At 32.3% G+C, this 123,848-nt stretch overlaps 5 protein-coding genes across 6 annotated transcripts in view; 1 reads left to right on the forward strand and 4 right to left on the reverse strand.

Moving 5' to 3' along the window:
• The window catches only part of LOC143056562 (uncharacterized), a 6,641-nt gene extending 6,562 nt beyond the window's left edge, over positions 1 to 79 (reverse strand). Inside the window, exon 1 of the mRNA XM_076229664.1 lies at positions 1 to 79. This exon is cut by the window's left edge and continues 4 nt beyond it. The gene's annotated coding sequence lies outside the window, so the exon portion shown is untranslated.
• A 13,331-nt stretch (positions 80 to 13,410) lies between these two features.
• LOC143057873 (17-beta-hydroxysteroid dehydrogenase type 6-like) lies at positions 13,411 to 26,187 on the reverse strand. Of its 2 annotated transcripts, none has more exons than XM_076231325.1 (5): positions 26,025 to 26,187; positions 19,708 to 20,037; positions 17,240 to 17,498; positions 15,125 to 15,288; positions 13,411 to 14,317 (listed from the first exon to the last, which is right to left on the reverse strand). In XM_076231325.1, exons 2-5 carry the CDS (start codon positions 20,027 to 20,029, stop codon positions 14,091 to 14,093), a joined length of 972 nt encoding a protein of 323 aa, XP_076087440.1. In that variant the 5' UTR covers positions 20,030 to 20,037; positions 26,025 to 26,187; the 3' UTR covers positions 13,411 to 14,090. The 2 variants fall into 2 exon arrangements, with proteins under 2 accessions (XP_076087440.1, XP_076087441.1); XM_076231326.1 differs by lacking the exon at positions 26,025 to 26,187 and adding an exon at positions 21,289 to 21,338.
• Positions 26,188 to 60,528: 34,341 nt separating this feature from the next.
• Positions 60,529 to 78,727, reverse strand: LOC143056156 (short transient receptor potential channel 7-like). Its single transcript, XM_076229239.1, has 11 exons — positions 78,707 to 78,727; positions 77,952 to 78,119; positions 77,244 to 77,425; positions 76,441 to 76,724; positions 75,049 to 75,310; positions 70,857 to 71,088; positions 70,143 to 70,367; positions 67,144 to 67,173; positions 64,889 to 64,958; positions 63,956 to 64,131; positions 60,529 to 60,972 (listed from the first exon to the last, which is right to left on the reverse strand). Exons 1-11 carry the CDS (start codon positions 78,725 to 78,727, stop codon positions 60,757 to 60,759), a joined length of 1,866 nt encoding a protein of 621 aa, XP_076085354.1. The 3' UTR covers positions 60,529 to 60,756.
• Positions 78,728 to 84,309: 5,582 nt separating this feature from the next.
• LOC143057566 (short transient receptor potential channel 7-like) lies at positions 84,310 to 121,526 on the reverse strand. Its single transcript, XM_076230882.1, has 12 exons — positions 120,564 to 121,526; positions 114,986 to 115,180; positions 107,648 to 107,815; positions 107,065 to 107,248; positions 105,279 to 105,560; positions 102,435 to 102,696; positions 94,033 to 94,264; positions 93,377 to 93,574; positions 91,450 to 91,479; positions 90,318 to 90,387; positions 89,505 to 89,680; positions 84,310 to 84,776 (listed from the first exon to the last, which is right to left on the reverse strand). Exons 1-12 carry the CDS (start codon positions 121,311 to 121,313, stop codon positions 84,561 to 84,563), a joined length of 2,763 nt encoding a protein of 920 aa, XP_076086997.1. The 5' UTR covers positions 121,314 to 121,526; the 3' UTR covers positions 84,310 to 84,560.
• On the forward strand, positions 97,436 to 102,996 carry LOC143057567 (uncharacterized). Its single transcript, XM_076230883.1, has 4 exons — positions 97,436 to 97,601; positions 99,256 to 99,332; positions 101,552 to 101,603; positions 102,085 to 102,996. The coding sequence occupies exons 1-4, from the start codon at positions 97,580 to 97,582 to the stop codon at positions 102,288 to 102,290; spliced, it is 357 nt and encodes a 118-aa protein (XP_076086998.1). The 5' UTR covers positions 97,436 to 97,579; the 3' UTR covers positions 102,291 to 102,996.
• Positions 121,527 to 123,848: the final 2,322 nt, after the last annotated feature.

Genomic DNA, 123,848 nt, shown 5'->3' on the forward strand with positions numbered 1-123,848 from the left:
AATCTCTTTAACTTCCTTCCATATTCATGAACTGACACTGTTGAGTATTGCCCTACTACTAATTTCTGAAATAAAAAAATAAGTATTGTAACATTTCACTAGTCATTGATTCTTCAAACCCTATACATATAAAATAGCTAAATATCTTGAGATGACAATATTTAATAAAAGTGAGGCCAATGGTCCCTGCCACAAGTGGATAAGCAAATTATCCCTGAATATATGAAGCTGCCATGTGTCCAACTCTTGCAAACTAAAACCAAAGAGCCAAATTTTGAAAAAAAAATCCCATGATCCTTTAAACAAAGCATTATGGGTATTTCTATTTACGCCATACCAACAGTTTTACGCCCGTAAGAAAATTTACGCCTTGCTTATTTCAATTTACGCCTTGCTTATTTTAATTTACGCCAGGTTTCCTGCTTTTTTTCTACGCCCGTAAGGACTACAAATTTACGTTTCCTGCTCCCTTACGCTTGGATCTAGACACGTAACTACCACTTACGCCTGGTTTACGCCTTATTTCCAGGCGTAATACGCCTTATAATTTCGTACGGGTAGTTAAGTTTGTGATTACATTGGAAATTTTGGTAAATTTGAATTACAAGTGAAAAGGATATAGTTTGAGGGCATACAATACAGTTTTGATCAATCATTAAATTTTTGACGAATAATTTATATATATTTGTATTTTTCAACTTGGAAATTCAATATATATACCTTCATGTGCTAATTCTTTCAGAAGAAAAAAACGGTTGACATTTATTAAAATTCTGGTTTCTTAGAAATTTCTATCCTTTGAACAGACATACCGCACCTAAGTAAGATAAATAGAAGTGGGTTTTTGTTATATTTTCTATAAAGTTTACACCATGACAAAAGTTGGAACAAGTTAGCACTCTTTTCCAGTACAAATGTATAGGCATTTTTTACCATATATATATATAGGGATCTATATTTTGCCATGCAAAACTGTCAGAATGCTTGTTCCTTCTATTTTTCAGTCGTAATAATAATAATTTTATTTTATATTTGTTCCCCTTTACTATTAATCTATTTGATTTTTAATCTATGAACTGGTACATTTAAATGAAACTTCACAAACCAACTAAATAACCTTGAGAAAGGAAACTGATTACAACATTGATTTATTATTTTTATCACTGTTTTACTGTAAAATTTCTGATTATTTATGTAATACTTTGAAATATTCAAATGTTTTTATCAGTTCTCTTCTACATGTAGGTACTAAAATTGATTGTGCATTATATAAGACTTTAAAAACACTATTTGACTAATTTTGACTTGTTAAATCACTTAGCTGTTGATTCCTTTAGCTTTAGTTATTCTCTCTAAAACAATTGTCTAATGCTTAATTATTTTTTCCAGCTAAAACCAATCTTCCACATTTCACAGGAAGGCGATCTAAGGTATGTCTAATTGAGATTTGAAGAAAGATAGAGTTATTTACATTACTTTTTTTTAAATAGAGGCATTCTAGTTAGGTAGTAATACATGCAAATTAGACTTTTAAGAATGGCTGGACAGATTTTTTCTTAGTTGAGCCTGTGGGCTCTGTTTGAGAAGCTGAACATAGAGATAGTGATCTGGTGGCGTTAACTAAATTTAAAAAATCTTAATATATTAAGGTAAAAGACCTGGATCCTTCTTACTTTTCATATAGATGACTTATGTTATATTGTCGGTCTTTTATATGTCCATTGTCTTTGATTTCCTTTTCATGGTGCAGTGACTACATGAAAAAAGCTAAGATTTTAAGTATTCAATTTCTCTCTGTTTTCAATTTTCCCTTGAAGAGTTGACCACATTTCATGGATCAGTGAAGGTTAAGTTTTTATGGTCAAGTTCATATCTCAGATACTATAAGGTCTACTATTTTTGGTGTAATGAATGATTGTAAGGTATATGTGTCTAACCAGCAGGTATCATCTGACTTTGACCTCATGTTCATGGTTCAGTTGTTAAAGCTAAATTTTTGTGTTTTGGTCTTGCTGATTAAACTGAATTCTAAAGGTCTATGATTTTTTATATATTAAAATATTATACCATGTACATGTCAATCATTTTTTTTTTATTTTACCTTGACCTCAATTTTACAGTTCATTGATCAATGTTAAGTTTGTTGTTTTTGGTATATTTTTCTAATACTATAAGCAATCATGCAATAAGTCAACTATATTTGGTGTGTGGAATGATTGTAAGTGGTGTATGTCTGTCTGGAAATTATTATCTGGCCATGATCTCTTTGCAATTGGTCAATCTTAAGTTTTCCTCATCAAATTTGTTTCTTAAACACTCTATGCAATAGGTCATTTAATGTATAAAGCATGTAATAATTGTAAGGTGTACATGTCTGTCTGGCAGGGTTCATCTGGTTATGACCTCATTTTCATGATTCATAATTAGTTTTCCTGGTTAATTTTGTCTTGTAGATACTATTTGCAATAGGTATATGATCTAAAGCATATTATTGTATGGTGTACATGTATTTCCAGTTTGGTTATCTGATCTTGTCCTCAATTTCATGGATTTCATTTCAGTGTTTGCACTCTTGTTAAAAATGTTATTCAGACTATGGGAGCCAGAGTTAATACTGTATTAATGACATATTTCATTATTATTTATATCAATATAAAGGTACAAATCACATTTGCATTGAACCATCATTAAATATCAGTTATCAAACAAAGGTATAAGATCATTAAATGTTTATAATACTTCTTTAAGTTTAAAAGAAACATAAGTTTTATCAATTAATATTGAATTAATGTCAATATATACTCATAAAATTTATTTTGTAGGCAATTGATGCTGCTAATCTTCTTCAAACACATGTTCAAGGCATAATTAACCACGGTTTGAATCGCTTTGCTACATATGTGGATATAAATGAATACAAACATGATTCCAACATGGTCCTGAATACTTTGCTAAAGGAAATTTACTTCACAAGTGTTCATATGGTAAGCTAAATTGTTATCATTATTTTATGAAAGATACTCTTTGATGTAGATAAAAGGAAATTCGGTTTGAATTGCAAATGAATTGATAACATTTTCATATCCTTCAGATTTCAAATGACTTAGTTGTAAGTTAATTCAGAGTTGGGACAAAACATTACTTCTGTCATGATTGAAATAAACATTATGTTTCTTGAATGGCTGACTAAGGTTACCTATTAGACATGATACATCTGAACAAAATATTTGGGGGTGCACCATTTTTTTTTATGTAGAGTAAGTCATTTATAAATAAAAAATAGCATAAAATTTCATCTTTCTTTTGCAGAATTCATTTTTACCAGATGTATTATACATCCAAGCGGATAACTGTTTTCGTGAAAATAAAAACAGATATATGCTTGCTTTTTGTGAGCTGCTGGTCAGAACAAATGTCTTCAAAGAGGTGAGATATAAGGTTAAATCTTTCATTTCATTTTCATGGCGTTGTAAGTTTATTTTCGATTTATAAGTTTGACTGTCCTCGGGTATCTTTTTTCCCTCTTTTGGGTATAAAGAGATAAACTTTACAAATGAAGCACATCAGTAACACATGTATATTTCAAGACTTCCACAAGGTACGGTATTCAGACACATTCCCAATGACAAAGGCCCTACATTAATTTTCCATAATTTTAGGAGCAAATAATATTCCAAAACAATCACAAAACGTATTTTCTTCTTTATTATTTTTTACAGTGATGTTTATTTTGTTCAACCGCTAGCTTAATGTTAAAAATTGCCAAAAAGAAACATGTAAAACATATCTGACTGACAAAACCACAAACAGTGGCAGCCATAAACTGAAATGTGGATAAATGTTCAATACAGATCAAAATCTGAGAGCGAAAAAAGCTTATTTCCGGGTTTGCTGATGAAATACAATAAATGAATATAAACAAAACCAGGCAGGTGACAAAATACAGCTATGATTTTGCTTAAATTGTTGTCTTATATTAGGTATGAAATTACATGAAATGGTCAGAATGTTGGCATTCCCATAATATCCCATCATTATTTTCCATTCATAATGACATTTATTTTTATACATGGATATACTAGTATACAAAATATTGCCATGTTTTATTACTTTATTTAAGAGAATTGTAAATTATCTAATATATATATAACTTTCTCATTGCAGGTCCATCTTAGTTTTTTGTATGTGGGTCATACCCATGAAGACATTGATGCGGCATTTAGTCGCGTTTCAGAAAAACTCAGGAAAACAGAAGCAGAAACTCTGGTAGGATTGATTGATTTGCTTCCTAATTCAAAGCAGACAGGTGGATTGTATGATATAAAAGGATAGTTGGAGAAGCACATCAATCCAATTAAAGGTCACACAGTTCCATTACATTTTAAATTTTCTTTGGATGCAACTGGGAAAATATGTGTTGAATATAAAGGAAACAATCATCGTCCATGGAAACAATTGAAAAACACACTGTTAAAGAAACCTGGCATTCCTTCAATATCAGTTCCTGATAACTTTAATAAAAAATTTAATTTTGATGCATTGGAGAAAAACATAGAAAGGAGTAAATATTTATTTTCGGACATACTTCAAAATACTCAATATAGATGGTGGAAAAGATACATTACTTTTTTGAGAGAAACATCAGAGAATGAAAATAAGCAAATATTATATGCAAAAAAAGAAGCCAGGTGGTTATTACCTCTCCTACCAAAGAGCACTCTCCATTCTCAAGAAGAATACCTACTGCCGCAAAGAAATACAGGAAATGGTAGATCGGGAAATAGATGACCCAGAGGTAAGTCTCATTTTAAATTCTTAAACATTGTGGATAAATGAAAAGTAACCATTGATAACAAAGATAACAAGAAAAAGTGCAATATATATAGATTCCTACACTGCAACAAGTGTATTACAATATTTTTCCACTTGAGACAGTTAAATTTTATTATTTAAAGCGCGAGGCTTGCCAAGCATTTTAAATAATTAAATTTAACTGTCAAGAGTGGAGAAATATCGTAATACACAAATTATAGTGTCGGAATCTGTTTCTCTGATAACATTAATCATTCTTTTTCAAAGATTTTCAGAAATTTGTGTTCTTTGTATGCGACGTCATCAGGCAAGTTTACCTTTTTCATGATGTCGTAATCAAATTTTGACTGATCATTTGCCGAGAACTGATTTTTCACTACTGAGGAGAAATATTTTTCTCACACCAGTCAGGAAATATGAAAATAGCACAAAAATTAGAGAAAAAAACATTCTAAATGGTGATGCCTATTATATAGTTAACTATCAATTAAATGATTGCAAACATTTTAATTATTAAACAAACATGTTTTTTTATTTTTTGTGTTAGGTGGAAATGCCAGAAGAAAAGAAAAAGAAAAAGACAAACCCAAATTCACAAGTAAGACGGAGACTAACAACCCAAAATGGCCCATCAGACTCATCTGGGAAGAAAAAATCACAAGAAACCTCCAGTAAGGATAAAACCAAGAAAAACAGTGCTGCTAAAGTTAACAAAAATGGTGGAAAGAAACCGACACTTCAGCAAAGGAAAAACCTTTCTAAATCAAAAAGAAGTGGAAAAACAAGAGCAGCTCAAAGAAAGACAAATGTTAATGCAAAACATTCTGGTAGGTCTATTCTTTCTTTAATTTTATATAATAATCTGATTTTTATACGCCCGTCAAAATTTTATTTTAGTGATATTTAGTTTTTTTGAAGAAAAAAAAGAGGGGGGGTTCATATGTCCCCCGTATCTCAAAAACAATATATGGTTATTGCTTAAAACTTTCGCAGAAACTATTTATGATTATTGCTTAAAACTTTCACACAAGACAACGGGCATATCATGCATTCATGGCGCAGCTGTTCATTCTTTCTTACAATCAACTTTTACTTAATATTTTGAGAGACTGAACTGCAGCCATCTGGTTGAGTTCGATCCCTCAATAGATGTCCTCTATACTGTCATTTACTCACCATAGAAAACTTTTGTAATGATACTTCAAAGAAACTGGTCCCTAATGCAAATTCACACTTCATTGGACACCTAAAATGCAGGTTTACCCAATACATTCTACAAACAAAATTCATGTAAATTGATAACCCTCGAAATCTACAGTTGTTGTTATTGTACAAAAGAGGCACAAAAGATACCAGAGGGACTGTCAAACTCATAGATTGAAAATAAACTGACAACCTAAAACTAGGGGTGATCTCAGGTGCTCCGGAAGGGTAAGCAGATCCTGCTCCAGATGTTGCTTATGTTATTACAAATCCCATAAATCGTCTAATTCGGTAGGTTATGCTTGGTTTCATGACTGTGTTATTAATGATTCGATCCATTAGCTGAACAAAAGAGGACTGATTATATAAGTTTAAAAAAAAAATTGTATTTTTGAATTTTGGTATTAGCTAAATTCATGCTTTTGATACATCTTTATTTTTTAGCCAGAGAAAATAATTCTGTGGTACTTTACTTTTTTCAGATAAAAAGAAAAGGCAACAAAGAACCAGAAACATAGTACATTCTTATGTGTACTATTACCAGAGAACTGAAGGAGGAGACAAACTGAAAAATTTCTTGGAACTACTTTTGATTTTTGAACTTATTATATTTTTTTGTGGATATTGTATTGCAATGCATTTATCTATTGTAGAATTATTATCTGTGTTCAATGAATTGATCAGATTACATCTTGAAATGACTTTACATAGTCCCGTTAAGTCTGTTATTATTGGAGAAATTAATTGCTGTGTTGCACAATGTGCAAAACCGGCTAATAGCATGGTGATGTTAAGGAGTCTGGTTAGTGGTTGTAGTGCATAATGTAACAATTAGTTTCTTTTTTTTTATATCACTTTCTCTTAGTCTCCAACCCTTTATGTTAAAAAATGTAAGATGTATGTGCTAGCCAATTATAATTAATTGAATTTACTTCAGCTTTCAACAAGTCTAACATGAGTTGATAGACACATAGTATCATGTATGTAATACTTGTTTTTAATGTACTTCATTTTTACTAAATTTCTTCAAAAATCCTAAATGACTTACTTTTGTTGCAATAAAAGATGATCATGATTTGTAAGTAAATAATATCTTTTTATGCCCCACCTACGATAGTAGAGGGGCATTATGTTTTCTGGTCTGTGGCTCCGTTCGTCCGTCCAGGTTAAAGTTTTTGGTCAAGGTAGTTTTTGATGAAGCTGAAGTCCAATCAACTTGAAACTTAGTACACTTGTTGCTTATGAGATGATCTTTCTAATTTTTAAGCCAAATTAGACTTTTGACCCCAATTTCACGGTCCACTGAACATAAAAAATGAAAGTGGGAGTTTCAGGTTAAAGTTTTTGGTCAAGGTAGTTTATGATGAAGCTGAAGTCCAATCAACTTGAAACTTAGTACACTTGTTGCTTATGATATGATCTTTCTAATTTTAAAGCCAAATTAGATAATTACCCAATTTCAAGGTCCATGGAACATGGAAAAGGATAGTGCGAGTGTGGCATCCGTGTACTTTGGACACATTCTTGTTTATAAATATAGAGGAATAAAATTTTCTGTGGAAAAAAAAAATTGTTGGAAGAATTTTTTTTAATGCAAAATAAAACTTGCTGTTTGTGTTGATTACACATACCTACGTTTAAATATTTTACTTTTTTTTCTAATTTAACAATTTTTTTAATTTAGGAGGGAAACTTTTATATATACAGTCAAGATTCTACTTCCTCAAAATTATATCCCTATTATGCCAGTTCATTTTTACAATCATAAAAATAAAAAAAAATGGAAGCCATTATAGGGCAGACGTTCTACAAATTTAGCTCTTGAAAACCAATACATTTATCCACATAGCACCATTAAGATCCTTATATGCCAGTTGTATTTAAAAGACAAATGTATTTACTAGATAATGAGCATCAGTTAATGTACTTGTCTGCATTCAGACAACATAAAACTATAGGTTGTCAGATGGAATTTTCGATTTAAAAAAATTCTAATTAATTATTTTGTGGAAGAGCAGACTAAAAATTATCAGTGGTCAAAGACTAACAACCCGAATTATCACACACATTTTTTTTTCTTTCAAAGATATGCATTTTTAAGATCCAACTTAAAAGTCTGTCATCAAGTACTTTTAGAAAAATTTTGCTATTCAAACACACCTTAATCGTACTCTGTTTTTGTGATTCATATTAGAAAGATATTTCACATCAGCCATATATCTTTTTTTAGTACTGTGTTTTATGTTATAAAGTCAAACTGTAGCCTTGATATATAAAAATGATAGAACCTGAAGCAAGATGATGTATCATATCTCTTGCATTATACTTTTTCAAGACAAAATATTAACCTCTAACACGCCCTAATATATAAATTTGGACTTGATTTTCTATTTTGTGATGCAATTGTTATCTATTTTTTCAGATTTTTTTTCTTGAGTCACATAATAGAAGGACAGATTTGTCAGAAACGAAAATTAAGAAACAAATAGATTAACATGTTTTTGGTCAGGGGTATTTTTATTTAAAAAAATCAGATTTTATGCATTTTTTTAGATCCAACTGAATAGACACCCTTGTCATCGACCAATTGTTCTGCTTAATTATGCAATAAATAAATTGAAAACTTTGGCAAATAGTGTTTTTAGGAAAAAATACTTCATAATTTAGCGGAAAACTGTCATTTCATTTGTTTCTATTAAGGATGTACTTAGGTGAGGTTAAGTGAAAATTAATAAATTAAGAAGTTAAAATTGATTGTATAAGCTGGTAGAGCATCAATTAAGAATAAAAATAAGCTAAAAATATTGATAGGTCATGGAGCTCCTTTACGAGATATTTGAGATTTAAAATATGGCGGGAAAAGGCTGACTCGGACTTTTACCTTATATTTGCATTGATATTATTGGGTCTCAAAACAAAAGAAAGAAAATCAAGAATCTTCTAAATTTTTTGTAAATGACCTTTCATGAGCTATTAAGTCTTATAATATATGAAAAAATAATTGGGTGTTATGGGGCAAAATATTTTACATTGTATTGTATGGAAAAACTCCAAGGAGTCCGAACATTTGACACAAATTCCAAAACCTCACCTAAGTACATCCTTAACTAAATGTTTAACTGTAGTTATAAAAGTACTTGTCATAAATCTCTTCTTATCTGTGCCAGAAATTTATTCAATTGAAATGAAGTGACATACTTAATTTTGCGGTAAATGGACTTTAATATTTATTCCAAAAAATGATGAAGCCTTTATATAAACAAAATGACTTTTTTTTTAACAAAAAAAAGTTATTTTTTCCATGTTGCTGAAAATTTTTTCCTATAATTATCAGTGCAAAATTTAAGTAGAAAAAAAGTAAAAATCTAAGGGCTGTAAAGTGTAAATACTTGGAAGAAATTTCTTCCAACCAGTATCAGTGACAAAAATTATTAGAACAAAATAAAATTATTTGTTTTTCTTGTGGCTGTAAATACTTGGAAGAAATTTCTTCCAAGGAGGAAAATTAAATGAAGTGAACTATCTGTGTTGAACAAATTGAAAATAATTTGTAAATATATTACGTTTCTATATTTGTTGGAAGAAATTTCTTCCAACTTGAGAGAGGATACAAAATGAAATGAACAAGTTGAGTTTATTAACTAAAATTGCTTACTTTATTAGAAATGTATAACATTTTCTAATTTGTTGGAAGAAATTTCTTCCAAGAAAGAACATTAAATGAAGTCAACTATAAATCTATGTAAAACAAATGGAAAATAGTTTGTGAAGATTTTATGTTTTATATTTGTTGGAGGAAATTTTGAATGATTTGATATTACTTGGAAGAAATTTCTTCCAACTTGAGAAAGGATACAAAATGAAGTTAGCAGCTGAGTGTATTAACTATTATTGTATACTCTATTGAAAACAAAATTCATTTTTTAATTTGTTGGAAGAAATTTCTTCCAAGGAGACGGGAATTTTTTATGAACAAAATGTATTGAATAAATTATTGCATTCCGTTTTATTAATTTATAGGTTACTGTTTCTTCAATTCATTGTGATTGAAATGTTTTGTAAAATATGAATGTAAATTTAATATATATATCCAATAAAATTGTCATATTAATGGTGTTATTTTTCCATGTGTTCCCTTTGCCAGAGAAGAAATTTCTTCTAACACTATTTTTTTTACAAAAAATACCAATCAAAAGCAGAGTTTTAGCATATGAATTTGCAAAATTCGGTATATTCACCAGAACAGCAAATTTCGACCTGTAAAAAGGACATTCTTGGATTTTCCTTTTTTATTTTGGACTCTCTTCATAATTGTTTCGTTTGTTTTCAAAATATTCCACTGAGGAATTTCAATGACTACATGTATTCCTAAATTGCTTCGTAACATTCCAGTTTCATAATGAATACGAACAACATTCTGTCGAATTTTATAATGAAATCGATCAAAAATAGATACTATAAGTGACCTCTTGTTCTCTCTTCTATTAATCAGAATGTAACTATAACTTGATCTGAAACATTTGTAAACAACTCTTAACAAATTTAAATCATAATAAGCATACTGTTCTATGTCGGAAGTTTGTTATTTAGTGATTGTTGTTTATTGGTGTGGTTTATATCTGTTTATCGTTTTGTTATAGTCATTTTGGGCTTTTTTTAGTTTGCTGTTTGGTGTGAGCCAACGCTCCGTGATGAAGACCGTATTATAACCAATAATTGTTAACTTTTAATAAATTATGACTTGGATGGAGAGCTGTCTCATATGTACTCAGTTTTATCTTTATTTAATCACAACTTCATGGTGAATTTCTTAAACTGAACACATTGTCACTTTGCAATAACGAACAGTACATGTTGGGTCAAAACCGTACTCAATCATGATCAAACATATTCATCTTTAATAAAAAAAAAAAAAAAACACAAAAAAACTTTTTTAGTGGATTTGACTTAATCTACACTTTAACAATGATATCGACAGAGAAACCACATAATTCATTGAAGTTGATGACACTAAAACTTCATCATAAACTATAACCAAAACATTTACCATAAACAGAGACGGACGGATGGACGGACGTAAAGACTTTTAAATATAAGGACCATCTCTATCATCGAAGGGGCATAACACAATCAAAGTCGTGAATAGAGTAACATGTCAGTCTTGTGTCAATCAACATAAACAAAATCTTGAGATTTTCAGACATACAGTATAATGCTTATAATAAGTGCAAATAGTAGTTTTATATTTGTTACAAGAAAATAGGTAAAACCGGCACTTATATCTTACAGAATAAAAGATTTAGATATACAGAAAACGAAACACCAATCTGCAAATTATGCGATCATGGCGATGAAACTCTCTGTCACTTCCTGTTGGACTGTCAAATTCTAGAACCTATCCGACGAAAATATTTTCACCAGATCGATGAAATATTACAATTAATATCGGAAGAAAATTTTACAACACTTTCCAGTCATGATAAAATCCAAATAATTCTGGACTGCTCGTTACACTATCCTGGACTAAAAGGAAATAGTGAAAATATTATTAAATTAGATGCAATATGCAGGCAAATGTAGTATGCGTTACATATAGCAAGATACCGATCCTTAGACATTAAAAGAAAATGAGGATTTTTCATTGTTGTGAACTGATAATAATATGTTCCGAACATCGATACTCCCGTATTTATACTGTTGGTGTGCCGAGAGCATACCTGTCAAATAGTGTACTGTATATACTCGTATAATGTTGAAATTATTTTAAACATGGCTAATTCAGTGATACATGGAGGATAATATGAAACATTGATATCTCCGTACTCAAGTGAATTACCGATAATGTGTATAAAATAGATGTGGTGGTGGAATATTAACTACTCAAATGAGGTTGTCCCGAAGTGGACGGAGAAAGATTTCCTGGTAAGGTAAGATAGTGTCCTCGCTCTATTTCCAAGTCTGTTTCAAACCGTTACAATAAACTCTGATATAAAGTTGAGGCTTCCAACTCATCTGGTGGTATTTTCATGAGTTGATACAAATGCAGTGATGAGTATTTCCATGTAATCTAGCCCTATTTCAAAGGAAAACCTTATGCATTTCTCCATTCTGTCACTTTAAAAAGGAGACATTGAAGACCCCTACCATGTGTAAGGTCAAAGAATTTAACTCACACTGTATTATTTTGTGCGCACAACATATTTAATTTGTGCGCTCAATATGTTTAAGTTGTGCGCGCAATACATTTAAATTGTGCGTACACTATATTATTTTGTGCGCAAAATTGATTTAAGTTGTGCGCACAATATATATTTTTTTTCTTTGCATGTCCCTAGCGGGGCTCCGTAAAAACGAACTGACAATGCCATAGCAAAAACCAAACAAATTGAAACTGTTCAACATGTGACACCCTTTTGTTAAAAAGAACTAAGAAATAAGTAGATAATTTATATCACGCAAAAGAGGATTGGTAATGACAATAATCTAACCCTAAGATATCACTAAATTCTTCACATCCATCAATCATGTAAAAAAATTCTATACCCTGAAACTTGACCGAATAAATCTGAACTCAAATTTGTAATATTGAACAGAAGGGTCAGATTTGATACATTAAGCATGATGAACTGAGCTGTTGTTATGCATTATTGTTGAAACAATAATTGGAAAAAAGCGTGTACGTCATATTTCTCTATGGTTGATTGAACTTTATGCTTTTCAATAAAAATGACACATTTCAGAGATGCTAATGCTTCTGATGAAATTATTCTGTTTAATGACTAAAGCATAATTCACACATTCAGGATTTAGGACGTGGCAAAACTTTGATTATTGTTTTGTGATTCGTGACTAGAAATTCAAACTTTTTAAAGTGTAATCATTCGTTTAATGAAGGCAACAATCAAAAAATGTTAAGGAAGTGTCTTGAGTTAGTCTTTTCCAGCCGAAGTCTTCCCAATTAGTCCATTTTCAATTTGATTATGATATAATGATTTGTTTCTGTTTCAGTTAAAAGGCCTACATGATCTGCCTTGAAAGGATTCCAATCCTTCGAAATACGATTCAACAAAGATCAGACAGTGAACCGACACATTCGGCACAATCTGGACGCAATATGGATTCAATCGACAAGAAAGTGCTACTAAATCCACAGCATGTCCGTTCTATAAAACACCGTCAAGACACCATTCACGACAAACCATGACATTGTTACGAATTTTATCCAATACAGTAAATTCTGTAATATAAAACTCAATTGTGATTCGACTGAATAAAATCGGTTGTTTTTCCCGAATGTAACAGATTTAACTGTGAGGCGTGCTTTTCGGATTCCTCCGGACTATTTCCGATTTCGGAAACATTATATACTACTTCGTCCAGTCAATGATAATACACTTTGTCTACTTGATTCTTTTTCAAGAGATGTAGATGTAATTTATTTGTATTCATGAATATATAAAAGATATTTAAAATATAAACCAACGACACAAACATTTGTGCATAATCTGCACTGATGATTTACATAGCCTTTTGTGACATTGTACGTTTATAAAAGAGACGTATACGAGATCAAATAGGAAAAGCGGGTTGCTCACAAATCAAGTTGTTTTTAGCTCTTCATATATAAATTTTGTTGTCCCGTTTACAGATAATTCATATTTACTTTCTTATAGATAAAGACAGTTTGTGTAAAAATATAATAGACTTTAGTGTTTAACTTATTTTCTGATTTAAAACATATCAGAAAAGTAACGTTTTATGATACTTTTTATATTACAAATAGGAATAAAAACGAGTGCCAATGAGACAACTCTCTATCCCAGTCACAATGTGAAAACGTAAACACTAATAGGTCAAAAGTACATCTTAAACACGAAATTTTGGTTAACATCTGACCGGAAGCTATAAGGGGGTCACAAAAGAGTGTTATACGGTTTAAACAGGAAAAAGAATATATTGAAATTTGGTAGCGAGATTAATTTTGAAAACATGAAAACCATTCATGTTCATATCATATTGAATTGAACACAAATGTAGACAAAATTAAGGAATAGCATAAAAAAAAATACTCCTAATCAACAACTTCTTTCTGCTTGGGGTAATAGTGCCGTTCTTGTGAGAAAATAGTCGGATAACCATTCTGGTAAATTCCATAGAATTCTGAAGATATATTTAGCATCATTACCCACCAAGTATCGGTAATTAGGGTATTTTGAAGTTAAAGCGTGTACATAAGCATCTACAACCAAATGTGTGTGTGGTGATTCTAAAGTTGTAATTGTTTTTCTGATGATATCTTTCCCTGAAAAAAATAAATGATACGGTTAATATTTGTATTTTCATAAAAAAAAAGCGGGATTTGAACCCTCTGTTGCTGTATTATCGTGGCAACCCCGCCTTTATTGTACATAGCTACATAAACAACTCGACCCAGTAGGGTTTATAATAACTATAGTTTTCGCTAGTCGAGTAATCGTTATGGCTTTTCTCTTCGGCTTTTTCCAGGGTTACAATATAGTACATGTTGTATAGTGGCAAGTAGATGACCTTGCAGGTCAGTTGATATTTGCTTTTTCTCTACAGTCTCGAGCTATATATAAATATATCACATTTTTGCTTTAGCTTATTCGTATAAATATATGATAAGGTATTCTATGTAGGCCATTATTAGTTTCCAATGATATTTGAGAAAATAACAATGTAATAAATTTAAAACAAAATTTCCCTCTCGGGTTTTCCCTTCAATACGTTCTATTCTCGCTTACAGGAGCTCGAGTTATAGGTTCAATAATTTACCACTAAAAACCGTTTGTTTTTTATTATTTATGTGTTGTTCCAAATAAAATCCAATTCTTAACTGGACTCTTGAAATTATTAGTACGTTTTCTGCGGTATCCTTACTGCCTACAGCCAATTAAAACACATCCTTTTATATTGCCAGACATATTTGACAACAGAAACCACAAAATATCTGTTATTTTATTTTTGCTTAACGAAAATAAAAGAACAACAATTTATACATAAAGGAGGGTTTCTTGTAAAATAAGTTTACAAAACATATTTATAAAGGTTTATAACTGAAAAAGAACACAAAACAATATTAACTTACATTCATCTACATAAACTTGACCGTAATACTGATTCAATTTTGATGGTATGTCACTAAAGGATCCATCAACAGCCGTACTGAGACGTTCTACATCAGTCAAATTTGTCTGGAAAAATCCGGGTTCTAAAATATGAACTGTTACTCCTCTTTTGTATAGCTCACGTCTGTAGAAAAGAAAAAGCATTAAAGCAAATAAATATTGATTAAATTCTAAAACTGGTATAATTTAAATAAAACGTTCTAAATACAAATCAACTATGAGACTTAAAGACTAGAAAAATAAAGGAATAGTAAGACTACCGCAAAATGAAAATTGACTGGGAGAACATTATTTATATATATAAGTTTGCAAGCTTGTACCTATGAGACTGACTTCATACATGAGCTTCATGGGAGAAAAAAAGAAAAATAATCATCATCCATTAACTTCACTAAATCCGATATTATAATTATGATGTTCTCTCACTAAATAATTCAAAGGTGATTATGTTGAACGCATCTATCTCATCAAACTTGAGATAAAGGATGCAACAGACACAGTTGATTCTGTCTCATATCTAGAAATTTTTAATGAGGGTCGGGTGCCACATGTTGAGCACGATCTGTTCACCATTCCGGATTTTAGCGAGTTCGTGTTGCACAGTCTTTAATTTTCAATATTATGTTTTGATTTCCTTTTTTACCATGGCGTTGTCAGCTTATTTGTGAATTGTGGTTATAATGTCCCTTTGTTATCTTTCGCATATCTTTCGTAATTGTCTTTGAACTAGCTTTCAGTAACAGAAAGTACTCTTGTATTGGTGCTTTATTTCAATTGTTCTAAAATTAGTTTATTTTGTGCCTCATACCGATTTATTACCAGTGATCTTTACAGTTTGCTCTTATATTGTGCTGTGTGTTACTACGGTCACTGGTTATGAGAAGGGTTCAGCACTCACTAAAATCTTTCAACCAACCAAATTCTGGAGGCGCCGTTGGTTGCCGTTGGTTCATGTCCGTCATATTTGTTTTTCTTAAATTGATTTGCTATCAATTAGGCTGTTACTCTCTCGTAGAATTATTTCATATTTTTCATAATTTGACTTTTTAAAGCGGACTAACGGTATGGGTTTTTCATAGTTAAAGGCCTACAGTGACACAGAATTGCATAATTATATCTGCGTCATCTAAACTCTGGTAGGGATAGTTGTATCATTGGCAATTATACAACAACAAAAAAGAACTGAGGTGTTAATGCCAAATTTAAGTCGTGTTGTTGAAAGTATGTACAATGTATAGAAATAAGAAACCAGAACGGTCTTAATTAAAAAGGAAACAATTATTTCATGTCTTTAATTTACAAATTTGGACCAAGATTGTTTATATGAATAATCCATCGAGTATACTTAAAAGTTTGAAGACAAATCTCGTGCTACTTTCATGAATATCGACTCCTAGGAGTCGATATTAAGAATTGAACGATGGACACTTAGGGCGTGAATTTTTCTTGCTACCTGATTGGAAGATATTACGAAACGTGAATAATCAAAATTTATTGATTGGTTAGAACAATCCAAACCTAGTAAATGTCCTTCAATCCCGTAGAGTATCAGATTTGTCGTCTCTTTTTTAGCAATTATATTTTACACAGGTAACTTTTATCTATAAATAGACGAATCTTCTGGAGTAAACAACAACGTTAAACGATACTACTTCATAACGTGTGACCTCACGTGTGTGGTAAAATTTGTTGATTGATGCACGTGGCTATTCTAGTAAATGAATTAATCTACAAAGCGAGAGCACTTTCCATTTTCATCAGCTAAGAGTCGAATATAGCACTTTTTGAAAGGCTATCGCTTGTTTTACTGAGTACTTCAACTTTTTCACTAATGCAAATATCATACGTGTGAATATGAGAGAGAGACGAAATTCGAATTTTACCGATCGATGCAAAACTAGTTAGGACCATTCTAAGACCATCTTAAGACACCTGAATTGGTAGTCTGAAGTTGGGACAATTAACTAGAATTTTCTTAAGTTGCGACATGTTTGATAAACCCCATTAAGACTAAGTTGGTCTTAGGACACATCCTAATCCTAAGAATGCTTCGATAAACAGGCCCCGGGTGTCACCTGAGAATGTCTGAGTATCCCTCAGCTGCGAACTTTGACACTATATATGTAGGATTAGCAGCAGCTATTCGTCCCATCATGCTGGTAATGTTAACTATACGTCCCTTTTCTTTTATAAGTAGAGGCAGAAATATTCTTGAGGTCTCCACTATTCCTAACACATTGATTTCAAAAACTGCTTGATAATATTTCCTTGTTAACCATTCTACCGGACCTAGGTTTCCCGTGATTCCTGCATTGTTCACAACACCCCATAAACCTACAAACAATAAATGTAAATTTTAAATTAATGGATATTTTGAATAAATAAACAAATTTTCTAACTACTTGTACTGTGAATGCATTTTCTGCAACGCTTCTCGAATTTTGTACTGTTTGTTATACAAAAGATAGAAATACCAGATAACAATTGTGATACACAGAATTTTAGAATGACATCAACGAAAACTATAACTCTGCTGCAATAGATGCAAATTTTGACTATTTTAAAATGTCTCTTCATTGATTGAGGCCAGAATATTTAAAAATCCAAAGCTAAATACATCGTTGAAAAGCTAATAAAACAAGAGGTTTTCAAGAGCTGAATCGCTCACCTGTTATTTTTTGTTCAATAATTATTTTTGCTTTTCAATATAATATATTAATGAGTGGCATAAAAATGCCTTTTAAATGTTCTTTGTATCTGTCATATATATACTTAAAAAGCAAATAAATGCATTTTACCAATATGTTCCATGTTAGCCATAGTGTCTATGTTTCTTGAAGTACAAAGAAATAAAATACAAAATTTATACTAGATTCATTTGAGAAGATTTGTAAAGGTAAAAAAAAATAAACAATTTGTGTAAAATTGTCCTTAAAGGACAATAACTCCTTAAGGGGTCAATTAACAATTTTGGTCATTAAACTTTTTTGTAGATCTTACTTTACTGAACATTTTTGCTGTTTACAATTTATCTATATCTTCAATAATATTCGAGATAATAACCGAAAACTGCAAAATTTCCTTAAAATAACCAATTTAGTGCCAGCAACCCAACAATGGATTGTTCGGTCTAACTGAAAATTTCAGGGCTGATAGAAATTTACCTTTTAACATTTTAAGATTTGTTCTGAATGCATTAGTTTCTGAGATATAAGCCAAAAACTGCATTTAACCTCTTTGTTTTATTTTTGGCCATGGTGGCCATGTTTGTTGACGGATCGAAAATTCGGATACAATTCATAAACTAGATTCCTAAAGGAACATTCATTTAAAGTTTAAAGGTATTTGGCCCAATAGTTTCAGAGAAGAAGATTTTTAAATGATAGCAACTGAATGAACAAATTGTGTAAAATTGTATCGTCATTCAACTTTTTTGTAGATCTTACTTAATTTGCTGTACATCATTGCTGTTTACAGTTTATATATATCTATAATAATATTCAAGATAATAACAAAAAACTTTAAAATTTCCGTGAAACTACCAATGTAGTGCCAACCAACCCAACAATGGGTTGTTCGATTCTTCTTAAAAATTCAGGGCTGATAAATCTTCACCAATTGCACAATTTTACCATATGTCAGATTTGCTCTGAAAGCTTTAGTTTTTTTTAGATATAAGCCAAAAACTGCATTTGACTCCTATGTTATATTTTTAGCCATGGCGGCCATGTTTGTTGATGGATCAAAACTTCGGATATAACTTATAAACTAGATACCCTAAGGAACATGTAGTTAAAGTTTGAATGAATTTGGCCCAGTAGTTTCAGAGGAGAAGATTTTTAAAATTGTTTACGATGACAGACGACGGACGCCAAGTGATGGCATAAGCTCACATGGGGCACTTTGGGCCCCGGTGAGATAATAAAAAGAGCATAAAGTATAGCAACGTGCGGACAAGAATACATTTTGAGTTCACTTTGTTTTCTTATCGTACAGTGATTAACTCGTAGAGTATTCCCTGCAATATTGCACTTTTTGAGTGAGTAACTATTTTTTTTAAATAAAAAAGGAGCAGTTCAACTAACAATTACAGTCAGTAGAAGTACAAAGTACTAAACTAAACACTAACTTTATTAATTTCCAAAAATAAAACGTTAAGATCCGTACCTGTGGTATCACATGTAATCAAGGGTGTATATTTCCAATGCGGTCGCCGCCAACACTTTAAGTTAAATGTACATATAAGATTAATTACAATGCAATACATAATGATAATACATGCAGTACATTTAAAAACTGTAATAACTCCTTGATGAGGCGTGTTATTAGAATGCATAACATATTAGATCCTGTTCAGATATATCAAGAACCTGTTTTGTTAACAAATCAATTCTGATTTTTCAGCGTTTTTCCACAGTATTCCATGTCTTTTGTGACAAAGTGAGAAATTTTCATTCAAAATATTTGTTAATTTGGCAATGCATTTTCAATGTGTAGTGCATCACAATGTTAAGCTTTATGCAATATGGAATAGTACACTTACCTGTATCTGAAGGCAATGATGACTTGACTGTATTAAATGCATCTTCAATACTCTCAGTCTCAGAAACATCAATTCGAATTGTTTTTACTTTTTCAGAAGTGTCAAGTGTTAATTTTTCTTCACCATCCTGTGTTAAACAACCCGCAAACACATTGAATCCAAGGCCATCTAGTCTTTTTGTCAGCATGTTCCCAAACCCAGAGTCACATCCTGTTATAAACACATATCGGCTACCGTAATTGTCGATAGTGTTCTTATGGCGGAACCATCGATATGTCAACCAGAGGATAACGAGGGGTAATACTATTATCATAGAAAACATTAATTTACCTGAAACGAAATAAACATTTTACCTACATATGTAGACAGCTCTGGCTTTTTGTTATAGGCTCAAAACACTGTTATATACATGTTGGGGATTTATTTTAACAATGCAAGTATTTATCCCCAAATTTTTATTAAACCGTTGTACTTGTTTGGCTTTATAGATATTTTGATTTGCGCGTCACTGATAAGTCTTATGTAGACGAAACGCGCGTCTGGCGTACTAAATTATAATCCTGGTACCTTTGATAACTATTCCGCTGATGCTATAAACTTGTTCAAATTGTTTTTAACTGCTTGGTTTTCCAATGGTCACAATCTCCGAAAAGACATTTGGGAAACATAGAAATCAAAGTCTAGGTTTTCCAAATCTTATTTTTAGATATTTGATTTTGTTTTTGTAATATTTTTACAATTTTATGACTCCAGAGTATCAAGAGTCTATCTTTCTTTTAAACAGCGGCTTTTTAAATTGTTTTGTTTTTATATATGAAAAAATGTAAACATCTTTTGAAAATGTATCATGTATACTTTATTTGGCCACTTAAAAATAGTGATGTTTTATAATGTCACTATATATATAACGATGATGCAACCATAATTAGTTTGATATCATGCATTTACTCGAACTCCGAAACAGCGGTTACATCCTCTTTACTACGCTATGTTGCTTTAAAATTTAGTTAAGCGAATCAACGTCACCACTGTTTCGGAGTTTGGTATTTAATAAGCTTTACCATGCCTAAAAAGGTCAAAGATCCCCAATTTAAATTATTGAAATCAATTTAATGGCACAATCAAATGTTATTATAACACCAATCAGACTAATGTCTTCATATGCTTACCTAATGCATAAATTGTAAGTTTATTTATTTAAGTATACGTGAATATGATACTTTTAAATATAACATGTCTAGAGTATTTCAATTTACACTGCGTGTACACTAAAGTGCAATCTTGTATACCATTTGATCTTTTTTAGCGAACATTTATGTTTGTTGTTTTTTCAAATTTTCATGTTTTTATCTTAGATAAAGAAATATAAGAAATAAAATACTTTTTAAAATTAGTTAAACATTTTGTAATTTTATTTTTATAACTTATAAATGTATATATTTTTATATTAAGATGTACGATGTCTATTTTATTCATTATTCAATGGGCTAATAATTGGTGTATTAAAAACAGACATATAATTGACAATTTGAATATTAAACAGCTATGAATATTATAAGTATAAATTAAATTTTACCTTACCTTTAAAAGTTTACAGAATAAAGGTGTTTCGTGGGAAGAGGGTGTTAACTGTATGAAGCGTCATAAGTGACATCACATCAAATAAATATGTGACAAAAATATCGACTTACATCGTAACAACTAATTGGTGGGTGTACAATATCAAATAAGGTAACTAAGTGGATTTCCACACCCAGAGAAAAATTTAAGCATCTATTATCAATTATAGATGACGTACATGGACTTCGACAACGAGCAAAACCCATACCGTATGACAAGCAATAAAAGGCCTCGACCTGACCAAATAGTATATTTAAAAAAAAAAATTTTTTTGTAAAATTCAGTTGTCCCTCTTTCACTGCTAACAGGAATGGCGTTTACTGCATATCTGGAAATGTAAACTATGCGAGGAGGTGGTTAGTTTCAATTGCGTCCACTAAAAACTCCTTTTGTGCATTTACTTAAATTATTATGGTGTAGCGTATCAGAATTGATATTGCAAAAACCTTAAAAGGAATTATAACTGATGAAAATATGGAAGAGAATTTACCTTTTTAAACTTCCCTTTGGTGCTTTTATTTCCCAATTACCATATCGAATAGGAAGTCATTTCAACAGATATTGAAACTTGCAACCCCCGCCACCAACCTTGCAGAAGGTTGAATTTGAAAACAAAACTGAAAGGTGTTTCATTACGATTAAACTCCTATCAAAAATTACTTTGATTTCTAAACTCTTTTTTTCATTGAAAATAAGTCGATACAAAATGTCAATGCATCTACTTGATAATAAGTGTTTCAGTTTCCACATCAATTCAAAACATTGACATGTACTTATCTAATATCAGCTTGACTGTAAATTAAAAATACACGAATCAAAACTGTTAAGAGACAAATCTAATTGTAAAGAAAAATCGTAAACTGATTCCTCTCTGCTAAAAAAGTTCACAAAATCTTAGGTGGAAAGCTGGAAAACAAAGTAGGTATTTAATATGCCCGACTTTTTCCAGAGAAAGGAAAAGCTTTATAAACAATGTCTTTATTTCAGATTTCATTAATTTTTTTCATAATGTCGGTTAAATGCTCAGCGGATGTATCTATTTGTTTTTGTACCAATACAAACTCTTTATATTTTATTCATTGGTATTCAATTGTTATATATCAGTTCATTGTACTATTCTTATTGTGTATATCTGTGAAACTAATTTGTTACGATATCTATATGATTGCTAATGTATTATTGGTAATTGAACATTGGTACTACGAATGCCTCAATGAATTACTCTGTTTAATGAATTTTTAAACTATGCTTGATTTACTGGTATTGTGTGAATATAAACGCTAATCTTTATAATTAACTGATACAAACAGGCAATTGATATTCCATCAGTTTACTACTTTCTGTCGATTTTTCATCATAGATAGATATGTTCTAGGACAGAATAATCAGAACGTGTTAAGGGGAAAGACTGGCAAAAACTGTTCTATATATAACAGTATCTGTTAAAAAAGCTGCTCTACATGTGTCTGGAGAACATATCGAGAGACGTTAATTGATGTGATCTGATGTTATTGGTCAGTTCTCCTGACAAATCTCTATGGGACGTTTTGCATATCGTATCGAACACTGCAATATATAAGCAGAAACTGTAAACAGCAAGAATCACCAGTGACGTAGCCAGGGTTGAAATGATGTGGATGTTTCGCCGAGAGGAGCGAGACGAACAATATTTTGGACCTTTTTATGCAGAATTTTTTTTTTATTTAAGCACATGTACTCCCCCAGAATCCGACACTAGTTAGATTTTTGTTTAAATTCAAAATACCCACGGGCACCAGTTCATATATTTTTATTGTTAACCAAATTTTATTGTTTCCTCGAAACTATCATCATTCAATTCATAAACATTTGATGTAAAGTTTTCGAACCAAATCTCATATTTGACATACAATGTATCAAAAACGGACCCCATTACAGCGGCGCTTCTGTATAATTTAGGAACTTCGGAATATAGGACTGAAGTGCTTTCTCTTCCCAGGAATTTGAGTCTACAACCTTGGGTTTTTGATTTTTGATTACTGAGCTAAACGCGTTGCAGGAGACATAAAAATACCGGACATCCGATCGCCGGTCTTGTTACATTGTAGCACTCTCATGTGTACAATTCTTGTCAGATTAAGTGAAACTCATACATAAGCAGTGTCTTTGACAATTTGGAAAATAAGTTGTAATCAAATATTTTAACCAGTTATGATCCTTTGAAATATAAATTGTAATGAAAATCCCATTTCATTTCCTGTGATGCATTTATTTCTCTTAAGATATTGAAAATAAAAAAAGATAAAGAAAAAAAGTGATTCTCTTTTTCCTTGCCCTTTGATAGATAAAATATGACATGTAATTCTGCATGGCGGGGAATATTGGATCGTTGTTCTTTACTGATTGAAAATAAAATTAGTATTTGAACCCAGATAGAAACGGGGATTCATAAGCCTAGGACTTATCACGATCTATTACAAATTGATTTTTTTATCGCGGCGTTTACCATATCGCAAGAAACGATATCAGGATATGGTGTTTTAGTTGTCAGTTGCTATAGTCAAAAGAGAAGCCATCTCTCCACTAGGTTCAATTTCAGATGAAACATGTCCACAGGTCTGCGCATCAGTCCTCTTCGCTTGCCTTAGCCGATGACCTTTTTTACGAACAAATGTTAACTTGAAACACTATATTCCGATTCAACTATCTTGTTTACATAAACTAAATTATCCTAAATGACTGGACGTTATCCCCATATCCTCAGCCTTGTTACATTTGGACACTTCCGAGTTAAACTATTTTTTTTTGTTTGTCAAAATGATGTGGATGCTTGAGCATCTGAGCATACATACAAGCTACGCCACTGATCACGGTCACAATCTACAATCCTAGTGTAATTGACGATGACGGATGACTGTTTAAAGTGCAGCGGTGATTAAGTTAAAGGAACATTCAGGACGAGAACATATAAAAATATTTTGAATGTAGACCCAGCTTTGAAATAAGCCGACCTAATTCTGTGAGGGGTTATTTAACGTGCTAGCTCATTAGATAACAAAACGTAGGAAGATATGTTACCTGCCTAGACAAACTATTGTAACCACAGGTCGACCGGTCTTTGCTCTTACCCCTGAATGACGCATGCGTTGCTAAGAAGAAGCAAATACATCTTTTTAATTTGACACGGACGGGGATCGAACCCACGATCTTCCGCCGTCTATACAACCACACTATCACGAGATAACCGATGAGATTTTAGTGCAATTGAACCCATCAATTAATTTGGTACATGAATCATTGTACTTGCATTTGTATTGAGACCATTTGTTAATGTTTTTTTCCCTACATTATCTTAAAATCTGTAATAGATAAACTTTTTAAGAAAATTAAGAAAATGCTTACAAAGGCGGTCATTAATACAATATCAACAAATTGGCAATATAACCAAAGCCGCTGTAGTTATTAATAATTTCTTATTATCAATTATAGTGTTTGTCTTTAACATGTTACTGTTATAGATAGACAGAAACAAGGGCAGCTTTATTGTCAGCAATATATAATTATCAACTAAACTAACCAATTGAACTGAAACCATCAATTGATTCCTTTTGGCGTTAATGCTCTTAAATGATGGGTCTTTGACATTTGCTTTCTTCTTTCAACCTATAATCAACAGTCAGACATTGTAAACTTGAATAATACAATAAGGCACATGACTGAAACAGTTATTTGACTGTTTATTTGAATTATTCGACTTAAATGTTTTTGTAGTGTTTTTTTAAGCAATAATGAATGCAGAAAACATATAGTTAGCAAAATATAAAAAAAACAAAAAAAAAAAAGACAAAACAAAAAATTGAGATCTTCCAAACTTTTCAGAAGTACTAATTACAATATACTTAATCGAATGTTTCGAAGGGCCGTTTGACAAATAAATGGACAATGTTATGTTGAAAAGTTTGAACATTATTTATTTCTTACGATTTTTGTGTAAAAATATGTGATCCTTTTGTTGAATAAAAAAAGTAAGTGATTTTAATCTGACCTGAGTGTACTTGACTCGACACAATGTATATTTTTAAAGTTGTTAAATCAATTCTATAGTAATTGGATTGCTAAAAAGGATGAAAATAAATAACAAGATGGCATGTTTTTGTCAGATAAACAATCAATAATCTTTGTCGCATGTTCTTATTAGCCTCTAAGTCATTTCTACGTCTGAATATTTCTTTTTTTATCAATCTTTACTGTTTTCGATACAGACCAGATACCATTAAATTATTTTGATTTAAGTATATATCTCCAATTTTACAAACGTTTCCCATGAAACCATAAATGTTGGTTGCGTCAAACCTAAAAAATATTGTAAATGGTTTAAAAAGTATTCAAAGGTACCAAGACTAAAATTAAGTATGCCAGACGCGCGTTTCGTCTACATAAGACTCGTCAGTGACGCTAATACCAAAATGGTTATAAAGCCAAACAAGTACACAGTTGAAGAACATTGATTCCGAAAAAGTTGTGATAAATACAGCTAAGATAATCTGTGCTTGGCGTAAGAAAATCCTTAGTTTTGTAATTAGGAAATTAATAAAAATGACCACATAATTGATATTCATATCAACTCCGAAGTGCTGACAACTGGGCTGAAACGTCCACCAGCAGTGACATCGACCCAATGTGTAAAATTTAGATGAAAACAAAAATATTTTGCTTACCTTGTATCTATTGGTATCTATTTGAACACAGATTCTACATTTGTATTTTTAAAAACTTTCGGTTTAAATTGCACAATATATTTCGATGTGTAATGAATAATTTAAAGAAGAACAGTTTTAGTAGAGTGTTTGTTCCTTATGATATAATTCAATTGCAGGTACATTGTAAGATGAAATGAATGCGTAGATAAATACTTTTGAATAAAATAAAATAGAAAATAACATCAAAAGTAGATTGCATGCTATGTTGTACTCAGACTTGGGTCACGCCATTCAGTTTGAATAAATAAACGACCACGATAATGTATAACATATTAAATTCTTTTATAACCAAGTGGAGGGTTGTATTTCGTGTAACGTAATTTGTTGTAGTAAAGATACATTTGTTTATTACTTTGCATAATAAAATGAGAATCAGCAATAATGTAATAAATTTAAACGTTAAGATCAATATCACGAATCGGTCATGTGTACAATTTATTACTAGTCTTGAGCAGCTTCAATCTCTCAAATTGATTCACTTGATGAGATCATGCGGCAAATTACGGGAGTGGTGTGCAAAACAGGATATGTCGATGCTCAAACTGCAGTCAATTACATTAAAATTATATATACTAAATTGTTCTGATATATTAATAGTCAGGGGTGGTATTCTAATGACATTCACGATGAGCTAGAAAAAGAACTCTGCTTATTCGAACTGATAAAACCAAAGACGACATTTTTGTGTGGGATAGTTAGAAGTTATAGCAATGTTTTTTTTTTTTGATACAGATTCAAAGATATTTTCCCCTATATTTCAGTTGCTCTACATTCTGCTAAGCCTGTTAGTCTGGTACAAAGCAGATATATTGTTTTACATTAATATAGAGAATGGAAACGGGGAATGTATAAAAGAGATGTCAACACAGCCAAAGAGCAGAAAACAGTCAAAGGCCACAAACGGGTTTTCAACGCAGCGAGATAATAAATTGCCTGGAGGCGGTGTTCAACTGTCCATTTAACAATAATGTATACTAGTTCAGTGAGTCCTCAGCAGTTCTTTGCTCTTTAATTGGGTAATTGTCTCTTTGACACATATTCCCCATTCCCAATTTCCATTTTCCATTTTATTATTGAATTTAAAAACATAATGCACAAGATAAACAAAGGCTAGAGTTTCCTGAATTTTTGGAGGGTTTAAACATGATCTCCAATCTAAGTTAAATTAAGTTCCCTGATGAAGTCTAAATTTTACTACACCTGCAAAACATTTGACGGCTACTAACTATTGTATTTATTTTTAATTTGTTATCGTCCTGAACTTGCACGTAATATAGGGTTATTGCATGAATATTGGGGAATATTGTCCCGAGTAGAATTTTATATTGCACGAGCTTGCGAGTGCAATATATGTTCTACGAGGGTCAATATTCCCCAATATTCATGCAATAACCCTTTTATTGTATAGCAATATAATATTTGAAAGTAAAAATTGGTTTAAACTAAGATTTTGTCGTTAATGACGTCATAAATTTTAAAGATTTATTGCACTAGTGCAATATTAGAATTTATTGCACGCTAACTTTTGGTTACATTCTGTGGAAAATATTATATTGCTATACAATAATATCTGTTATTGAACGTTAAGCAACCAACAATCAATCAATATAGTATGCCCTGACAGTTATCATAGTTGATAAACTTAACGCAGCCCAGTAGCCATAAAATTTTATTTTATTTAGTTCGTTAACCTCAACCTCAAGCAGGCAGTACTACTCTGATCATAAAAAGGAATTCGTTTAGCTCGGCAAGATATAGTACCTTAGAATTGTAACGTTAAAGAAGCCTTGCAACAACTCTTTTAGTTCCATAGATGGCCATTTGTCAAGATCCATTTCTACACCTTTTCACCATATTCTTATTTTAGTGACAGTCAAATTTCCCACCCTTTGCCCTGGTCGGCCTATTTGCAGATACTACCTGCAGTTATTGTAAATGTTGGATTTTTTCAATCTGAAAATCATGAATTAATCGACTCTGAATGGTAATCAAGCAACACTAAATGCTCAATATAGTTCGACTAGCTATTAATATAAAAGTAGATACCTGTATTTAACTAGCCGACTGATTTTGTACTTATTTGAGCAAAGCATCTTTCAAAAAAAAAAAAAAAAAAAATATATCGAGACGGATAGATTTATTGGTGACAACTTGATAGAACAGATTTTTTTATAATCAAAATCAAACCATAAGAAAATATGGAAAAGGTAACTATCTCATTGTAGTTCACGAGTTTGACTGTTCCTCTGGTATCTTTCGTCCCTCTTTAATGCTCTTTTACCTACACTAATTGATTTATTTGACTTATTTGTGTTTGAAAATAAGCCTTTTGGTTTCTAGATGCCAAAAGACAATACATATTTAGAAAAAGAATATCAAAAGACAACCAGTCGACGATGTTTTACAGCTCTTCTATCAAAGCATGCAAAGCAAACCTTTGATCAACTTGTTTGCTAAGTTTGTTTAGATGTTTTGTAAACAACAGGTAGGTAGTCTGTTTCAGTCTGTTTACTATATATTGGAATTTGATTGGACAATAAACATTAATTTTATTTCATGTCAATTTTTATTGTCCAATCAAATCCCAGTATATATAAAACAGACTAAAACTCCGCCTACCCATTGTTTTCAAAGATCCATGCAAACAAAGCAAGCAAGTTGATCAAAGGTTTGCTTTGCATGCTTTTATAGAAGTGCTGTAAAAAACAAAAATGAAAAAGTATGAACTATAAACAATCAGATAATTCTGAGAAGCAAGAAGTTCGTGATTCAGAAGTTTCTTGTCAAAAAGAATTCGTTGTCTATCATAATTTCATAACAATTTAATAGTTTAATAAATGAGCGTGTAAGACTAGACTAGAATATATCAAAATTGATAGTGAAGACTAACTATACAATTCTAGTCTACAAGCAACGAAACCACAAACATATTGTCTCCTAATTAGAAATGAGCAATTATTGTAAATGTTTCATTAATTTGGTATTATATATAATTAACATATTATAAACAAATGATGAATAACATAATTTCAATTTCATATTAGGCAATATAAAATATTACATTCAACTGAAACGAATACAATACAATATACATGTACAAGTACTCTTCCGAAACGATTACAATACAATATACAGACACTCTTTCCTGAAATAAATACAATACAAAATGCAGACACTTCCAAAACAATACAATAAACAGACACTCTTCTGTAACAAACACAATTCAGTATGCAGACACTGTTTCGTAACAAATACAATACAATATACACGCACTCTTTTATAACATATACAATACAATATACACACACTCTTTTATAACAAATACAATACAATATATACGCACTCTTTAATAACAAATACAATACAATATACACGCTCTCTTTTATAACAAATACAATATAATATACACACACTCTTTTATAACAAATACAATACAATATATACGCATTCTTTTATAACATATACAATACAATATACACACACTATTTTATAACAAATACAATACAATATATACGCACTCTTTTATAACAAATACAATACAATATACACGCTCTCTTTTATAACAAATACAGTACAATATACACGCTCTCTTTTATAACAAATACAATACAATATACACACGCTCTTTGGTAACAAATTCAATTATGCAGACATTCTTCTATAACAAATACAAAATACAGATTATCTTCCGACACAGATACAAAACAACATTCAAATACTCTTTTCCGTAAATAAAATACAATACACAGACACACTTTCGTCACAAATACAATACTACAGTTCTTTCGCCCTTTATACATTATTTATTTCAGTTATTAAAGCTTCATTTCTATGATATCTAATTGCATTTTAATTCGTTTTAAAGTATCAATATGAAAGACGTTTAGGCAGAATATCATGGACTTCCGCTTGAATTATATACTTTCGGTCTAGTTTTCTTCGACAGAAGTTGTATTTCGGTCCTATCTTTTCTTAAGACAAACTCCTGTTTTACCATGGTAGCGAGATCATTTCCTTGATTTCGCAACGGAATTCTTGCAAACCCGATGAATAATACGAAATTCGACACCAAAACTGGAATGAGAACTGCTAGTACAAATACACCCGTTACAGCACATACACAACCGATCATTTTACCAAGCAGGCTTTTTGGTACAGCATCACCATATCCAACTGTTGTCATGGTTACAACTGACCACCAGATGGCGTCCGGTATCGATTTGAATGCATCACGATCACTGTAGAATACAACAGCTGAAAAAATTAGCGCTGCTACAAACATTAGAAATACCATCAACACCATGTTTTTAAAGCTTGCTCTAACGGAATATATAAACACCCGAAACCCTATAAAGTTCCTGACCAATCGAAATAACCTAAAAACACGTGCTATTTGTATACATTCAATGAAATCTAACGATGAATATATGGCGTACTTTTCTTTTGGAAATAAATACTCGATGAAATTTATAATACATTCTGAGGTTAAAGCTATTATGTCCACAATATTAAGAAAAGAACAGAAAAATATTTTCTTATCAGGACAAAATATATATCTTATAACTAATTCTACAAGAAAAAATCCAACCGTGAAATAATCCATGATAGTCAGATAATCAAAGCGAGTGTGAGTGTCAATGATATCATCTGTATAGCCTTCAGTCTCATTGTTATTATCAAATATTGAACTATTGGTATTGTTTGTGGTATTTGCATTTATTATTCTAACATTTGAAGTAACAATCTCAGGTTCTTCATTCAGTTCTTTTTCACAATGCTGATGACTTTTTGGCATTTGTGTGCCATCCCCTAAAAATTCTCTTATCTCCTCACAATCAAGTTTTCGTTGAAAATCAGGATGTGTGCTAGCAACTAGTACAAATATAGACATTAGAATAACTATTGCTGAGGATGCAACATAAATCTGCAAAAGAAGAAAAACGAGAATGATGGAAAATGTTAAGAGTTAAAATACAAACGAATGTTGGCTTATTTTCCATCTGCGTTCAGTTTTAACAACTTCGTATGCACAAGCTAAAATGAGAAAATCAAATAGCACAAATTCCCAGATCGTGTATTACTAGTAAGCCTCAATCTCAAAAATGCTCGGTAATCATTGATATATATGAAAAAAAAAACAACAATAATCATGTTTTGTTTGTATGTTTATCTTATAGGAACTCACATCATTATAGTTTTTAATTTGAATACCCTGTCGACAGTTCATTGTTTGCTTTATTTTTATTCGAAAGTAGTATCCGTTCACAAACCGCTTTCATCGTTGTAACTTTCTACAAATATATGACAATAATGATATCATATATCTTGAGTACACATATATTAAGAGCTTTTCTTAAAAATGCAAAGGTCAAACATGTATAAAAAGCTCAGGCAGAAATTATGCTTCAAAATAAAAAGTTCAGATGATAAAAGACAGGTTTGTGTCGATAATTGATTGATTGTCAAATTGCAAAGGAGGGACGAAAGATACCAGAGGGAAATTCAGACTCATAGATCGAAATAAACTTACAACACTATAGCTAAGAAAAAGACAAACAGACAAATAATAGTACACAAGACACACCAAAGAAAACTAAAAACTACTCAACACCAACCCAACCAAAAACTGGGAGTGAGATAAATATTTCTTGATATGCACGGATTGTCTCGAGAAATGAAATCATACAGCAAAATCAATTCTTCCTTAATAATATTCTCTTTTATATTATTGATTTTCGGATGTAAAATTATTTGCCTGTGTAAACAAGCTTCATGATCATACTGAGCTACCTCTTATTTAATGGACCAATTATTACAATACGATAACCAATCGAAGGTTTATTCTGACATTAATATCTTCATAGTTCGTCTTATCATGAACCTATTAATGGTTCTAAACCATCAAGTTATCTTATTTTGTGATTAGCCAGACAATGATAAATATCCAATATTCAATCAATAATATCGATGGTATCAAACCTATTTCTACTCTGGTAACAGATCGTAAGCAAAATGAATCCTCTACATATTAGATCTTTAATGTTTTTGAAGGAAATGACCTTAAAATAAAATTTTCTTTTCAAATTGGTGGCAATCTAGGGAACAAATTAACTGTTTTCCGATGATAATGTCGTAGACAGAAAACATAAAACTGGTACTTTTCTTCAAATTACACATATTTTAAGCTTGATTTCCTTAGTTGATCTTACTTGTTTGGTTTCATAAATATTTTGATATGAACGTCATTGATGAGTCTTATGTAGACGAAACGCGCGTCTGGCGTACTAAACTGTTATCCTGGTACCTTTGATAACTATTTACTTGACCGAGCACTATAATGCCCAAGCACAGAAATAAAGCAACCTGTCGAGTAACTATTATCTCCGGAGTCAAAGGTCAATAATATGAATATGTAACAGCCATTATGTTCCGTCAGTTACTTTGTTCCGGCGGAACTTTTCAACTAGTTATTTCGTTCCGATGGAACTTTCCGTTGTTTTATTCCGAGCGCAGTCGAAAAGTTCCGGAAAAAAGTAGCTTGTTGAAAAATCCCGGAACAATATAGCTAGTTGAATAGTTCTGGCGGAACAGAACAACAATAAACGGAACTGTGTGATATGTTATCCCCTTTTTTAGTGAATTCTCTGAATGTAGCTGTCTGACTAGTTGATAAGTTCCGTTGGTAATTTTGACTTGTTTGTCAGTTCCGTTATAGACTTATTTGACAAAGAGGAACTTTGTGACTAGTTGATAAGTTCCGTTTGACTTTTGATGCTAGTATATTTGTTCCCCTTTGAAAAGGTTCAAACATAATATGTTGCGCTTTTACTTTGCATCGATTCTCCGAATGGAACTTTGTGACTGGTTGATAAGTTCCGTTGGAACTTTTGGGCTAGTTTGCTATTTCCAGTTTTGACTTTATTGCCATAGAGGAACTTTGTGACTGGTTGATAAGTCCCTTTTGACTTTTGTAATCAGTATCTTGGTTCCCCTTTGAAAGGTTCAAATATAATATGTTGCGCTTTTACTTTGCATCGATTCTCCAAATGGAACTTTCTGCCTGGTTGATAAGTTCCGTTGGAACTTTTGGGCTAGTTTGTTAGTTCCGGTTTTGACTAATTTGTCAAAAAAGAGCTTTCTAACTAGTTGATATGTTCCGTTGGAACTTTTCACCTAGTCACTTTGTTCCGGTGGAACTTTTAAACCACAGGAAGAACAAAGTAACTAGTTAATAAATTCCTCAGGAACTTTTCGGCTAGTTAGTTCTTTCCGCCCGGAACTTTCCAACGTCGGAACAAAAGAGCAGTCTGTTAGATGACGTCTAGTGAAACATACACACAAACTGTTGATACATCACCAAGAGTTCATGCACTATTAACTGTTTCAATTGTATTTTTTCTTGAAAATTTATAAACGGAATAATATATGTATGAATAAAATACAAACGAATTTGTTTATATGCTACAGTTATAAACTTATCTTTATGGTAAGAAGATTGGTATTATAAAAAAAATCGCACACTCGTTTATGTATACTCTTTTCTCGTTTCTTAGTTTCTAGGTTATAGAGGATCATTAAAAAAAAGTTAGACAATTTATAAGTAAATGATTAGTTGTTGTTTCTGTTTGTCATGTACTTTTTTTATCCTCCGGGATTAAGAATCCTTATCGTAAAGTATCAAACGTCAGGATTCCTATAGGTATAACATTCTGATTTACACCTGACTTCTTTAAGTACAAATCAGTACTACTGTATCAATTCGTACTGTAACTATAAAACTGATTTACACTAAAAAGGCCTTGCATGATCCTATTCTTAATCAGGAGCGGATTGCCTTTTTTAAAAGAGGCCGGTTTTCAGCCATATGTCCCTATTCAAAAGCATAATGATTGATCGTTAAAACAAAGGGAGGGGTTTCCTACCCCGGAACCTCCTTCCTGGATCCTCCACTGAGACTACACGAAAAAGAAAAAAATCAAATGCAAATGCTAGTTGTGTGTTTAAATAATGCCTAAATTACCATTACGCAATATCATGCAGCTATAAAAGGTCAACAAAATACATTCCATTTTTTATCGCTACCCGATCAGTGATCTTTGTCTACCGTTAATTATATAGCAGATGTGATCATAATGAACAAAAGCATTAGGTGAATAGTTGATGAAGCAGTTTTGGGAAACAATCAGATAAAACTAAATTAGAAACAGGGAGCAGATGTAAAACAATTTTCATCTTTATGAATAAATAAATGCACCATAGTATGTATGAGGTACGCCATATGTGCAATTTGTCTAAAAAAATACTTAGCAATGACGGTCAAATCCATAAAAGTTTAAAAGGCAAACTAAAGTACCCATGATTTTATTAAACTGTCAAATTCATGTTCACTGATTTTAATCAAATTCTCTTATTTGATTTATAACAATGTATAATATTTATCCAAACTATTAAAAGTCTGAAATAAACAATTAACAGGGCACGGGCATGAACATACGTAACTTCGTTTCATGTGTATTTTAGTCTAGCCGCCATCTAATTACATTGTTGTAACTATCAAATTGACCCCTAATAAGGCATCCGATGACCACATAAGCGATGTAAACATAAATAAAGATATACATAGATTAAGCAAACTCGTGCTGTTTGATTTTTCTAAGTCTATTTAATTTCATATTATAGTTGAAAATTAAATGTTTATCATCGTTTTTACCTGTTTAACATGTATAAGGATGCATTTTTGTGGATTGAATCATTCAATCAAATGATTTACCTTTGTTTCACTTTCAATGTTGACATTCTTTTCCTTTAAATAACTTTACACATACAATTCACCTGATATTCATCTCAAGCTAAGGGGTTAAATTGATGTTCACATGAATACGGATTCAATGAGATCGAATTACTCACTTGCAAGTGAATAATTCATAATCAATGTTTTTAGCCTTCTTTGAAAAATTTGAACCATACTGGCTGCTTAAAGCAAATTATTATTTCACTTTTTGCATTTCATTAATGATTGAGCAAAACAAATAATACATTATTTTTTTTTGTATATCTCGTAGCTAGTGTCCCTTTAAAGTAAATATAAAACCCAGACCATATATCATATAAAACCATATTTACCATATAAAAAAAGTAGCATTACACAAATTCTGAACTCCGAGGAAATTAACCCCTAAACGGAAAGTCTATAATCAAATGGCAAAATCGAAAGATCAAACACATCAAACGAATGAGTAGAAACTATCGTTTTCCTCACTTCGTACAGGCATTTTTAAAAGTAGAAAATGGTGGATAAGCCTGGTTGTTTTTGTTCCTTACAATGAAACACAAAATTGTATTTGTACATTATAATGAAACACAAAATTTGATATGCAATGCGAACATGTCACACAAATGATACAAACATAAGGTACATGCAACTATTATCATGCAACTAACGCCTTGAACAGCGCATTAGCAATTACGCACATCTATAACATTAGTCAGTGTATTGCTAAATATGGAACTTCTTAAAACGTTTACAGGATTATAACTCTTCATCTTTTATATATGCTTTGGATTTCAAATATTTTGGCCACGAGCATCACTGAAGAGACATGTATTGTCGAAATGCGCATCTGGTGCAAGAAAATTGGTACCGTTAATCTTATTACTACCACTGGGTCGATGCCTCTGCTGGTGGACTGTTAGTCCCCGAGGGTATCACCAGCTCAGTAGCCAGTACTTCGGTACTGGCATGAAAATACGGATTTTTTGTGTTATTAAACTTTGCAGTTACAAAATGATAGAAATTATTATTAATTAAGGAATGTATCTCCCTCATGCAAAGCTCTGATTCCTTTCACGGATTTGGCTATACTTTTTTGACATTTTGAATTATAGCCCTTCATCTTTTATATAAGCTTTGGATTTCAAATATTTTGGCCACGAGCAGCACTGAAGAGACATGTATTGTCGAAATGCCCATCTGGTGCAAGAAAAATTGGTACCGTTAATTTTATTACAGCCCGGTAACAATTATACTATTAGTATCACGATATTAAGTCGATTAATTCATCAGTTATAACAAAATCTAAACACATTAATACAAATTACACAAAGCTCCGATCGACCTAAGATTATTTGTCATTAACATTATTTGCAGAACAATCTGTTATAATTGAACATATTAAATAGTTTACTTTTATTGTTCAGAACCTGCAGTCTGATTATTTATCACTTATTTATCACGTCTATGTAAATAATATCAGAAGTGCATATTATGCCAAGGGATATACGTGGACAATTTTACAACTCGCCTCGCTGGAACCATTTGTCTTTATTGACCGAAAGGAAAACAATTATTACATTGATTGATTCTTTAATAGTCCGGGGCGTCTGAGTTCACTATCGTTATTTGGTAGAGTCTGTGGTGCTAAATCTTTTGTAGCGTTTTGACTGATCGTTATTTCATTTTTGCCATGTTTTTATCTGTATTTCTCCCACTAACAATTCTTGATCGTTAATCAGTACCTTCTTTTTTTTTTTATAAAACCACCCTTTATTATAGTAATCAAGAAATGTATCATGATGTCATTTTGTTATTACAAAATTTAATATTATTCATATTTTCTCTTATAAGTATTGTTAGATTTATTCCTATTCACCCGATGCTGTCTAAATGCACTGAAATAGTCGAATGTATTAAATTTGTGTTGATAAGGTGTTCTGTAAACTAAGGCAATTTTGACATACGTTGGAACGTGGATCCTAAAATACCTCGCACTACAAAATTGCTCCAGTATGGGGTGATGGAAAGATAATTAAGAAGAATAACATTGGGGACATTTCAGAAATCTAGAACATTCTACAGTTAAGAGAAATCTAGATACAAATGTGCTAATAAGTTGCATTTCTAATTAAACTCAAATTCAAAGAAGTCTTTTATAAAAGTTATGAGTTGTGGTTTTATATATAGTACAAGACGTTGCAATGATAAGATAATCCATCAGAACCAAAGGTCGAAACACTACAGGTCACCGAATGGCTATCAGCGTGCCTTAATTATATATATTCATGTATGTACGCATGGTAAGACGAGGTCCCAAAATGCAAGCACAACCTGTTCAATATCAAATCTCTCTTTATTCACGTGTTTTTCTGAACAATCCGAAAATGTTTTCCTTTAGAATTGTACATACGTATAATTTGTGCTGACAAACTTTAATTGATTACATTCTCATTCCTTCGTGTCTGGTGGATAGTTGTCTGTTTTGCAATCTTACAACATATCCGCATATTCATAAGAAATCAAAGTTTATTACCATTGCTTGTGAATTCACAGATCTTTGGGGTAAAGTGTATTCATCTCTTCTGATTCAATTAGTCATTTAAGGTTAGAATACTACTAAGAGTTCCCTACTATAAGTTTGTTGTCTAGACAACACATACATCTGCAGATTACATTGTCAGTAAATAACAGATTTTTCTGCACAGATTCAATAGAAACAGAAATAACTGATAGACAACTGATTTTCTGGGAACAATAATAAACCAAATTGTTTATACTTTCAATTCCGTTTTTTATAAAACTAATGATGCAGTTCATACATTTTCATTGCACTCCTACAAAAAGAGGTTACTACACTGATTTAATCACAGACTATATTTCATTCCGAAAGTAGAAATTATGTTTCGGCATGTACTATTGGACATGATAGATATAAAATATACTTTACATTTATTTTCAAAAGAAATTCAAATTAAGTAGTTATCATTTATAATATAAACTTGAACCTTTAACTTTTGAATTCACATAATTATGATTTTAAAATAGTTTGGTAACTATGTAGAATAACAACAATAGTATCAACACAAAATTATTACAGTCTGAGTTGTGCCATTTTGAACGACAAGAAAAGTTTTGAACAACCAAAACAAATAACAGTTTATTACCGATGATTAAATCTAATAAATTGACTAAGAAAACAAACGAAGATTACGAAAAATAATAATAATTAGGACATTGCATGAACCCAAAAAGGAGCAACGACTTAAAAGTTTGTAGCTCTCTTTATGCAACACTTAGCGAACACGATACCATTAATGAATTCATGAATAACTTCCCATTAAAGATTACCTTATCCCTAAATGTATGCCTAGAACACAAACAACATAAAGAATTGCTATTAATTCCAGATGTATTGATTATGGATTAAATATCCTAGTTATACCCTGGTTTAACATTTCAATGCACAACTTAGATGCAGTGAGTTTAATCAACTAGTATTCTTTTTTCAACCTGCTTTCATTAATTGAATCACAAAAGCCATTCAAATCCATCGCATCATTTAAAACTTATATCAGGAAACGATGTCTTTCATGATATGATTTAGAATCCATTGAGTAACGAATTACATGTACTAAATTATTTAGTACTCCATAGCATGCAGTGAATAAAAAAATGACAAACGCTCAAAATAGATATGTAATGTACAAATGTTTTAAAGTTATTTGATTCAACGTTGTTTTTTTCCATCGGCGGGACGTTAAATTCGTTTTTGCTTAAATAGTGATGTCCAGATGTAGAGCACAATTTCTAACCACCATCCAACTTAAACTCAATTTTCAGTCGCTGTCTAAATTAGTAGATAGATATAAAGAAGATGTGGTTTGGGTGCGAAAATGAGACAATTCTCCATCCAAGTTACAGTTTGTAAAAGTAAACCATTATAGATCAAAGTAAGGCCTTCAAGACAGAGCCTTAGCTTACACCGAACAGCAAACTATAAGTGCTCCAAACATGACTAGTGTAAAACTCGTCAACAGGTCAGATAAATCTAGTATGTTATCGTCTCCGTGCAGGGTACACATGAATGTAGATATACACGTAGATGGTTATAGGTAATAGCTTACATACATGTATCTGATGAGTAGACTGTCGACCAGTCCTTATGGGCGACCCCCTCCTTTACGTCCCAAATGGTAATATATAACCTGCCTGTTGCATTTATCGTTAATTTGTTTCCTTCCTAAATAAACATGACGCATTTGCTGTGTGTGAATCATTGTTCACTAAATAGTGTCTTTTCACATTACATTGAACAAATACTCAGTTTTACAGTTCCTATTTCCTGGCATCTACACTTTCGGAACAGTACCAATACGGCGTGAATAGTGCAGAGCAAAATGTGCAGATCTTAAATTAAATAGAAGTGATTTAATGAATATTAGTTGTCTGCAAAACTGTTGAGAGATTGTAATATAGTAGTATTTAAAAGGTATTGTGGCCTTTTCAGGATATTAGTTAGCTACTTCCGACACCAACACCATAATAGATAGCAGAAGTACCTCTGGGTAAAAAAAACCTAGTTAAATGTGCATTAACCCAAAAAGTAGCAAAGCCTCAAAGGTTTGTAGCTCTCTTTACACAACACTTGGCGTTAGATAAGTATCTAATATAGTATCGAACACGATATCTTTAATGAACTCCTGAATAACTTCCTATTAAAGATTACACAATCCCTCAATGTATATGCCTAGAACACAAACCACATAAGAATTGCTATTTATTCCAGATGTATTGATTTTAGAGGAAATATTCTAGTTTACACCCTGGATAATCATTTCAATGCACAACTTAAATGCAGTGAGTTTAATCTAATTTTTTTTTCAAAATTCTTTCATTAATTGAATCACATACACCATTCAAATCCATCGCATCATTTGAAACTAATATCAGGAAACGATGTCGTTCATGATATGATTTTGAATCCATTGATTAACGTATTGCATTTACTAAATGATTTAGTACTCAATAGCAGTCATCAAGAAACGACATACGCTCAAAATAGATGTTTAATGGGCATATGTTTTAAAGTTATTTGATCACCTGTGCTAAGAATAGTCTATTTTATTCAACCGATTGTAGATCAACTTGTTGATAGAAAAAATTAACCGAGTCAATCAGAAACATGTGTATAACCTTCTCTACGATACCTTTTTAGCTGAGTTTTATTAAGAAAAGAGGACATATTCAAAAATATTTGAATACCGAAAGGTTCATCTGCTGTCTTCTTCCATCCTACAGGAAAATCCATGATGAGTAGGGGCGTTCGTTTAGATGTGTGGGATTTAGAACACTCAGCATCGTCTTGTCCAGAAGCGGGACGTTAAATTCGATGTTGCGTAAATGGAAAGTGCTTCACACACTGTAAGTTATAATAAACCCTGCCATCAGCTCTTAGAGGGGTCCGTAAGTGACTTGTTGCAGAGCATAATTTCCACTTCTGTCCAATTTAACCTCTATTTTATATATATATATATATATATATATATATATATATATATGTCTATATTAAAGAAACTAGTTCACAGGTCAGATACAAATAGTATGTTATTGTCTTCGGGCATGGTTCACATTGATATAGACACACACGTAGATGGCAATGGACAATAGCCTACATATCTGCCGAGTAGCTATAGACTGTAAACCAGTCCTTATGAACGAAATACCCTCCCTACAAACGACAATATATAACCTGTCTTTTTAATATATTGTTAATTTGTTTCCTTCCTAAAAAACATGAGGCATTTGCTGCGGGTTACTCAAACATTAATGAATCAATGTTTAAAAACTAGCGATTTAGCACATTAAGTAGCATTCGTTTGAAAATATGTCAAATAGTTTTGGTTGACAGTTTCTATTTAATGGTTTCTACAATTTCGGAACAGTACCTGTATATCGCGAATAATATGGAACAAAAATATGCGAATCTTATATTGAAAAAAAAGTAGCTGAATGAATAGTTTTAATTGTTCTGACAAACTATCGATAGACTGTAATATAGGGATATTATTTAGCCAACGACAACAACACCATAGAAGATAACAGAAGAACCCCTGAGTAACAAAAAATATTAAATGTGTTAATTGTGTTTCATCTATACAACTCAAACATATCATCACTACATCATGATGCAGCACAGCACACGTGATAGATCATAATACTGTACCTTTGCTAAGGCAGACGACATTGGGTCATCTAGCACTCGCCAAACTTTTCTTCTTGTATATTCCCATTTGCTATTCGATGGACGAAGAATATTTCCAGACCTTCCGGCTTTCGTTTCTTCGAGTTCAAATGTTTTTAGTAAAGCTTGATCCTCAAAAAATGACACATACTTCATATAACAACATCGCGACATTTTACGGTCGTCAATTTGCCAAAATTTCAATTCCCTGCAGAAGACAGACGGACAGACCGAAGATGGCATATGCAATTCTCCATTTGTATAAAACCAAACAATCGCTGTGAAACTCTCTGCATGTCTTTCAAGATAATATTCCTCACACGAGTCTTTTTCGTCCATTTTTAGTTGGTTAGAAACACAATTTTCAAAACAATTTGACGGCAGACGACAGAAGGTTTTCTTGTGCAGACGAAATATCGTTCCACTAACATTGAGTATAACGTAATCCATGTTATCACAGCAGACGATGAATTTAATGTAAAACAACAGAAAATCCAGTTTGAAAATAAAAATCGATGATAGAAAACATTAACCGTGTAGGCGAACTATTAATTCTGATGCTATTATGAATTTCTATGAAATATTAAGATTACTCCTGTTATATCTGTTGACCCTCACAGTTAGTACACATGTCTTATGTGAATGATTTTGATGGTAAAAATATCACAATAAATCAATTTTCAAATTTGCTGTGCAGTATTGATGCATTCTTCCTGTAACGGATATCAAAATAAGTAAAACACGAAACCGTTAGTACGTCTGCAAAAGGTTATTCTGATTAAATATATCAACTGTATTACAGTTTATGTTAACATATTGTCTATCATAGAGATCATGACAACAGGACCGGAAGAACATTATTGACATCCACATTCTACAAAAACAAAGAGTACATCCCAATGCATACGCTAACTCCATAAAGATTGATATTTTTATCAATCATCGCTGAGAAGATTGACAATGTTATTATATAGTAAGATCGATAGGGCAGTTCCAATCCGTCGAAGATTAGACCACTAAGTATTATCAACGGTAAAAGTTAGTAACACATGGCTGTGCAAATAAAATGAATTATTTTCAGTTCCAGTAATACTAGGATATATTTGTAATGCAAACTTAAAACAAACAGTAGGTTGAACTCATGAATAGAGATAGATTCTGAGGAACAACGTAGATTCGTAAAGCCTTGATTTAACATCTGTCAAAGAACTGTATTTAATCTAACTTCTAAACAGAAATATATGAATTTCCCTGTTGATTTCCACACACGACTAACAACGGTGGGATTTTTTGTAATACCCAAACAGTTTGAACAATCCATTATGAAAAAAGCACAGCATCTACTACAGTTGTGGTCGTCTATGGATCATTGGTCCTGTCTATTTAAGGATTGACTGTAATATTTTTTCTGTCTATAAAGAAATAACATAAAAAATTTTGTGAACACTGATTAACGCTTGTACCGGGTTATTTAAGAGTTATTTAAGAGTGTGCAACACATTTTGTATGTTATTTCGAATAGACAGAAACAATATTACAGTCATTTCTTATAGTTTTATTCTAAATTCCATTTTAAACCGTAGAAAACTATGAAAAAACGTTGATGACGTCACGGTCACATGACTTAATTATGACTATGGGCTCATAGCAAAATAACTTCAGCCAATCAGAAGACGCGTTACATACAAAATTAAATTATATATATTTGATTGGTTGATTGATTGTTTGTGTTTAACACCAATTTCATCACTTTCTTGACTATCACTAGATACTGTATATCAGATGAGAAGAGGTGGTATAATTACCATTGAGACAAAACTTAGTCATAAAGGGCCTGATATAATTGATTTATGTTTGCTTAACGTCCGGCGGCAAGTTTGTCATGCACGATATGGACTATAAAAAATTAACAGTATACTAGTATACAATTTGTAAGTTCTAGATTTGGGTAAATTGTACAGTATACAATAAGGATAAAGCGGATAGGGACAGATAATTTAGCCTCATACGGACCTCTCAAAGAGCTGTTGCAATGGATGTTAACTAGATAATATCTATTAACGAAACATCTTATTCAAAATTTCTTGGCTTCTGGTTTATACATCCTGTACAACCAAACGGACGTCTTTAGGTAGCAAGGTTTGAACAGCAACAACACCGAATGAATGAGATACAGAAACTGTTGCTACTGTGCGTTTGCTCTTAGATGTTTTTGAAGTTTAATTCTAAAACTACGTTTCTATCGGTCGTCTTAAAACGTAATGGTCTTAATACATTTATATTAATGACAACTTCGTAAGCTATAATAGACAAAAAGTAAAATCACAAAAATACTGAACTCCAAGGAAAATTCAAAAAGGAAAGTCCCCAATCAACAAGAAAACACACTTGTCAAAATAATTCGGATTATAAATATGTGTATGTGGAACGTCATTAAAAAGACAAGTACTTCATTTGACCTTTTTAACTTTTTTGGATTCGAGAAACACTGATGAGTCTTTTGTAGACGAAACGCGCGTCTGGCGTATATACAAAATTAAGTCCTGGTATCTATGATGAGTTTATTTAACAACAAAAGCTATCGACACCACCACCAAACAACAGTTGTGGCTAAATCAATAGATATAAGCCTCCTTATCCAAATAGTGTAAACGACCTATATCCTTTTTGAAATCTTGATATTCATTGTAATTGCGTTCTTTTCTACATGAAAAAAATGACATCTTCTGAAACACTATTTGTAACACGTGGTTGGTTATTTATGCTGATTGTAAATCACTACTGAAGCTTTTAAACTGTTAGCTGTTCGAATTGAAATTAGCCAATCAAATGTAGAAAGGATGCAATTTAAAGTGAACAAGTCGTACTTTATACAAATATTATACTTAAGCGATGAGGGGGTGATCAGGATCACTATACAAACCATTAGACAAATTGATAATATCAAGTAATCCATTTTCTATCCATCACGGTTATTAATTTCAGACAAATTTCATAAAGTAGATGGGACTATGATACACAAGTGTAATTCCCCTAATGTCCTTGCTATTTGTGGTTTCCAACGCAATTAAAATTGGATGCATGGTTGCGTGAATACATTCATTACGTAAATACAAAGAATCTAGGAATAATTTGATGATGAAGCACATTACAAAATACCGTTCAAATAGAAATGTGGAAATAAAACGATGAAAGTGTAATCATAATTATAGTACAACAATACAAAAAGACATACCAAAAGATAAATAAATACTCAATAGATTAATTTAAAAGATCACTAACATTTTACCAATGGTTAGATCATGTTCTATATCAAAAATCATATACATACAGTATATATATATTTATGTGCTGGAATTATGATGGATTTAATTATGATGGATTTTTTTTATGATTTTCTTTGTGTGTTTCATATGAACAACACACTGTTTAGTCAAATGTATATGAAAGGACGAACAAAACTAACCCGAGTTAGTGTCAGGTTGGAGTTTTATTTAATTTTGTAAGTCGTTACAACGACTTAGCTTACTTTTTCCCTAGAAGTATAGTGAGCTTGTGATACTCCTATGTATAAAATACATTAGAATACTAAGTCTAGTAGAAAAAAAAATCGACATACTTATATTTCTGCGGAGCTAAGAATTTAGTTGTTTTTACTATCGATGGATTAAACATTTGTTATCGTCCAATAATTGTCATGATAAATGTAATGTTATATGTCAGTCTGTTACTAACCAAAGGCATGTACTTTCATATACCAGCTTGTTATTTACCAAATGCACTGTTTGTTAATGAAACACTTCGTATACAGTCAGATTTAATTTGATGCTGTGGGATGTGACATTGTCATAAGTTTCATTAATTACAATAGTATCCATAAGGTTAAATGTATTAGCAGTTGTTGTGTTATTATTCATACTTTTATTTTGTGTTGATCAGATGCATGCATTTTCAAAATTTGAATTAAATAAGACAATAAAATGTTCAAAATGTTAAATAAAATGAGACAATAAAATATTCAAAATGATAAAAAAAGTGCTTAAGCCAGCCTCCAGGTGCGTGATTTTCTCAATGTTTCTAAGACCCTTTGCTGATCTTGGGTTGATTTCTGTTCTTCTTACAGGGTTGTTATCTTTGAAACATTCAATATTTTCACTCTCATTTTCATAGGTAAAAAGAAGAAACAATATTTACAAAATTACTTAGTATGACACATTTGAAGTATCAATGATATACTATAGAACAAAGTTTGACATAATTAGATTTCCATAACATACATATACAGCAATATTAACAAAATATGCAATGTTGTAAACGACAAAATTTATATTAAAAGAGAATGGTTTGCTTTCAGAGTGAATTATAATTGATTTGAAAACACTTTTCATGCGATAAAAAAATGGCATAAATATATACAGAAATGAAAAGGATTTGGACTCTTAAGAATAAACAAAAATAAAAGAACTGCATAGACTCACCAGGAAATAGGAATATAATAACTGAATTGTTATTTGGACGACATAAAATAAAGAAAAACCTGATATTTGTGAAAGAGTTGCTGATTCCTAAGAATGTCCTCAAAGAAATGCTTTCAAAGCTGATTTAATATTCTTTAAGATAAGATTTAATATAATCATCATTCACTCATTTAAATTTACTTATTTGTTTTGTTTTAATACAAAAGTATTTGACAAATCAATCCGAACAAAGAACCACAAATTCTGCAATGAAAACAAAATCTATGTAAATGTCATGATTCTATATTGAATTTAAATGTTTTGCAAATAAAAGATTGCTTTATACTGTTATAGAATTGTGTGTCACTCAGAATACCACAATAATCACAAATATCTGAAAGTAAGACAGAATTACGTAACAGTTATATGAGGTTTTATAAAGGTGTGTTATAGCATTATATACGATTTTTTTTCCTAACACTTTTTCCGTAAAGAAATAAGTATTGTCTTCAACTACCGAATAGTAACAAAAACAGTAAAATGGAGAATGGAAATAGAGATTGTGTCAAAGAGACAACAGCCCGACCATAGAGCAGACAAAAGCTGAAGGCCACCAGTGTGTCTTCAGTGTAGTGAGAAACTCCCGCACCTGCAGGAGTCATTCAGCTGGCGTCTAAACAAATATGTTACTATATTAAAGCCAAAAGATGACCTGACAACAGTATCGTACCTATATTCCTTCTTAATAAGTATGTTTAAAGGGTTTGTTATCTTTTGAGGTGAATACTGACATTTTTGTGCTTTAAAGAATATTACCATAAAAAATTGAATGTTAAATACCTAAAAGTATAAGATGTTCACATGTATATAAAATTAAGCTATATTTTTTTAGTCGTATACATCATATATATATATCACACTCATTCATATATATTACACACACCATCAATCATTATTACATTTGCATTCAAAAGTTACATAATAAAAATACCATATTCCGAGTAAAATTCTTAACAGAAGGTGTCAAAGTAAATGGCAAAATCAAAAGCTGAAACACATCAAACGAATGGATAACAACTGTTATAAATGTTGGTATTGTGCTAAATTTTACTTAGTCAGTCGAAAGGACTCCAATCCCAAGCGTACTTTTTTTATGTATTTGAAATTTTGATTTTGCTATTTGCTTAAGGACGTTTCGTTTAGAATTTTCCTCGGAGTTCCGCCTTTTCATTACTTTACTTTTTTCTATTCATTGTAAGAAAAGGAACAGCCTTTCATCTGTTAAATCTCCTTTTGCAGTTTTAGTTATTAACGCCCATATTTTGTTTTTATACAACTTGAAACTTTCCCATTGGAATCTAACAATGACTTATATAATTACACTACTGGCTACTCTGCAGAATATTAAACGATGCTGAAGACTGCATCAGCAATCATGAGCATAATAGAACGATGATTCGGAAACTAAGAAATGTCTCTTTTTCGATTGTAATAATAGAAACCTAATTACAGAACAGAAATAATACGTATTTTGGTCTCTTGTGAAAAGTCTTATTAGCAACTGTCTCATAAATGTGTATTAGTTCATTCGTTTGAATATGTCAAATTGCATGGCATACCATGTCTTTGTTAGCTCGATAGCCCAAACGACCGCTGTGAGCCTTTACAGTAACTTCATATGCAAAACTCTGATTGTGTGCCCGACTTTGCCTAAACGTTTTGTCATTGTATTGGTAAATACGCTCTTTATCCTTTAAATATGTTTTGTTTTGTCAAAACTTTGGCCTGGAATATCACTGATGAGACATTGATTAACAAAATGCGCATCTGGTTCAGAAAAATAGTTATGTTAAAGTGAATTCACGTCGAAAACGATTTAACAATTATGGTAGATTTATGGTATTTACCGCCATCTTGAATTGTACTTTCGCAGTACACGATCAGTCTACTTTTTAGCCAAGATCTACAAATGTGTAGACTGATGTGCAATTTTATTAGTTAAACTGTTTATCAATACGAAGAAAACTTGCTAATTTATTGCATTATCCAAAATACTGAAACAAATAACAAACTTTTGTGTTTTAGAATAAATTTTTCAACTAAACCATTAAAGAGGAAATAACTTTTTTTTATACTGGACTGATATGGAAATATTAAAAAAAAAATTATACTTGTAACAAGAAAACAAGTTTGGGGACACTATTTTTTCTTTTTTTTTCTTTGAAAATATTATAAAACCTATCTTCTAACAATTTATTTCAAAGTTCTATCTAATAGATTTCTTTTTATTCACAAATGTATTTTTTCATGGTCATTCTTTTTAAGTTAGCAAATTTAGGCAATTTTTAACGACTCATAGCTTGAAAAATAGCACGGTCGGTGACCCATCGTTTTTATTATATTTTTGAAAAGAACATACTAGTTAAATCTTCCTTTTGGCTAAGTATAAGAAACTTTTATACACCTATGATTTACCTTAACTTGTCTCAAAGGAACAATAGACAACCTTCTTACATATTTTAATACGTAAAACGTCATATTGTATACTAATCTAAGACTTAAATGGGGAGGGACTATAAGAATCGCTATACAAAACAATCCGACATACATTGTTGCGTAGATCAATTCTTAGATTATAACAGCAATGTTCGGAATATTAAGTTGATAATTAAAAGCTCATTATTTAGTACGGTGATGAAATAGAGATATGGCAATTAAACGATGAAAGTGAGATTATAAGTATAGAGTAGCACAACAATGAAATAGAATAAATAAAAAATGATTGAAGATAAATAATTCCTATATGATTTGCATTATTATAGTTGGCTTTGATTGATCTGCTTAATTTGTCCTTGCTTTTAGACTTTGATAAACGATGTCACTGAAACAACATGTGTGGATTTCCCTAAGGGATATTCTAGCGTGATAAACATGCATCGAATATAGGGATTTTAAGAAATCTGAAATTGGGAGATGAAATAAGAAATGTTTGCTCAGATCAAAATAGTTATAAAGCCAAAAAGTACAAAGTCGAAGAGCATTGAGGACCCAAAATTAAAATATATATCGACCAAATTGCTGAAGTTGATAACAATTTGGAATAATTTAATTGTGGATATAACTGTCTTGTCATGGACTGACAGTGTTTTGTCTATCCGCTCATAAACATTATTTTGTCTTTTCGACATAGCAAAAAAAAGTAGTACTTAAAAATAACATACTACGGGGGTTATTCAGTGTTCACCACTTTGATAATTTTTTTTTGATAAACAGAAAATAAATTACAGCCATTCCTTTAATAGATTAAACAAAGTATAAAAGATTTACCATCAACACTACCTTACAAACACATTATTAAGATGAATATATGTGCAACAGGGATGATTTTGCAGATTTGTTAAAGGCACATGCATATATATGTGATAGAGTAAATCTGTTATTTGAGAGGAACTCGGCCATCCTTTTTCTTCAATTCGAAAGTATAGGGAATCATTGTTCTGTTTGAATTTGGTTTTTTTTAGGGGGGGGGGTTCTTTGCTACCTACCTAATCAGAATTAAAAACTAATGTTTTGAGTACTAATAAAAACATTTAAACTCATCAATGACACCAGCCTTATAATTTAGTATTCGTGACACGTTTTTCTACACAGGACTAATAATTACCAGTGGTGTTCGAATATTACACTTGGAAAGCTACTCAAATATGAAGTTAAAATGTAGATTCAAAATCTGAAGTTATCTATGCCTAAATGTTTTCACTTACACTGTACAAAGATAATTGTGTAAACCTTTTGACATTGTCCTTTCTAAATCTGTATCTAACTGATTACATTAGTTACCTTTCGTAATTTCATCGTGAGAAACCACTTTTACTGGATTGATATTTATTGTACCAGTTTATTTAACCTGTAACTTATTATTTTCCCACTACACTTGAGTTAGTATCAACAAAACTAATGCAACCCCAAAATATATTAATTTGTCTGTCCCAAGTCATTGAGAATATAGTCAGTAGTTGTAATTTGATTTTTACAATGAGCAGTTTTTATCCAACCTCTTCTTTATCGCATGCATCAAGTAACAAAGTTGCACATAGTGCGTGAGTGGAGTTCTATGCTTATTTCCAATTCATCAATATCTCTAAATATATCCTGGAGTACACAGGAATACTCGATTTGATGAAAGCCATTTATTCATGTTGTTATTGTGTTTAGTTTTTAGTTTATTTTTCAGTTGAAAGGACACAAATCCCCACGCGAACACTGTCACACAAATTTTCTTTCAGAAACAAAATTTCATCTGTCCAATCTTAGTTTGCAGTGTTTACGTGCACTTTGTTTTATACAGTTAGAAAATATCTCGTGGGAGTTTATCAATGACTTGAATAATTACACCTTTGGTACCAAATTTGTCTGGTTGTCAGAATGGGCAATTTGTGGAAGATTTAACGATACTGTAAAGTGTATCGGCAATAAAGATCAAAGTAGATATGATTTTAAAAAATAAAACAGGATTATATTTCAATAAAATGAAAAGAAGCGTAACTAAGTTAAAAAAAAGAAGGGAAAAAGACAATTACATACCTTAATTCATTGTTTTCCGACACATGTATTTCTTGCAGTGTTTTACATTCTTGTGTGTGGTTGGTTGGTTAATGTTGCTCGGTCTTTAGATTTCTATGTTGTGTTTGGTATACTGTTGTTTGTCTTTTTGTCTTTTCTCATTTTGGCATGGTCTTTTCAGTTTATTTTTAACTGTTAGTTTGAATGTCAAACTATATATGTGGACTTTTGCAGCCAGTTGACATCGAAAATAATTCTTAAATAAACTCCTGTGTAAGTTGTCTGTGTTGTTTTAGACTGACCGATTATCCTGGCCACTGTTATTATCAAATTAAGGACGTCCGCTACTCATGTTATGTATTTTTTTTTTATTCATTTGAATGCCTTGAAAGATTTTGCCCGTTGATCACCATTTTTCTTTTTATAAATCTTTTACATGTATAATAATAAGCCATCCGTAAAAGTCTTATAAAATCGTCGTTATTTTTTTTTATAGTTTTTGTGAACTTTTACCTGTCAATGATAAATTATTATTTTGAAACTGAGTAGCGAACCTCCTTAAACATTTTACGTGATCTTGCCAACATTATAATCTGTTTTGATTAGTTGTTTTTATAATGGCCACCGTAAAACAAAGTATGACAACTGTACCATATAAGCTGTTATCAGCTGTTAATTATAATAATTGTTGCCACTTACTCTAAAAAAGTCACTGAACATGTTTTATTCATCTGGCATTGGAATAAGAAAGTCATGATGATCCAAATAGTCTGCTTGGCGTTGCCGATATTGTGATAATGATTTTTTATCATCGGAAAGTTATTGCCACTTGAAAATTTACCGATCATACATCCGATTTGTTCCGGGCATTAGTAGGGAAAAATATGACCAATTTCTAATAAAAACTCAACCTTAACCATTTGATGTCAATAAGGTTCTTCCTGGTTTTGCAATAATATTAAGTTAATACTAATTTACCTCTCTTCAAATTGACAGTGAAGATAAAACTCTTACAATCGTGGATTAATTTGAATCTCTGTATTGACTTAAACAATCAAAATTGTTTATACATACTGACAAAATATGCTTTATATTGTTTGCTGCATTAACTTATATATAACTTATTATTTGTAAAGTTTACGATATAAAAAGAAAAGCTGATATGATTACCAATGACAAGTACATATATGTAAGTCTAACGAAAACATAGTTTTGTTAATAAACATTTGCATCGAGTTACATCGGAGAAGAGTCCTTTGATTAAAACAGCGTGTTAAACATGCTACATTAAATTCTGAAATTGGGATACACGAGTGCATTTATCTACCGAACTTACATGATTTATGTTTTCAAACATTAATAATAGTGTTGTTGTCTTACATGAGAGTAAATCATATTGGACAACTTAAAATATGATCCTTCTTTCTGCATATTTGACTTGAAATCATTGCATTCCTAAAACAGTTTTCCGTCTTCTATTTTAAGTACATTTTGTTGATCACATTTTTTAACAAAAACTTTTAAAAATCAACCACTGTTGTATTGCCTTCATATTGAATTATTCATATATCTCTTTTCCGACGTAGTCGGTATAGTTTCGGTTTGTACCCTTTGAACTTAAGGACGCTTAACTATGGCAACAGAATACGCATGCTCGAAAATCCTTTCTGTGATTGGACAAGATGCTGTCATGGTGGGTAATTTGGTTGTGTTTGAAAAAAAGTCTCGTTAATTATATCGTGATGGAAAGCAAGTGAACAACTATAAATATTTGAACTAGATCTTACAAAGATTTATATTTTTATTAAAATAATTGTTTCTCCAATAGCTCTTTACAACCATGACAGCTGTTTATTCGGGACAATTATATAATTTGTAATGTAAACTTTGTTGTACGAACGTACATGACTTTTAGAACGCGGGGTTTTGGTGAATGTAAACAGAAAGATACGAGGACCGAGAATACTGAACACAAATAGAGAAAACGTTAGTTTTATGTAAACATTAGTAAATGTATATTTGTTTCTTGTTATTTGCACTGGATTTTTTGACAAATAAATTTGTTAGGTATCATCACAATATTCTTATATATTATTCCCTTAATATAGCCAGACTTAGTAAAAAATTTCTTGTAGTTCATTCAGATGCAGCTTTAAGTCATTGTGCTTCTGAAGGTTATCGAAATGATAGTTTTAAACTTATACTCAAATTTAAATACGTCGGATATCTTTTTTAAAGTTGGTTCTTGTTAATAATTATTAGTAATATCCGATGTGTCTGACAATTTAGATTTCACATCATTCCTGTGACATTTGATGTTGGCGTTCATAGGTAAACAATGATAAAGAGAGGATATCAAACTTAATCACATAAGACAACAAGTACTGACAATGGTCCAATGTCAGTTGTGATACAGTGCACACTATAAAGATATATGTATTAAGATATACCGTCATCGGGTATTTTAGAGACCAAAATGTTGATCAACCAAATACATAACTTGTATGGGTTAACTGTGGGACCAAATTTGTGTACTTGTAGTGAGCACGATTTAGGTTATTTTAGTTTTTTACCCATGTGCTGTTTTGTTCTGCTGAAGATACTAGACCAAAGAGGAATTCATTTAGATTATTTTTCTTTTGTTTTGTGCATGTTATATTTGCTCAGCTTTTACAAAGAAGAAAATTGTTTATATTAGACGTTGAAACTCAATTAAACATATTTACACTTCGAATTAGTAATTTTACAGAGAGTTTTGTTCAATAACATGTTTGCATCTGAATAGAAGGTCAAGGTGAGGAAACACCCATTCAAGTTCTTTTGTATATGAGTTATTTGACGTCTTTTACTCATAAGTTTTCCCGGTATTATAGTGTTTCTTAGTCATTAGAGACCATTTGATTGATATGTTTTGTTGAAGACCTATACGTAGCATAAATTTGGCGCTTTCTATTAGATAATATTAATTTCTGATAAATCAGTACTTCAATGAAGGTACAAGTAAACCTCATAAATCAACAAACATTAACTGTGGAGTTAGTATCATTTGTTGGACACCAATTGTCGTGGATTTCGTGGGAACAGTTGAAGTACGAAATTGAATGTTTAACGAATGACACGTTTACTTCAGGCTTGTTTGCAGACTTCGGAAAAACACAAAATTAAGTATCCACGAAAATGTACCTTCTCTTACTTCTACGAAAATTGGAACCCACGAAAATAAATACATCCACAGTGGATAGTATCTCATAGTCTATTTCAAGGTTTAAGGAATTATTCTCAGTCCTTTGAAAATTGATTACAACTTGCAGTTCTTATCGTTAGAGTGCAGATTTTTTTTAAATCGATGAATCATGTATATATGAATATTTAATGCAGGATGTTATGAAAAATTTGATAAATCCGAAGAGAATTACATGTATAGAAGAGGCCATAAAATGTGCACACTTGCTTATATATAAGAGATCTCATTTGGCATCGAAAATCCTGGATAATTGCAACGAAATTTCTTCACTGATGTAGAAACAATTGGAAATCCTACTTATCTTAGTCCAAATGGCTACAAGAAACGCAAGATCTCATTAATAACACGGATGATGCACACTTTCATTAGTTTCTGAAGAACACAGGATTGGAAAAACCAACTGTTTATTGATTCATAAGAAGCAGGGATATGCATTGGAAATACAATCTTCTACTTCCAAACATGCACGATAAAATAATTTTTTTACAAACAGCATTCCAAAACCATCCCAGGAAAAATATTTCAAAGAAGCTGCTAATGAAACCTACACAATCTATGGCAACTTGAATTAAAGTCCATTTACCACTACAAATAGACAAACGACAAGATACCTAAAATGTTCATAGTTATTAACTCATATACAGTGTATAACAATATACTTCAATGACAGAAAATGTTATATATTATCACCGGATATTAATGGATGTAAAAACTTATACTTCAATTCTTTGATTTTCTATGACACGACTCTCTTTGCGACATGCAAGACGGTAATATGATAAAGAAAGTTTATTGTTTATGATTAGAACTATTGTTTGCAAATTGTCTTTCGAAACAAAATGTATTATTATCATAAATACGTGATAAAAATCTTGATAGTTTCCTGATGTGCTTGTCATATTTTTTTGCATTATGAATTCAGTGCATGTTAAAATAAATAAATCAAGTATTTGTGCCAGCTTGTTTAATCTTTATGATAGTGGAAGATGTTTTAAGCAAACCACAAAAGGGAACAGTGAAAGTCATCAGTGCTGATCATTCTTCAGGTCTGTAGTCGGGATTTCCTTTAGCAGATTTTGGTGAGAGATGCTCATGACGCCTCGAAACGTCAATTGTGATCTCGACTTCTAAATTTTAATGTTAAACACCCAGCCCATGTGGCATAGTATTTTTTTTTTTTATTATTTCAAAGATTTACATCAATGAAGGTACAACTTAATGTCATAAATAACAGAAAAGATATTCACTGTGGAATTATGATTTGTAAGGCACCTATTTAGAGGATTTTCAGGTACATTTTAATCACGAAATTAAACACTACAAAAGTCAAAAAGTCTGAAAAGACCAGTTTTTGTCTGAATTTGCATGAATTTTTACTCGACATTCTTAATTTGTCTGAATAATTTTAAAAAGTTCTTGACATAGTATGAATTTGTCTAATAATGTTCTTGATTTTTCTTGACAAGTGTCTTGACAGTATGAACACTGTCTTAAAGTTTCTCGACACTTCCTGTATCATCTGATAAGAGTCTGGATTAGTTTGTCTCGACCTGTCTAGACATATTCTTGACATTCTCAATAATGTCTGAATATGTCTTGACACATTCTTGACATTCTAAATAATGTCTGAGTATGTCTCGACACATTCTTGACAGTCTTAAATATGTCTTGACACTATCTCAACAGTATAAATTTTGCCTGAAATGTGTACAGATTTATTCTGCACTGTTTATGACATTCTATTGCTGTTATATACACCTTTTTATTATGGCTAAACTAAACTTTGAAGCATCAAGGATAAATTTAGTATAGTTAGATACCCTTTTGGTGCAACTAAGTTTGAATACTTTGAATAATCCCCCATGTAGTTTAATTTTGATTTTTTTTTATTAAACGTTTTATTAATTGTTTTCACTTGGAATATAAGTCGAAGTAACTGACAAAAATTAGATTTTTGCCATTTGCCAAAAATGACAGTCACAAATAATATGTTGACAATTGTTTGAATATATAAGAGAAATATCTTGAAATATTTACTTTTTAATACATATATTCATATTAAAGTTTAGGAAATGTGTCATTATACTTGAAAAATGAAGATTTATATAATTTTAATCATGCAAAAGAAAGATTTCTTGGCACCATGAAGCCATTTAAGTGTCAAGCCACTTTGACATTTTGTTTTTTTAACAATTATTTGATTTACTTTGATATTTTTTTGATAAATTTTGTTTATAAAGTTAGATTTTATACAATAGTTCAAAAGAAATACAAAAATATTTTTGAAGAAATAAGCGTTTTTTATTCAAAGAAAATAGTCAGAAAAAATTAATTGTTACTTTTTGTCCTATGACTTTTTGTCCGTGACTTTTTGTCCGTGACTTTTTGTCCTGTGACTTTCTGTTCTACATTCATGTCTGGTAGGCAGTTTTAAAATGTGACCATTTGTTTCTTTTGGACCCCACAATTCATCTTTTGGGTTTGTGTGGCTAAAAAAAAGGGAAAAGGGGGGGGGGGAGGGCTTTCGTGTTGGTCAAAGAATTTGTTCTCATCTTGATTCAAAAATCTTATTCATTTTTTAGAATACCTAAAAACATTTTTTATTCAAATTTGAGTGTTGAATTTTATAAAAAAATTTTATCAAAAAGAAATATTTGTGATAACTCCTTCCTTGTTTGAAATCCATTTCATAAGAGCAATGATTTCTATAGAAATCATTGATGGGACCCATTGTAAATACATTTTTTTTATTATTCCAGGAGTAGATAATAATATTCTTTAAACTTTTGGAATTAATCAATTTGTTTTAATGTTAAAATAATTAACTTCATAATTTTGATGAAGAACATCCATTTTAATTCAATTTTTTTCATCAAAATGATGATTTTCATAGTTTTCATCTATCAACAAACTTTTTAAATTGTAGTGACATGGTTGTTTAACTGATAAGTTGTATGACTGATTACAGGTTAATCAGTAATTTCTATTTGACAGTTGCGTGTACTCTGGGGTGTGGAATACCTTAATTGTATGGGGAACATCCTGTCCATGTGTAATACTTATATATATTCCAACAGATGACATTACACAAATGTTAAATGAATGATTTGTATATCATCATAATTTTCTTCTTATATAAACCACATTTTAGTACAATAATTATCTACCATATTCATAATATTGAATATTATGAATGTAGAATGAAATATGTCTGCAGTATGATTGGTTTTTATCATTTAGTTTATAAGATTTAGGAATCACAATTTGTAATTTAAAAAAAAAACATTTAAATTGTTTTATATCAACACACCCACATTTAAATTATTTTATACATTAGATTTCATAGCCATATTTGCATTTGTAAAAAGATTTAGATACCCAATTTTTCAGTTATCTTACATGCCCTCTTTTCATTTTTTGTTGTAAGAAGTGCAACTTGAAACAACAGTAAAATTATATAAAGAGAAATAAAGATAAAAGTTATATCATGAATATTGGTCATGATTTGTAAAACTCAGAACTGTCAAGTAAATTTAAGACACAGTTGAAAATGTTCAGAATATGTCAATCCATACTGAGAAAAAATAAGAATGTCGAGAATATGTCTAGAAATTTCAAGACAGTATTCAAATGTCAAGAATTTGTCTAAAAATTTTAAGACCTTATTCAGAATGTCGGGAATATGTCGAGTAAATTTCATATAAATTTTATATAAATGAGAATTTGTCAAGAAAAATTAAAACAAAAGTCATACTTTTGGAGAATGTCGAGTAAAAGTTCATGCAAATCAAGACAAAAACTGGTCTTTTCAGACTTTTAGACTTTTGTAGTGAAAAGAAGGATGAAATATACCAGAGGGACTGTCAAACTCATAAAACGAAAATAAACTAACAACGCTATGGCTAAAAATGAAAAGGACAAGCAGATAAACAATAGTAGACATGATACAACATAGAAAACTGAGGAAAAAACAACACGAATCCCACCAAAAACTAGGGGTGATCTCAGGTGCTCCTGAAGGGTAAGCAGATCCTGCTCCACATGTAGCACCCGTCGTGTTGCTTATGTGATAACAAATCCGGTAAATAGTCTAATATTCAATGAATGACACATTTCACAAATGATATCGGATGTGTTCATTACGTCGTAACTACAATCCCCCCCTTTCATGAATGTGACCTATCGAATAAGACTATTTACCAGATTTGTTATCACATAAGCAACACGACGGGTGCCACATGTGGAGCAGGATCTGCTTACCCTTCCGGAGCACTTGAGATCACCCCTAGTTTTTTTGGTGGGTTTCAAATTGTTCATTCTTTAGTTTTCTATGTTTTGTCATGTGTGCTGTTGTTTGTTTGTCTTTTTCATTTTTAGCCATGGCTTTGTCAGTTTGTTTTAGATTTATGAGTTTGACTGTCCCTTTGGTATCTTTCGTCTCTATTTTACTTAAGGCTTGTATGCAGACTTCGGAATAAAAGCAGGAAATTAAATATCCACGAACATGTTACTTCTCTAACATCTACAATAATTGGTAAACAACGAAAATAAATGAGTCCATAGTAGATAGCATTACACAGTATTCTTTCAAAATTTACCCATTTGATATCAGCCGTATAGAATTTGATCGCAATTTGAAGTTCTTGTTGTTGGAGTACAGGACAAAAATAAATCGTTGTATTATGTATGTGCATATTTGATGCACGATATAATGAAAATTTTAACAAATCTGAAGGAAATTACATGCATTGAGCCCATAAAATTTCATAAATAAGACATCTTATTTGGCATTGAAAATCCTGTATAATTTAATCAAACTATCTAAACTGGTGTAGACTCTATCGTTTGATACATACTTGTCGTAGTCCACATGGGTACTGGAAACGCAAGATCTTATAAATAACATTAACATGGACGATGCACACTTTCGTTAATTTCTGAAGACTGCTTGATTGAAAAAAAAAAAAACACCTGGGGATATTGATTCACATAAAGCAGGGATCTTCCTATATCTATTTGCATTTGGGAATAAAATCGTCTACTTCAAACCATGCATGGTAAAATTATTTCTTTACAAAAGAATATATTCCAAAACCATTCGGTGAAAGTATTTGAAAGAAGCTGCTAATGAACACTACACAATCTATGAGGACTTGAATTAGAGTCCATTCACTTGTACAAATAGACAAACGACAAGATACCTAAAATGTTTAATGTTATAAGCTCATAATTTAGGGTGTATAACAATATACTGCAATGACAGAAAATGTGATATATCAACACTGGATATTAAGGTTGTACCCAACACTTTCACTAAAATTAATTTGGCTCGTTTAATTTTCATAAAATTTTGCCAAAGTATTTACTATGACCCTTTAACAAAAATATTAAAATATAAAAATTTTAGAACCAACCGTTTTGTCAGAAAAATTACACTTGTTATATCACAATTTGACAAACACCAATTTTGATCATTGAGAAGCTTAATATTCCTATTACAACACAACGTAATTAAAACGTTAAGCTGACTTTATAGAGTTATCTCCCTGTAGTGTTAGGTACCACCTTAATAGATGTATAAAATTATACTTCAATTCTTTGATTTTCTATGACATGGCTCTCTTTGGGACATGCAAGACGGTAACATGATAAAGAAAGTTTATTGTTTATGATTAGAACTGTTGTTTGCAAATTGTCTTTCGAAACGAAAGGTATTAATATCATAGAAACGTGATCAAAATCTCGATAGTTTCCCCTATGTGTTTGGCATACCAATTCCCATGATGATTTCAGTGCATGTTTAAAATAAATAAATTAAGTATATCTACTAGCTTGTTTAATCTTTATGGCATTGGAAGATGTTTAGAGCAAACAACAAAGGGGAAAATAAACTCATCGGATAATAACCATTGTTCAGGTCAGCAGACGGGATTTCTCTGAGAGGGTTTAGGTGGGAGTTCTTTCATGTCGCCTTGGATTATCAATTGTTATCTCGACTTTAATAGTCTTAAGCCATATTTTAATCGAAAAACACTCACCCCCTTTGTCTACATGTTTACTGTCTTATTTTCCAAGCTGAATGCCAATAATCTATGGAAGAAAAAATCATGGAGTCGGCAAACAATAAAAGATTGAACAAGTAAACCATACTCGCTAACTTTAAGTTATGGTGGCACAACCTTGTACTCTTCAAACTGGACAATTAAACATGAGCCTGTAATCTAGTGGTTGTCGTTTGTTAATGTGTTATAAATTTGTTTTTATACAAATAAGGCAGTTAGTTTTCTCGTTTGAATTGTTTTACATATTCATATCGGGGCCTTTTATAGCTGACTATGCGGTATGGACTTTCCTCATTGTTGAAGGCCGTACGGTGACCTATAGTTGTTAATGTCTGTGTCATTTTGGTCTCTAGTGGACAGTTGTATCATTGGCAATCATACCACATCCTTTTCATTTATATAAAACTAATTTTGACAAAGGCTTAAACATTGAATACAATGCATAATATAATCGCGAACAGAAATGGTATACAAAGTTATATATTGATAATTTAAAGCAAAACGTACTGCATTTTCTGCGTCCGGTCTATGCTTCTATGATTTATTTGATGAAAACATATACTTGTAATACGACTAGGAAAAGACAAAATGACAAGAGTTTTAACTCCATAGAAAACTTAGAACGGTTAGCCCATAATCAAATAACCAAATTTCTAACATATCAAACGAACGATAAACAAGAACAAGTCATGTACATGACTTGATAGTGGTGACTGATACATTGATGCATATTCTTATTTAGAAAAGTGTAGATTTAACCTGGTTAAAAAACCAGAATTTGAATATTATATCTTGTGCCTATTTAAATAGATTAATGTATGACCTTTAAAAATACGGATATGAAAAGGTTTGAATATATATTACTGGTTGGTATCCAATTAAGGCAACATTAAATTTGGAAAGAATTCAAGAACGAGATTTTAACGAGACTGAACGAGACTGAAAAGTCAGAATACATCCTTCAGCGAAAACAAATCAATGTTACAAACTTAAACCGATGAAAACAAAATATACCATACTATTCTATGATGGTTTGCTTATATAAATAAATGCCAAACGACCTCTGTATGGTTGTATAAGTTTAATACACTAGTTAATGTAGGTGATTATTTTGACCTATTTTCCTTCAATAAAAACAAGAATATGAACTTTGTACCAGCATTGTTTTCATCTACAAATGTACTCATACGACTCCCTTGTGCATGGCTTTAACGTATTTAAGACTGTAAGTATGACCATATATTGTTACAGAGTTTTGTGATTATATTTCGATTGTTCATGAACATTCAGTGATGTAGCAACTGCTAAAATACTATCCATGATAGGTATCACATAGCTATCCTGCCTGTATTATTTGAGTGTAGTTTTTGGTACAAATTCTGTCATCAGCTTGGCTAACATTTCATCATTAATTCTTTCTGCCTCTGTCATTTTTCCTAGAGCTACCAATCGAAGCTTTTCGTCTTTCATCTCGTTAATTTCTTCAAGTTTCCGTTCATAAAACATTGTATTCTCTTCCCAGTTTTTATGCATTAATTTTTTGTAATTCTCCTGTGCTTCAATCAGCTATTAAAAAAATAGACAAAAAAATTCACATGAAAGAAATTGTTGGGAAACAAATCGAAGACTAAATTAAATGTTAAATATAATAGAGGAATATAGCATATATTTTGTATCTTAAGTAGCTAAGGTACCAAATAATACGAGATTTCAAAATGCATATTTTAAAACGATTCAAAATAAAATAACGATATGATGTATGTACAATATATTAAAAGAAACATTCATATGACATACGGTAACAAACCATAAATTACAAGCTCAGGACTATTGGCTATTTCGTGGCGGTCAGTCTTTATCTATGGAGGAAACCGTTGTCCGGGGAGAACTACTGACCTTCGGAAGGATAAAAAACAATCCTAGTCAATCAAGGTTAGAGTTGGGCGCACATGACACGTACGGATTCATGCTCTATCGTTTAAAGAGATGTGGTTCTTATTTGTTAGAAGAAAAAAAAATGAAAAACGAACATTTGAAAAGCATTTAGCCTAACGCCTTTCTCTTGTCGTACGTAAAATAGAAATTGTTTTTATATAATTGAGATAAAAACAAAGAACAGCTACACTGCATTTATATAACTAGCGATCAGAATAAGAACTCCCTAGAGCAAATAAATTTGAAAACTATATGAAGGTAGTAAAATCTATCTAACTGCAATATACGATCACTAGATCACTAAATATATTAATTATATGATTATATTTTGTCTGTTGTTTTAACAAATAAATGCAATCTAAAATATTTGACAGGTTATGGATTAGAAAAAATAATTTTGCAAATATTGATTACAAAGTAATATGTCATCTGCTGAAATTGTCTCATAAATCACTGACAAAAGGAAGCTTGAAACGTCTAGAACTGTTCATATTTCCTTCAAGCTTTCTATTGATATGTAAACCTATAGGTATGTTTTCACGAATGTTCAATAAGCATTATATATCAGCCAAAGAAACCACGGGGAAAAAACACAATATATTGCTCAATAGGGATTCATTTATTACGCAATTCATTCACGTGTACATAAAACATAAAACAACTTTGTTAAAAGAGTTACTTAACTCCTTTTCGAATAAAAGCAATAAATCTTGGAAGGTAGTTACAAAAAAGCATGAGAGAAAACATAACACATTGTTGAGATGATTTGTACAATGTGTGATAAATCTTGGTGTATGGTATTGTACCAGAGGCATAATACTTGTCTTTCATGCCATGATGTAATATAGTGGGAATCATTGATATGTTTCCATTAGTGATATGTCTGTTTCTAAAGTTTATCTAAACATAAAGATCATTTATTGGCTCTTATATTTAAAGTTGTATGACCTTCATTATCCACATATAACATATTGCATTAGTTAAGGCAATGAAACACTGTTATTGTAGAACGCAATACGAACAATTATTTTCATTGTATGTGTTTGTTTAATTCTGATAAGGTTACCCTTAATGTTTAAAAATTCAATTACTTTGAAATGTCGCGGGCGAGATTAGTTGACTTTAGAAGACAAGTATTTATGATTTTTATCGGTTAAAACAATTTGACATTAGAGTACCTAGAGTTAAAGTCTAAACTAAGAAATATATAGAGATATAGTTGCATAACGAAAGATCTAACAAACAACAAACACACCATGAACCCAGTTTCTCCAAACCCCTTTCGGAGGACATTAACTTCATGAAAACAACAAAAACAACAGCAAAAAGAATTGAGGCAGATGGATGACCACTCAACAATCGAATTCCAAATATACACCTAGTGCAAAAATTGCGTTGATAATCTGCTAATATTGATCACACGCTGTAAGGGCCTTGAGACGAATACATGTTTAAACAAATAAATTAATGGTAACAAAAACTATCAAACATAGTCAACAAACTCAAAGGAAAATGTTACAGTTCCATAACAACAAAAAATATTTATAAGATATTTTTAAATAGGTACATTATTCTCAACTTACCCTAACCCCAACCCTATTCAAAAGCTAACATTTGAAAAACATACATATCATGATCTAAAAAGTGACACATCTGACGTAGCCAGACGCACCTTATGAATGAATATTGAAGTTTTGCAATAAAAGGACAGGGTGACTCAGGCGTAATGGTGAGTCTTATGTAGGCATAGCGCGAGTGATAACTTTCATGCATCTATGATTCGTTTATTTCCATGTGTTTATATGTTAACATAATTATATAATGGTATATGTCGAAGAATCCACTGTTCGTACAACATGATTTTTCGTTTGTTTCTCTTTTAGTTCAGTCCTTTCAATTGTCTATGTACTTATGTTCTAATGTATTTGCAATTCACAGATAATATCAAATAGATTATTATTGATGGATTAAAAAGTTTGAAAATGATAACAAAAATAAAAAACGTAAAATATCGAAAAAAGAGGAAATGGTATTAGACATTAAGGCAACAGTAGTACACCGATATTCAATGGTTATACATCAATTAAGTGAAAACAAATCCGGGTTACAAAGTAAAACTTTTGAAAACACATTTACTATAAGAGGAAAACAATGGAACAACAGAAACACTGCACTACAACAAAAGCAAACGCCAACATTAGAATTATTTAAAACGACTGGTATTCCTGACTTGGTAAAGGAAAATATTACAAAAAAAATGATTTTATGGTCAGCCAAACATCCCGCTACTATAACATATAATATATACTATAACTATAACATAACACGTTTAAAATGCCCCCACAATGACATCACTACGTGGCGGGAATAACGTAAAAATAAACTTAAGAGAATCAAGACAGAGACATGATAAACAAATAATATAATAGTACATTTACATGCCTGTACCAAATCAGGAATATGACAGTTGTTATTCATTTGTTTGATGTGTTTGAGCTTTTGATTTAGCCATTTGATTAGGGACTTTTAGTTTGAATTTCCTCGGAGTTCAGTATTTTTGTGGTTTTACTTTTTTAGAAGTGATTATTGGTTTAGTTATACATATAGAGCCTACCTTTTCTGTGAGTCCCATATCAGTTTTTTGGAGGGAGAAGATTTCATTGGCTCCTTTATTAACATCACCGATGCTGGTATCAACTATACTGAGTCGATTTTCAATGTCGTCAAGACGACCTTCAATTTTCGATCCAACAAGCTCTATTAATCGTCTTAATTTGTCTTCTGTTGCGTCTACAATTGTAAACAGTAAATGGGGAAATCATACAAAAACAACATTCAAATACATACAATTAGTTGGTAAAAACGGGTTGGGATTCGCATTTGTGTTTGCAAGTCTTTATTTACAGATACTTGGTATTTCGTTGTTTTCCATCACACAAAAACATATTGCCATATAATCAACATTCTAATGCAACAACGTTTGTAACGTTCATTTTGATTGTATAACGTCACGTTTTGACAATTGATGATATGGGACGTACGCGCAAGCGCAGACGGCATATGACAGATTTTAATTACATGTTTTAACGTTGTTTTCTGTCAGTTTCATTACAATGGAGATAACAATATTGTATTTTAAGCTCCGACGGCATCAATTGGGGATTTGATGGTCGCAAATTACGTTCCAAAATTGTTATTCTTAATCAAAAATAAGGCATGTTGTTCTTGGTCAGCTGAATTCACCTTCGACAACGCATCATGTCAATGCAATAGACATCTACTTAAAATATGTCTATACAGAAAACATTAGCAGTACTATGGTATTATACAGAAAAGCAATTCCTTTTTCCAATTAAGGAAATTATGTTACTGATTTCCCAAATTAATGTTGCTGTTAGTTTTTCTAAAGAAAAGACTAGCCGATTTATTTCATCGCATATAAAGAGCAACTCGTCTCAAATAGTTTTGTGGAATTAATTATAGTGCCACCAAGTTAATAAGTACAAATTCATGGTGATGTTTAGTTCAATCTTATTATAGATAAAACCATCGTCATCTTCCACCTTTTCTCGCTCTACGTGTAGTATATATCTCCTTACTAACGAACAGATCACAACCTACAATAAAAGAATTAAATTTTTAATAATGATTAGACTATAAGCGTTTAACTACATTTGTATCAAGGCAAAATTAATAGAATTTGTTTCTTGTATTCAATACCAGTCATTAAGGGAACCGTTCTTAATATAAACGGTGCAAAATCAAACATTTCTGGATGATACAGGTGATTAACTATTATTGTTCATATAATGGGTTACGGAAGACATAAATAATTAGGTTAAGGAAGGTTGGAAACACGATAAAATGTGAATATCTTACAAGGGTCTTAGTAAATGTAGTTTTCTGTGACAGCAAATATTATAAATTCCTGGCTATTACTTTATGAATAATATGTTTAAGGACTCCTGATCTAATTATGTTGGTTTTTTTTTTCAAATAGTACAAGAATTTACGTTTTGTCGTATTTCTTTTTCGGTATGACATTGAAATCAATTTATAAATCTGTCAAAAGCTTTTGAAATTGCGCAAACAAACGTAGCTATAGCTTTGACAGTTGGCATATGTATTTGATGAATTGGTATTTGATTATTTATGACTTAACGAAATATAACGATGTTAGATTCTCAAGTAAAACAATAAAACTGCGGATTATTGTAACTATTCCATGATGTTTTCAAATTGAACTTTTTGGGAAAATCGTTTCTGAGAAATTTGGCCAAATCATTCTTAAATTGAAAAAAACTGTGACAAAGAAACAACAACCCGACCAAAGAGAAGAATACAACCGAAGGCCACAAATGGGTCTAACTCTTCTAGTCCGCAATTCTAAAAAAACTTGAAAATATTCGCATCGATTATACTAGAACGTTTGATACAATTTATTAAAATGTGACCTCAAGTGATTATGTTTCTTGTGCATTTTCTTGATTTTTGTTATGCTTTTTTTTTTTATGTTACGGACACCATCACGAATTGGTTGATCCATATACGATGCATCTTTGTCCAAACTAACTATAGACATTTTTACAACGTGTTAGATTGTGGTTTGCCATTACGTCGTCTGATCTTTTTATTACCAAACGTGACTTATTCCCGAATGTGACTGTTTTGCTGAGTGTGAATTCGTATTGCTTTAAGACGTGGCACGGTACTTTTCCATCCCAAATTAATTTGTTTGGTTTTGATGTTGTGTTTGTTGTTGTCATCGGATTTTGTCAAATGTCTTAATGTTTGTAGTTGTAAATCGTATTTTTTTTCTGTTGTATTCTTGTGTTGAGTTCGGGATAACTGCTCATCCAGTTCATTTTGGATCAACGAAAGTTACACTATATATTTGGTTTGCAGTTTGATCAGAAGAAACACCCACAAAGCTAGATAATACAATTTATTATCTAATTACTACTACAACTAAATATTAATTAGTATTATAATTTTCACTGTTATCAATATAAGTTAGATAAGTCATACAAATGTAATCTTGAATTTCATCCAAATTCTTTCTTAATTTTTGGAACACGTTTCAGAAATTTAAATGTGACGTCATTTTACATCTGAGCATAGTTTTGTGTGGACGTAGCGCGTCTGGCGTATAAAAATACTTTTTAACCTGTCACCTTTTGATGGTTACTATTCGTTTGTTTCTCTGTCCTATATTTTCTCCCATTTATCTGTTTATTTATTCTAACCCTGTCGTGTAATGTTGTCATTTTAATGTTATAATTAACACTGCCGTTAAAGCGGGAGGTTTGGTAAGCCTCAAAACCAGGTTCAAACCACCATTTTTTCATTAAATTCCCTGTACCAAGTCAGGAAAATGGCCATTGTTACATTATAGTTCGTTCCTGTGTGTGTTACATTTCGATGGTGTGTCTCTGTTGTGTCGCAGTTCTCTTATATTTGATACGTTTCCCTCAGTTTTAGTTTGTAACTCGGATTTGTTTCTTCTCTATCGATTTATGAATTTTGAACAGCGGTATACTACTGTTGCTTTAATTTACATATTATATTAGTTTTTAGTTGTTTTTTTTCTATGTCTAATACCGTCGCTTTTGTTATCTGTTGTGAAGCTTCGGAAATAATCATCTTACTTAAAGAAATAGTTTTTGTTGTATTATTTTGCTTCAGACTTAGATGTATGTGTCGTACAGAAAAATACGCAGTGCAAGCTGTTTGAGTCAGGTATAGACATTAAACAGCAAACTATTGTCTGGATCTATGATTTAACCATTAACGAATATTTACCTTTCGGACATTGCATGGATCATCTGTTTTCTGAAGAACAAAACACATATAAGTTATTTATATTACTTAAAGAGATGTGGGAATATGTTAATGAAATACAAACAAAACCATATATAGTTCAAGATTTTATCATTTTCATACATGTTTTACGTCACTACAGAAGGGAAAGGGTTTGAAGAAAACATGATATCAAAGTTGCAATTTATTCAATGGATACCAGCACCCTTCAATGATTTTTATATATAAGGATTCCCAACGATTTTAGTCTCGAGCTTAACAGATGATGGTAATGGTGCTTTTAAAAACTAAGATTAAACCTTTCTTTTGTACAGCTGACCCTTTTGGTTTTTATCTTGTCTTCGAGCTTATCCCATTAAGTATATTCGAGGAACAATTTGTTTACAGAGCTGGAGGTAAAATAATTACAATGTATAGTATATATGTGTGTGAAACAGACTATCAAGTTTGAGACCATAAAGGTACATAATATTGATGAATTATACGTTATTACACGAGTAATATTGAGATGGAGACGCGTCTATATGTATATAGCTACCTTACATTGAGTATACATGAGCAAATCATCGATTACGACAATATAGTATAGAGGGACAAAAGATACCAGAGGGACAGTCAAACTCATCAATCTAAAATAAACTAGCAACGCCATGGCTAAAAATGAAAAAGACAAACAGAAAATTAATAGTACACATGACACAACATAGAAAACTAAAGAATAAGCAACACGAACCCCACCAAAACTAGGGGTGATCTCAGGTGCTCCGGAAGGGTAAGCAGATCCTGCTCAACGTGTAGCATCCGTCGTGTTGCTTATGTGATAATAAATCCGGTAAATAGTCTTATTCGGTAGGTCACATTCATGAAAGGGAAGGGAGTTGTAGTTACGACGTAATGAACATATCCGAAATCATTTGTGAAACGGTTATTCCATAACGATCAACCAACTCGTGATGGCGTCTGTAAAATTTACGAAGGGATGATTTCAACTTCACCATTTTGAACTCTTGGTTTAATAGCTTCCTTGTGAACAGCAACCCTCTATCAAGAAAATCATGATAGGATATACAAGCACGGGAATATCGTATCAATTGCGTGATATATACCCCGTATGCAGGTGCTGCTGCAATGTTGCTACTTAAAAATGGAAAGTTCACAATAGGAAAGCTGAAATCATCTTTTATCGTAAAGTTTTGTTTTCAACCGACCCTCATTGTCAATTTCAATATGTTAGTCAAGATATGAGGCCGACTTAATTGTATCTGAAGTATCCTTTATCTCTAGTTCGATTGGATAGATGTGTTCAACATACCTGTAGTCACCAAATTTTGAATTATTTAGTGAAAGAACATCATCTTTATAGAGGAAAGTAGAGTTAATGGATATTGCTAACTTCTTATCTTTCTTCTTAAGAAGTTCCTGTATGAAGTCAGCCTCATAATAATAAAGAAATAAGTCGGCAAGAAGAGGGGCACAATTTGTTCCCATTGGAATGCCGACAGTCTGTTGAAAAACACGTCCTCCGAACGTAACAAATATGTTGTCAATCAAGAAATCAAGCATCTTGATAATGTAAGTTTCAGAGAATTTTTTGTTTGAATCAGAGTAATCCTTTACAAAGTAGCATTTATCCCTCCCTATGACAAGATATACCTTGTCAAAACACATATCATTTAATTTTGAACATCGCAAGTTTATTTTACCTATTCATCATGACATCATACACATTTCAAGTATGCCAATTGTGAAATCAAGGAAGGGACATTGCAAATTACATGACACTGAGGTTTTACTGAGTGATTGATTGTTGGTGTGTTAAACCATATCCAGCACTATTGGCTACTAGCAAATCATAAAGTGTAGTGTTTAATTATTGTCTTAATCCAGAGTTTCTAGGGAGAAACACATAACTACAACAGGAAAATTTTAGTTCTTCTCAATTAAGATTGCAGATAAAGGAAATTGTCACAAGCAATGTTCAAACTCACAGTCTTACAGTTGACAGAATAGTGAAAAGTGTATATACCAATTGGCCACCGAAGACATCATTGTATTACTAGCTTAAAACATCGGTAACATTAGTTCAGTCAATCTAGCATAAATTTGACCCTAACCTTGAAGTAATTGCAACAGAATATTTTTAAGTTTTAATCGTTAGCATTATACCCCAAATATACACAGAAAAAAGTCCCATAAAATCTAACTTGAGGAAAACTAAAAATCATGATTTTAATATTCTTATGGAGATTTGCATTGATATGGGAGATACCTCTGCAAAAAGGGCAGAAATATCAATAAAAGTTGATATAAAATTATAACTTAACTGCTTCTATTCAACAAAATGTATTGATTCTTGATAGTTTAGCCGTCTTTAGAGTATAACAAATAAAAGCACTACCTTCACATGTAAATTAAATAAAAAGGGTAAATTGTGAACTACAAGACGGAAATTGACAAAATTGACATTTAACTTCAATAAAGTATGTCAACTAAAGGATGGCCCATAATCAATAGTACGGCTATGATACAAATTTAGTTCTTCGGTCGAAAGTATTCATGTGTGATAATAATATTTACAGCATAAACAACATGATATATGAACTATAGGATGAAACATTGTATGTTAATTCTATATACAAGGTCAATAAAGCAGAAGTTTATTTTATTATTTTATATTCATTAAATGCCTGAACTAGTAAAGAATCTGACAGTTGCTATTTATTCGTTTCATGTGTTTGGGCTTTTGATTTTGCCATCTAATTAGGGACTTTACGTTTCCCTGGAATTCGGTATTATTTTTTTTTAGACCGTTGTTTTTGTTATTTTACGTGTTTCATAATGAGGAACACAAATCATACGACAAAAAGTAACCGTTAGTCATAAACATTTCAGTATTAATTCAGATCAATTTAAGTCGTATGATTATTTTTATGAAGAGAGCTATTGTAAATCATGGAGTGGGGGACATATATCTAAATTTGTACATGTACTGATTTGTGATATATAACCTTTTTGAACATACTGGTTCTTTTAAGTTCAGATTTACATCCACATCTGCATATACAATTCTTTATACAACTGACAAATTTCATAATGGTTTTTGGAGTAGGAATAATATTGAAAGGTGGAGCTACTGGACATCCGGGTTCTATAAAGGACAGCCACAGTTCTGTTCTCATAAACTTCCATTCCACATCTCTTTTATCCTGTGACAAAATAAGCATCAAAACATCAAGGTATTTTTCTTATTAATGAGGACGTTAGTGAAATATACAAAAAATATTAACAATTTACACAAGCAAATTCAGTTGTATCCTAAAACTTTGATGTTTTTACTGCAAAATTAAACATGGTAGATACTACTAAAATCAATTGTACCGTAAAATTAGAGTATTTTTTTATTCGTTGTTTTGGCAAACTAAAACATGATAGTTATTTCTATGTCTAAATGGTTCGCATTAATTTTGATTAATATTTGTTTATTTGTGATATTCAAAGATAACTATCTATGTATTTCAATACATGAATGGGTGGGGATTGAATAAAGAATAATGAATGCAAAGTGCAGAATTAAGGGGGAAAATAAAGAATGGAAGAAAATAGGCCAAAACATAAAGAAAAGACACAATTGACAAAAAAGACCAAAGATAACAGAAATGGAGGACCCCATCTAGACTCAAATAAATTACACTCACCTGTACTTCTTCGAATGTAACTGACATTACAGCAATCAGCAGGTTCATTAACACAATGAGAGCTGCAAAGACATAAGTACCGTACAGCAAGTATCCGAGGTTTTCTGTGTACACGTTCCTTGAAGGGTTGTTCGTCAGTGAACTCATTGGTGCATCCTTGTTCAGCTCTGGGGCTTCTCCTGGTGCAAAGCCAAACAGAGACCATACCAACATAAATAAAGTCGCCCTGAAACTAAGTTTACTTATAATTGTACATAATTAATTGATTTATTTAAATTAAACACAGAATATGATATCTAAGTCATATGGACAATTGACAATTCTAATAGTACGTGCTTCGTTCACTCTATGAATAAACCCATGCTATAAATACAATAAAATTTATTTGCACATGCGTATATTGACTACTGCAGAATAATGACTTTTATCAAATTGGCATGCATTTAATATGTTCCATTAACTTAAAACACTTTTAAACTCTTAAATGATGCACATGTTGTTACTAATTTATTTATCATGACTGTAATGTGTTGCAATTCGAAATTACCTAGAAACAAAACCGTTCATGCTGGCTGCTCAAAATCCCCCCTCTGTGGTTTGCCTGTTTACACACAAAAAAGGAGGTTCATGGAAGACACTACACAAACGATCTACACCTATACAAATATGAAATAAAAATAACCTAAATTGTCATAATCAGAATCGAAATAATTGATGCAAGCAATACTTTATTGTAGTGTTAACATGGGCAGGCACTATATTCGTGTTAGTTTAGCCCTCACTATCGCTCGGGCAAAAATAATCGCGAATATAATACCTACCCATGTTAAAACTACAATAAAGTATACATTTAGCTTGCATCAATTATTTCGTAAACATGCCACTGTGCCATCTCCTTTTTCTTATATAAAACGTGTTGACGCTTTGAAAGAACAAAATGAGATGCGACTTAATCTAATGCAAATTTAAGTTCTTAAAATTTTTAGAAAGATAAAAATCGATAATATTTTTTTGTTGAATAATACAATTGTATATTGAAGGCCATGTGAAAGCGGACATACATGTACCACTTAAAACGGATTACATGGTATAAGTAGTAGTTGTGTTTTAGATAGTAAGCTTATTGTTAATATTTCACAGGAAAACTATTTCCTGTAAATCGGTCGGGACATCAATTTACACTATGTTAAAACATTAAGTTATTGTTTGTAGGATATTTCAATAGTAATTAAGCAAATATCATGACTACCCTTTCAGAATCAGGTAAGCAAAACTAATATTTGCCATAAAGGTATTTGAGCTTACAGGTAAACTTTACCAGACCCTTATGATCTATTTGTATAGATACAGGATCACCGTAACTTCAATCTGCCGTATAACCAATGCTAAAGTCAGTTTGGCTATATGGGATGTATGGAGACGCACGCATGTACGATCGGAAAGCAACGTTAAATCAGACACCTTCTGTAGGAAAGTGTCGCACTTTCATTCTGGTTACGAACCCTTGCAAACTTGCCTAACCGCCTTTTATTTTATTGGAAAGTTAAATCTGATTTCCTCATCCTACACTGACAGTTCAACATCCAAAGACCATTTTTCTAAGAAGTTCATCTGCAGTTATTGATAATCTGTTCAGCACGATCGGAGATTTTCTATGGGTATTTCGATTTCCTCAACCAATTCAATACGGCTGCCACAATAATGCAATCGGAACTGATTTGGTTTTAAACTTAAACAATCAAACAATCAATCAAAATTAAACGTTGATTCAAATGCGTCACTTTGCAATCTTGTGTGTTGTGGATTCATTTATTTTCGTGGGTATCAATTTTTTTTAAATTCAGATAGATCATTATTCAATAACAAAAACAACAAAAATGTTGAATAAAAGTTTACCAAATGATTGTTGCTTATTTTGCTTATTTTTCAGAACAGGAAAAGCGTCAGAAGACCATGTTCATCGGTAGAGTACTACGAGCTATACGTGGAAAGCTGCTCACGAAAAAGGTATCAAAATTTTAAACTGGTCTTTTCAAATACTGAAGAATTATTGTGTGCTGCTTTTCCGCAATAAACGCGGTATCTAGGAGTAGAGCAATTCTTGATAGGTTTTGAATCACAATAATGTGTCCGAGTAAGGTGGCAGTACAAAATGTATACCTACGGACTGTAAACCGGCTCACAAAAAAAAAAATGATGACTCAGATTGACTATAAGTTATGAACAATTCAGTATACTTAGTTATTCGTATGTTTGTGAAAAAGACTTCGGTTTGTCGGTCTAGTGCAATGCAGGATACATAATCATTTCTCATTTACATGTTTTCTTTATGGATGTTTCTAAAATGAATATTTACAGATTGTTGCAGGGACAACAATGGCCTTGAGCACTGAAACAAACTGATATTGATCTACAATATTATTTTTGATTACCATCGCTTACTGTTGTTAAATATAGATTATAAACATTCTACAAATAAATGTAGCTATGATGAAAACTCCGATGCCTTCCAGCACTTGATATAAAAATAAGAATATGTGGTATGATTGGCAATGTGACATATATTCACCAGAGACGGAATGACGTAAAGGTTAACATTCACATGTCACAATGAGATTATTTTATGATAAAGGATATAACTTGTAGCTAATCCGTGACTTTATGATAGGCGTCTGTATCTGTATCATATGGAACTGTTACTTGCAAAGTGGTCTTATTTTTATGGTGTTTAATGTTCCCGATTTCTAGGTCCATATATATCTTGTTTGTGAAAATTTATTCTCGCGTTTCCTAGTCCTGTTTCAAATAATTTTTTTAAATAATATAAAACCAGGAGAGATTTTAGTATCTTCATCTCGAAATAAGCAGAAAAAAAATTATCTCAACAGTTTTCAATTGTACAGAAATTGAAGCAAATAAACAATTATACACGACAAAGGCTAGTCCAAAGCAACAAGACAAATGCATTAGATATGCAAAACAAATACAACCAGTTCACATGCTTATAAAAACCATTAGGTTTTATCAGATTCTCAGAAAGGGCTTTATTATTCTGCTTTGTATGCAAACAATCTTAAAGTATTGGGTAAACAAATCTGGTATGAGTAACACATTCTTAGATAACGTGATACAACCCTAGGAAATATGAAATAAATTAACTGACGACTAATTCGTGAGACGTAAAAGTACAACGTCAAAGTACAGGTTTAGCTTAAACTAGCAAAGAATGTATAGGAACGCATTAAAAGGTCATGTTCATATTAGCTGCTTTTATACGATATAATATTGAACAATTTTCTAAATGTAGTAGTGCTAGTTTTTAGTTTTTGCCCTTGGTAGTTTTTGTGTATATGTTATAACTTACACATTGCGTAAGACTTTGTAGGCATACCGAAGAAATATATAAATATCTAGCAGAAATTACAATGTCTTTTCCATTTTAGGGAAAGGAAATTTTGGAAACAGACTCTAGTTTAAAAAGCAAGAAGAAAATGGGTAAGAATGGACGTGTCTTATTATTCAATAATTTTAAATTTTGTCTTTCGCTTTATTTAAAATAAAAACCTTACTAATTTTAAAACCCATTGCACAAATCAATAATGATCGTACGATTAGCTTGAACTCTTTTGCTGTAAAGTTGACTATTTTGTGTAAAATTTTGAAATACAGGGTGGAGTTATTTTTCTTATATATTAATAATAGTTGTAGCCACTATGACATCCATACACATATTCTTATAACCAATGGTGATCGTGCAATTGTTTTACGACATTGTATCAAAATATAAATAGAAAAGGATCAAATATACATGATTACATAGTATGGAAGTTATAAGTCCTACGTTATATTTTTCAGACCGAACAGAATCATTATCATCAAAATTTGATTTTGACGAAGACTCTTCAGATATACTCGATTTGAATGACGAAGATACGACTAGTATATCTGGTGGTCAGTTAGTATTTATAGATGATGTTGAAGAGGAGGATACACACTAATTCGACGAATGTCCAAAAGAAATAAACGATCAAGAGGAGGAGGAACAAACTTGGATTTCCTGAGAAAAATAACAATACCATGATAAAGATGGAATACAAATGTCTTTCAGAGACAAATGTACTAGAGGTGAATGACTGAAAATATAAATTTGACGTGTGACTGCGATATGACATAGTCTTCAATTGTAGCTTACTCTTTAAATGTGGTAGTCTGACACCGATGAGCGGCATATAACGCTGCTAATCCACAGGAAAAAGCCAAAAGTATCAGCAAGAACATGCCGCATAATTTCATTAAGTCTGTGAATGTTCGGTAAAATGATACTAAAATGGTTCCGAATGTTTCATTGGCAGGCATGATAAAGGAAATTCTGGATATGCTCAGGATTATTCCGAAAGAGAACAGTATATCAGAGATCAGCTCGGGATCAGGTATCCATGATGGTTCCCAAGATACTGAAAATATATTAAATGTTTGTGTACATGGGTATGAAACGGTGAACAAGTTTTATTTTCTGTTCGTTAATCTCGTTTTCTACTTTGATTTGTATTATAACATTTTGTTTATGATGGATAGTTGTCATATTGACAATTAAAACACATTATCTTATTTATACTTTTTTGTTGTAATAATACGTTACTAACTCATCTAGTACTAACCGGCGTTCAGCAGCAAACTATATGTATTCAGCAAACATATCAAACCCTCTAAAGATCTAGGTTATGATACTCACATGTGCTTAAGGTCATACGATACAGTTTTGATCCTGTATTTACAGTTTGATGAAAATTTCCATATAGACTAGTTTTTGCCTGCTTCAATCAAATATGTAATAAAAAATATACCTTCTTGTCGGCTACTTTTCGAGTTAAATGAGGTCGAAATTTTGTATATTTGCTCAAAATTCGAATTTGTGGCCGTATTTTCCCTTTCGAAAGAAAGCCATAACTTTTTATTTTTAAAAGATAAACACAAATTGTTTTTTGTTAGATAATTTGTATTTTTTGTATTTTATAAGTATCCTAAAAAATTATGCATTTTTCATTCAGAAATAACTCATATTTATCAAATGGTCATGAATTAAGAAAAAATCGCATTTTTTTGCTGTATATTTATCAAAATTAAAAAAAATCCTCTATTTACAGTTTTATAAAATTTGGTCCACATAATCTCCCTGCAAAATGAAACAAAATGTCGTTTTACAAAATAGGGGTCCATGCACTCGTTTTCAAATTAAATCAGTTTGAATTATAAAAAATAGTCGAAAAATGCATCTTTTCCCGATATGTCATAGTTTGACGTCGCAAAAATAACATTTTACGTTAGTAACGTCATTACCTTCTATGTAACTGTATCGTATGCCCTTAAAGCAAGGACACTTTATTTTCATATCACTTCATGTGTTACAGGTATTTTCAATTACATTTATTATACAACACAACCTCATATTTGTACATTTTTACAGTCTTTTATTTTCAGTAGCCGACACTTCTATTGAGACTTATTATAGCCTAATTCAAATGCTTAGGATCGTAGGCTATCATGGCTATTGAACTCTTACTATTTTACAATTGGGAATGCATACCTCCTACAGAATACGAAACAGATGGACAGACATCAACTTCATCAACTTCAGCCGTTACGTAGCAGTGGAGGAGAGTTGACAGGTAAACTTGCTCTCCTGTTACATTCAGAGGAAGTGGGTTTGTGGTAAAAGCGTCCGCTACTTTGATTGGTACAACTATGTCTAAGGTGAAGGACGCAAGAAGAAACATCAGCATGAACGAATCTATAATATTCCAAACTGATCCGGCATAATCTTCTATTCCAGATGACCATACTTGTTTCATTTCTTCCCAAATCCAACCTTCAAAACAATTTAATATGTCTTTCTAAAATAAAAGACTAAATGGTCAAACAGAAATCTACAAGTTATACCAAGTGTGTTTTTTTTTTTTTTTTAATTCGCACGTGCATTGATTACTTAATTGTTAGATCTTTATCATGTTTTGTTATGTTTATATCATGTGGAACAACAATACTAAAAAAACAACATACACACACAGTTTCAAGTATAAAATTGGTTACAATTGCAATTTTATTGAATTTTGACATATTTTAAGTACATGTATTTGAAAAATGAACAAAGAAATAATTCGTACTCGAATTTAAGTTCAATTAAAAAAAGCTTCATAATCTTTCAGATATCGCTTGTATTTTATTCATACTGGTTATATGTTATAAAGTATTATATATAAACTTATAAACAATTCTTTGTACGTTTCTTCAATTTCCGGTTTCAACCCTGTGATTGAGAAGCAGATGTATGAGAAGTTTATCCTACCTCAAATCTAGTTTACAAAATATGACAGTATATTAATCTCAGCTAGAATCCAAACAAATATCAGCGTTATCAGAATATAGTTAGATGTTGGTGTGTTATCACATGCTAATGAAATCCACATGTCGCTATAATGTAATTTGGCTACCACAGTCAGAAAGAGAAAAGATAAGTATGAACATGTATAACTTAAGAATCTTGTAGATGAAGTATTTAGCAGAACTGTCACCTAAAATAAAAAAATAAAAGTAACGTGAATAAAGTATGTTCTTCACTATAAGAGTACAACATTGGTTTCATATTGATATATTTCCTCATAATTTAGAACTCCACTGAATCCCGTTTTATTTCATTGTTGACAAGTACTCAATCACAAAAGAAAAATATAGCTTTTACCCACTCCTAAAGTCAAATTAAGGTTTCGGATATTTTGAAAAGTGGTTATTCGTCAAATAAACGAAGCAATTTAGAATTAAAACAAAATGCTTATCTTATCGCAAACCGACCTAGGTAAACACGCTAGTAATAATTAAAATATAGAAACATAAAATTCACCAATTGCAGCTATCCTACCACCTAAAAATGAATGTGTCCCCCACCCTTTTGATTTTTTTCTCTCTTTGAATTTAAAAAAAACATAATGAAATCTTTCAAAAACGAGTTCGTGAAAAAAGAGATCTATATATATATATATATATATATATATATAAAGCACAGAATCAGCGACTCAGCAACACACACACTAGTATACTTACTTTACTCCATGATGCAACTATATACACGACTGATAAAACAGGCAGCAGAACCATACCAATCGGGATAGACAGCAATAAATACTGGAATCTATTCAGATATCTCATTGCCTGTAGACCTTTGAACCATATCTCAGAAACTTGTGCTTGGCACTTCTCGTGTGCTACAAACTGAACAAACAGGAATACATTATTTATTTCCGTGAAAGTTTTGAATGTTTATTAGCAAAACCGTACCACTTTTCATTTGAGTTGTTGTGGTGACCATGCTCTGCATTAAATAATCACACGCATCTGAAGATTGTTACGCTAGTAAACATGTTAAAAAAAACATGCTTAACCCCGCCAAACTCTGAGTGCGCCTGTCCAAAGTCTAGAACATGTTATTTAGTGGTAGTTGTTTGTTGCTGTATACCATATTTGGATTTTCTTTAAACTAGTTAGCATTCGCATGAATGAAGTCGTCAGCTTTCAAAATCGAAATTATTAATGTGTGTGTGTACATCTGGATTTTTGTCGCTGGTTATGCAGTATGGGTTTGCTCATTGTTGAAGGTCGTACGGTGACCTATAATTGCTTACTTCTACATCAGTTGGTCTCTTGTGGAGAGTTGTCTCATTGTCAATCATACCACATCTCCTTGTTTTAAAATCGAAAAAGGCATGAATCGCGAACAGATACTTACAAGCTGCTTGTTAACAAACAGCGTGAAATAATAAAAAAAAAAAAAACAGTTCAATACCGTGGATTATATCTACCTGTTTTTGTTCCATTTGCATTGCTGTCAAAAGCAAAGGAAATGATTCACTGCTGATCTCTGTTTTTGCTTCTATTTTATTTTTGACAGAAGAAGACAGTAAAATTTTAAATTAAAAAAAAATAAATTGTAATACACATTTCTCTATCTTTGTGTATGCATATTTCATCTATTAATATGTAAATGCTTATATATGCTTTAATGAACTGCAGTTAAATCTCTAAGGTGCTTATCATATTCTTGCAATTGTAAAAGAGATATAATTATATACATAAATATCTTGTAATTGGTTGCTGTGTGTACATGGGAGTAAAATACCCTTATATCTAATCAGTTTGGGCTGCATTTCATTTTTATGCAGCTCAAAACACCATATCTGTTTAAAGGGGAATAATCCTTACAGAAATTGATTGTCTCCCATATTACTTTCTCTTCCATGTGCATGCAATAACTGTTCAGTGTTCTATTCACTACAAACCATTAAAAGTCTGAAATGGCCTATATCTGTACTCGACTGTACTGATTTTTACTCGACCAGTCTGAATTCGTCTGAGATTTACTTGATAATACTCGACTGTAGTCTGAACCATACTTAACAGTCTGATTGTGTACTTGACCAGTACTTAATCGTTTTATACGAGTCTGAACTGTACTCGACCTAGTCTGAACCGTACTCGACCTAGTCTGAACCATACTCGACCTAGTCTGAACCATACTCGAGCAAGTCTTAACCAAACTAGACCTATTCTTTGTATCTATTAACTGAATTTTATCAATTTAGGAATTGTTTTAATAGAAATGAAATTTGAACAACAACTTGAAATTAAAAATGTATTCAATACAGTATTGAAATTAAAATTTCACAATAATCAATCATAATATAACTTCAACACTTACATAATAATATATATCAACTTTTAAAATATAAATAAAAACAAGCTGATCAAATAATCTAAAAAAAATGAATTGTGACTAATATTTTAAATATTATTCAAATTTTATGAATAATATTTCGGAAGTATTTTATGGTAACTGGACTACTTTCACCATTAACTTAAGCCTAGTATAGATTTATGGTGTCAGTTGACTTTAGTTTATAATGCAGTGAATGTTTTTTTTCATTAAGATATATATAAAATAGTATATAAAACAACTTAATAAATTTTAAAAAAAATGAGAGCTTAATTGTTTTGTTTTATTAAACCAAGAATATAATCATTATAATAGAATTTCCCTAGCAATCCTTGATAACCTTTTTGAAAAGGAAATGTATTCCAAAGTAACAGTAAACATTTTTTAAAATTAATTTAAGTATTTTTTTGTCAAATTAACATGGCATACATAAAACACTTTAATATGTTCTAATTAACTCAGTACATGTGTGTTTTACAGGTAAAAAGAAAGCCCTAATTTCTTAAATTCGTTTATTACTTATCTAGTACATACATGTATATTCGAAAGGCCTTGTTATTTAATTTAAACAGGATGTTGCAATTTTGAATCAATGTTATTTATAGAATTTAATACCTCTGACCAGGTGTGATCTTATTTATGAGTTTGCCCCAAGCAGAGGTTATACTTTATATTTCACCACTAATCAGAAAAATAATTTTATTTATTTATTTAATTTTATCCCTTTTTGATATAAGTTATATATAATATATTTTTTTATCCTAAATATAATCAGAGATATATTTCTTTTATAATGTTAAAATCTTTTATAAATTTTGGTGGCTTTTGTTATATATGTCAGTTAAAAAGAAATTTATTTAAACAGCTAAAAAAGTAGAGGGTTTTTGGTCTAGTATGGTTCAGACTGGTCGAGTATTGTTCAGACCTTTGGTTAAGTGTAGTTTAGACTGGACAAATAGGTCGAGTACAGGTCAAGAATGGGTTAAGACTGTTTCAGACTGGTCGAGTAATAGTTCAGACTATTTTCAACGGCAAATATAAGGGTCAAGTACGATTCAGTACAGTCAAGTATGGTTCAGACTGGGGTCGAGTAATGTCAAGTAAAAGTCAGACCAATTCAGACTGGTCGAGTAAAAATCAGTACAGTCGAGTACAGATATAGGCCATTTCAGACTTTAATGGTTTGTAGTGATTGTGATGTATTTCATTTTATTATTTCATTGTTATAACACAAATCATTGTAATCATTGTATGAAATTTAAAACCCGCAAGGGTCCATAATTGAATTAATAAAGTATTCTTATTCTTATTCTTAAAATAAACCGACAACGCCATGGCTATCATCTGTGTTATTCCATAACGGTAAACCAACTCGTGATGGCGTTCGTAGAATTTGACAACCTTTGCCCTTGTGTACTGAAAAACGGGCAATCTAGCGGGTGACATAAGATTTCAGTACTGGTAATGCTATTTGTTTAGATTAAAGCAGATGATGGGTATACACCAATTAGACAGCAAACAAAATCACCCCAAAGCGAAAGACATCTAAAAATCATCAGATGCAAAAAGTAAAATAACAAAAATACCGAACTTTCAGAAAATTCAAAAGTCCCTTATCAACTAGCAATCAAGTGTCTATTAAACATCCCAACAAATTGCTTCAGTGCAAATCAATTTGGAATAAATTAAACAGATTTTCCATCATCAAAATCTAATCTAGCAAACACAATATTGAGATGGATATATGTGCAACAGAGAGGTTTTCGCAGATTTGGTATAGAAAGTAAAATAACAAAAATACAGAACTCCTTGGAACACTATAAACGAAAAGACCTTAAGCAAAAGGCAAAAGCAAAAGCTCAAACACATCAAACGAATGGATAACTGTCATATTCGTGACTTGGTACAGATATTTTCTGATGTAGAAAATATATAGGCACATGATTTATATGTGATAGAATTAATATGTCTTTTGAGAGGAACTTAGCCCTTCTTCCTTTTCTTAATTCCTGAGGTAAAGCATTTTTTCTTTCTTCTTTGATACCCCCCACCCCCCACCTCAGAATTATAAATAGATGTGTTTGAGTCCATAAAAAAAAAACATAACTCCCCAATGACACCATGCATTTAATTTACACACTTCTCTTCTACACAAGACAGTTCCAGTGGTGTTCAAATCTTACACTAGGAAAACCACACAAATATGAAGTTACAATCTAAAATCATCTATGACTAAGTGCTTTCGCTTACCCTGTGCAAAGTCAAGACATTGATAAGGGATAATTGTGTAAACTTTTTGACACTGTCCTTTTAAAATGTGTATGGTAATGATTCGTGATTCATCTCAACCATTTCTGACGTGAGGAACCACTTTTACTAGATCGATATTTATTGTACCTGTTTTAATCAACTTGTTCGAATTTGAGTAAGTTCTTTCAAAACTAATACAACCTCACAATATATTAACTTGTCTGTTACAAGTCATTAGGAATCTTGTAGGCAGTTGTTATTTGTTTATTATATGACCTTTTATATCCCACCTCCTCGTTATTGCATGCATTAAGTTAGAAAGTTGACCATCGTGCGTGAGTGAAGTTCTCTGCTTATTTCCAATTCATCAATATTTCTAGATAGATCCTGGAGTACACTAGAACACGCTCTTTGGTCAAAATCGTGTTGTACTTTTTTTCAGTTAAGAGAACTGCAATTCCCATTCAGACATTGTCATTACATTGTTCTAACAGAAACATGATTTCATCAGTTCAATCTTAGATTTTTTCATACATCTAAAATGTCTCGTGGGTGTTCATCAATGACTTGAGTAATAACACTGTTGGTACCAAATTTGTCTTGTAGACGGAATGGGTAATTTGCAGAAGATTAAACGATACTGTAAAATGTATCAGCAGATATGAGGATAATAGATCTGATTTGAAAATAAAACAGGACTATGTTTCGATTAGAATAAAAGAAACTGAACTAGATTAATTAAAATAAACATACCTTTTTTTTTCTATTCCGACACATGATTTTCATGAAGGTCGTTATCATGTCGATCGTGCTTGGTGGAGTTGCTCAGTATTTAGTTTTCCGACTTGTGTTTTGTATACTGTTGTTTGTATGTTGGTCTTTTCTTTTTTTTTTTATAATGGCGACCTTTTAAAAAAATGTTTTTTTCGCATCTGTACCATGCAAACTATTGTCAGCTGTCAGTGATACTCTTTGGTGCTGCTAACTCTGAAAAGTTGTCACTGATCACATACGAGTTTCATTCCTCGAGCATTGGAGTAAGAAAATCATGATGATACAAATTGTCTGCTTGCTGATACATGTATTTTGATAACGTTTTGTTTATGTATGTTATTATAAAAAAGAAAATGTGGTATGATTGTCAATGAGACAACTCTCCACAAGAAAGTATTGCCTCTTTACAGATCCTACGTTCGATATCATGGTGTAAAGCTTACAAAATGTAGTCTATTTCTAACAGAAACTTAACATTTACCATTTGAGATCTTCCTGATTTTACAATAATATATAGTAAATTCACATTTACTAACTCTCTCCAAATGGACAGTGACGATAGCACTCATGCAATCACGGATTAATTTAAATCTCTGTATTGACTACATAAAACAGCACATGATTGTTATTACATAGTTCTATACTGACAAAATATGATTTATATTGTTTGATGCATTGATTTTTTTAATTTATTATTCGTAAAGTTTACGATATATAAAGAAGATGTGGTACCTATACGTTTGTTGAACGAAAATATAGTTTGTTGATCTACGTTTGCATCGAGTTACATCAGAGGAGTCCTTTGATTAACACAACGTATTAAACTCGTTACGTTATATTATGGTTGAAAAAGTGCATGTATATACCAAATTTACAGTCCATATGTTTTCAAACATTAAAAATAGTGTTGACAAATAAGAACATGGTTATTCTGCATATTTTACTCTTCGGTGAAAAAATTTGAAAGAAGCTGCTAATGAACACTACACAATCTAAGGGAACTTGAATTAGGGTCCATTCACTTTTACAAATAGACAAATGATAAGAAATCGTAAATTGTTATTGTTATAAATTCAATATATAAGGTGTATGACAATATACTTCAATAACAGAAAATGTGATATATTAACACCGGATATTAATAGATGTATAAACCTCACTTCAATTCTTTGATTTTCTATGACATGGCTCTCTTTGGGACATGCAAGACGGTAATATGATAAAGAAAGTTTATTGTTTATGATTAGAAGGTTTGTATGGTAAATTTTGTTTCAAACGGGAATGTATTAGTGTCATAAATACGTGATCAAAATCTTGATAGTTTCCCCATGTATTTGGCACGCTGATTGCATTATGATTTCCGTGCGTTTTTAAAATGAATAAATCAAGTATATCTGCCTGCTTGTTTTATTTTAATGGAATTGGAAGATGTTTAGAGAAAGCCACAAAGGGATATCATATTTTAATTGAGAAACACCAAACCTCTTGGCTACAGATTTGCTTTAACTTATATTTAATTCACAAAGAAAGCTCAAGCCTAGTTATCTATAAATAAAAACATATGAAGTAGTCAAACATTAAAAAGGTCGAAAAAAGTAGACACACTCGATAACTTTACGTTATGGTGGCACACCATTGTATTTTCTAAAATGGGCAATTGAACAGATGAATGTCTTTAATCTATCTTCATTTCATAAAAACAAGAACAAGAATAGTGTATCAGCATTGTGCGCCGTCTACAAATGTATTCAGACGACTTCCTTGCGAATGTCGTAAACGTATTCAAGACTATAAATATTTTATTGTTACCGATCTTGGTGTTGATATTTCGAAAATTCACAAATATTTAGTGATTTAGTGATGTAACAATTGCCTCAATCCTATCAATGATAGGTATCACATTAACTTTCCTTCATTTATCATTTGAGTGTTGTTTTCGGTACAAATTCTGTCATTAGCTTGGCTAACATTTCATCATTGATTCTTTCTGCTTCCGTCATTTTTCCTAGAGCTACCAATCGAAGCTTTTCGTCTTTCATTTCGTTAATTTCTTCAAGTTTCCGTTCATAAAACATTGTATTCTCTTCCCAGTTCTTATGCATTAATTTCTTGTAATTCTCCTGTGCTTCAATCAACTAGTAAAAAAGAAAAAAATGAGAAATTTCACATGAAAAAGGTTGTAGGAAACAAATCTAATATCAACGTTAAATATTATAGATGATTACAATGTAAAAACATATGGTTTATATCTAAAGTGGCAAGGAATAAGGTAAGGCAAATATTACATGTCATTATACGGATGATCAATTGATACTTCGTTATAAAATAAATTCCAATGTGTATGAAGTGTATGACACTACTATCTGCAGGCTTATAAAAGCAAGAACATTTGGCAAGATTGCAAATAAGACAACCCTCCACAAGAGACAAATCACGCAGAATGTTAGCAACAATTGGTCACAGTACAACATTCAATAATGTTCAAAACCAGACCGCCTAGCAAACTAGAAATGCATAAATACATCCACGGCACTGAACTAAATTCTTGACTTGGGAAATATTAGATATTTATCCTTCATATTGATCAAGATTGATTGATTAATTGGTTAGTGGATAACGTCACTTTATTGATCAAGATTGATTGATTAATTTGGTTAGTGGATAACGTCACTTTATTGATCAAGATTGATTGATTAATTGGTTAGTGGATAACGTCACTTTATTGATCAAAATTGATTGATTAATTGGTTAGTGGATAGCGTCACTTTATTGATCAAGATTGATTGATTAATTAGTTAGTGGATAACGTCATTTTATTGATCAAGATTGATTGATTAATTGGTTAGTGGATAACGTCACTTTATTGATCGTTAGTGGATAACGTCACTTTATTGATCAAGATTGATTGAATAATTGGTTAGTGGATAACGTCACTTTATTGATCAAGATTGATTGATTAATTGGTTAGTGGATAACGTCACTTTATTGATCAAAATTGATTGATTAATTGGTTAGTGGATAACGTCACTTTATTGATCAAGATTGATTGATTAATTGGTTAGTGGATAATGTCATTTTATTGATCAAGATTGATTGATTAAATGGTTAGTGGATAACGTCACTTTATTGATCAAAATTGATTGATTAATTGGTTAGTGGATAACGTCACTTTATTGATCAAGATTGATTGATTAATTGGTTAGTGGATAACGTCACTTTATTGATCAAAATTGATTGATTAATTGGTTAGTGGATAACGTCACTTTATTGATCAAGATTGATTGATTAATTGGTTAGTGGATAACGTCACTTTATTGATCAAGATTGATTGATTAATTGGTTAGTGGATAACGTCACTTTATTGATCGTTAGTGGATAACGTCACTTTATTGATCAAGATTGATTGAATAATTGGTTAGTGGATAACGTCACTTTATTGATCAAGATTGATTGATTAATTGGTTAGTGGATAACGTCACTTTATTGATCAAAATTGATTGATTAATTGGTTAGTGGATAACGTTACTTTATTGATCAAGATTGATTGATTAATTGGTTAGTGGATAGCGTCACTTTATTGGTCAAGATTGATTGATTAATTGGTTAGTGGATAACGTCACTTTATTGATCAAGATTGATTGATTAATTGGTTAGTGGATAACGTCACTTTCAGCACTATTGGCAATTTCGTGGCGGTCAGTTTTTATCTGTGGTGTAAGAAGAAGTCGTTGGTGAACCACCGACCGTCGGTAGGAAAACTAACAATCCTAATCAATTAAGGAGCACCTGTCACTTGCGGGATTCGAACCACTCGATTGTTAAAGAGCTGTGGTCCTTAATTGTTAGAAAATCAAAAACTATCATTTTTATCGAACGAAATTTTAATAGAATTTGACTTAAAGCCTTTCCCTTGTCGTACGGAAAATAGAAACTGTTTTATATCATTGAAATAAAAATAGTGAACGGCTATAAAACATTTAAATAACTAGCGATCAGAATAAGAACTTCTTATAGCAAATGAATTTGAAAACTATATAAAGGTAGTAAAAGCTATCTTACTGCAAGGTAATACGATCTCTCAATATATTAACTAATATATGATTATATTTTGTCTGAAGTTTTAACAAATAAATTCAATCTAAAATATTTCACAGGTTATGGATTAGAAATTAAATAATTTTGCAAATATGGATTACAAAGTAATATGTCATCTGCTGAAATTGTCTCATAAATCACTGACAAAAGGAAGCTGGAAACGTCTACAACTGTTCATATTTCCTTCTAGCTTTCTATTGATATGTAAACCTATAGGCATGTTCTCAGGAATGTTCAATTAGTATTATATATCAGCCAAAGAAACCACGAGGAAAAAACACAATACATTGCTCAATAGGGATTCATTTATTACGAAATTCATTCACTTGTACGTAAAACATAAAATAACTTTTTTTAAAGAGTTACTTAACTTCTTTTCGACTAAATGAAATAAATATTGGAGGGTTGTAACAAAATAAGCATGAGAAGAAACATACCACATTGTTGAGATGATTTATATTATTTGTAATAAATCTCGGTGTATAGTATTGTACCATCAGAATAATACGTGTTTCTCATGCCATGATGTAATATAGTGGGAATCATTGATATGTTTCCATTAGTGTTATGTCTGTTTCTAAAGTTTATCCGAACATAAAGATCTTAGTGCCTCTTATATTTAAAGTTGTAATGATCTATATTATCCACATATAACATATAACATTAGTAAAGGCAATGAAACACTGTTATTTTAGAACGCAATACAAACAATTATTTTCATAGTTTGTGTTTGTTTTATTCTGATAAGGTTTTCCTTAATGTTTAAGAAGAATTCAATTACTTTGAAATATTGCAGGCGTGATTAGGTGCCTTTAGACTAGTACACATGGTTTTTATCGGTTAAAGTAATTTGACATTAGAGTACCTAGTGTAAAAGCCTAAATTAAGAAAATGTACAAATATAGTTGCATAACGCAAGATCTAACAAACAACACCTACATCATCAGTCAAGTTTCTCCTTTCCTGAAGACATTAACCTCATGATAATAACAACAACAACAACAATTTAGGCAGATGACTGACAACACAACAATCGAATTCCAAGGAATTTGACATCAGTAAATACAATATAAACCTAGTGCAAATTGCGTTGATAATCTACTAGAATTGATCACAAGCTGTAAAGGCCTTGAGACAACTAAACGTGTAACCAAATATATAAATGGAAACATAAACTATCAAGAAACTCAAAGGTAAATGTAACAGTTCCAGGTGTACAAAAATAGGATATTTTTAAATAGGTACTTTAGTACATAAAATATGTTATTTTAGTTAAACCTTACCCTAACCCTATTCCAAAGATAACATTTAAACAACATGCATATCATGATATAAAAAGTGACATATCTGACTTAGCATCTAATGAATGAATATTAAAATTGTGCAATAAAAGACAGGGTGTCTTTGCAGGCAAACGCGAATTCTAACTTTTATTTTTCTTTGATTCGTGTGTTTCCATGTGTTTATATGTGAACATAATTATAACATATTATATGCCAAAGAACCCACTGTTCGTGCAATGTGGTTTTTGTTTGAGTCTCTTTTTGTATGTTTAGTCCTTTCAATTGTCTAATGTTTTAATGTGTATGCAATTCCAAGATAATATCAATTATTTCTTATGCATAAAATATCCTGCAATCTGATTGGTTAATTATCCCGGTTTAAATAACACCCCATCCTTGTTCACCCCGGGATGAATGAAATTTTGCCAAAAAATGAGAAAATTTTTTTTTTTGCCGAAATAAAAAAAAAATGTCAAAAAAAAAAATATATTGTCAAAATTAAAAATAGATAAATTTGAGGACAAAAATAATAAATGATTTTTTTTTAACCGAAAATTCAAAAGAACACAAAATTTTTCTGAATTTTCCTCAGGGTGTATGAATTTTCAACAACGGTGTAAAATTCTGTACACCCCTGATTACACCAAGATAACTAATAATACTTCAGAAATTTTTTCGATGTTTTTATTATTGCGAAAATGTGACAGGGTTATAGTCGCAATAATTTAAACTCGCATTCTAACATTTTTTTTATATGAATTAAAAAAGATTTTTCTAAAATAAAATTGCATTTTATTCTTAAATGACAAAATCGCAATAATAAATGCAGGCAATAGTTTCTGAATTTACAGTAGATTATTATTGTTGGATTAAGAACTTTAAAAAAGGATAAAAAAAAAATACGCAAAGTGTCGGAAAAAGAAGAAAGTGTTAGAAATGAAGGTAACAGTAGTATACCGATATTCAATGGTTAAACATTGAGTACGTGAGAGTAAAAATCTGGGTAACAAAGTAAAACTTGCAAAAACACATTTACTTTAAGAGGAAAACAATGAAACAACAGAAACACTGAACTACAACAAAAGCAAACGCCAACATACATAGGAACGGACTTTTAAAACGACTGGTATTCCTGACTTGGTACAGGAAATCTTTAAAAAAAAATGGAGAGTTGAACCTGGTTTAATGGCTAGCCAAACCTCTCACTAGTATAGCATTGTTAAAAAACACTGAAATGACAACACTATGTGACAGAAATACAGTAGAAATAAATGCAAAATGATAAGGACAGATACATCCATAAACAAATAATATAATAGTCCAAATCAGGAATATGACAGTTATTATTCATTCGTTTAATGTGGTTGAGCTTTTGATTTTGTTTTTGATAAGGGTATTTCTTTTTGAATTTTCACCTAAATTTAGTATTTTGTGATTTTACTTTTTGGAAGTGATTAATAGTTTGGTGCAACATAAAGAACCTACTTTTTCTGTAAGACCCATATCAGTTTTTTGGAGGGAGAATATTTCATTGGCTCCTTTATAAACATCACCGATGCTGGTATCAACTGTATTTAGTCGATTTTCAATGTCGTCAAGTCGACCTTCAATTTTCGATGCAACTAGCTCTATTAATCGTCTTAATTTGTCTTCTGTTGCGTCTACAATTATTAATAACAAATGAGGAAATCATACAAAAATGAAAACAAAAACTAAAACAAAAATAAAGTACATGTAGTAAGTTGGTCAAAACTAGTTGCGATTTGCATTTGTGCTTGCTAGTCTTTGATTACAAATATTTTATTGTTTTCCATCACAAAACAACATATTGTCATATAGTCAGCATTTTCAACGCTTCTGTGTCGTTTACTTGTGTCACATAAATATAATAACTAAATCACAGTTATATCATTCAATCAAGAATGGAGATTTCGGTCAAAAATTGTAATTGTTAATCAATGAGTTTATATGGCAAGATGTTCTTGGTTAGCTGAATTGACCTTCAGCCACGCATTATGTCAATGCAACAGACATCTACTTAATATATGTCTATTCAGAAAACATTAGCAATACTATGATATTATACAGAAAAGCAATTCCTTTTTCCACTTAAGGAAACAATTTAACTGATTTCCCAAATTAATGTTGGCTTTTTTAAAGAGAAGACTAGCCGATTTATTACATCGCATATAAAGAACAACTCATCTCAAACAGTTTCGTTGAATTAATTTTAATACCACGAAGTTAATAAGTACAAATTCATGGTGATGTTTAGTTCAATCTTATTATGAATAATACCATCGTCATCTTCGACCTTTTCTCGCTCTGCATGCAGTATATATCTCCTTACTAACGAACAAATTACAACCTAAAATAAAAGAATTAACTTCTTTATAATGATTATACTATACCTATTTAACTATATTTGTATCAAGGTAAAACTAACAGTATGTGTTCTTATATTCAATACCGGTTATTAAGGAAACTGTTCTTAATATAAACGATGCAAAATCAAACATTTCTGGGTGATAAAGGTCATTAACTATAAAGACATAGATAATTAGGGTAAGAAAGGTTATCAACACATTAGATGTGAATATCATAAAAGGGTCATAGAAAATGTAGTTTTCTAGTTTTCTATGACAGCAAAATTTATAAACTCCTGGATATTACTTTAGGATACTCCTGATCTAATATCGATTTTGTTTAATAGTTCAGCAACTTACATTCTGTAATATTATATTTCTTTTTCTGTATGACTTTGAAATCAATTTTATAAATCTGTCAAAAGCTTTTGAAATTGCACAAAAATGTTGCTATAACTTTTACAGTTGGCATATGTATTTGAGATATTGGTATTTGATTACTTGTAACTGAACGAAATACAATATAATAATGATGTAAGAATCTCTAGTAAAATATAAAACTGCTGATTGCAGATATTCCATGACCGACCGCACAAGAGCTGTACAGCCAGTCAAGGTCATTTAAAACTGCCATGTGTTGTCTATTCAATAAATAAACTGACAACGCCATGACTACAAAAGAAACAAAACACCATAGTACACAAAACACAACATAAAAAAATAAAGACTAAGCAACACGAAACCAACACTGAAGTGATCCATTAAAACGTGACATCAAGTGATTATCTTTCATGTGCATTTTCAAGTTTTTTAATTTGTTATGCATGTTTGTTTTACAAATTATATTAATATTTACTTGTTTTTCTTCATGTTTACATACGGTCGCTTCAATTATCTGTTGTGATACTTTGGCAATCAAAATAGCAGTAAACAATTTGTTTCAGACTTCGATGTGGGTGTCGTACGGAACAATACCTAGTGCATGATGTGCGAACCAGTGCTAGGAATAATGACACAGCAAACTATAGTCTGAATCTACGAGTTAATCATGTACGAATATTTACCTTTCGGACATTGCATGGGTCGTCTGTTTTCTGAAGAACAAAACAAATATTAGTTATTTATATTACATCTATAAATATACGTCAGGATTCGGTCAATTGTATACATTTATTCTATGCGGCGGTCATATAAGTGAGAGTTTTAATTAGCTATGGAACCATGTTTAATTAACTACTTTCTAAATAAGAAAATGCTTGCACCAAGTCAGGAATATCACAGTTGTTTGATCTGTTTGAGCTTTTGATTTTGCCATTTGCTTAGAAAAATTCTGTTTATATTTTTCTCGAAGTTCAGTATTTTTGTTATTTTACTTTTTATAACATTACTCCAGAAGGAAAAGTGACATAGAAGTATGTGGTACACAGAATGTACATGTATTTATCAAAAATAACGACGAAGGCATTGCATTTCATTTCACTAATTTGTTTAACACAAGTTCTGACGATCGATTCAAAGCGCTTCTGAGTTTGAAAAAAATGTGATAACAAAGTTGCATTTCATTCAATTGATACAAGCAATCGTCAATGAGTTTTATATTATTATATATAATGGTTAATTCACCAAGGTTTTAGTCTCGAGCTTAATAGATGATGGTAATGGTGATCTTGAAAACTAAGATTAAACCTTTCTTTGATATAGCTAACTCTTTTGATTCTTATTTTGGTTTTATGTATATTCGAGAAACAGTTGCGGATAAAATTATTACAATGCATAATATATGATATATATGTGTGAAACAGGCTATCAAATTTGAGACCATAAAGGCACAGAATATTGATGTATTATGCACTATTTCACGAGTAATTGAGATGAAGACGCGTCTAGCTAAAGTCGAGTATATTTGATCAAAACATCGGTTATGTCAATATAATATATATATTGTATATAGACAGACCTTGTCAAATGCATATCATTTAATTACGATGTTGGAACATCGGTAGTCTGTTTACCTATACATTGACATCTTACATCATTCAAGTGAGACCGCTGTGAAATAAAGGAAGGGACATTGCAAATAACATGACGTTGATGTTTTACTGATGAATTGATTCTTTGTGTGTAACGCCACTTTCAGCACTATGGGCTACTAGCATAGCATAGCATGGAGGTCAGTGTTTATTATTGGCGGAAGCGAGAGTTTCCAGAGAGAACCACATACATGTAACTACGTCAAGAAAAATGACAATCCTTCTCTATTAAGATTGGGGACATACGAAACTGTCACAAGCAATGTTCAAACTCACAGCCTCACAGTTGACAGAATAGTGAATAGTGTATATACCAATTGGCCACGAAGCTATCATTGTATTACTACCTTAGAACATCGGTAATATACTGTTACTACATGTTAATTAAAAAAAAGGCAAATAGTGAACTAGAAGACGGAACTTGACAACATTGACATTTAACTTTGATAAAGTATGTGAACTAAAGGATGGCCCATAATCAATATTACGGCTATGATATATTTATACAAATTTAGTTCTTCGGTCGAAAGTATGCATGTGTGATGTTAATATTTACTGCATAAACAACATCATATAAGAACTTTAGGATGAAACATTGTATGCTAAATCAATAAACAAGTTCAATAAAGCAAAAGTTTATTTTATTTTCATTAAATGCCAGTACCAAGTAAAGAACCTGACAGTTGTTATTTATTAGTTTGATGTGTTTGGGGTTTTGATTTTGCCATCTGATTAGGGACTTTAGGTTTTAAGTTTTCCCCGGAGTTCGATATTTTTGTTATTATACTTGTTTTATAATGAGGAACACAAATCCTACGATAAGAAGTAGCCGTTAGTCATAAACATTTCAGAATAACTTACGATATATTTAAGTTTTATGATTATTTTTATGAAGAGAGGCATTGTAAAGTCCGGAAGTGGAGGACATAAATATAAATTTGTACATGTATTGATATATAACCTTTTTGAACATACTGGTTCTTTTAAGCTCGGATTTACATCCACATCTGCATAAACAATTCTTTATACAACTGACAAATTTCATAATGGTTTTTGGAGTAGGGATAATATTGAAAGGTGGAGCCACTGGACATCCGGGTTCTATAAATGAAAGCCACAGTTCTGTCCTCATAAACTTCCATTCTACATCTCTTTTATCCTGCAAAATAGGCATAAAACATCAAGGCATTTCCCTTATGAACCGAGAAAGGTTTTGAATTGTATTAAAGGTATCAGCATAATTTGAGAAAGTAATTTTTGTTTCAATAATCCATATATAATTTATTTTTTTTACAAACTAAAACAAAATAGAAATTATTTAATAGTTTGAATTTATTTTAAATAAAATTTGTGGTCGTGACATTTTTGAAAAAAGAAATCTATCTATGTTTTTCAATAGATGAATGGGTGGGGATTGAAGAAGAAACAATAATGCATGCGATGTGTAGATTTAATAACAAAAATATAAAAAAAAACAGAAAAATAGACAAAAAAATATTTTTAAAAAATAGAGGAAATAGGCAAAAAACAAACCAAAGAATAGACACAATTGACAGAATTAAAATAAAGAAAACAGAAATGGAAAACCCAAAACAAACCCAAATATATTACACTCACCTGCACTTCTTCGAATGTAACTGACATCACTGCAATTAGAAGGTTCATTAATACAATGAGAGCAGCAAAGACATATGTACCGTACAGCAAGTATCCGAGGTTCTCTGTGTACACGTTCCTCGAAGGATTGTTAGTTAGAGAACTCATTGGTGCATCCTTATTCAGCTCTGGTGCCTCTCCTGGCCCAAAGCCAAACAGAGACCATACCAACATAAATAAAGTTGCCCTGAAACTAATTTAAAATTGTACATTCTGAATTTATTTATTCGAATCAATACAGAATATGACATCAACGGCATTTGGATAGTTGTATAAATAAAAGCAACAGTAGTACACCGCTGTTCGAAATTCATAAATCGATAGAGAAAAAACAAATCCGGGATACAAAATAAAACTGAGGGAAAGGTATCAAATATAAGAGAACTACGACACAACAGAAACACAACAGAAACATGCAACACACACAGAAGCGAACTATAATGTAACAATGGCCATTTTTCTAACTTGGTACAGGGCATTTTATAAAAAAAATGGTGGGTTGAACCTGGTTTTGTGGCATGCCAAACCCCCCGCTATAATGGCAATGTTAATTATAACATTAAAATGACATCATTACACGACAGAGCTACAATAAATAAATGGGAGAAAATATAGGACAGAGAAACAAACGGATAATAGCCATCAAAAGGTACCAGGCTAAAAATGTTTATACGCCTAACGTGCGTTACGTCCACACAAAAAAGTTTGAAAGCTAAAACAAGTACAAAGTTGAAGAACGCCGAGTACCAAAAGTTCCAAAAAGTTGTGACCAATACGGCCAGGGTAATCCGCCTGGGACAAAAACATCATTATTAAATAAGAATAATACATAGTTTTACCAACAGTAAATTTTATAAATTGACTATATAATAGATATACATGAGTAAACCGAAGTGGTGACTAGCTATAGAATAAAAACGAATACAGTACAAAATCACAGCCATGTTAGCCAAAGCCATTGCAACGCCCAAAGTGACGTCACATTTGAATTTCTAAAACGTTTTCCAAAAATTAAGAAAGAATTTGGATGAAATTCAAGATTAGATTTGTATGACTTATCTAACTTATATTAATAACAGTGAAAATTATAAAACTAATTAATATCTAATTGTAGTAGTAATTAGATAATTAATTGTATTATCTAGCTTGGTCGGTGTTACTTCTGATCAAACTGCAAACCAAATATACCGTGTAAATTTCGTTGATCCAAAATAAAATCTACCAAATGAATTGAATGATTAGTTATCCCCAACACAACACACGTGTACAACAGAAAAAAAAACACGATTTACAACTACAAACGTTAAGATATTTGACAAAATCAGATGACAACAACAAACACAACATCAAAACCCAACAAATGATTTTGGGATGTACTGTGCCACGTCTTAAAGAAATACGAATTCATACTCAGCAAAACAGTCACATTCGGGAATTAGTCACGTTCGGTAATAAAAAGATCAGACGACGTAATGACAAACCACAATCTAACACGTGGTAAAAATGTCCATAGTTAGTTTGGACAAAGATACATCGTATGGGTCAACCAATTCGTGATGGTGTTCGTAAAATGTACGGAGTGTCATTTTTAATCTGTCCTTCTCATAACTTTGTTTAGCAGTTTCTGCGTTAGGAGCACACACCTGTATATGAAATCCGTATAGTGTGAACATGCACGAGAATAATGTATCAATTGAGAAAAAACACCATACGAAGGGACAGATGGTATGTTACTGCTGAGAAATGGGAAATTGATAATTGGGAAGTTGAAATTGTCCCGTTTATCATAGATTTTCGTGTGAAGTCGTCCATCTGTGTCAATATTGAGGAAAAGATCAAGGTATGAAGCAGTCCTTCTAGTATCAGTAGTATCCTTAATTTCACTGGGATTTATGAGATTCAAGTATTGGCTGAAATATGGGTCATTCATTGATGACATCATCAATATATCGGAAAGTAAAATTAAAGAATTTCGCAAGGTGCTTTTTCTGTTTGTCTTTTAGAAGGGTTTGAATGAATTCTGCTTCATACGAGTACAAAAACAAATCGGCTAGTAGGAGTGCACAATGAGTACCCATTGGAATACCGATTGTCTGTTGAAATATGAATCCTCCAAACTCAACAAATGTATTGTCGATCAAAAAGTCCAGCATATGATAATATCATCTTCAGTATATTTTCTGGTAGATTCAGTGTGGTTCTTTACAAAATATGAATTATTGTAACCCAACACAAGAAATTTGTGTCTACGATTCCCATTTTTATAGAAATAGCTATGTTTAATGAGATGGTGGAGTCGATCTTTCAACTAAGCATGGGGAATAGTAGTGTAAAGCGTAGAAAAATCAAAAGTCTTTATGTCGCTGCAAAAATTGCAAAGATTGTGATCGAAAATTAAGCAGTAGATCTTTCGAATTTTTGAAAATCCACATTTGGTTAACACCACTGGTAGAATATATCTCATCACAATATTTTTGAAACCCATCTTTAATTGTAGAAAGAATAGTAGTCAGTATTTTAGAAAGATGTTTAGTCGAACATTTTGACGATTCAGCTATGTATCGTTCTTTATATGGAGTTTTGTGTAGTTTTGGTATCCAGTATAATGATGGTAAATTTTCTTCGTTTTCTTTTATGTTGATACCACAAGAAAGAAGGACATTTTGTAAAATCTCGTCCTTGGTAAATAATGTTAAGGAATATGTAGGACTATCAGTTGTTCTATTTTTCCAAGCTCTGTTGTGAGACATTGCAAATAATGGTTTTTACATATGAAGACAATATTATTAGAGGCTTTATCTGCTGGAAATACGACATATTTGTCATGCAAAGAGGATAAAGCATCCACAACATCCGGATTCTTGAAAGGGTTAGTAACTTTTGTGCTCATAGTACATCGTAACGTTTGAATGCGCTTCTGAATGCACGATCGAATAGCTTTGATCCATTCAGACGAAGTGTCCAGTTCTGGTTCGTCTGGTTTGCGCTTTATCCATTTTCTTGCATAGTCCTCAACTGCATCCATCAGTAACTAGATGTTCTTTTTCCAGTTGATGGGCTGGGGAATTCTATATTTTGGTCCCTTGGCTAACAACTCTCTTAGTTGTTCATTGGTAACGATGCCAAAGTAACCAGTAATAACATGACCAGCTGGTAATCATGCCACATCTCCTTATTCTTATAAAGAACTATTTGGTGCTTTGAGAGAACAAAATGAAACATGATTTGTATAATGAGAATTTAATTTCTTAAAATTTTGATCAGTGGAAAATTGTTATCTTTTTCTGTTAAATAACATAATAGTATATTGAAGGCCATGTGAAAGCGGACATACCACTTAAATCGGATTACATGGTATAAGTAGTAGTTGTATTTTAGATAGTAAGCTTATAGTTAATATCTCGCAGGAAATTATTTCCTGTAAATCGGTCGAGACATTATTTTACACTAATGTTAAAACATTAAGTTATTGTTTTTAGGATTATTCAATAGTAATTGAGCAAATATCATGACTACCATTTCAGAATCAGGTAAGCAAAACTAATATTTGCCATGAAGGTATTTCAGTTTACATGTATTTTTTACAAGACCCTAATGATCTACTTTGTATAGATACAGGATCACCTTGACTTCCATCTGACAGTAGAACAAATGCTAAAGTGGCTACGTGGGAATACGCACGCATGTACGGTCGGAATGGAAAGATAAATCAGACGCCTTCTGAGCAACAACTTGCCCAACCTGCTTATGTTTTACGTGAAACGTAAATCTGATGTCCTCATTCGCTAGAGACAGTGCAAAGTAGGACATGCCATTTAAATGCCCCATTTATGGTCATTATGTTTTCTGGTCTGTACGTCTGGTTGTCTATCCGTCCGTCCGTCCGTCCGTTCGTTCGTTCGTCTGTCCCGCTTCAGGTTAAAGGTTTTGATCGAGGTAGTTTTGCTAAAGTTGAAGTCCAATCAACTTGAAACTTAGTACGCATGTTCCCTATGATATGATCTTTCTAATTTTAATGCCAAATTAGAGTTTTTATTCCATTTTTTACGGTCCACTGTACATAGACAATGATAGTAGTGCGATGGGGCATCCGTGTACTTGTTACACATTCTTGTTTTTAAGTAATTCGTCTACAGTTATCGTTAACCTGCTTGTGGCAGGTGCTTTTGGCACCTATTCTAACTGGATATAATTGCCATCTTTCCTAACTAGGGTCGGTGATTTTCTTTGGTACACCGGCTTCCTGCATTAATTAAATTTGGCAGCCGCAATAAAGCAACCGAGGCTGCCTGGGTGTGGCTTTGAACGCAAACAACCTATCAACTAATCAATAAATCAATCAATCAAAATAAAACCTTGATTTACAGAGCCTTACCTATGACGTATATTGTCTTTATACTGAAATCGATAAAAAATTAAAAAAAAATTAAAAAATATGTAACAAATTGTTGTTAAAAACAAGTGTTTGGAATTTCCCTCATGGGGTACCATTTTGGGGTATGTCCCTATGAGCGTAGTCCCGACGGTAAGACATTGACATTTTAAGGAATTAGAAAGGAAAAATGAACTTAATTAATAACATTTAAAAGACATGGTATATAAATTACCAATTTGAAGACATAACATGTTTAAATTCATGAAAGTTTGACCATTGTTACTACACGTTGTCATGGTTGTGACGTGACGTTGTTGATGAAATACAGTAGTTCTGGTAAGTAGGCGGGGCTTATAGGTTAGTTGAGGTCATTGACGTATAAAGCTAACGTTTATACATATAGCTTTATCTGTGTATAGTAAAATAGCTGATTGCAGTATAATATGGAATATTTGCCACTGTGTTTTAAGTAACAAGGATCAATAAACCTGTATTTACATAAACTATAAAAAAAAAAAGAAGATGTGGTGCGATTATCAATGAGCCAACTCTCCACAAGAGACCAAATGACACAGAAATTAAAAACTATAGGTCACCGTACGTCCTTCAACAATGAACAAAGCCCATACCGCATAGTCAGCTATAAAAGGCCCAGAGATGACAATGAAAAATAATTCAAACGAGAAAACTAATGTCGTATTGAAATGTCCACACATCATTTAATTCAGATGAAATATTTAATAACTAAAAAATAGAGATTTTGATAAACGTTTAACGAAAAAGCATCTAGGTTGTTGCGTATATTTCAGAACAGGAAAAGAGTAAAAAGACCATGTTCATTGGCAGAGTACTGCGAGCTATACGTGGAAAGCTGCTCACGAAAAAGGTATGAAACGTTTTATACTAGTGTTTGCAAGATTTGAGACTCGTGTTTGTTGCTTCTCCGCAACGCAAACTGTTACATCTATGAGTAGAGCAATGGCTAATAGTCTTTGATTCAGAATAATGTCTGTGAGTAATGTGTCTGACAAGTACAAAAAGTATACCCGCGGATGGTAGCCTAATGAGATAGCACGTTAAAAATCCGGTTCTGGCGTCGGTTTGACAAAAAAACTTACGACTAAGATTGATAGTAATTCATGAACAATTCAGTATGTTCAGTATACTTAGTTGTACATATGTTTGTGAAACTGACTCCAGTTTGTCGGTGTAGTGCAAAGCATTGTACATAATCATTTCTCATTCACATGTTCTCCTCCTGAATATGAATATAATTGCCGCTGGACATTATTTAGACATGTGTTCATTGATATGATTAACATGTGAAATGAGAATAAATAAATAAAACAGTTTTGGTAAATCGTTTGTTTTTTAAATGATAAATTGAAAACCACATACACTCAGGTGTAACTTTCAACAGTGAAGATTATTCTTATTTTTCATTTCCCCAAAAAATGTATTACTGAATTTTTGTTTAAATATTTATTGGTTTACAAGTCCATTGTAAAACTGATTTTCAGTTTGAGTCATGAATAAGCAAATACAATAGTTTATTCAGAAAATCGAAATTTACAAAATTCCGTTTCATCTCAAATAATTAGAAAACAAGCTGATAGAAATTGATCATATTGAACATGTTTTCCATTTCTTGCAACATTTTTTTTGTTTAAACCAAGATACCATTAAATCTTAAATGTAAAAATTGTTGAAAAACTGTCCTTGTATCCTTATCTATTTCTTTTGAAATAGCCATAGGCGGATTCGGGGGGGGGGGGGGCATGGAGTGCCCGAGGCCCTTTTAGTCAGAAAAATGTGGTTGATTATATGGGAATCACTTATGCGGGACTGGAACCCCCCCCCCCCTAGATCAGTCAGCGGATCCCCCTTATAAAAAGTTTTGGATCCGCCACTGATAGCCATACTAGTCTACACGTATTTTGGTAAAATACAATCAGTTAGCCCGATTGATTGTATTTTACCAAAATACAATCGGGCTAACTCATTCATGAATGTTTCTAAAACAAATATGTACAGATTGTTACAGAGACAACATCGGCCTTGAGCAAAACAACATGATATTGATCTATACTACTATTTTTTATTACGATCACTTACTGTTGTTAAATATAGATTATAAACATTATAAAAAATGTAGCTATGATGAAAATTCCAATGCCTTCGAGCACTCGATATAAAAATAAGAAAATGTGGTAATTTGTCATAATAAAGGATGTAACTTGCAGCTAATCTAAACTTGATGATAGGCGTCTGCTACTGTATATGGTTCAAATATTTTGTTTAAATAAACAAAAAGAAGAGAACTAGGCTTAACCAACTACTATTACTTTTTTAAAGTGTTTTTTTTTTTTTTTTGCGGAGTTTAATGTTCCTGATTTCTAGGTCCATATATACCGTATTTGCGAAGTTTCATTTTCACGTCTTCTAGTCTTGTTTCAATTTAATTTTTTTGTTTTTAAAAACCAGGGTATATTTTATTTTCTTCATCTCGAAATAAGCAGAAAAACAACTCGACAGTTTTCAATTGTAAGGTTTCTTGAAGAAGAATTGAAGCAAAGGAACAATTATACACGACAAAGGCTAGTCCATCATAGCATCAAGACAAATGCATAGGATATGCACAAAAAAAAAAATACAACCAGTTCACATGCTTACCAAAAACATTTTAAGTTTTATCTGATTCTTAGAAAGGGCTTTATTATTCTGCATCGTAATAGCAAACCATCTTAAAGTGTCGGGTCACCAAGATAGTATGTGTAACTAATACATAGATAACGTGAACAAACCTAGGAAATATGACATAAATTAATGATCGGCTTATTCGTGGGATGTACACGTACAACTTCAAAGTACAGGTTTGGTTAAAACTAGCAAAGAATGTATAGGAACGCAGTAGAAGGCCATGTTCATATTACCTGTTTTTATACGATAAAATATTGAACGATTTTCAAAATGTACAAGTGGTTCTTGATAGTTTTTGTGTATCATGTTATATAACCTACGAATTGCGCAAGACTTTGTATGTTTACCGAAGAAATGTTTACAAACATAAATTTACAAGAAATAACAATGTCTTTTACATTTTAGGGAAAGGAAATTTTAGAAACAGACTCTATTTTGAAAAGCAAGAAGAAAATGGGTAAGAATGGAAAAAAAGTCGGTCATTTTATTCAATAATAATCTCTATTTTTGTAATTTTGTCTTTCGCTTATATAAATAAGAACCTAACTAATTAAGTAAAAAAAAAAACATGACAAAAAAAAATAATAATTGTACAATTAGCTTGAACGATTTTGCTGTGAAGCAAGACTATTGGGTGATACAGTGTGGCATTATTTCTCTCAGTGCCATTGTGATATTGTATTTGTAGCCACTGTGAAATACATAAATACGCATTCTTATAACCAATGATGATAGTGTAATTGTGATACGACATCGTATCAAAATATTAATAGAAAGGATCAAACATACATGTTTACACTGTATATGCATATCTATTGAGTTTTTCATTTTTATTCTGGAGGCCGGTTGGAGGGGAGCAAATGTTTTTACTGACATATATTTTATTAATTCGAGTCTGGATTATGGATGTTTAAAAGTCCTCTGTTGTATTTTTTCAGACCGAACAGACTCATTATCATCAAAATTTGAATTTGACGAAAGCTGTTCAGATATACTCGATTTGAGTGACGAAGATACGACTAGTATATATGGTGGTCAATTAGTATTTATAGATGATGATGATGAGGAGGATACACACTATTTCGACGAATGCCCAAGAGAAGTAGACGATAAAATGGAAGAGGAACACACATGTAACTCATGAGAACAAATAACAATACCATATAATAAAGATGTGATACACTGACTAGAAATGACTTTCGTAGACGTATACACTAGAGGTGAATGAAAAGAAAATATGAATTTGATATGTAACTGCGATATGCTATTATCTTCAATTGTAGCTTACCCTTTAAATGTGGTAGTCTGACATCGATGAGCGGCATACAACGCTGCTAATCCACAGGAAAAGGCCAAAAGTATCAGCAAGAACATGCCACATAATTTCATTAAGTCTGTGAATGTTCGGTAAAATGATACTAAAATGGTTCCGAATGTTTCATTGGCAGGCATGATAAAGGAAATTCTGGATATACTCAGGATTATTCCAAAGGAGAACAGTATATCAGAGATCAGCTCAGGATCAGGTATCCATGATGGTTCCCAAGATACTGTAAATATAAAATTTGAGCGGTTGTGTACATGAACATGTAATAATGGAAGTTCGTTAATCTCGTTTTCTACTTTGAATTGTATTTGACCATTTTGTTGATGGTGGATAGTTGTCATATTGTCAATCATACCACGTTTATCTATCTTATTTATAAATTCATTCATTCATTGCAATAAAACGCTACTTACTCATACAGTAAATATATAATACTATTCAATTAGTTATCGGCATTAAGCGGCTTACTATTTTGTAAGATTTCAGTAAAATAGATAAAAATAATTAATTGATCAAAAGACTATTTATAATTTGTCGTTTATTTTTCTTAAACATTTTAACAGGGATGGAACATGAATTTTAAACGCAGTAGCCTTTAAAATTGAGAAAGGAAATGGGGAATGTGTCAAAGCGACAACAACCCGACCATAGAGCAGACAACAGCCGAAGGCCACCAATGGGTCTTCAATGTAGCGAGAATTCCCGCACCCGTAGGTGTCCTTCAGCTGGCCCCTAAAAATATGTATACTAGTACAGTGATAATGGACGTCATACTAAACTCCGAATTATACACAAGAAACTAAAATTAAAAATCATACAAGACGAACAAAGGCCAGAGGCTCCTGACTTGGGACAGGCGCAAAATTGCGGCGGGGTTAAACATGTTTATGAGATCTCAACCCTCCCCCTATACCTCTAGCCAATGTAGAAAAGTAAACGCATAACAATACGCACATTAAAATTCAGTTCAAGAGAAGTCCGAGTCCGATGTCAAAAGATATAACAAAAGAAAATAAATAAAATGACAATAATACATAAATAACAACAGACTACTAGCAGTTAACTGACATGCCAGCTCCAGACCTCAATTAAACTGATTGAAAGATTATATCTTCATTATATGAATATCAGGCACAATCCCTCCCGTTAGGGGTTTAGTATCATACTATCATAAGATATATGAGAAGAACATAACCCGGGTCATGCCAATAACTGTTTTTTTTTTTAATAAATGTGTTTAGTTCCGATGCAAAGACCCTATAAGTGAATCAGTATTAAAGCCAAAATATGCAATCTTTAATGACCTGACAACAGTATCGTAACTATATCCCTTCTTAATAAGTCTGTTTAAAGGTTTTGTAAGCTTTTCAGTTGAATACTGACATTTTTGTGCTTTGTAAAGAATATTACCATAAGAGATTGGATGTGAAATACCTGAACGTATAAGATGTCTGCATGTTGAGTTATATTTACGAATTATTTCCTTATACTGGTGATAAAATTTAGTAAATGTTTTGACCAGTTTGTGATATCGAAAACCCTGGTGTAATAATTTTTCAGTAATACATAAATGTCTCTCGCTAAAATCTAATACGTTGTTACATACACGAGCGAATCGTACAAGTTGAGATATATAAACACCATAAGATGGTGACAAGGGAACGTCACCATCTAAAAATGGATAATTAACGATAGGAAATGAAAAATCATCTCTTTTATAATAAATTTTTGTATTAAGCCCTCCCGTTAATGATATAGATATCAAGATCGAGGAAAGGGCAGTGGTCATTGTTAGCTATATATATAGTATTAGCTTTATCTAAAGTAAGTTCAAAAGGATAAATTTCTTTAGTATACATACTGAAGTCGTCATTATTGAGAGCCAATATATCATCCAAATATCTAAAAGTATTGTTAAATTTTTGTATCAAATGTTGTTTCGATGGGTCTTTGTTAATTTTAGTCATAAATTGTAACTCATAACAATACAAAAACAGGTCCGCAATAAGTGGTGCACAGTAAGTCCCCATTGGAATTCCAATAACTTGACGATATACGGAATCTCCAAAGCGAACAAAAATGTTATCAGGTAAAAATTTAAGCGCATATATAGTATCAAAGCATGTCCAATTGACATAGTTCTTTTGTTTATTGCTACTAAAAAATGACCTAAAAGAGTTTGAACATATATACTCGCATTCTGACTTTTTAAATGCCCAGTTAATAAGGGATGTGATTTTTTTCTTAATTAGAATATGAGGCAAAGTGGTATAAAGGGTAGAAAAATCAAAACTTTGAACAGATTCAAAATCACCAATATATGCATGCAATTTATCAAGTACTTCCCACGAGTTTTTGACGCTCCAAAAGTAATTAATTCCACTATTTTCAAAGGCTTTATTTGAACAATTTATTATCAGGTTTTTTATTGTACCAAGTGTACTAGTAAGTAAAACAGACAATTTAGTAGTGGAACAATGGCTTGAAGATGAAATAAATCTATATCTGTAAGGTTTTTTGTGTAGCTTCGGAAGCCAGTACATAGTTGGGACTTTCATTGTAATTGGTTCTGCTTGTAAAGAAGTAGCTAAAAGTTTGTGTTTGTTACAGATGTCGTTTTCTGAAAATGAAGTCAGTTGGAATGTTGGTGAATTCGTGATTTCCTTTTGCAGAACCTCTATATAAAATTTACTTCAAACAGTAACTAGTAAATTACTGTGTCATATACAAAAAAAGTAACAATCTCGACTAAATTTGGGGACTGTAAGCTTATGAACACGTTAGTTTCGATCCCTGAATACAAACCTCCTACGGAATACGAAACAGATGGACACACATCAACTTCGTCAACTTCCCCCGTTACGTAGCAGTGGAGGAGAGTTGACAGGTTAACTTGCTCTCCTGTTACATTCAGAGGAAGTGGGTTTGTATTAAATGCGTCAGCAACTTTGATTGGTACAACTATGTCTAAGGTGAAGGATGCAAGAAGGAACATCAGCATGAACGAATCTATAATATTCCAAACTGATCCAGCATAATCTTCTATTCCAGAGGACCATACTTGTTTCATTTCCTCCCAGATCCAACCTACAATATATTAAATCCTTCTTCAGAATAAGATAGCAAGGTTGATTTTTTTCGAACTCATTTTCAAAGTTTGAGTTATAGAGTGTATATACTAGTAAACCGGAATTTGAAACCTTCCATGCATTTTAAAATTCGTAAAAAAAAACCCATCAACAGTTTTGTTTTCATTATATGTATCTAAATATTCCCAAGAGCCTAAGTCGCTCACCTGATACTACTAGTTTTGGAAATAATGTAAAATATAGTTAAATATTATAACACAGATACCCCAATAACGGTTGAAGCCAAATTTGGTTTAATATAGGCCCCGTACATTAGTCAAAAGCAGAGGACTTTTGTAAAGTTTACAGAAATTACCAATAGATTAATTGAAATTGCAGATAATGACTTTATAAGGACAATGACAAATCAGCTACAAAGTAACATTACTTTGTTAGCACGTAAAAAATCCATTCATACCATGTTTGGTTTCAATCCATTAAGCGGGTTTCTAGAAGAAGACATGTGTATATAATTCCCATATGGTCCTTTGTTATATCAAGCATCCCATCGGCAACCATCTTGGTTGATGGATTTGCTACAAAGTAACAACACTTGGTCAGCACTTCGAGCTCTGAAGGAACAGTCATGCCGTGTTTGGTTTCTTTCCACTTAGAACACTTGTATGTATTTCTCATAGGGTCCTTTGTTTAACTAAGTTCCTCTCTGGCAGCCATCTTGGATGATCGATCACCTACTAATTTACAAATCTTGGTCAGCACCTCTTAAGGAACCTTGATGTCATGTTTGGTTTCATTCCATTCAGTGTTTCTCTAATAGAAGAAATTTGTATACATATTTCCCGTAAGGTCCTATGTTAAACTATGTCCGTCTTATCTCTGGTGGTCATCTTGGATGATGGATCAGCTTCAAAGTAACAACATTTGGTCAACACCTCATTAGGAACACTCATGCCATGTTCGGTTTCTTTACATGGAGTGGTTCTCTAGGACAAGTTCAAAATGCAAAAAGTTAACGACGACGACTGACGATGGATGCCAAGTGATGAGAAAAGCACACTTGGTCCTTTGGGCAAGGTGAGGTAATAAAAATGATATGGCAAAATTTAAACGGTCTTTACAATTTATTTGTTATGTTTCAAATTGTGTTAAACAACATTTCGAAAAAACACACACATTTTAGTCACTATACTAATAAACAGCATAAAAGATACTTAAATTCCAATTTTGCTGATTTTTTTTTTTATTAATTTTCAGTATTTACAGATATTAATATCCGAAACTCAATTTGTTGAGAAGGGAAGCCATGTAGTCTTCAAGATAAAACTAATGTCATATTGATTACGAAATTTTTGTGTAGCTGTGAACTTTATTTTTTAAAGTACGTTAAAAAATCTGTATGTTTCCACAATTTCCGATTTTTACACTGTGTTTAAAAAAACGTAGAAGAAATTTGCTGTACCAAAAAATTAAAATTTATAAGTATTATTTTACATTCATCTCACCTAGAATCCAAACAAATATTAGCGTTATCAGAATATAGGCAGAGGTTGGTGTGTTATCACATGCCAATGATATCCACATGTCACTATAATGCAATTTGGCGACCACAGTAAGGAAGAGAAAAGACAAATAGGAACATGTATAACTTAAGAATCTGGTCGATGGCGTATTTAGCAGAACGGTCACCTGAAATACAACAAGAAATGAAACAGATTATCTTATTTATTGAAGGCCATGGGGTGGCATATGAAGCGACAAATTTCAAATCTCGGTTTGTAAGCAGAAACCATTTGTCTGGGAAATCGAAATATGAAATGCAAGCCCTAGGCAAACACTACTGTAAGTATTGAACACAGATTTTATGCTTGAATTTTTTTTTTTTAAATGTGTGTCGCCGGTGACAACTCTTCCTACCAAAAAGAATAAAAGAAAATGGGAATCTTTTTCCGAAAAACTGATTTTAAAAATGAATTGAGGGTTTTTTACATACCCCCTTTACACGAATAAAGAATATATAATATAAAATTCAATGAGTCTGCTGCCAAACAATACAATTTAACATAGACATTTTCATTGTTTACTTACTTTGCTCCAAGGCGCAACTATATACACGACTGATAAAATAGGCAGCAGAACCATACCAATCGGGATGGACAGCAGCAAATACTGGAATCTATTCAGGTACCTCATTGCCTGTAGACCTTTGAACCATATCTCAGAAACTTGTGCTTGGCACTTCTCGTGTGCTACAAACTGAACAAAAAAGAATACATTATTTATTTCGGTCCGTACAAGTTTCATGTTTGATAGCAAAACAGTATTACTCTTCCTGTTTGTTCTTGTGGTGGCCATGCTCTCCATTGAATTATCACACTCATCTAAACATTGTTACGCTAGATAAAAAAGCCAAACGATACATAGTCAAAACTGATTATATATACTTGTAATTGATTGTAATTTGCTTAACATCAAGTGAACATTAGAAAACAAAGAATTCAACTGTAAGATTTTGAATAAAACAAGACGATTGAAGGACAGGAAAAAAAGAGATGTTGTAATGAGGCAATGCTACCATTTTGCCTTCGACAAGCCACACACGAACAGAGATCGTGAGGCTTCGGTTTAAACGTCTCAATTCGAACATTTTATATATTCACCACAGCAAAGCTGACTCCTCTATTTTGTATTTTTCATCTTTTATTTTAAGATAGAAGATGTCCGGGTAGCCATGTTTCTATATCCCAGTCAACCCCTGGGGTTGTAACCCGTCAAAAAGAAAGCAGAAACGCCGATTAGAACAAGTGTCATAAGCCGATGAAATGTAATCCTTGGGGTTGTCATTAATAAGAAAGAAGTCATGGTTGTTAGAATTAGCAAATAATTTCATGTTTGCAATACTCGATGGAGAATCGTTAAACTCATTTTCCTCACCACATTTTATATTTGCATCAGGAGACCATATGTTGTCGTTTGTTTGTATGTTTACGTTTTGTCTTATTTGATTTTCGATTATTGTTTTATAGATACACGAAGATGTGGTATGAGTGCCAGTAAGACAACTCTCCATCCAATAAAAAATTATAAAAGTAAACCATTATAGGTCAAGGTACGGTCTTCAACACGGAGCCTTGGCTCACACCGAATAGTAAGCTATAAAGGGATTTTGTACATTTTGTACATCATATTTTGTAAAGTTTGTTCATGTGTTGTACTGTTGCTCCGCTAGACCAGGTTTAGGGAGGATTGGGCCACTGTCAACCCAGCATGTTTAACCCCACCTTACTATGTATGCGCCTGTCCAAGGTCCAGAACATGTTATTCAGTGGTAGTCGTTTGTTGCTGTATAAACATTTCAAATAATGTTTTTAAACATTGGGCATAAATGAAGTCATTAGCTTTGAAGTTATCAATCCTTAACATGAGAATTGGGGCCTTTACAGCTGGTTATGCAGTATAGGTTTGCTCATTGTTGAAGGTCGTAGAGATCTTATAATTGCTGGCTTCTACTAAGTTGGTCTCTGGCGGAGAATTGTCTCAATGACAATAATTCTCCATCTCCTTGTTTCAGAATCGAAAATACAAGTAGGCATGAACGAGGGTTTGATGGGGTTAAATGATTAAAGAATAATGCCCTTAAAAAATGAAGATTAGAGAATAACGGGCAAAAAAAATGAAGATTAGAGAAAAAAGGGGTTAATTTTTTGAAGATTAGAGAAAAAAGGGGTTAAATTTTTAAAGATTAGAGAAACTAGAGGCTCTCAAGAGCCTGTATCGCTCACCTGATTCTACTTGGGTTTTTGAAATCATATAAAAAAATATAAAATTTGGCTAAAAGTGACAACACAACCTCATTTATAAGGAAAGGAACATGTTTAATTTCATTCAAAAGTCCCCCACTGGCGGCCATCTTGGATGACGGATCGGCTACAAAGTAACAACACTTGGTCAGCACCTCATAAGGAACATTCATGCCATGTTTGGTTTTATTCCATTCAGTGGTTCTCTAAAAGAAGTCATTTGTATGCATTTCCCATAGGGTCCTATGTTAAACTAAGTCCCCTGCTGGCGGCCATCTTGGATGATGGATCGGCTACAAAGTAACAACACATGGTCAGCACCTCATAAGGAACATTCATGCCATGTTTGGTTTTATTCCATTCAGTGGTTCTCTAAAAGAAGTCATTTGTATGCATTTCCCATAAGGTCCTATGTTAAACTAAGTCCCCCGCTGGCGGCAATCTTGGATAATGGATCGGCTACAAAGTAACAACACTTGGTCAGCACTCCATAAGGAACATTCATGCTATGTTTGGTTTCATTCCATTTAGTGGTTCTCTAAAAGAAGTCATTTGTATGTATTTCCCTTAGGGTCCTATGTTAAACTAAGTCCCACGCTGGCGGCCATCTTGGATTATGGATCAGCTACAAAGTAACAACACTTGGTCAGCACCACATAAGGAACATTCATGCCATGTTTGGTTTCATTCCATTCAGTGGTTCACTAGAAGAAGTGATTTGTATGCATTCCCAATAGGGTCCTATGTTAAACTAAGTCCCCCGCTGGCGGCCTTCTTGGATAATGGATCAGCTACAAAGTAACAACACTTGGTCAGCACTCCATAAGGAACATTCATGCTATGTTTGGTTTCATTCCATTCAGTGGTTCTCTAGAAGAAGTCATTTGTATGCATTTCCCATAGGGTCCTATGTTAAACTAAGTCCCCCGCTGGCGGCCATCTTGGATGATGGATCGGCTACAAAGTAACAACACTTGGTCAGCATCCCATAAGGAACATTCATGCTATGTTTGGTTTTATTCCATTCAGTGGTTCTCTAAAAGAAGTCATTTGTATGCAATTCCCATAGGGTCCTATGTTAAACTAAGTCCCCGGCTGGCGGCCATCTTGGATGATGGATCAGCAACAAAGTAACAACACTTGGTCAGCACCTCATAAGGAACATTCATGCCATGTTTGGTTTTATTCCATTCAGTGGTTCTCTAAAAGAAGTCATTTGTATGCATTTCCCATAGGGTCCTATGTTAAACTAAGTCCCACGCTGGCGGCCATCTTGGATTATGGATCAGCTACAAAGTAACAACACTTGGTCAGCACCACATAAGGAACATTCATGCCATGTTTGGTTTCATTCCATTCAGTGGTTCACTAGAAGAAGTGATTTGTATGCATTTCCAATAGGGTCCTATGTTAAACTAAGTCCCCCGCTGGCGGCCTTCTTGGATAATGGATCAGCTACAAAGTAACAACACTTGGTCAGCACTCCATAAGGAACATTCATGCTATGTTTGGTTTCATTCCATTTAGTGGTTCTCTAGAAGAAGTCATTTGTATGCATTTCCCATAGGGTCCTATGTTAAACTAAGTCCCCCGCTGGCGGCCATCTTGGATGATGGATCGGCTACAAAGTAACAACACTTGGTCAGCATCCCATAAGGAACATTCATGCTATGTTTGGTTTTATTCCATTCAGTGGTTCTCTAAAAGAAGTCATTTGTATGCATTTCCCATAGGGTCCTATGTTAAACTAAGTCCCCGGCTGGCGGCCATCTTGGATGATGGATCAGCAACAAAGTAACAACACTTGGTCAGCACTTCATAAGGAACATTCATGCAATGTTTGGTTTCATTCCATTCAGTGGTTCTCTAAAAGAAGTCATTTGTATGCATTTCCCATAGGGTCCTATGTTAAACTAAGTCCCCCGCTGGCTGCCATCTTGGATGATGGATCGGCTACAAAGTAACAACACTTGGTCAGCACCCAATAAAGAACATTCATGCTATGTTTGGTTTTATTCCATTTAGTGGTTCTCTAAAAGTAGTCATTTGTATGCATTTCCCATAGGGTCCTATGTTAAACTAAGTCCCCTGCTGGCGGCCATCTTTGATGATGGATCGGCTACAAAGTAACAACACTTGGTCAGCACCACATAAGGAACATTCATGCCATGTTTAGTTTCATTCCATTCAGTGGTTCACTAGAAGAAGTCATTTGTATGCATTTCCAATAGGGTCCTATGTTAAACTAAGTCCCCGCTGGTGGCCATCTTGGATAATGGATCGGCTACAAAGTAACAACACTTGGTCAGCACTCCATAAGGAACATTCATGCTATGTTTGGTTTCATTCCATTTTGTGGTTCTCTAGAAGAAGTCATTTGTATGCATTTCCCATAGGGTCCTATGTTAAACTAAGTCCCCCGCTGGCGGCCATCTTGGATGATGGATCGGCTACAAAGTAACAACACTTGGTCAGTACCCCATAAGGATAATTCATGCTATGTTTGGTTTTATTCCATTCAGTGGTTCTCTAAAAGAAGTCATTTGTATGCAATTCCCATAGGGTCCTATGTTAAACTAAGTCCCCGGCTGGCGGCCATCTTGGATGATGGATCAGCAACAAAGTAACAACACTTGGTCAGCACCTCATAAGGAACATTCATGCCATGTTTGGTTTCATTCCATTCAGTGGTTCTCTAAAAGAAGTCATTTGTATGCATTTCCCATAGGGTCCTATGTTAAACTAAGTCCCACGCTGGCGGCCATCTTGGATTATGGATCAGCTACAAAGTAACAACACTTGGTCAGCACCACATAAGGAACATTCATGCCATGTTTGGTTTCATTCCATTCAGTGGTTCACTAGAAGAAGTGATTTGTATGCATTTCCAATAGGGTCCTATGTTAAACTAAGTCCCCCGCTGGCGGCCTTCTTGGATAATGGATCAGCTACAAAGTAACAACACTTGGTCAGCCCTCCATAAGGAACATTCATGCTATGTTTGGTTTCATTCCATTTAGTGGTTCTCTAGAAGAAGTCATTTGTATGCATTTCCCATAGGGTCCTATGTTAAACTAAGTCCCCCGCTGGCGGCCATCTTGGATGATGGATCGGCTACAAAGTAACAACACTTGGTCAGCATCCCATAAGGAACATTCATGCTATGTTTGGTTTTATTCCATTCAGTGGTTCTCTAAAAGAAGTCATTTGTATGCATTTCCCATAGGGTCCTATGTTAAACTAAGTCCCCGGCTGGCGGCCATCTTGGATGATGGATCAGCAACAAAGTAACAACACTTGGTCAGCACCTCATAAGGAACATTCATGCCATGTTTTGTTTCATTCCATTCAGTGGTTCTCTAAAAGAAGTCATTTGTATGCATTTCCCATAGGGTCCTATGTTAAACTAAGTCCCCCGCTGGCGGCCATCTTGGATGATGGATCGGCTACAAAGTAACAACACTTGGTCAGCACTCCATAAGGAACATTCATGCTATGTTTGGTTTCATTCCATTTTGTGGTTCTCTAGAAGAAGTCATTTGTATGCATTTCCCATAGGGTCCTATGTTAAACTAAGTCCCCCGCTGGCGGCCATCTTGGATGATGGATCGGCTACAAAGTAACAACACTTGGTCAGTACCCCATAAGGATAATTCATGCTATGTTTGGTTTTATTCCATTCAGTGGTTCTCTAAAAGAAGTCATTTGTATGCATTTCCCATAGGGTCCTATGTTAAACTAAGTCCCCGGCTGGCGGCCATCTTGGATGATGGATCAGCAACAAAGTAACAACACTTGGTCAGCACCTCATAAGGAACATTCATGCCATGTTTGGTTTCATTCCATTCAGTGGTTCTCTAAAAGAAGTCATTTGTATGCATTTCCCATAGGGTCCTATGTTAAACTAAGTCCCACGCTGGCGGCCATCTTGGATTATGGATCAGCTACAAAGTAACAACACTTGGTCAGCACCACATAAGGAACATTCATGCCATGTTTGGTTTCATTCCATTCAGTGGTTCACTAGAAGAAGTGATTTGTATGCATTTCCAATAGGGTCCTATGTTAAACTAAGTCCCCCGCTGGCGGCCTTCTTGGATAATGGATCAGCTACAAAGTAACAACACTTGGTCAGCCCTCCATAAGGAACATTCATGCTATGTTTGGTTTCATTCCATTTAGTGGTTCTCTAGAAGAAGTCATTTGTATGCATTTCCCATAGGGTCCTATGTTAAACTAAGTCCCCCGCTGGCGGCCATCTTGGATGATGGATCGGCTACAAAGTAACAACACTTGGTCAGCATCCCATAAGGAACATTCATGCTATGTTTGGTTTTATTCCATTCAGTGGTTCTCTAAAAGAAGTCATTTGTATGCATTTCCCATAGGGTCCTATGTTAAACTAAGTCCCCGGCTGGCGGCCATCTTGGATGATGGATCAGCAACAAAGTAACAACACTTGGTCAGCACCTCATAAGGAACATTCATGCCATGTTTGGTTTCATTCCATTTAGTGGTTCTCTAAAAGAAGTCATTTGTATGCATTTCCCATAGGGTCCTATGTTAAACTAAGTCCCCCGCTGGCGGCCATCTTGGATGATGGATCGGCTACAAAGTAACAACACTTGGTCAGCACCCAATAAAGAACATTCATGCTATGTTTGGTTTTATTCCATTCAGTGGTTCTCTAAAAGTAGTCATTTGTATGCATTTCCCATAGGGTCCTATGTTAAACTAAGTCCCCTGCTGGCGGCCATCTTTGATGATGGATCGGCTACAAAGTAACAACACTTGGTCAGCACCACATCAGGAACATTCATGCCATGTTTGGTTTCATTCCATTCAGTGGTTCACTAGAAGAAGTCATTTGTATGCATTTCCAATAGGGTCCTATGTTAAACTAAGTCCCCGCTGGTGGCCATCTTGGATAATGGATCGGCTACAAAGTAACAACACTTGGTCAGCACTCCATAAGGAACATTCATGCTATGTTTGGTTTCATTCCATTTTGTGGTTCTCTAGAAGAAGTCATTTGTATGCATTTCCCATAGGGTCCTATGTTAAACTAAGTCCCCCGCTGGCGGCCATCTTGGATGATGGATCGGCTACAAAGTAACAACACTTGGTCAGCCCTCCATAAGGATAATTCATGCTATGTTTGGTTTTATTCCATTCAGTGGTTCTCTAAAAGAAGTCATTTGTATGCATTTCCCATAGGGTCCTATGTTAAACTAAGTCCCCGGCTGGCGGCCATCTTGGATTATGGATCGGCAACAAAGTAACAACACTTGGTCAGCACCTCATAAGGAACATTCATGCCATGTTTGGTTCCATTCCATTCAGTGGTTCTCTAGAAGAAGTTCAAAATGTAAATTGTTAACGACGACGACGACGGACGACGACGGACGACGACGACGGACGACGGACGCCAAGTGGTGAGAAAAGCTCACTTGGCCCTTCGGGCCAGGTGAGCTAAAAAGGGATGAAAGTTAAATGTTTACAGAATAACAGACCCCCCCCATCCAGACCCTCATGAACCTCGAACAGATACTTGCATGCTGCTTCTTGACAAACGGCGTGAAATAAAATATAAAAAAACCAGTTCAGTACTGTGGATTATATCTACCTGTTTTTGTTCCATTTGCATTGCTGTCAAAAGCAAAGGAAACGATTCGCTGCTGTAAGGTATCTCGGTTTTTGCTTCTATTTTACTTTTTACCGAAGAAGAAAGCAAAACTTTAACCTCTTCCGATGATCTGCATTCGTCTAGTAAGTCAAGAGTGAACTGCTCACATTGATTACCTAGTTCGTCGTAGATTTGCTGCAGAAAGAAATATAAATTGAGCACAGTTTTCTAAAAATTCCTACATATTGTTTGTTTTGAAAGAAGTTATTACACACATATACAATTTCATGGCTTATGGTCTTTGGCAATTGAGCAGATGACCAGACCGCATGTATACACAATACGTCAAGCCCTAAACAGACCAAAGTCTAAAAAAGAGACTTTTAAAAATCGTCCATCAAAGCCAAATTTCTTGAGAAACCACAATGCAACCATTTAATTATGGCTAAAGAGAATCCTCAATCGGTATAACCACATATGAATATGTGTCTGGATCAATCTTCTTTTGTAGATATTTATGTACACGTCTCTATTTAGGCCAAAACATGTTAGAACTTCATTTATATATATAAATATAAACGAGTCTAAATTGAAAACTACGTTCAAACCTATGATTGCGTTGGATAAAAACCACAATTTTTATACGTGTGCATGTAAAACAAATTTCGTTGTAGAAGGGTCTAAAAACAGCACAAACAACATTTTCCAAAAGACCAAAAAAGTAAAAAAGTATATTTAAACAAAACGCATTTGACTAATAGGACGAACAACTGATGTTCTTAAACCCTGCTGACTGCCATTGGCGATTGCCAAATAAAATTGATCACGAGATTTAACAAAATGGATCTTTATATAGATTTGATACTAAACAGAAAACGATAAACTTGTGACCAAGATGTCATGCCACAAACACAAGGTGTCAATATTTTTTTTGTACACCAGATCTAGATTTCGACAATATATGTCTCTTCAGTGATGTTAGGGATCGAAACGGTATTTGGAAGGCCATATAATTTACCCTCTCAACTCTTGAATTTTAAGAGTCAATATAGGATGAACGGATATATATATATATATATATATATATATATATATATATATATATATATATATATATATATATATATATATATGAGTCTGAAAGATTGTGTAACAATACCGATAGATAGATGGAAAACAAAACACTAAAAAGTGTTGAATATCATTGCACAAAGATGGAAAAACTGAACAGATGATATAAATTATACAATAATTGCAAATATTTCGGCTCAACAAATGGCCTTCTTCGGTGACAAAAGTTTTAACAATAATGAGATATAATGTATAAGGTGTAAACATAGATCACTAATAATACAGGTAAGTTTTGGTCGATTGATTTTAATCCAAAATCCTGAATATAATAATATAAACACTAGACTGTAAATTTAATTATTTCTTTCTATTGATTCCGTCTGGATGGAGGACACCCAGTGTTTTTATCCAAAACGTCTCCCGATTTTCTCTTTGCCTATTTTGCCATGTACAATCCTGTTCGATCACAAGGATCTTCATGTGATCAAAATCTTTCAGATTGTGATCTGGTAACCTGAAATGTTGGCTGACAGGAATATACGGTTTTTTGTGAGGTCACTCCTGTGGCCATTGAGGCGTTTGTGAAATGGCTGCATAGATTCACCAACATATTGGAGACCACATCTAGGACACTCAAGAACGTAAATCACGTTTGAGCTTTTGCAGTTGACATTGCAGAAGATCTTGTATGTCTTTTCTGTGGTCTTACTGTGAAATGTTGATGAATGCTGCAATTGGTTGCAACATTTGCAGCGCTTATCCCCACAAGGCTGACAATTACCTACAGTATGGTTAGGTTTGGAAAGGTCAGCACGGACAAGTATATTTCTCAGGCTGTTAGGTTGTTTGAAGGCAATCATGGGAGGCTCAGGAAAGATTTTCGATAACTTCGAATGTTTCTCGATTGCTGTCCAATGATCACGAATGGTCTTGAAACTATTTCTCAGGCATGGATGGTAGGTGAGCACACATGGGATTCTTTTACTTTTCTGTTTATCTTTGTAAGTTAGCAGACTGCTTCTGGGGATGGATTCCGCTTTTCGAAAACTATTTTTGATGTTTTTGTGTTTATATCCCCTTCTTTTCAAATGTCCTTTAAGCTGCCCAGACGTTGTTTTGCAGTGTCTTCAGAGGAGCAGATTCGCCTTATTCTGAGAGCTTTCGTGATCATTGGACAGCAATCGAGAAACATTCGAAGTTATCCAAAATCTTTCCTGAGCCTCCCATGATTGCCTTCAAACAACTAACAGCCTGAGAAATATACTTGTCCGTGCTGACCTTTCCAAACCTAACCATACTGTAGGTAATTGCCAGCCTTGTGGGGATAAGCGCTGCAAATGTTGCAACCAATTGCAGCATTCATCAACATTTCACAGTAAGACCACAGAAAAGACATACAAGATCTTCTGCAATGTCAACTGCAAAAGCTCAAACGTGATTTACGTTCTTGAGTGTCCTAGATGTGGTCTCCAATATGTTGGTGAATCTATGCAGCCATTTCACAAACGCCTCAATGGCCACAGGAGTGACCTCACAAAAAAACCGTATATTCCTGTCAGCCAACATTTCAGGTTACCAGATCACAATCTGAAAGATTTTGATCACATGAAGATCCTTGTGATCGAACAGGATTGTACATGGTAAAATAGGCAAAGAGAAAATCGGGAGAGGTTTTGGATAAAAACACTGGGTGTCCTCCATCCAGATGGAATCAATAGAAAGAAATAATTAAATTTACAGTCTAGTGTTTATATTATTATATTCAAGATTTTGGATTAAAATCAATCGACCAAACTTACCTGTATTATTAGTGATCTATGTTTACACCTTATACATTATATCTCATTATTGTTAAAACTTTTGTCACCGAAGAAGGTCATTTGTTGAGCCGAAATATTTGCAATTATTGTATAATTCATATCATCTGTTCAGTTTTTCCATCTTTGTGCAATGATATTCAACACTTTTTAGTGTTTTGTTTTCCATCTATCTATCGGTATTGTTACACAATCTTTCAGACTCATATAATTTTTCCTGTTTGTGTAGTATTGTTAATTTTGATGATCCAATACCTATTAAGTTTACTGGTTGGTAGATTCTTATAGATTCTTATAGACTCTATATATATATATATATATATATATATATATATATATATATACGAGTCTAAATTGAAAACTACGTTCAAACCTATGATTGCGTTGGATAAAAACCGCAATTTTTATACGTGTGCATGTAAAACAAATTTCGTTGTAGAAGGGTCTAAAAACAGCACTAACAACATTTTCCAAAAGACCAAAAAAGTGAAAAAGGATATTTAAACAAAACGCATTTAACTAACAGGTCGAACAACTGATGTTCTTTAACCCTGCTGACTGCCATTGGCGATTGCCAAAAAAAATTGATCACAAGATGTAACAAAATGGATCTTAATATAAATTAAATACTAAACAGAATTTTTTTTTTTAACTTGTGACCACGATGTTATGCCACAAACATACGGTGTCAATATTTTTTTTGGTACACCAGATCCGGATTTCGACAATAAATGTCTCTTCAGTGATGTTAGGGATCGAAACGGTATTTGGAAGGCCATATAAAAAGTACCCTCATTTTTAGATAAACTCTTGAATTTTAAGAGTCAATATAGGATGAACGGATCATATAAACCGGAGGGAAAATATGATACAAGCCCAAACAAAAAATATAAACGAGTCTAAATTGAAAACTACGTTCAAACCTATGATTGCGTTGGATAAAAACCGCAATTTTTATACGTGTGCATGTAAAACAAATTTCGTGTGGAAGGGTCTAAAAACAGCACAAACAACATTTTCCAAAAGACCAAAAAAAGTGAAAAAGGATATTTAAACAAAACGCATTTTACTAACAGGTCGAACAACTGATGTTCTTTAACCCTGCTGACTGCCATTGGCGATTGCCAAAAAAAAAAATGATCACAAGATGTAACAAAATGGATCTTAATATAAATTAAATACTAAACAGATTTTTTTTTTTAACTTGTGGCCACGATGTTATGCCACAAACATACGGTGTCAATATTTTTTTAGTACACCAGATCCGGATTTCGACAATAAATGTCTCTTCAGTGATGTTAGGGATCGAAACGGTATTTGGAAGGCCATATAAAAAGTACCCTCATTTTTAGAAAAAAGTATCCTCATTTTTAGATAAACTCTTGAATTTTAAGAGTCAATATAGGATGAACGGATCATATAAACCGGAGGGAAAATATGATACAAGCCCAAACAAAAAATATAAACGAGTCTAAATTGAAAACTACGTTCAAACCTATGATTACGTTGGATAAAAACCGCAATTTTTATACGTGTGCATGTAAAACAAATTTCGTTGTAGAAGGGTTTAAAAACAGCACAAACAACATTTTCCAAAAGACCAAAAAAGTGAAAAAGGATATTTAAACAAAACGCATTTGACTAACAGGTCGAACAACTGATGTTCTTTAACCCTGCTGACTGCCATTGGCGATTGCCAAAAAAAATTGATCACAAGATGTAACAAAATATATAAAAATCGTCTAAACATCAACCCAACAATGTTAGATCTGTAAATTTGCTTTCGAAAATTTTTTGTTCTTTCCTCGCCGGGATTCGAACCCATACTACTGAGATATCGTGACACCAAATCGCCTGCACACTAGCTGTCCCGCTAGACCACACGACCACCTGGGCTTCACAAAAATAAAGCTTTTGGTGGCCGTCTGTTACCTTTCCTCGTCAGTTTTAATCTAGCGGCGTACTACAGTACATGATATATAAGGCATGGAGATGTTATTGTTACAGATCAGCTCAATTATATATAGTAACGGATCCTACAAATTAATGCAAGATACAGTCACAGAAAATAATTATATTAATATAAGTACGTCTGAGCCAGTGACAACTCTACAACAGATTTATCCATCGGATCACCAGCAGTGATGGTGATACATGGCTGTGTACATTATGTATATACAACTCATCTAAACATCAACCTAACAATGTTAGATCTGTAAATTTGTTTTCGCAAATTGTTTGTTCTTCCCTCGCCGGGATTCGAACCCATGCTACTGAGATATATATATATATATATATTATATATATATATATATATATATATATATATATATATATAGCTGTTCTCTTTTATTAGCAACTAGACTAAATTTCACTGTGAAATATATTTTCTCGTTTGTACAGGGAAAAGGGAATAAAGAAGAAACCTATAGAAACAGCAAAATGAAATTCAACCCCCCTCCCCCAAACCAAATGAAAAAGAAATAAAAAGATTATTAAAATACCTGATATAAACCGAACAAAAATTAAAATAAAACATATCAATATATTTTCATAGTAATATACTGAAGTTTTGCTTCGCTTTTGCAATCGAAACCATTACTGAGTATTCGCAGATCACAATTTGAAAATCATTTATTGCTTAGTTATGTTTACCGTAAAGTTAGTTTAATGCATATTTAGATCGTTACCTGATATTCAGTTTCAATTTGCTTTTGATGTCGGAACTTTTTACTTAGCTGAAAACAGGCTAGCACAGGATCTTCCTCTGTTAGACTTATATAGGCAGGACTTGCTAAAGCTCTGAATGTATCTAACCGACGGTTACAGAATCCTAAGTAATCATTATGACGGTCACCGAAACAATGCTTGCACGAACAAAAGTAGTCATGGGGAATTTCTAAGCAGATTCCTTTTAACATAATAATCTGTACGATTTGGAAATTGTTTTTAATCGAAGCTCGCATCAGTGCTTCCTTTAGCATAATTCGTACTTTTGATTTAGTGTTTTTTGGGTGCACGTTTTTCGTCGTCCCATTTTCTGTGATTGAGATTAAGTTTAATTGTTCACTCGCCTGTCTGTCGCTCGACGTCAAATCGTACATTGAATTTTTCAACAACAATTCACAAATTTGTGTCCTTTGTTGTTCCACTGCACAAAGCAGCCCCTGGTGAATTAACTTATCCGAAACTTTTCTAATCAGATACGAAGTAAGGCTTTCGTCTTCAGCAATGATAGCTAAATCTAGGGCACTTCTTCCTTGAAAATCTAACACTTCAGCACTTGCTTCACTGCGGTCTATCAACTGTTTTACAATTTCTTCGTCTCCAAGTTCTGAAGCTGACAAAAGTTGTCGTTCATTCTCGTTCAGTCCTGGTTGAAGTCGTTCTGCCAAAACTTTCACCCTGTTTTTATCGTCTTTATTATGTTTCTCCATCATATTTCAAGTGGCTTGCTATGTTTTCACCCCTGTCATCATGACATTAACCTCATTGGGTTTGAACAATTTATTCTATCCTTCCATAAAATGTAATTTCACGTCATCTGTTGGAAGGCACAATTTTTATCTAATTTGCATCTTTACAATTTATTCAAAATTGCAATGATAGTAACAGATACATATTGTATCATATTCATAGTAATCTATTATACAACTCATTTATTATCGTATGTATCTGTCGATTTTTTGAACATGTGTTTTAAGGTTATTTAACTCGGAACAAAATAAATAATTGATTTTACATCTAATCCATTGTTGAACGAATCGCACCTTTAAAATAAAATACGGATTAGATAAGATGAGTCGAATGTATATTTACATAAATCATTTAAATGTATATAAATGTTATATGATAATAGCATTTTCATATTAAAAATTATTTTCTTTTATCAAAACGTCTTTTATTAACTTCTTCAAATATCTGCATGCAAGTTAAACATAATCATATTATATTCATACGAATTGCTGATTAACATTTACAACGTGGTGTGGTATAGGTTCCGGACCATATGAGTACTTAGAACATATGAGTATATGTATTTGGACCATACGCGTATGTTCATAACCATCTGTGTGTATACTTATATGGTTGGGGACCATATGCTTATGGTCCGGGTAATTAACCAGAAGAACATTAAAATGGAGTCCCATAAATTAAGGAAGAAGACTTGAAAAAAAGACAGATCGGTTAAAGTTAATGTTCCTCCCTTACCCTTATTGGTGTAACTTTAAGAACAATTGGTAATTTAAAAAAGACAAATGTCCCCGAGGTGCCAAACGTTCAGAATTGTAGTGTGAAAATAAGCATACAGACAACGATATCAAATAAATCACAAATATGTTATCTCTCATATAGGATACTTTTTCACAAATCTCGAAAACTGCTGTGCAAAGGCAGATAACCAAAGTTTTCTAAAAATTTAGGAGTTGATCAAATTTATCCGAAAATTAAATGACATGTAAGTTCTCAAATTCAAACTGCAGTTAAAATAGTGTATTTTCTTACAGGTTCAACTGAAACGGAAACTTAACATTTCACCATTGCATAAAATTTTTTTTTAAATTCATATTGAATTTATTAGTGGCCTTAAAGTTAACCTACTTGGAATCATCTAGCTTTGATATTCAATGAAAAAGCTGCCGCGGTTATATATAAACATGAGACTGTTATAATGTTGTGTTATAGTAGTCTCCGATATAATCCCTTGTAAAGGTTGACCTTCATCGGGGAAAAAACTGATTTTTTTCAATTTACCTTCATTTGATATCATCATTTTTCTTTTCGTAACTATAAAGAGCCCATTATAGTTCAATTTATCATGTCATCTGAGTAAATCGATTTTTTCACATGTCTAATCTTTATGATACAATATAATTTACTTACTATTGAGAAATAAAAATCCAGATTTATCAATGCTATATAGGATGTTGTATGTTGTACAATTGTTCCGTATATTTCTTCAACGTATATCATCTATTGAAAACGGGCACAGGACATTTGTACGGGGCGCCGAATGGGACTCTTGTGGTTTTGTACAAAATTCAATTCTGTCATAACAAAATCATTTTTGTCTTACAAAACTATGTGATACAGACTTGTTTTATGAGAACTTCAATTTTGTGATGACAAAATTCATTTTTGTGATGACAAAATTCATTTTTGTAGACAAAATTCGTTTTTGTAGACAAAATTCGTTTTTGTCGTGACAAAAGTCAATTTTGTCAAAAAGGTATGCAAATATAAACTTATTTGCATACAAAATTGACTTTTGTTATTTGATATGGAAATTAAAACACAAAAGTCAATTGTGTGAGACAAAATTCAATTTTGTGAGTCAATTTTGTCTCACAAAAGTCAATTTTGTATGCAGTTTTGTTTAGTTTGGATTCTGTGAACTAATTTGCATACAAAATCGACTTTCGTGGGACAAAATTGACTTTTGTGAGACAAAACTCAATTTTGTGAGACAAAACTCAATTTTGTGGCGACAAAATTCAATTTTGTGACATTCAATTTTGTCATCAAAATTGACATTTGTGAGACAAAATTGGCTTTTATGAGACAAAACTCAATTTTGTGAGACAAAATTTAATTTTTGTCAATTTTGTCTCACAAAAGTCAATTTTGTCTCACAAATGTCAATTTTGTCTCACAAAAGTCAATTTTGTCTCACAAAAGTCAATTTTGTATGCAAATTAGTTCACAGAATCCAAACTAAACAAATTTGCATACAAAATTGACTTTTGTGAGACAAAATTGACTTTGTGAGACAAAACTCAATTTCGTGAGACAAAATTCAATTTTGTCTCACAAAAGTCAATTTTGTCTCACTAATGTCAATTTTGTCTCACAAAAGTCAATTTTGTCTCACAAAAGTCAATTTTGTCTCACAAATGTCAATTTTGTCTCACAAAAGTCAATTTTGTCTCACAAAAGTTAATATTGTGTCACAAAAGTCGATTTTGTATGCAAAT

Source organism: Mytilus galloprovincialis, chromosome 13 (genome assembly GCF_965363235.1).
Source record: "Mytilus galloprovincialis chromosome 13, xbMytGall1.hap1.1, whole genome shotgun sequence".
Taxonomy (NCBI): Eukaryota; Metazoa; Mollusca; class Bivalvia; order Mytilida; family Mytilidae; genus Mytilus; species Mytilus galloprovincialis.

Coding starts and splice junctions, on each gene's coding strand:
- LOC143057873 (XM_076231325.1), bottom strand. CDS start 20,029: ATGTTTTCTATGATAATAGTATTACCCCTCGTTATCCTCTGGTTGACA. Junction 15,289..17,239: donor GGATACTCAGACATTCTCAG/GTGACACCCGGG, acceptor TCTTTTCTACAG/ACGTGAGCTATACAAAAGAG. Junction 14,318..15,124: donor TCAAGTTTATGTAGATGAAT/GTAAGTTAATAT, acceptor TATTTTTTTCAG/GGAAAGATATCATCAGAAAA.
- LOC143057566 (XM_076230882.1), bottom strand. CDS start 121,313: ATGATGGAGAAACATAATAAAGACGATAAAAACAGGGTGAAAGTTTTG. Junction 107,249..107,647: donor TAGTTGCGCCTTGGAGCAAA/GTAAGTAAACAA, acceptor GTTGTATTTCAG/GTGACCGTTCTGCTAAATAC. Junction 94,265..102,434: donor CAGACTACCACATTTAAAGG/GTAAGCTACAAT, acceptor ATTTTAAATTAG/TTTCAGGGCAACTTTATTTA.
- LOC143057567 (XM_076230883.1), top strand. CDS start 97,580: ATGACTACCATTTCAGAATCAG. Junction 99,333..101,551: donor GAAAGCTGCTCACGAAAAAG/GTATGAAACGTT, acceptor TTTACATTTTAG/GGAAAGGAAATTTTAGAAAC. Junction 101,604..102,084: donor GAAAAGCAAGAAGAAAATGG/GTAAGAATGGAA, acceptor GTATTTTTTCAG/ACCGAACAGACTCATTATCA.
- LOC143056156 (XM_076229239.1), bottom strand. CDS start 78,727: ATGCAAATGGAACAAAAACAG. Junction 71,089..75,048: donor CAGACTACCACATTTAAAGA/GTAAGCTACAAT, acceptor AAGTAAACTTAG/TTTCAGGGCGACTTTATTTA. Junction 64,132..64,888: donor AAAGGTGGAAGATGACGATG/GTTTTATCTATA, acceptor TTACAATTGTAG/ACGCAACAGAAGACAAATTA.